This window comes from Myxine glutinosa, chromosome 3 (genome assembly GCF_964187855.1).
Source record: "Myxine glutinosa chromosome 3, kmMyxGlut1.1, whole genome shotgun sequence".
NCBI lineage: Eukaryota > Metazoa > Chordata > Myxini > Myxiniformes > Myxinidae > Myxine > Myxine glutinosa.
Genome location: NC_136263.1, coordinates 182,815,056 through 182,959,234, shown reverse-complemented (window position 1 = coordinate 182,959,234; position 144,179 = coordinate 182,815,056). Strand labels below are relative to the sequence as shown.

At 44.2% G+C, this 144,179-nt stretch overlaps 1 protein-coding gene and 1 long non-coding RNA gene across 4 annotated transcripts; one reads left to right on the top strand and one right to left on the bottom strand.

Annotated features, from left to right (window-relative positions):
* Nucleotides 1-44,550: 44,550 nt before the first annotated feature.
* Nucleotides 44,551-124,403, bottom strand: LOC144891389 (uncharacterized). 3 transcript variants are annotated; one of them, XM_078774803.1, is made up of 4 exons: nt 124,091-124,403; nt 83,826-83,878; nt 57,993-58,224; nt 44,551-44,930 (listed from the first exon to the last, which is right to left on the bottom strand). In XM_078774803.1, the coding sequence occupies exons 1-4, from the start codon at nt 124,096-124,098 to the stop codon at nt 44,867-44,869; spliced, it is 357 nt and encodes a 118-aa protein (XP_078630929.1). In that variant the 5' UTR covers nt 124,099-124,403; the 3' UTR covers nt 44,551-44,866. The 3 variants fall into 3 exon arrangements, 1 of the variants encoding a protein (XP_078630929.1); XR_013622905.1 differs by lacking the exon at nt 83,826-83,878; XR_013622906.1 differs by lacking the exons at nt 57,993-58,224; nt 83,826-83,878.
* Nucleotides 101,837-108,179, top strand: LOC137422998 (uncharacterized). The gene is made up of 3 exons (XR_010983615.2): nt 101,837-101,979; nt 102,993-103,100; nt 106,777-108,179. It is a non-coding gene; the product is annotated as an uncharacterized LOC137422998 (long non-coding RNA).
* Nucleotides 124,404-144,179: the final 19,776 nt, after the last annotated feature.

Genomic DNA, 144,179 nt, shown 5'->3' with positions numbered 1-144,179 from the left:
AGGTTTAATTATTATTTACAATGATTGGTAGAAGAAGCAGAGACACAGGGCAGTCTTAAACAGTCTTACTTATCTTTCCAGGCAATGGGCCCATGCACACTCACAGGGGGATGAAGGAAGAATTGTTCATGCGCTGAACGCGCAGGCTTTGATCGTCCAGGAACAGCTCACCCGGCGTGGCCCTCTGGCGGTCGCCGCACGTTCCCCGCTGAAGACAGGCAGGCAGGCGGGAAGGATCCTCGCGGCGCGTGTATTGGCAAAGCAGGCAGGCGGAAGGAAATATTCGCGCGTCTCTGGCCCGGCACGGCTGTCTTTCACAGCACGATTAATACAACTGCGCGCTTTCACTCTCATAACTCAACGGAGGATCTGACTCAAGCTCAACCGAGAACTCATCTTGTAACTCATGCGCGTTTCACCCAAGCTCATAACTTGTAACTCGTCCGCCTCCCTTCTCATAACTTGTCACAGCGCGTCTCTCCTCATAACTGAGGTGGGGGGCTCTGGGCATAGGGTTATATTGGCCCCGCCCTAGCCCGCATCGAATGTTCCAAACCACGCCTTTTGCCGCAGTGGTAAGCCACTCCCCTCGAGCCCTGATTGGCGGCTCATGCTTACCGGTCACTCCCACTTTTCCTATCCTGCCTTCCTTTGGCCTTGATCGACTTGTTCAGGCCGGCCTCGTGGGATTTCGCGCCAAATCCAAAAGCATCTATTATTAATATTTCAATATTTTGGGTTGAAATGGGGCTGAGGAGAGGGCACCAAAACCTAGCTCGGCATGTTGGATTCCAGATCAGCCTGTGTCCGCTCGTGTCTCCGGGAGGTTGTCGGGCTGCAGTGTTTGCAGAGGTGTGTGTAGGGCTTGGTAAGTTGGGTTGAGGTCAACATGCCTCTTTATCGACCGGTCATCCGAACACCATGCCTCAATAACCGATGCCTCAAGGTCATGTATGTCTTCTGCGTTTGTGCTTGGCCAGTCTGGAGACCAACCGTTTCCTGGGTTGACCACATAATGAGCAGGACAGTCATGTCAGGAGATGTTGCAGCCAATCCGACATGGGTCCTGTCTGCCCACCTTGTCTTTGGGTTTTGGCATTAATGTCTGAAGAGTCACGTTGGGTGTATGGGCAATGCGGACATCACAGGGCTGTAGTAAGCGATTGGCAAGTTCAGATACTGTTCTAATGTAGCGGATGATGACCGTCTTCTTTGGTTTTGTTGTCATGACCTGCCTTAGCTTTTATCTTTTATTTTTCTTGATATAATTTATTGATGAATTGTCACGGATAGTGGTTGGCTAGCAGCAATTGATGGACTGTTTGGTTTCCGTGCGCCGTCTGCACAACGATCACAATGGAACAAGTGTGAGTCAATCCTGAGGCAAGTCAGAAAACATCATCTTGTAAATCTCAAAGTGGAACTCTGCAGATTCTGCTCGAGATAAGGCAGCATGTCTTTACTCTGTGTCTGCTTCCAAATCTCATGTACGCAATCCATCTCGTTCTGTCTCCATCTTACCCTTTGTACCCACTGTCAACTGGGCTTTGCGATAACATCAAATTTCATCAGTACCAATGTTCTCCAATTCTGCTTCGCTGCTCCTGATTCTCCTCTGACCGCTCTATTCAGCCTGTCCTCCTTGGCCTGATACTGTCTGGCTGGAAGTTAGCAAACTTACACAAAAAGGTGCAAAATAGATCCTTTAAACGACAGACCAGTAAGCTTGCTTCCAATATTATAAGAAAAGTAATGGCATCCATCATTTCTCCTGATGTCAGGTCTTTATAGTTATCAAATAGCCTGATCTCTGACCAATTGGGATTCTGTACAGGTTATTGAACAATGGACGTACTGCTGCTTCTGTGGCAGAATTGTTTGGAAGCTGTAAATATCAAACAAGTAGTCAGGACCTGTGTCTGCTTTTTTGTAAAGTTTGTGTCCCTCTGTGCATGTGTGTGTTTGTGTGTGTGTGTGTGTGTGTGTGACACAAAAACACACGGGGAGGGGGGGAGTGGGTCACACACACACACACACACACACAGGGGAGTGGGTCACACACACACACACACACACACACACACACACACACAGGGGAGTGGGTCACACTCGCACACGGGAGAGTGGGTCACGCCCACACACTCGCACACGGTCACACACACACACTTTTGTAAAGTCAACCCTGAACATATCTCGTGCATTAACCACGGCATGAAATCCTCTTTTGTTTGCCAAGCTCTTTGTCTGTGGCATAGAAGGCCACCTTTTTTGACTTTCATTTGTGGATTTCTCACTTTTTCCACTCATGCAGTCACCACATTGCTATCAATGGAACGCTCTCTTCTCCTAATGTAGTGATGGCTTGAGTTCCCTCTGGCAGTTTGTTTGGCCCAGTTCCTCATCCATGTAAACGACCTCTCTGCTGCTATGGGAACCCTCTCTTCCTTTTTCAGATGACTCCAGACTGTGTCATACAGTACCCACATCATATTGATAGGCAGTCAGCAGCTGTAACACTTTCTGCTGTTTTGGAATTTTATGAAATGATTGTCTGATAAATGGAACATGTGCTTTAATCCTGGAAATAATCCCAGTCTCACTCTGTCTCTCCCAAAGGATCGTCAAACGAAGGTGCCTAAATATTTGCATGATCAACCACTGAAAGAGGTTCAGCCGTGTTAAACTTCTCAGCCTGACCATCACCTATGACCCTTCATTGGCCACCCGCATAACAAAGCTGGCCAACAAAGCCAGCCGCATACTGGGAATCTTCTATTTTTCCAACGTTTCTTTGAAAAATCAGAACTACTCAGTCGATGATACCATTGCCCATATTTCAGTGGAGTGCTGCTCTCCCGTATGGGTTGGGGCCCCAGCATCACATTTGTCTCTCCTGGGTTCTGTGAATTCCAAAGTTCTCAACATTATTGGAATCTCTCACCATGAGGACAAAGCACAAAGTCTGCTATGCTCATGTCACAGGCTGATCGGTGGCCTTTCTGTTTTTCACCGCCTTTCCTATCGTTTAACTCCTACCACCCTGGAAACTAAAGTATATGTATACGTTCTTCCAGTAACCTACTCTGAGTTAAACTACCAAAATCCAGGCTGACTGAATACCTCAAATATTTTGTTCTTCACTTATGCTGTATGTGGATCCATCTTCCACAGCCTGTGCTATCCCACCCTCCAGGGCTTCAAACAGGAAGTGCACCGAAATCTCATGTCGTCCCCTATACTTAGCCACAATCTTTATTACACCCATTAACTATTCCTAACCCAACCCACTTACTTGCAGGTTGCAGTGTTTCCTTCCCTCCTCTCTCTCCAGTTTACACCCTCAGTCACCTTACTTTGCCGTGACCATCAATCTTGGAGAAAAAAAATCTAAATATCGCCGGACAAAGTGCAAGTTTTATTTTATTACAATACAAGTCAGGAGACGACGATGGTTCACGAGTGAGCGGTATTCAATGACAAAGGACGGACTATAACTGAAACAAGCCGGACAGGCCAGGCCCGGAAATGTCAAAACGAAGGTTACTGACCTTGAAATGAAATAGAAAATAATGTATAATCAGTTATGAGGTTAGTTAGCTACACGATGCCAAAAAATCGGTTCGATTCAGACAATTTTGAAAATTTGACCTTTGTGACCTTCAAAGGTCAAAGGTCGAAGATTCTGAAATTGTTGGAAAACTTGTATTTCATGACGTATGTGATAATATAAAAACATGTACGAGATTTCACCCTATAAGGAAGCGAACAATGTAATAAAACCATCAAAAATCGACTTTTCTAAATTTTTCGACCTTGTGACCTTGACCTTGGGGTGAAAATGAAAAATCGAGCTCTGTGGGGCTAGACACATGACATTGGCCGAACCAAATACCGAAACGCCTGTCAGATTCCACCAAACCCCTTGGAGAAGATGTAGCTTGAAATCGATTACCCCTAAAAAGACATCTTTTTCGGGCGTGAGTAGTGTAATAATGTTGCTTCTGGGACACCTCCGTTTAACATGGGAAATCCCTATCTAATGTCATTTACCCCCTTGTCTTTTTCAAAAATCATAAACACCTCTATTTCTCCCACCCTCATCTTTATGAACCTTTTGTCTGTAGTACCTATCCTTAATGTTGTTCATTAGACCACTCAAACACTACAAATATTTGTTTTCTCTTATAGACCTATCATCCTTCTTCTACATATCATCTGGCAGATTAATCTTTGACCCACTCAAACATTGACCCATTCACTTCCATATTAATTTTTCCCCTCCCTCATTGCCCCTAAACACCTCTATTTCTCTCACCCTGTTCTTTACGAACCTTCTAACCTTTTGACATGTTATCCTTATTCATTAGACCACTTAAACAATGGTCCTTCTGTGTGAACCTGTGATCCTTCTGACCTTATGGACCTTTTAACCTTTTACTCTTAATATCATCTGGTGAATCATCTTTGACCCACTCAAACAACGACCCTACAAATATTTGTTTATGTGTGGGAAATAATTTAATTCTCCTACAACTCTCCTCACCGTCTAATACATTAACAAAAAATATGTTTGAGTTTGGTTCTTTATTAAGATATTTTAACTGAGCTAAGATAAAATGGTAAACCTCCCTCAATGTTCTTGTTTGAGCGCCTCCAGTGCCACATACCATTTTAAAATTAAAGTATATATTTTCCTGACAACCATCAAAGTTTTCCGTCCACTCAAAAATATTTCCATCTTTTTTACCCAATTCACCGGTATTGAAATTAATTCTCTTATTTGTTTTGTAAATTGTTTTACCAGTTGTCTTTTCAATTATACCTATTTGATATTTTTCACATTCGTTATGTTTACCATTTATATACCAAGGTTGATTACACCTCCACTCTTTAGTCTGGTTGGTACTTGGTTCTATCATTTATATAATAGTAAAAAGGCGGCGGTAGCCCGTTAAAATCCCTAACCCCCTTTTTAACTTATCACTTATATACTTATATAACCATAAGGGAGACTATCAATTCCATTTTCTAAAATAAACCTCTTATCATCAAAAGCCCCCAATGCTTTCTTATTCATCTCTTCTGAATATAATTTATGTTTATAACTTCTTATTCCATTAATCTTTCTAAACTCTTCTTTCTTTGTTGTTAAACAGTTATAATAATCCTTAAAGTTTATTGTTTCTTTAATAACATTTTTCTTTACACCTTTTAACTTCTTATCAGTCTTTTCGACGTTATTCACAATGTATTTATAAGCATAAGCCTTAGACCTCAATCCCACAAATTCACTCATAACATTTCCTCCTAATTCATCCTTGAACTTTCCAATCACCTTTTTATTTTTAGAAGAGAACAACTCACTCTCTGGACTGTAATTACTCGTGTCATAGATATTAATGTCTCTTTTCATGTCTGAATAAACATCGTTGGTATTAATTTTCAAAATAAAACTATCTGTATCCATATAAAGTAGATTAACATCATTTTGATATTTCTTCCTCAAGTTATTATAAAAGTAATCATACATTAATGACTTTGATAAATCAAGAATTGTTGTTCCAATATAAATAGGTTTGTTCATTTCAATACTCTCTTTAATCAAATGGATCGCACAAAAGTTCTCAGTAAAGACCTCAGCTCGAGTAAAACTCGGTCTATTAATTAATTTTGATGCTTGTTCCCAAGATGTTGATAGTCTGATATTTTGTCTTTTCCTCACATTCTCCATAGTCTTACCAAAGACCGCATTATTCATCAATTTATAAAAGTCTTTCTCAAAATCTGTTTTTGACTCTGTTCTTCTTTGTGTATTAAAATCAATGTACCCCTTTAACCAATGACTTTGATTGAACTTTAGAACCCTATGGATCTTCTCTACTCTTAGACCTTTTGATAAATATTGTCGCAAATTTCTTTGGTGTAGAACATAATTTTTCTTGTTATATAATGTAGTAAGTAATTTTTCTGTTGATTCACCTATATCAAACGATCGTTGATAATCACTCAACCATTCTTTCTTTGGACTTTCTTTCTCACAAGCAAATGGGAGATCTTTGTGTAGGTTATGGAGTTCCTCTGGATATTTTAAATCAATTTCAAAATAATAACCAACTTTTTCTTCATCCAATTCTTTTTGTGTAGAGATACATACATCTTGTAAAACGTTTTTGTAGTCTTTTTCCTTTACCCATCTAAGTTTTCCATAAGGAAGAGCCTGAGACATTGCCCAGCCATACAGGTTGTTCGCGTCATAGTACATCAAGTAAGAACTCTCTTTCGTTGGATCATAATTTGGAAGATATTTGTTATTTGCTTTTGCGTATCTACTCGAGCAGACTTGTGAAATTCCACCTCTTTTTGCCTTTTCAATCATCAAAAGCATATCAACATCGGTTATCAAATCCAAATCTTGTTTTGTCATTTTCAACATCGCACTCCAGGCCAATCCAGGTGCTGTGTAGTAGTGAGCAGGATCCAATCCATATCCAGTGCGACAAACAGATCTAAAGGCTTCAAATACATCGGCCAACAAAAGCACATCAGTTTTGAGGTACAAATCGTGATACTCACCAAGATTCTTAATGTTATATTTTTTCCAAACATTTTGTGCGTGTACATAATCTTTATCAGATATATGACTATTATTTAATTTGTTATAGAAATTTTCTTTTAAAGGAAGTTGTGCTTCATTGAATCTCTCAAATGAGTCCATATAGTCATAGGGGTAAATTCCCTTTTGTGTTAGAAAATCTTTATCTAAAAAATACTCTGAAAGACATGGAAACTCTTTTAGATTTTGAACCAAGTTAGCCAATGGACTTGCCATGAATTTAAATGTATCAAGAAATCTGATATGAGTAATAGGAGATGTGTGAATTGTTTTTGTGAATGAAATGTATTTCTGATCCGTGTTTGGAATTGCTGAGATACTTCCAGAAGTCTTTGAGAGTTCCTTGATAAATAGATGTGTATCATAATGAGCGTTGTTATGAAGAAAGACAGGAATGAAAGAGGGGAGTTGATAATTAATATTACAACTTTGATGAGCCGGACCTCTATATTTACCAGTGAGATGACAATGGTCTCTAACCTTTAGACCTTTACCAATTTTCTCCTCACAAATATGACAGACATTGTTTTTTATAAATTCCCTTTTTTCTTTACTTGTTAAGGACATTGGTTTATTGGTTTCTCTCATTATCTTGGTTAATCGAACACAGTCTTTTTCTAGTCGTTTCACAAACTCCTCTGGGGTATTTGAGCCTCTATACATCTCTAACTTGTTATATTTATCACCAACGGATGATTTGATATAATAACAAAAACCACAAGGAGTATGTTTTTGATATTTATTTGTGTATGATTCTTTTGGATCTGGAGAAGCAGTATCAATTTTTTCTAAAATACTTTCAAAATCAGCATATATAACAAATGGATGTTTTATTGTTTTCTTTTCATCTTTGAATGTGATCTTTGAGTCTTTTTTAGGCATGTTGATTACCGTTGATTTATGTTCACCACAATAATTTGAATGTTTATCTAATCTTTCTTGTGTATGGAAGAAGTTAAGACAACGCATACAAATATATATTTTATTTGTTCTTTTACATACTTGTGGTTTTATTAATTTTGTAATATCTTTGATGTATGTATAATGTGAATTTTCGTCTGAATTAAAATATAGAAGATTAATATGAGTTTGTTTACAACTGTCAGAAAGCTTTAAAACCTGAATGTTGTTTGTTTCTGTTAGACCATAAACATTAACTGATAAATTATTCATCTTTTCAAATTTAGGAATATCATTTAAAGTCATCGGAAACTTTAGATGTTTCGTATTTAATGTATTCTCATATTTTTTATAATGAGATACTCTTTCATCATGAAAATGTGGAGGATGTAAGTGTGCTAAAATAGACCAGAGAAAACATTTATTGTCTTTATTTTTGATATTGATAACTGCTTTTCTATTTTTGATAACACTGGGTAAATCAATGTAAGAAGAAGCTTTTAGAGGATCTGATTTAAGAATATGAATGTCTATGTAAATAATTTTTCCTATATTGAATCCACTTCCTACGATTGAATTATCCACATCTTGCTCTTGTTTAATAAGTTCATCATAGACTCCTGATGTTTTAAAATCTTGATATGAAGATATAAAGTGTGGCTCAGTTCTCATGTATGGTGCATCTATAACTCCTTCATCCTTTGTCATTTCTAATTTTACTCCCATATAAAATTTAAGTGGTTTCATTTCCTTTAGTGTTTTTTCAATCAACGTTTGAACAGCAGGTTTAACTATTTCTACAGCATCAACTATAGACTCTGGTTCAGGAGGTTTGAAGTTAAAGACTCTTATTTTAATATGTCCTTTGAATGCTCCATCAGAGTTTTTAGTTGTGATAAAATTTGATAAATGTAGATTTGTTTTAAGATGTATTTTGAAGCCTTTCTTGAGGATATTTTTATTACATGTAGAACAGTGTTTTGTTTCAGGTGGAAGAGGGGAAAGTTTGTTTAAAATGTTGTATGTATGTTTTGCGGTGAGAATATGTTGTTTATAATATTTTACTTCCTTCTCGCAAGTATCACAATAAACCATATTTATAGCGTGAGAAAACGTGGTGTTTTATATATATCACTGTGCTTAAAATAAAACACTTTTGAGCTTTACAGCTCCGTTTTATATATATCGCTGTGCTTAAACTAAAACACTTTTTCACTCAGAATCATCTAAGTCATAACTATCACATGAATACTCAGAATCATACTCAGAGTCATCAATAAAGCTACTCTCATAACTATCATTTGAGCACAAACTATTAGTATCATAACTATCATCTGTGTTCAATGAAATACTATCATCACCATCGTCCAAGTTCAATGAAATACTATCATCACTATCGTCTGAGTTCAATGAAATAGTAAAATCTTCACTGCTGTATTGACTCATATTTAATTAGCAAGAAAAATATTCCCATCAATATCTATATACTTTCTTTCATTAACAGATTCAATCTCTACAATTTTTATATCAAAAGTTATCTTTAAATAATCTCTAACTATCATAGAACGAAATGACATTTCACCAGAAATATTAACATCATTCATTTTACTTAGATCTACACCCTTTGGATTATTAAAGAAAATACAAATGTCTCCTCTAGAATTATTAATGGTCTTATCATTCTTTTTCAAAGTATCGTGGTCAATCACTTTTTCAAGCTTTGAATAAATTGCCAGGAGTAGAGGAGAAACTTTTGTTAGATTTACTTTAATGGATGTCTTTCCAGGTATAGTTAGAGCTCTTCCTTTAAATGAAATAGAGGGGCTCATGTTATTTTCCATAACTGGTTTTACCCAAAAATTTCCATATTTATCTTTGTTCAATTTAACATCTTTGACATATTTTTCTATATCTTCCACCGAAGTAGAGATTGATTGAAATTTGTCTTTTGTGCTTTGAAACATTGTATTTATTAATGAATAAACTTGCGTTTAGTTTAAGCAAAAATTTACCACATAAATATGATAAGTTCTGAAGGATATTTAGAATTTCCAGACTCTCCATATGATAAATTAGAGAATTGTCCGGCTTGTGATAGAATAGGGCTTAATAATGAGGGTTCATATAAACAATGTATTTTCTGTGATTTAATTTTAATTAATGATAATAAAAAATATAAAAAAATATATAACTCTTTTAAATTAGAACCAAAAATGAATTACTTTACAAGATTAATAAGAGAGATGAATGTTAAGTATTGTGATGATAATACACCATTTCTTTCAAGGGAAGAGACTATTTGTATTGAGGAAATGTATAAGGGTTTAATGATATTTATTATTCAAAATAATTTTAATGGAAATGTTAATACAAGATACTATATAAATAAAATAATGAATTATTTTGAAATTAAACCCGAACTCAGGATAAAATATAGAGTTTCTAAAATAGCTCAAAAAAAGTTAGATGACTTGTTTTCCAAATATATAAATGAATGATTTTTTACCCGTTTGGGAAAATAAGATAAAATTTAATAACCATAAAAACATTCCAAATTCATTGAGATGTCTAATAGTTGGTTCAAGCGGATGTGGAAAAACCTGTTTACTTTTAAAGATGCTCCTTGGTCCTAATTTTTTAGATTATGATAATTTAATAATTTTTACAAAGTCTAGTTTTCAACCCGAGTATCAACTACTCTCACAGGGTTTTAATGCAGGTCTTAAAAAGGAAGACATTATCGGTTTATTTAAACTTCAAAACAAACTAAATGATTATAATATTGAAGATATAATACAATTATTTTGTGATACACAGAAATCAAAATCGAAACCAAAACCCATAACTTGTATTCTCAGTGATAATACGGATGATATACCTTCACCTCAAGATTTAGATAAATCAAAAAAGAACCTCGTCATCTTTGATGATTGTGTTAATGAGAGAAACCAAACAGTAATGGACAGCTACTATACAAGAGGGAGACATTCTTCTTGTAATTGTATTTATCTTAGTCAGTCATATTTTCAACTCCCTCGACGCTCAATAAGAAACAATGCCAATACTTTTATTTTATTTAAGTTAAATTCAATAGATGTAAATAATTTTTGGAGAGATAATTGCTCTACGTTATGTAGTAAAAAAGAATTTGAAAATTATATGAAACACACGATTGGAAAATATAAATATATTGTTGTGAAACAAGATGAGATATTAAAGGATGTATTTTTATTTTAAACATAATTACATATATAAATGACAACAATTATTATTAACCTTGTGGGTAAATCTGCTTCTGGAAAGAACTTTCATAAATCTAAACTCTTGAATAGTAAAAATGAAAAGATTGTAAGTTTTTTTAAAAAACACCCTATGATTCGTTTTGTGAGTACTACAACCAGAGCAAAGCGACCAGGAGAAGTAGAAGGGAAAGATTATTACTACATTTCAATGGAGGAACATATGCGATTGAGGAACGAAGGTCAAATATTTGAGGAGGTCTCTCTTGGTTCTACAAAATATTCACATTGTAAGAGTGAGTAAAATAAAGTAAAATCTAATGGTCTTGGGATTTTAGAAACTAATCCTGAAGGAATGAGACAAATTATTAAACAATTGTGTGGTGATGGAGTTAAGATTTTATCATTCGGTTTTGATATCGATGAGGAGATTCAACGCAAACGTATGAAAAGCAGAGATACAAGTATTAGTGAAGAAGAAATAACAACTCGTATTAATACCAATAAAGAATTTGATGAAATATTTAAAGAAAAAGATTTATTTCAACACATTTACTATAATGATGAAGAAAAGGAAAATTTTCCCATTGACCTTTACAATTCATTAAATGATATTTTTCAATAAATAAATACAGAAAATGAATACCGAAGAAAGAGAAAGAAAGTTTAAGGAACATCAACAATTAGTTTCAAAAGTTGTTAAACAACAGGAAGAGATAAAGAAGAAACGGAGACAGAAACTAACTGGTGAAGAAGCCTTTGAAAGAAAACAAGAGAAATTCTTTAAACCACTTTTGAAAACTCAACAATCACCTACAGTTCCCACGGTAGAATTTACTCCGAAAAAACTTCAAATGCTCAAAGATTTTAGTCAGATAACAAAACAAGAACTTGGTGAATTAGAATATGATGACGAGGGATTATTTCGGAAACTTGAGCAGGTAAATCAACCCCCTAATTATGTTGTGGAAGCTCTTCAAAACAATGAATATTCGGCGGGTTCAAAAACCAGAGCAGGTCTCATTCCAACAGAAGAACCAGCAGTGTTTCATCTTGTGGAAGAAAAGGTATTGATATTTAATGATGAATTGATGTTCTTGAGTTCTACTCAACCAAATGTTAAATTAACTCCAAGATTAATGTTTCTTCTAACAAACCCCGGATTCAGCGGTTCAAAATATTTTGAGGAACCACTTGATATGGAAAGAGAGGAAGATAGGGTATATATTGAGTTGTTAAATGCACTTGATTATGGAGTTTCTGTTGCTGGTAAAAGTAAGAAGAATGAGAAGGAGAAACATATTATTGATGCTTTAAGTAAGCTTGGTTCGGGTGTTAGTTTTCTTCCAAATGACCCATCACAATTAGTTAATAGGCTATTATTGTTGTTAGGTAGTAAGAAGGCTGGAAACAACAATTGTTTTAATGAATCCTCAGCCATTTTAGATCAGTTGATGAATATGAAAATAATTAATAAATGTCAATACAAAGATATTTTATTAGATATTAAATAAGATGAGAAGCACAATTCTTAGTTTTAATTTCACAACGAGCGATTACACAGCTTCATTCCCTTACCCACTACAACTTGACCCCCTTACCTCATATGAGGCATCTTTATTGTCAATGGAAACTTATAATACCTTGTTTAATATCACAGAGAAAAACAACAAGTTTAGTTATAATCCAGGAAGTGGATATAAAACTATAACCGTTTCACCTGGAGCTTACGAGATTTCTCAAATATCTTCAGAAGTCTCTCGCCTTATGAAAGAAAAAGGTGATGAACCAAAAAATATTGTAATAGATATTCAAAAACACACTTCAAAATCAACTATTAAACTTAAAAATAATTATAAAGTTGATTTCACGATTGAAAATTCGTTTAGAGAGCTATTGGGTTTCTCTTCAAAAAAGATTGAAAATAACGGGACGTTTTACAGTGATAATGTTATCCAAATATCCTCCGGTATAAATTCAGTATTAATTCATTGTGATTTGATTGATGGTGCTTATAACGATGGAATAAGAACAAATACAATATTTTCATTCAGTGCATACTCAACCCCGATTGGTTATAAATTTAATATGGAACCAAAAAATCTTGTCTATTTACCTGTGTCAGGAAAAACCATATACAGAGTAAATTTTAGGATAACCGACCAAGATAATCGTATGATATCCTTTAATGATGAAATTATATCCATCAGAATTCACCTACGTGAAGTTTTTCAATAAATAAATAATGGTTATTGTAAGAAAACACGAGTTGGGAAAATATAAAATAATTACAGGGGAGGGCATGTTCCTTTCACCAGACTATACAAGGTATGTGGGTAAAGGATACTATAAACCTAAGAGACAACGGGGTGTGGGTCATCAATTTCGAAATAAAGGAGATGGGATAATTGATACTCTAATGGGTATTGGTTCAACCATTCTTAAACATAAAGACCTAATTGGTTCAACTGCTTCTCTCATGGGAAATGTAGCAGGTGTTGTAAAGAGTATAAAAGATGCTCAAAAGGAGTCCCATAAATTACAAGCAATCAAAGAAATTAAAAAAGGTAAAACTCAACTATCTTCACAAGAACGACAAAAAATCATTAAAATACTTGGGTCAGGGTTTCAACAATTTTAATACTATATAAATACAAGTATGGAAGCGATTGATAGTATCTATGATTTGGATGATACGATTATCATTTCAAACTCTACTAAAAAGGAAGACTATTTTAAGGTAAATGCTATTACAGGAACCGACTGGAATTCAAACGGAACAAAAAGTTTTGAAATAAATAATCAACAAACTTACTTGAATATAGCTGATAGTTTCTTGCTGTGTAAATTTAAATTCACTAAGGCTGCGAATAATACTAATGCTACACTCGTAAATGATTTCTTCTGGAAAATGTTTGACAGTGTTCGCCTGTATATTGGAACACAAGAGGTTGAAGCGGTTGATTATGTCTCTGCTACATCTGAAATGATGAAATTTACACTATATTCGTTTGGTGATAGAATGGGTAAGGGAGCTGTTGAAGGCTTTATTCCTGATATGTCAACGGGAACAAACACAGACCCTGGTTATAGTCAAAGGAAGTCAATGTATAATGATGACGCAAAAGCTGAGAATAGTTTTACCGTAGCAGTACCTCTTAAAGGTATATTTGGATTTTGTGATTATGATAAAGTTTTGTATGGTCTTAAAATTAGATTTCAACTACAAAGGAATGATAATGTAAATAGATTGCTTTTTGGGGCTGAAAATGCTTTTGGCGACAATAATAAATTTGTTATTAATGATTTGTGTTGGTATATCAATGAATATACTCCTAATCTTAAAACGGAGGAGATGTTAAATAGAAGACTTAACTCAAAGAAACCGCTAAATGTATCATACCTTAAAAGAAGATGTCAACACGTTAAACTGGAACACACTACCTACACTTGGAATTTGGGTGTTCTTGAAGGAAAGCCACGATACCTATGGCTCATTTTTAAAAAACCAGATGGAGAGGAGGGTACTAATAAGAATAATGCGCTGAGTGATAATGCTAAGGTGAAACAACTTCGGGTTTCTCTTGATGGCACATTTTATCCGCGAGATAGATTGGAAATTGATTGGGAAAAAAATGATTATGCGGAAGCCTACAAGTCCTACCAAAAAGTGTGTGAAAGTAATGGTAATAATGATCCTATTTTGGATATGGTTGCATTTAAAGGTTTATATACAATCTACGCAATTGACCTGAGTTCTCAAAAGGAAACTATAAAGTCTAATCGAGTGGATACTTCTCTATACATTGAAAGAGGGGAGAGTGAAGAGGTTAATGCATATTGTTTGCTTTTGGAGGAAACAGAATTACAGATTAATACAGATAATGGTGTTATGATTAATATCACATAGGTTTTTTCTCATAAATAAATGGTTGGGGTATATGTTAATCAAATCAATCTTAATAAATTAACATCTTGTATTCAAAATCAAAAGCCTTGTATTATTAATGTTAATACAATTCAAAGAAAAGGAGCTGTAAGAATTGATGTTTTACTCACACACACACAAGTAAAAACACTAAATGATGTTGGATCACTTAAAATTAAAATGACGAAACCTATGTTAAAGAAATATTCAATAGATGAGTCAAGAGGAGGATTTCTCCCGTTTCTAATTCCTTTATTTGCTGGTTTAAGTGTGGCGGGAGCATTGACTGGTGGTATTTCAGCAGCGGTAAAAACTGCTAACGAAAGGAAGGCACAACTAAAAGCTCAAAAAGAATTGGAAAGACATAACAAGGAGTTGGAGAAACAAATTAGTGGAAGTGGTGTAATTGTAGATTTTGCTCAAAAACTTGAAAGTCTACCTGATAAAGCTAGATTGTTGGTTGGAGATATGCTTTCCTCTATCGCTCAAGCGGGTGTTAAACTAACTAAACGGGGTAATGGATTGTATCTTTCTCATAAATAAATGGATAAATGGTTTAAACAATTTGGAAAGAATACAACGTCAAATATAGAACTAGCTAAGTATTGTAAAACACTAAAAATTGATAATGTGGTTATTTGTATGAGAGATGAATTAATACATATAAATAAGAATACAAAGAATATTATTATGAATTTAGACACACAGAATGGTTCTCATTGGGTTTGTATTCATAATAGTCAGGATAAATATTATTTTGATAGTTATGGTATGCCACCACCTGTTGAAGTAATACAATTCTTACAGAATGGTGTTTATCAAACATTCCAAGTTCAAGAAATTAATTCTAAATGTTGTGGCCAATTATGTTTATACAGTGGTACCTCGGCTTACGAGTTTAATCCGTTCCGTGACGGAGCTCGTAAGCCAAATCGCTCGTAAGTCAAAGCAAATTTTCCCATTCAAATGCATTGAAATGCTATTAATCCGTTCCAGCCTAAAAAAAAAAACACCAATTTTTTTTGTTAGGTGCTTTTAAATAACAAAAATGTACTTTATAAATAACAAATAATGTATAAACAAGCACGACCTCGTATATACTGTACATAATACAAGAGAATGTAAAGAAATAAACTGGTTTTATTAAGCAGAGGAGAAGAGCATGCCAGGTGAGGTGTGCGTGTTGTCGACTTGGCGAGGCAGTACGATCGTACTCCTTCTACGATATGTACGATTTTGAAGCAGAAGGAGTCCATAAAGGCTATAACGCCAGCCAAGGGCGTTACGATTATTTCAAAGCTCCGGACCTCTATCCATGAAGATATGGAGAAGTTGTTGTTTGTGTGGTTGAAGGAGAAGCAGCTCGCAGGAGATACCGTGACCGAGAGCATCATGTGTTTGAAAAGATTGAAACTCGGATATCGAGCACGGACCACGAGGTGTTTTTTCTTTTTTCTTAATCTCGGTTTCAGTGAACTTTTGCTCTGTGCTCACGTGTACTGTACCTGTACCTGTAATGGTACGTCAGAGGATGGCACCTGTTGTCATCATATTAAGTGCAAGATGTTCTGCATCGTAAGTTGGTACACCGTGGTCTTTCGGCGGTGTTTAAGCCGGCCGTCTTGGCTTCTGTCACCATTGGCATTGAGTCTTTCGATGTAGGTAGGTCGTTGTGTGCCGGTGCCTTGGCCGAATTCCTTCATTGCTGCATTGTTAGCTCACCTGGTTTTTTATACCACATCTTTGGTTATCGGACCAGCGAATGACGTCATCTCCTCCAAAGTATGGCTTATTCTCACTTGTCTTGGACGATCTTCTACTTCTAGCCTTCCACCGTGCATTTGGTGTCCACTGTACTTACTGTACAGTGCCTGGTAAAATTGATGTAATGGGTTTTTGACCGTCAACGCCATGAACCGCCATGAACCGCCATGAACCGTCAACGCCATGAACCGCTAACACTCAAAAGCCCATTTATCGCGCCTTATAAAGCAAAACGCAAACCGAAAGCCATGCCTCTCAAGCGAGGCGTGCTTCCGTGGTCACGTGATCCACAGGTGTAGCTCATTATACCCGCACGCGCGACACGCTTTGGCGGTCACGTGACCAGCCACTCTGGAGGCGGGGATCCCCGCCGATGACGTCACCGGCTGGAGCAAGGAGATTCCTCGCTCATGTATTTCGACGATTGCGTGTTTTATATCCAAGCAGAGATGCTTTCACGGCAAGAAAACCGCGTGACCGGAACCGGAAGCCACAACCGGAAAATTCAAAAAAATAAATTTTTTGAGCTCGTACATCGGATCTCGGCTCGTATCCCAAAGCAACAAACCGCCCGAGCGACGGCTCGTATCCCGAAAAACTCGTACGTTGGGGCACTCGTAAGCCGAGGTACCACTGTATGTATTATTTCAACTCAACAATAATGAAAATTTTTATGATATCATTTTTTATCTAATATAAATGACCTATGTTGGAAAAGATGGTTCTATCTTTGGAAAATCCTCTCAGGATATTGATTTATCAAATTATTATACAAAGGCACAGGCTGAACGACAAAAATATAGTGTAAGTAAAAATATTAATATGAAGAATACTTATAAATTAATCAATTATCCAAACCCTACAGATGCGAATGACTTGATTAGATTCAGTGATTTATCACAATATATATCTTTAAAGAAAACAGCACGTTTTGTGAAACAAGTAAAATTTACAACCACAACACCTGGTTATACTGACCATACACCTTTCCTCATTGAATTTAACTACCTGCTTACAATTAAATTTTATAAAGAAGGACATTTAGTTAATATGCGAATTAATAAATGGGGGTATGATATGCCTGATTTAGGGTATAATTGGTCTTTTTCAATAAACATAGAAGACCTACATGATTTAAATCAGTCTCGTAAAGAAGAATATTATCCACTTGGTGAAGATAAGGATTTATGTGGAAGTACAATTAGTAAACAACAAATACGTGATTTTAAGAAAATAAAAATATATGATAGTATAGCGATGGTTCGCATGACAAAGAAGGAAGGTAATGAGATAAGGATAGAAAGCCGAGGAATACAAACCGATTTGGTAGTGGGAAGATGGGGTGGTATTACCTGTCATAATATTAATCTCACATATATTTCTGATACATAAATGGCAGGAAGAAGACTACAAGAGAATTATAATTTTTGTATTCAAGGATACCTACAAGAAAAGGGTGCTCGGTATTACATACCTTATGATTTGGAGCATATACATGGGAATTTTGTCATAAAAAACTGGCCTTATACTGATATTGTTAAACCCACAAATAGAGACTTGTTTAAAATATTAAATAAAAATGAACTTCTCAAAGTTATGAAATATAAAACTCTTTTAGAAATCGTCAACAAATCTTATTGGTATCCTATTATGAGAAAAATAATTATAGATACAAGAATATCTCAAAATCCAGATGAGTATATGTATAATATTCTTTGGGGTTTAAACTCAAGGGTAGCAAGGGATGAGGAAGGAGTTGAAGAAGAGAAGGAGAAAAGAGAGAAAAGAGAGAAGGAGGAGAGGGAACAAAGAGAGAGGGGGGAGAGGGAGATGGAAATCAGAGCGATTCAAAAAAGAGTGGATGTATTACAGCAAGAAGATAAATCTCAACTCACCGAAGAGGAAAATAAAGAAAGAATGAATGCTGTGAAAATATTGATATCAAAAATTGCTAAGATAAATGAGGAAGGAGTTAAAGAAGAGAAGGAGGAAAGAGAGAAAAAGGAGAAGGAGGAAAGGGAGAAAAAGGAGGAGGAGAGGGAGGAAAGGGAGAAAAGAGAGAAAAAGGAGAAGGAGGAAAGGGAGAAAAAGGAGGAGGAGAGGGAGGAAAGGGAGAAAAGAGAGAAGGAGGAAAGGGAGAAAAGAGAGAAGGAGGAGAGGGAGCAAAGAGAGAGGGAGGAAAAATATAAAAAGATGGAAATCAGTGAGATTAATAAAAGATTGAAGGTATTACAGCAAATAAATCAAACTCAACGCACTGAGGAGGAAAATAAAGAAATGAGAAGTCTAATGAAAATATTATTTTCAAGAATAACGACGTCAATGTCTTCAGTTTCAGGGAGGAGATTTAAATGAGAAAGTGGGGATAAAGAAGAAGAAGAAGGAAAAGATTATGTGGTTGATGATGTCGGTGTAATTGACTTTAGTTAGTTTTATTTGTAAATAAATGGAGGAGAGAGTGAAGGCATTCCTTAGGATTCTTTATGTTTTAAAAATCAAGATTGAAATGTATATGTTGAAAACCAAAAAGGTTTTGATACTCTGTCGGAATTTTTCTGATAAATAAATATGAGTTATTGTCTCAAATGTAAAAAGAAAACTAAATCTAAAAATATCTCTTATGTTAAAGCTAAAAATAATAGAGTTTGTCAAAAAGGAATATGTCAAGTGTGTGGCTCTAAAAAGTGCCAATTCATCTCTCCTAAAAGAGGAGGAGACATACAAAAGTTTCTGTCAGGAAGTAAATTTTCAACAACTGGAATTCCAGGGGAATTACACCTTCCAGGGTATTCTTTCTGTGGTCCAGGAACAAACTTGGATAAAAGATTAGATGAGGCTAACAATCCTAAACCTTGGTCTAAACCTACAAATAGGGTTGATGAAGTGTGTATGAAGCATGATATTGCTTATGGGGATACCACTACGTTGACTGAAAAACATAAAGCCGACAGCGAAATGTTGTATAATTTGTCTTTGATACAAAATCCAACGTTGAGAGAGAAAGTTGATAGGTTTATTGTGAGAAATTTGATAAATGCTAAATTGAAACTTGGTCTTGGTTATTCCTCAAAAAACTATTAGGCTCTAATGATGTCATCAAGACTGAGGAGCTTTTGGCTGAAGAATTACACAAACCTATAATCACAAAGTTTAAAAGAAGGAAGGTTTATTCTAAATACACCGACCACATATGGTCCGCTGATTTAATTGAATTGAATAATGACAGGGGATACAGGTATGCTTTAACCGTTATTGATTTGAGGAGTAGATTTGCCTGGGTTGTCCCTTTAAAAAATAAAAGGGGTGATACTTTAATGTTAGCCTTTAAGCGAATATTTGATCGGGATAAAAGGAAACCAAAGAAGTTATGGACTGATGAGGGAACAGAGTTCTATAACAAAATATTCATGAAATTTCTTAAGGGGAAGGGTATTAAATTATACAGCACCTTTAATGAAGGAAAGGCAGTTGTTATTGAGCGTTTTAATCGTACTTTAAAAGAGAAATTATATAAAAAATTCACACAACTCAGTTCTCAAAAATGGGTGTATTTAATTCAGGATATTGTAGATAATTACAATAATACAGTTCATTCATCAACAAAATCAAAACCATCAGAAACATTTACAAAATTAGAATATGAAAAGGAGATTAATTTGAGAAAGCCCAAGTTTAAAGTTGGTGATATTGTAAGAATATACAAATGGAAAAGCCATTTTGAGAAAGGTTATACAAAGAGATGGACTAATGAATTATTTAAAATCGTTGATGTAATGGATACAGTCCCTTGGACCTACAAATTATATGATTTAAATGGAGAAGAAATCTTGGGTTCATTTTACTCACAAGAATTACAAAAAACACAAGTAAGCAGATAATACCCTTGAAAATAATAAATAAATAAATAAAATGTAATGGGGATACGTTTTTAAATCTGTGAACCCCAAACACAGAATCCCACAACTTTTTAGTTGGGGCTTAACTTTTGTGTGTGTATAATGGGGATACGTTTTTAAATCTGTGAACCCCAAACACAGAATCCCACAACTTTTCAGTTGGGGCTTGACTTTTGTGTGTGTATAATGGGGATACGTTTTTAAATCTGTGAACCCCAAACACAGAATCCCACAACTTTTCAGTTGGGGCTTAACTTTTGAGTGTGTATAATGGGGATACGTTTTTAAATCTGTGAACCCCAAACACAGAATCCCACAACTTTTCAGTTGGGGCTTAACTTTTGTGTGTGTATAATGGGGATACGTTTTTAAATCTGTGAACCCCAAACACAGAATCCCTCAACTTTCCAGTTGGGGCTTAACTTTTGTGTATGTGTGAGTGAGTCATAATAATATACAAACCCTAACCCAACCCCATCCCTAACCCAAACCCATCCCTAACCCAAACCCATCCCTAACCCAAACCCATCCCTAACCCAACCCCATCCCTAACCCAACCCATTCCTAACCCAACCCCATCCCTAACCCAACCCAATCCCTAACCCAACCCCATCCCTAACCCAACCCCATCCCTAACCCAACCCCATCCCTAACCCAACCCCATCCCTAACCCTCACATTCAAAATCCCAACCCTAACCCAACCCCATCCCTAACCCAACCCCAACCCATCCCTAACCCTCACATTCAAAATCCCAACCCTAACCCAATCCCATCCCTAACCCAACCCCAACCCTCACATTCAAAATCCCAACCCTAACCCAACCCCATCCCTAACCCAACCCCATCCCTAACCCTCACATTCAAAATCCCACCCAAACCCTAACATAATCTTTTTTTTCTTCTTTTTAAAAAATATGTATTTCTTTTTTTTTTTTTCCTCTTCTTCCAATTCTGTCTTTCAAGGCTTTCAAGTTTGAAGAAGTAGAAATGGGAAGAAAGAATTTTCCAGCATTTTCTTCCTCGAACTTTCTTGATATTGCTTAAATCAAGCGTCATTAAACAAAGAACATTGTTCATTGCTTTAGAATCCAAAGAGTCTCCAAGATGGACCCCACAGGTAGAGTCTCCAAAATAAAACCAACTTTCCAAGTTCCCAAGGTATAACCACATTCCTGTTGAGCCTCCAAGATAGGTATCACATTCCGAGTCATCAAAACAAAACCCCCATTCCGAGTCTCCAAAAATATAACCATCTTTCCAAGTCCCCAAGGTAGAACCACAATTTTCAGAAATATTTGGGGTTTCCGTGATAAGTCTCACATAGTATAACTGCGGACCATCAGGGAAAACTTCCCTTTCCCAATTTTTTAGGGTTTCTATGATGTGTCTCACATAGTATAACTGCGGACCATCAGGGAGAACTCTCCTTGCCCAATTTTTTAGGGTTTCTATGATGTGTCTCACATAGTATAACTGCGGACCATCAGGGAGAATTCCCGTTTCCCAATTTTTTAGGGTTTCTATGATGTGTCTCACATAGTATAACTGCGGACCATCAGGGAGAACTCTCCTTGCCCAATTTTTTAGGGTTTCTATGATGTGTCTCACATAGTATAACTGCGGACCATCAGGGAGAATTCCCATTTCACAATTTTTTAGGGTTTCTATGATGTGTCTCACATAGTATAACTGCGGACCATCAGGGAGAACTCCCCTTTCCCAATTTTCAGAAATTTGTGGGTCTCCAATGTATGACTTGTATTCTGGCTCATCAAGGTAGAACTTGTTCAGTGGGTTTTGTTTTGATAACTCACAACAAGTATCATCATGGTAAAACTCTTTTTCAGGATTTTGTGGATCTCCAAGGTATAACTCTTTGGCTGGGTCATCAAGGTAGAACTCGTTCTGGGGGTCTTGGTTGTTCAAAATGTCTTCAAACAAAAAAATAACTTCATCCCAAGTTGTGTTAAAAGCAGAATTTTCATTTCGTATCTCAGATACAATTTCCTGTGAAAGAAAATAACAATGTATTAATTTAATACAATATTTTTATTTGTATAAATCAAGCTCTATGAATATTAAAATAAACTTTGTTAACTCTTACATGAGTCTCATCTAAAAAATAAAAAAATAAAAAAAATTAAATAAATAAATAAATAAATAAACAAACTTACCTCCATTGATAAGAGGTTCGAGTCCAGTTCATCAATCTGAAGGTTGAGTTCTACACAGGTAGTAGGACTCCAAGGAATAGCAAAGTTATCCCATTCCATTTCGGCATAGGAGTCCATTCTCAAGTGAAGCAGAAAGCGTGTTTGAAAAAGCCTGTGTGGTCGGTGCCTTTTATAAGAAGGGCTGGGTGTGTGTCATTTCCTGTGGAAATTCCCTGGGCGTGTCTTAACTGGAAATGATGTGATGGAAATTCCCTGAAAATGATGTAATGTATTACCTGGAAATGATACAATGCTGAAGAGTTTATAAAGTGGGTGGGACTTAGCAAAAGTGGGCGGAGCGTAGCAAAAGTGGGCGGGACATAGCAAAAAGTGGGCGTGGCCTAACAAAAAGTGGGCGGGTCTTAGTAAAAGGTGGGCGTGGCTTACCAAAAGTGGGCGGGGTTTACCAAAAAGTGGACGGAGCTTAACAAAAGGTGGGCAGAGCCTACCAAAAAGTGTGTGGCACTGGAGGCGCTCAAACAAGAACATTGAGGGAGGTTTACCATTTTATCTTAGCTCAGTTAAAATATCTTAATAAAGAACCAAACTCAAACATATTTTTTGTTAATGTATTAGACGGTGAGGAGAGTTGTAGGAGAATTAAATTATTTCCCACACATAAACAAATATTTGTAGGGTCGTTGTTTGAGTGGGTCAAAGATGATTCACCAGATGATATTAAGAGTAAAAGGTTAAAAGGTCCATAAGGTCAGAAGGATCACAGGTTCACACAGAAGGACCATTGTTTAAGTGGTCTAATGAATAAGGATAACATGTCAAAAGGTTAGAAGGTTCGTAAAGAACAGGGTGAGAGAAATAGAGGTGTTTAGGGGCAATGAGGGAGGGGAAAAATTAATATGGAAGTGAATGGGTCAATGTTTGAGTGGGTCAAAGATTAATCTGCCAGATGATATGTAGAAGAAGGATGATAGGTCTATAAGAGAAAACAAATATTTGTAGTGTTTGAGTGGTCTAATGAACAACATTAAGGATAGGTACTACAGACAAAAGGTTCATAAAGATGAGGGTGGGAGAAATAGAGGTGTTTATGATTTTTGAAAAAGACAAGGGGGTAAATGACATTAGATAGGGATTTCCCATGTTAAACGGAGGTGTCCCAGAAGCAACATTATTACACTACTGGCGTGGCTCCACCCACAATTGGCGCAATACGTCCACTCAAGGCAGGACACAACTAAATCATGATATCAACCTCCCACCCAAGTTTCATCAAGATCGGATGATATCATCGGGTAGTTATGCTGCGGACAGCAGACACACACACCGACAGACACACACCCATGACGAATATAGTGGTCACTCTGTTTGACAAGTCAGGAGACGACGATGGTTCACGAGCGAGCGGTATTCAATGACAAAGGTCAAAACCGATATTGAAAATATATAAATAGGAATGTATTATCTGTTATGAGACTAGTTAGCTACACAATACCGAAAATTCGGTTCGATTCCGACAACTTTGAAAATTTGACCTTTGTCACCTTGAAATGTCAAAACGAAGGTTACAGACCTTGAAATGAGATATAAAATAATGTATAATCAGTTATGAGGTTAGTTAGCTACACAATACCGAAAATTCGGTTCGATTCCGACAATTTTGAAACTTTGACCTTTGTGACCTTCAAAGGTCAAAGGTCGAGGATTCTGAAATTTGTTGGAAAACTTGTATTTCATTATGTATGTGATAATATAAGATCATGTACGACATTTCACCCTACCAGGAAGCAAACAATGTAATAAAACCATCAAAAATCGACTTTTCTAAATTTCGTGACCTTGTGACCTTGACCTTGGGGCGACAATGAAAAATCGAGCTCCGTGGGGCTAGACACATGACATTGGCCAAACCAAATATCGAAACCCCTGTCAGATTCCACCAAACCCCTTGGAGAAGATGTAGCTTGAAATTGATTACCCCCTAAAAAGACATCTTTTTCAGGCGTGGCTCTGCCCACAATGGGCGCAATACGCCCACTCTATGCGGACACAACTAGATCATGATATCAACCTCCCACCCAAGTTTCATCAAGATTGGATGATACCATCGGGTAGTTATGCTGCGGACAGACAGACACACACACAGACACGCACACACAGACAGACGCACACACATGACGAATATAGTGGTCACTTGATAACTCGTGAACCAATAACTCGTGAACCAAAAGATTCCCCCAAAAAAATCCCACCTACTATATAGATTCTGCTCCTTTTTGAGGACTGCTAAAAAGATGGTCTGAAAAAGTGCAGTAATGGTTTAAGGATTTACAAATTAATCTTCTGAAGTTGAAACAATTAATTAAAACACAATTATGTTGGTGTATTGCACTTCCGGGTTTACAAACGTGTGTTTGTAGCTTACCATGGAGACTACGCAGTGCGATTTTAATCACAAAAACAGCATGTCTGTGGCCTTGTATGGAGGTAGAGAAAGATCAGTGCATCTGTGGCTGAGGATAGAAGTAGTGAAAATCAGTGTGTTTGTGGCCCAGCAGGGAGGTCGAGAAAAAGTTTCTCTTTGGGCTCGGATCTGAAGGTAGAGAAAAGCAGTGTGTCAGTGGCCTTGCATTGAGATCGAGAAAATGAATGTCTCTGTGGCCTCGCAGGGTGGTCGAGAAAAAGAGTGTCTCTGTGGCATAAGATAGAAATAGGAGAAAAGGAATGTGTTTGTGGCCTCGCATGGAAGAATAAAAAAATCAGTGCATCTGTGGTTGAGATTAGAAGTATAGAAAAACGTGTCTGTGGTCTTAAGCCGGAGTTATGCTTCTGCGAAGATCGCAGAGGCTCACAGAGGTGTTGACGCGCACACCTCCAAAATCTCAACAACGCGTCACGCGTAGCTGTGGTCATGTGCGTCAAACAAACGCTCATTGGTTGAGCAGGGAAGTATATCCGGGAGCATCGGGGGTTGGGCCCAGATCCAAAACGGAACTAAAACAAAGAACCATAAGATTCAAACGGAATGTTTACACTTTTACCGGAGGTGAAAACGGTTTTCTGTTTCTGGGTTCTTCTATGTTTTCTGTACATTCTTTAGTTTTAGTAAATGCGACACTGCCCCCAAGTGCACGCGTTAACGTTATGTGCAAATATGTTTGCAAACACCCATGCTTACGTCTGCTGGCGACACCCGTGCATGTTCGCAGACTCGCAGACGCAGAAGCATAAATCAGCCTTAACAGGGAGGTCCAGAAAATCAGTGCATCTTTGGCCTTTCCTGGTGGTAGTGAAAAATCAGTGTCTCTGTGGCCTAACATGGAGGTACAGAAAATCAGCTTGTCTGGGGGCTCGGATCTGAAGGTAAAGAAAAGCAGGGTGTCAGTGACCTTGCATTGAGGTAGTGAGATATAGGAAACTATTGATGTATCCGTGCTCCACACAAATGGGAGCCCGACTGCAAACAGGCAATGCGGAAATGGTAAATGCCAAACCATGAACCAATAAATTCTACATTTCTGTGCCTCCTTCAGTCGAACATCAGGCATGGACAGTTTGTTAGTGAATGACTTGGGCAAAAAACGGCCAATGCCAAATCATGAACCGATAAATTCCATATTCTTGTGCACCTTCAGTCAAACATCAGGCATGGACATCTAGTTAGTGAAGGAGTTGGGCAAAAACCATACTGCAGCTGTCCCCACCGGAAGGTGGGAAATGTTTCTATACATGGTCAATGGCGAAACTGAAAATGCCAAATCCCCGAATGTGAGCGAAAAATTGCGGCATATCATGGGTGGAAACTGGGAATCTCAATTGTATTCAGATATTACTGAACCAGCGATTGTTTCCACCTGGTGTAAATGGCAAACCCGTTAATCTCGTTTACATGCGGAGAGGGAGCAGTTTTGTACAGGTTGAAACTCAAAATCATATTTGTATTGAGAAATTTATGAAACCTCCCACCCACATTGGGAAACCTGGTGGGTCCCCAAAAAGTTACACAGAAAGTTTGGCGGGACGAGCCCCAAAACTGAGGGAGTAGTTCAGGGATGGACAGACAGCCCGACAGACACTCCTGCTTTATTATATAGATGAAAGTGATTGTTGAGATAGAATGAAAATTGTTATAAGATTTATATGTAGAATAACTCATCTTATATTGTTGTGTGGGGGAGGGGGGAAAGGGACAGATTTATATCGCACTATCAGGAGTACTCGGCGTTGCCCGGTGATGTTCTAATCCTGTTGACATTTTGAAGCAATTAATTTGTATTTTTGTGGGTGACTAAAACACTTCCCAAAACCCACAAAGGAAAATTCATAAATTTAATATTATAATATTACACACACACACACACACACACACACACACACACACACACACACACACACACACACACACACAAACACACACACACACAAACACATCACACACACAAACACCACACACACACACACACGTCACACACACAAACACCACACACACACACACACACGTCACACACACAAACACCACACACAAACACCACACACACACACACACACAAACACCACACACACACAAACACCACACACACAAACAACACACACAAACACCACACACACACACACACACACACACACACACACACACACACACACCACACAAACACCACACACAAACACCATACACACACAAACACCACACACACACACACACAAACACAACATACAAACACCACACACACGCACACACCTCATGTCACACACACAAATACCACACACAAACACCACACACAAACTCTCACACACACACACACACACACACACACACACACACAAACACCACACACAAACACCACACACAAACACCACACACACACACACACACACACACACACACACAAACCACACAAACACCACACACAAACACCACACACAAACACCACACACACGCCACACACAAACACCACACACACACACACACACACACACACACACACCACACACACACGTCACACACTCAAACTCCACACACACACGTCACACACACACGTCACACACACAAACACCACACACAAACACCACACACATGCCACACACAAACACCACACACACACACACACACACAAACACCACACACAAACACCACACACACACAAACACCACACACAAACACCACACACACACGCCACACACTCAAACTCCACACACACACGTCACACACACACACGCCACACACAAACACCACACACATACTGCTACGGATTCGGCACTTCCGTGGTTGTGGTTTTCATCCACTTGAGACATTTCTGGTTCTAGTTATTATGGTTATTGTTGTTTCAGGGAAATTGTTATTGTGGTTAAAAGGATAAAAGTGCTCATGATACAAAAGAGACAGAAAGCCGGATCGAGAACCGGAAGACGACGAGCAAGAAGAGGAAGAAGAAGGCGGGAGGAGAAAAGTGGAAGAAGATGCGTGTCTTGAAGCTCCATAGCGAGCGTGATCGAACGAAAGCCGCGAGTAACCTTTGATTCTCCTTGAAAGGAATTTCCTGCGATAGGTGTTATCGCTGGAGTATTGAGAAACCTGCGTAGTCAGGTATAGGCGCTGAGGTTCCGGAGAATCCTCGCCTAGGCCCTTCGACTCAAGTAAGAGCCGTCGGCCATTTTGCACCGCGCGCTGCATTCACCGAAAAAGGTTTTGCTACGCGTCAGCTTTTCTCACCCTCCCGTCGTCTGCCGGGGATGTGTGTGCGCGAAAGCGGCGTTTGAAGAATACGTTGCGGTTCGCTGATTGAACTGTGAACGTGCACGTCTGGATCGCGCCTTTGGGATTTCCCTTTCTGCGGCCAGTTTGATGTTGGTTTGGACCACGTGACTGGCCACGCTTTGCCTACGCCTCATTACTCGCCTCATTGCCTCTTCGCCTCTTCGCCGGGATCACCTTTGAGTTATAGAGACATTGAGGAGGGTTCTTTTCCAGTCACTTGGAGGGCGCAGTGAGTTATCTTATTTTAGCGGATGCTACCATCTTAAGATATATTGAGTGCACTTTGATTGCTATTGGTTGTACCTTTATTATTGAGTGTGATTTTTAATACAACATCTGTTCATTTATAATCCTTGGTGTGGTTTCACTATTATTACTGACACAGAATAACATATTTTTCTGCCGTGGCTCCTCTCGGGGTTCGGTGGTATACCGAGACCAGGAGGTCGGGGAGGAACACATAACAATACACACACACACTAATTGGGGATAATTTAATATTACCTTTCACTGAGGTACAAAGGCTCAGGCACCATAGAGCGATTTATAAAAATCCAAAAAAAACGAACTTTTTATTTCAGAAATTATAAAAAATACATTGCCCAAAACACTCGCCGACACTCATTGATGAATATCTGAAAGTTTGACGAAGATCTGTTCAGCCATCCCTGAGAACATTGGTGACATACAGACAGACAGACAAACGGCTCTCTTATAGTAAAATATATATTGTTTTATGAAGTTCATCAATAGACGCTTAATGTCGTGATTTAAAAAATGTTTTTGTAAAAATCACGGGCTCGTGCTATTTTAATAACGAACAAAATAGTTTCATTATTTTGATAATACTGATACTGCAGAATGTAAGAAGTCTATTCAAAGTGCTGCCCTTCATCACCTCATGCTATTTCACACATACGAACACCTTCTATCTTGTACTCTCACTGACCCCTTGCTGCCCTTTCCTTTATGCTGCTCATGCACTCCGTGTGTGTGATATCCTTGTGTTCCTGTTCCCCTTTGATCCTTTGTCAGTCTGTGAACTTGCTGCCCTCTGTCGTGTAGCTCCTCCATGAGCCTAGATGTCTGTACCATACATAAAATGGTCTGAATACATCTTCAGTTTCACACATTTGGTGGCTTGTTGAACATGTTCATATTATGGGTTTTGTAAGAGAGTTAAAACAACAATGGAGAACGTACTGCAAATTATGTATACAATTTCGGGTGTTCAAAAAGAAATGCACATATCATATATCACAGGTCGGTTGTGTTTCTTTTTGAACACCTTGCATTGGCCCAGGTACACATGCACATAAGAATGAAAATGACAAGGATCGTTGCACGGTGGACAAAAGCACCATTTTTTCACCAAGGCACCACATTGGATGAAGTGGTGAAAGAAGGTCATGCTCCAAAAATAAATAAATAAATCCAGAGTATGACATCATCATCTTTTAATTACTTTATATGAACAAACATAATCGTAATATTTGATTATAAAATGCTATGGCGAGATTTTAAATTACTAAGTACAGTATATGTTTTTGAGTTCAAAAAATTCAATCGTGGTATCATCATTTCCATCAAACTGATCCATTAGGTGATATGATGTCACCGTGACATCATCTCTTAATTGTCCGATTAAAAACACAAAAACTGTGGAATTTCTATTTCGAAATGCCATAATTGCATTACAGCTGTCTATCTTCTTCTTCTTTTTTGTGGCCAGGGATTTTAATGATGCGATTACTTCATCTCATTAAACTGAAATAATAGGTGTTGTGATGTCATTGTGACATCATAACTAACTAGAACGGCACTCAGTAGAGAGCATACCTCCACCTGGTTGGCCATATCACTCAATGGTTAAGAATCCCTTTAAAATTTCTACTAGCCGGATCCGGATCTTCACCAAAATTAAATCGATTCTTCCTTGTCACATACACAACCTGACCAACAGGTTTCGTCCAAATCCATCAATAACTTTTTGAGACATCCCGCTATGTATCGTTTTTGGCCCCATCTCCCAATGGTGAAGAATCACTTAAAAAATTAAATAACTCTCATATCCGAATCCATATTCATATCTTCACCAAAATTGAATCTAATAGTCCTTGTCAGACACCCAACCTCTACACCAAGTTTCGTACAAATCCGTCCATAACGTTTTGAGATATCCTGCTATGTGTCGTTTTTGGCCATATCTCCCAATGGTAAAGAATCACTTAAAAAATTAAATAACTCTCATATCCGAATCCATATTCATATCTTCACCAAAATTGAATCTAATAGTCCTTGCCAGTCACCCAACCTCTACACCAAGTTTCGTACAAATCCGTCCATAACATTTTGGGATATCCTGCTATATATCGTTTTTGGCCCTATCTCCCAATGGTGAAGAATCACTTAAAAAATTAAATAACTCTCATATCCGAATCCATATTCATATCTTCACCAAAATTGAATCTAATAGTCCTTGCCAGTCACCCAACCTCTACACCAAGTTTCGTACAAATCCGTCCATAACATTTTGATATATCCTGCTATGTGTCGTTTTTGGCCATATCTCCCAATGGTAAAGAATCACTTAAAAAATTAAATAACTCTCATATCCGAATCCATATTCAGATCTTCACCAAAATTGAATCTAATAGTCCTTGCCAGTCACCCAACCTCTACACCAAGTTTCGTACAAATCCGTCCATAACATTTTGGGATATCCTGCTATATATCGTTATTGGCCCTATCTCCCAATGGTGAAGAATCACTTAAAAAATTAAATAACTCTCATATCCGAATCCATATTCATATCTTCACCAAAATTGAATCTAATAGTCCTTGCCAGTCACCCAACCTCTACACCAAGTTTCGTACAAATCCGTCCATAACATTTTGATATATCCTGCTATGTATCGTTTTTGGCCATATCTCCCAATGGTAAAGAATCACTTAAAAAATTAAATAACTCTCATATCCGAATCCATAATCAGATCTTCACCAAATTTGAATCTAATAGTCCTTGCCAGTCACCCAACCTCGACACCAAGTTTCGTACAAATCCGTCCATAACATTTTGAGATATCCTGCTATGTATCGTTTTTGGCCATATCTCCCAATGGTAAAGAATCACTTAAAAAATTAAATAACTCTCATATCCGAATCCATATTCAGATCTTCACCAAAATTGAATCTAATAGTCCTTGCCAGTCACCCAACCTCTACACCAAGTTTCGTACAAATCCGTACATAACATTTTGATATATCCTGCTATGTATCGTTTTTGGCCCGATCTCCCAATGGTAAAGAATCACTTAAAAAATTAAATAACTCTCATATCCGAATCCATAATCAGATCTTCACCAAATTGGAATCTAATAGTCCTTGCCAGTCACCCAACCTCGACACCAAGTTTCGTCCAAATCCGTCCATAACATTTTGAGATATCCTGCTATGTATCGTTTTTGGCCCTATCTCCCAATGGTGAAGAATCACTTTAAAAATTCTAGTAGCCGGATCCGAATCCGGATCTTCATCAAAATCGAATCATTTCGTCGGTATCACATGCGCTACATCTCTGCCAAATTTGGTCCGAATCCGTCCACAACATTTTGATATATTTTGTTCACAAACGGACAGACAGACAGGGATGAAAACATAACCTTCATCCACCTTTGGTGGAGGTACTAATTAACCGTGAAAACAAACTGAAACAAACAAACAACCTCAAAACAATGGACTTCCAGCATTTTATTGGTGAATCAATTCATTGACCGACTATGCAAACGCTGCTCAAATTCAATGTCAATCAGATGGAAATTGAGGATTTTGTGACCTTGACATTTGACCTTTTGACGTCAAAACAATTGTCTTCCAGCGTTTTATTGGTCAACCAGTTCAGGGACCCAATATACAAACCTTGGTCAAATTTCAAGTCAATCGGAAGAAAATTTATGACCTTGACCTTTGTAACCTTGACCTTTGATCTCTTGATCTAAACAAACAATCATCTTCTTGCTTTTGATTGGTGAACCAATTCGGTGACCCAATAGGCAAATTCTATAAATTTCAGGTCAATTGGATGAAAGTTAACTATTTTATGTGACGTTGAACTTTGACCTTTTGACTTAATTATTAATTTGACCTCTCCATATTCTTTAAAAAGGCTTTGTTGAAAATTTGATGACAAAAGCTCAAATTGAAAAACACACAATCACACACACACACACACACACACACACACACACACACACACACACACACACACACACACACACACACACAGACACACACACACACACACACACACACACACACACACACACACGTGATTGCAAAACCTCATCTCACGCTGAACAGCTGATGGGCTAATCATGGTAGGCCTATATTGATTTCATGGTACATTATGATGTTATCGTGTAACTCTCCCACTAGACATTATGACATCATTTGACCTCAAAGCTAAGTTGCAGTGAAGAAATTAGTACCACAATTTGATTCTTTTTCCCATCTTAAGCAGTAAATTTCATGTATTATGGAGTTTGTTTACAACCCACTAACATATTAAATGTCTAAACTGATTTTAAAAAGTGTATGTCCGATAATAATGTAACTATTCAATTCCTTAAGCTCAAAAACATTTTGATTACCCATCAAAATCATTCAGTTACGCATTGTAGAATCAGAGTTTTGGATTTTTAAGAAAATTGGCAGCCATTTTGAATAAATTATGACTTTTGAGAGTATGTCATAAATGGATGTTATGGTAATTAAAGCATTATGACATTATCAAACCTCCAATATTAATTGCAATGAAGCAAATAATACCACATTTTAATTCTTCACAACAAGCACCAATAGTTTGAGTGTCACATCAAAATGTACTATGAAATCAATATATCACTCTTTTTTGTTGTTTACCGGGTAATTGTTAAGGTATGACATCATTACACCTTGTATTTTACTTCAAAGGAAAAAAGTGATATCACCATTGAAATCCTTTGATACAAAAACATAAAACGTAAAGATAGTCATTGACAACACAGTTGTGGCATTTGAAGTTTGAAATTTTACACTTTATTTTTGACGGCATAGCCCACATAGTCAGGTTCACTCTGTTAACAAATATAATTTCGTTCAAAATTTTGGGATTAGCAAAACTATACATTTCTGGAATATTCAGAGCATGAGGAATCCAAAAATTTATGTTTGCATTTGCATAGACACCTTTGCGAAAATCACACTCAGGACAGTGATGAAGATAGTCAGGTTCACTATGTTAACAAATATAATTTCTTTCAAAATTTTGGGAGATTAGCAAACCTGTACATTTTTGGAATCGTCAGAGCATGGAGAATCCGAAAATCAATGTTGGCATTTGCGCAGACACCTGCATGGCCGCCATTTTGGATTTTCAAAATGGCCGCCATAAAATACATATTTTGCGCGATCTCGGCTTCTAGTCAACCTAGAGACTTAATTAAATATGCTAATCCTATGTTTTCTGGGTCAAGGAATCCAATAAAGGCCTCAAAATAGTGCTCAGGATTATAGAAAAGCAACAAACAAAGGTAATTGAAAACCATTGTCTTTATATTTGTGATATAACTGTATTACATACATGATATTGCAAGTCCTTTGAAGTTATAGGTTGTTATAGGAAGTTATAGGTAGTATCAGATTGAACTATAAGTCCTATACACAGGATCTACGACGTCTATACCGTTCAGGAATATGCTTTTACACATCTTCATCACTGTCCTGAGTGTCATTTTCGCAAAGGTGTCTCCGCAAATATAAACATTAATTTTTGGATTCCTCATGCTCTGAATATTCCAAAAATGTATAGTTTTGCTAATCTACCAAAATTTTGAACGAAAAAACATAGTGAACCTGACTAATAGGGTAAAGCCGTCTAGAACAGTGTTTGTCCGTTTGTATATATATGTAGGTATGTCCCCTCAAATATATACCAATCAGAGCTGAGGATCTGCTCACATGACAGGTTGATGTGATTACGTCTGATGACATTACGGCGTACGGCGGTTGACTCTCCACACTCCAAAATTTTTATTTATATGCCGTTCAGGCCGAACATATCGTCGAACCTGTTATATATCACAATCGCCATGCTCTACCTTTATGTTTTTCATTCAGTGTGAAACACAAACAAACCGATTGTTAAAATGACCATGAAATATCGGAAGCATCAGCGTTATGTCTCTTTCAACAAAACGGTACGTATAGGCCTTAGGCTTCATGCCTCACCTTCGGGCCGTTTCGGACCAATTAAATCACCTCACCAGGTTTCTAAATACAGAAGTGTATCTTTCAGTAACATCGTTTTCATAATAGTAAGTATAATAATAGAGTAAATATGACCATAACACTTTAATCCCAATGTTGTGAATACAAAGTCAATGGATTGAAGCGGTGTATGGTTCATGAATCAATGATAAGCGGTGTACGGTACTAATAACTGTGAAAGTAAGGAATTCGCCTCGGTTTTTTGATAGCATGATATTAACCCAACCATTGTGGGGTATATGGATTACAGTAGATCTTCTGTAAGTAAAACTTACCTCACCTAATGTCGGGATTCCTCCAAATTTCTTTGTTTAATGTTATAAACAACATTAGCGACTGTTTAAAAAGCTAATGATATGTGTTTGTGGTTTATAATATTTTACAAGCCTGGCTACGTCGCTGTTAGACTTTCAGTCTTGTTTTTAAAGAAAATTAAGAGATGATGACATCATAATGACATCATAACACCAAATGGCTCAGTTTTCATTGAAAAATTGGTATCAACACATTGAATTCACTGATCTTAAAAACAACTCGGCTATTTGTAATTTACTCACGTAAAAATATTCAGTTCAATAAAAATAGTTAGAGAAAAAATAGCATATAGAAAAGATATTTTCTATAAAGAGAAAATAGAAAAAATGTTTAAAAAAAAAATAGAATAGAAATAGAAAAAATAGGGGGAAATTTTTTATTTTTGAAAAAATTCAGAATTCAAAAATATTCAATAAAAATAGTCAATTCCTAAAATCTCACCAAAGTATATTATAATATAACAAGCGGAAGCCCTCAAAAAAAATACAGTACCACAAAGAAAAATAAACAAAAAAGGAAGCCAGTTGTGCTAGTTGAAAGAGCTCAAACATTTTAGGTTCAATAAGGAATGTCGTGAGTTGTTTGCACCTGGCACTTAATGAAAAGAAGAGAACAAATGGGGTTAACAACTTATTGATGTATTCAAAACATCTGATTGGGGTAAACTTACCATGGATTGTATGAAGATAATTTTAGGCTTAGGAACGAAGTACAGGCTATCCACAAAGTCTTGTTCTGCTTTTAAAATCTTATTACAACCAAACCAAACGAGATACAATGATCCGTTTTTTTTTACATTTTGTCACATAATCCATAAAGATTATTGTGTTCTTCAGAACATCTCAAGATGTGCACCTTTAGTGGTAGGTAGCACATCCAAGCGATGATCCACTTCAATCCACGTGTTGGCAGACGTATCCCTCGTCACACTGCTGATGTAATTGGTTATCCTTACACTATGTGTTTCCATGTCAGCAACAGAGGTTTAAAACAATCCTTGACTTGCCCCCACAAGAAGAAGAAGTCCAAGAGGGTCACATCGGTAGACCGTGGAGACCAGTGGACTTTCCCACCACGTCCAATCCATCTACCAGAGAAGTTCTCAGTTCTAAATGTTGCACTATCTGCACTTTATATGTGTGAAGTTACAGTCTCTTGTGTACAACTTTGATTTTTATATTATAATTTTCCTGTAGGTTCGGATTAATTTGAAGCAGCGTATACTCAATAATTATTTCTTTCCGAGGAGCATTTCCATGTTACGGTGAGGTGTGGAGGGGATATAGCATTAGCTGATTAAATATACGATATAGAGTGGAGTCCAATTCCAAATTCATTGTATTTCTTAACAGTAAAGAAAATAATTCTGGAGTAATAGAAGCATCGGTCTGTTGCCTATACACAGCCCAGGTTCAATTTTTTTCCGATTGAAAAAATCTTAAAATTTTCCTGAAGGTTTGGATTAATTTGAAGCAACATTTAAAAAAAAAATTTTTTATACAATATCGAGGCTCGTGAAAGAGCTAACATTAATCACACAAAAACTCAAACCGACACAAACCGACACATAAACACAAAATAAGGGGAGCGGTAGACAAGATGGGGAGACAGGAGGAAGGACACAAACACACATTTGAGAGCAGGGATATCGAGAGAACTGTGGGAGGGAGAGGGCTTTGGGGGAGGTGGGAGAGGTATAAACATATGGGCACTGCAAGGACTTCCAGGAAAGAAGTTGGAATTTCGAAAAAGTGTATCTGGGGTGAATTAGCGGGGGTAGAAAAGATCAAGGTTTTGGATGGGGGAAAATAAGAGATGGTGGTGAACAGCTGTTTTAAAGACCTGGAGGGAGGATTGGGATTGAAGGGAGTGGAGGAGTTTGTTCCAGAGGCGGGAGAAAAGGGAATGAAAGAGTGAAGGTGAGCAGAGAGTCTTGATTTTGGCAATTTACCCATAAGAGGGTTGCTGGCAGATCTTGTGCGACCTGTAGGAATATTTGGGGGACAGAGCCCAGAGAGAGCTGGTGGAGCAACGCCAGAGAGGAGTCGGTAGAAGACAGAAAGACCACCAACCTGCCTGCGGTGAGTGAGTGAAAGGCCTTCGGAGTTATCTTCATCGTGGGAGATTCCAATGATTCTGAAAGCTTTGGTTTCAACAGCGTGAAGCCGAGCTAGGTGTGAGGCAGGAGCACCGGCCCAGTGGGGAGAACAGTATTCCATTGAGCTGCGGATGAAAGCGTTATTTACTTAATAGCCGGCGAAGCCGGTGTTGTGAATGAACGCGTACGTATTATGTTGAAAAACCAGATTTTGCTGGATCCTTTGAGAATTTCGAAGCTTTGACGCACCAAATCACTCAATGGAGGCTGCCATCTTGCGGATGCGGAAGTATGCATAAAAATTTGAGAAAGTTCAATAGGAGTTTGTTTCACCCGTGTTTTTTTGATTCACAATATTATGCACCTCTAATTTGTAATTAAAATACTTTAAGACCAACCTCGGTCCCCGGGCCCGCATGGGCCCTGGTTATCTTCAACGAAAATCGTCACCAAACACCGGAACCAATGAGATTCGAGCATTTGAAAAAATATTTCAAAAAAGCTTATTACCGTTTCGGAGGCTGAAAACGTCGTCAAATATTCTAAAATTGACGAAGAATGATTTTTTAGAAATCTCGCGGCCGTAGGGGATAGTTTTTCATGGCCGGAAATATCCGAAGTTGAGGCGGAATTCACCGAATTTATCAAGAAATAAATTTTATAAACTTTAATCTCATCCAGAATGCAAATGGTGTCATTTTGAACTAGGTACGGTACCTACTACACCTACCTTCTACCAACTTCCTAACCTACTGATGCCATAGTGATGGGTAAAATAGTGGCAAGAGGCTTTGGCTTCGCCGGCTCATTGCGGCTTTGCAGTCGGGTACTAGTATTGTTACAGCATAGCCCATTGGGCATAGCCATCTCGAACAGTGTTTGTCTGTCTGTATGTCCATATGTATGTATGTATGTCCCCTCAAATATATACCAATCAGAGCTGAGGATCTGGTCACATGACAGTGTGATGTGATTATGTGTGATGTCATTACGGTGTATGACGGCTGACTCCGCACACCGCCATTTTAATTCCAATTTCGTTCAGGCCGAACATATCGTCGAACCTGTTATATATCACAATCGCCATGCTCTACCTTTATGTTTTTCATTCAGTGTAAAACACAAGCAAAGCGATGGTTAAAATGATCAACAAATATCAAAATCAAAGACGTTATGGTTCTTCCAACGACACGGTATGTATAGGCCTTAGGCTTCATGCCTCACCTTCAGGCCGCTTCGGACAATTTAGCCAAAATTAGGTTTATTAACACAGTAGTATTGTTTTCATAATAATAATAATAGCGTTAATACTAATAATAGAGTAAATATAATCGTAACACTGCAATCCCTTTGTCGTTATTGCAAAGTTTCTAGATTGAAGCGGTGTATGGTTAGTTCATTGTTGACTCGAAACATAGCATAAACCAGTGTCTCAATGCAATCTCTTCACTTCCCATCGTGACAGCAGCTTAGAGACTTAGAGTACTTCAAAAAAAATTAATACTTACATTATTTGCTTACTGGTATCCCCACCCAGGTCATACTGTCATCTTAAACTAAAGTATCAAACAAGCCTGGCTACGCCCTATTAGACTTTCGGTCTTGTTTTTCTATCTGAGGAGCATTTCTGTGTTTCAGGGTGGGGCAGAAAGACAGACAGCGTTAGACAATTATATATATGGATGGATGGATGGATTAAACTATTTTGTTTGTTTTAACCAGATTCGTTGGTGTCATGGTTAGAGCATCCGCTCTGAGTCTGGGCAGTGAGTGGTTCAAACCCTGGCCGAATCATACCAATGGTACGTGCTCCTTCTTTGCTTGATGCTCGTCATTTAAAAAGGATAGAGTAATAATGGTGCAGGCTTTCATGGGCCTAACGGCCTCCTCCTGCATCGAAGTTCCTTGAAGGGGAACTCATATTATATTGTGAGGTAATTAACAAATGATGATGTCATGCAATACACATACTGTTATCCATTTTTGGAGCTTGCCTTTTAAAAAAAAAATCAGTAAGCCCATGTGCTGCTTTTGTCCACCGTATATTGAATACTAAAGCGCGGCGTTACGCGCGCTGCTTGCGAGCAAGGAGGAAGCGGACAAGCGGTAACTTACAAGCGTCTTTATTTCAGGAGCTCACTGTAACACTGGCCCGCTCCGGGCTGCGCGCCCGGTGTATATCATGAGGCCACGCCTACCCCTCGGGCGTGGCCACCGCCCACTTGGTGCGCGGAATGATGTCACCACGCCAGTGGGCTTTTGTGTCTGCCACACGCGCCCCCCCAGAATTCCCGCGCACCTGGAGGGCCAGTTTGCGGGGCAGACGAATGACCCGGCCGAAGCACCCCCTGGCGATCGGCGGCGTCCGGGGTGCAGGGATGCCAGGTGGGATGCCCCTGGCTGCCCCTGGGATGGGTGCAGGACCGGGGGGCGGCGTGGCGGCGGGGCTGGGCGGTGCCGGGGGTCCGCCCGCAGGGGGGCGGCCCCGACGTGGGGGTTGGGCCACTGGCGGTGGATGGTCCACGTCGAGGTGGGCCGGCTTGAGGCGGTCTACCGAAACGCGGTCAGGAGTACCGCCGATGTCCAGGGTGAAGTGCTTCGCCCCAGTCTCCAGCACGCGGAAAGGCCCGTCGTATGGGGGCCGCAGTGGTGTCCGGTGGGCATCGTGGCGGACGAAGACGTACTCTGCCGTGCGAAGCTCCGGGGCGACGTGCGTCGGTGGGTGCCCGTGGCATGCCGTTGGCACCGGGGCGAACCTCTGGGCGGTGTCTTGCAGAGCGGAGCGCTGCTGTGCCGCGGACCATGGTGCCATGGAGTCGGGGAGGAACTCGCCCGGCACCCGCAGCGGTTGCCCGAAGACCAACTCCGCGGCGGATGCACGCAGGTCCTCCTTGGGCGCCGTCCGGAGGCCCAGCAGGACCCAGGGGAGCCTGTCGACCCAGCCGCCGTCGCGGAGGGTGGCCCGGAGCGCGGCCTTCAATGAGCGGTGAAATCGCTCAAACAGGCCGTTAGCCTGGGGGTGGTAGGCCGTGGTTCGGTGCAGCCGGACCCCGAGCCCCTGCGCGACCGCCCCCCAGAGCTCCGAGGTGAACTGGGGGCCGCGGTCGGACGAGATGTCTGAGGGGGCGCCGAACCGGGTGACCCAGGTGGCGATGAAAGCCTGCGCGACATCGGCCGCCGTTGTCGATGCCAAGGGCACGGACTCCGGCCACCGGGTGGTGCGGTCCACCATGGTGAGGACGTAGGTGAAACCCCGCGAGGGGGGCAGAGGTCCCACCAGGTCCACGTGGACGTGGTCAAACCGGCGTTCCGGCACCGTGAACGGGGCCAACGGGGCCTGGGTGTGCCGGTGCACCTTGGCACGCTGGCACGCGAGGCACGTACTGGCCCAGCCGCGGACGGCCTTCCGGAGGCCATGCCAGACGAACTTGTCGGCGATCAGCCTTTGGGAGGCCCTCGCGCCCGGGTGGGACAGGCCGTGGATGGCGTCAAACACCTGGCGCTGCCAGCCCGCGGGCACGATGGGGCGAGGATGCCCGAGGGAGACGTCGCACAAGAGGGCCGCGCCCGTGCCGTCGAACGGCACCTCGGTGACGCGGAGGCCCGTGATGGCGGTCCGCAAGGCCTGGACGTCGGGGTCAGCGGCCTGGTCCGCTGCCATCCGGGCATAGTCGATGCCGAGGTGGACTGCGTGGGCGACGGCCCGGGAAAGGCAATCCGCCACCGGGTTGTCCTTCCCCGCGACGTGCTGGATGTCTGCCGTGTACTCGGACACGGCCGAGAGGTGACGCTGCTGCCGGGCCGACCACGGCTCGGTGACCTTGCCCATCGCGAAGATCAGCGGCTTGTGGTCGACGAAGGCAGTGAACGCACGGCCCTTGAGCAGATGGCGGAAGTGCCTGACCGCCAAGTGAAGCCCGAGCAACTCGCGGTCGAAGGTACTGTAACGGCGTTCGGGCGGGCGAAGCTGCCGGCTAAAGAACGCCAGTGGTTGCCAACCTCCACGCACCCATTGCTCGTGCACCGCGCCCACCGCATAGTCCGAGGCATCGGTAGTGAGGGCGATCGGTGCATCGGGCACCGGGTGCGCGAGCATGGTGGCGTTAGCCAAGGCGAGCTTCGCGCCCGTGAACGCCGTGTCCATCTGCTCGGTCCAGGTAACGTCGACTTTGCCCGGCTTACCTCGGAGAGCTTCGTGCAGGGGGCGCAGGAGCTGGGCGATACGGGGCAGGAACCGATGGTAAAAGTTCACCATGCCCAGGAACTCCTGCAGCCCTCTGATCGTGCGGGGGCACGGAAACCCCTTCACCGCCTCCACCTTGGCCGGCAGGGGGACGGCTCCGTGCCTGGTGACACGGTGCCCCAGAAAATCGATTATGGCGGCGCCGAACCGGCACTTTGCGGGGTTCACAATCAGGCCATGCTGGCCCAGGCGTTCGAAGAGCGTGCGGAGGTGGCGTAGGTGCTCTTCGCGGGACGCGCTGGCGACAAGGATATCGTCCAGGTAGACGTAGACAAAATCCAAGTCGCGCAGGACGCTGTCCATCAGTCGCGCAGGACGCTGTCCATCAGTCGCTGGTACGCCTGAGCCGCATTCTTCAGACCGAAGAGCATGCGCAGGAACTCGAAGAGTCCGAATGGCGTGATGACCGCCGTCTTCGGGACGTCCTCCGGCCTGACGGGGACCTGATGGTAGCCGCGTATGAGGTCCACCTTCGAGAAGAAGGACATGCCCGCCAAACGGGCGGAAAAGTCCTGAATGTGGGGGACGGGGTAGCGGTCGGGAGTCGTGGCGTCATTGAGACGGCGATAGTCCCCGCACGGTCGCCATCCCCCGCCGGGCTTCGGCACGATGTGCAGCGGCGACGCCCAAGCGCTCTCTGAGCGCCGAACGATGCCGAGTCGCTCCAGGGTAGCGAACACCGCTTTTGCCACCGCCAGCTTCGTCGGCTCGAGGCGGCGTGCCCGGGCGTAGACCGGTGGCCGGACGGTGGGGATGTGATGGGCCACCCCGTGCTTGACGGCCCCCGCCGAGAAGGTGGGCCGCGTGAGGGCCGGGAAGCCGGCGAGGAGGCGGGTGAATGCGTCCGCTGCCGGAAGCGTACAGACCAACGTGGCCGGAACCGAACCGTTCGGCAAGCCGCTTGGCAAGCCGCTCGTTGAGCTGCTCAGTGGGCTGGGCAACGCACAAGCGAGCGAGCTGAACGTCTCGGCCTGGACAAGACGTCTGCGCTTGACGTCGACCAGGAGCCCATTAGCACACAGGAAGTCCGCGCCAAGCAGTGCCATGGGCACGTCGGCGGTGACGAACGTCCATCGGAAAACCTGCCCTCCGAACCGCAGAGAGAGGCAGCGTTTTCCGTACGTACGGATGGGCGTCCCGTTCGTGGCAAGCAGCGCGGGGCCCCCACCCGCGGCGTGCTTGTCTGACATGCCGGCGGGAACGACACTCACCTGCACTTCCATGTCGCACAGGTAACGGCGCCCGGAGAAGGTGTCCGTTATGAACAGCAGGCTGCTCGAACGGCCGGCGCTCATCGCCACTATTGAGCGCCGGCCCGGGCGTTTCCCGACCTGTTGAAGGAGCATGGCGGATGACACTGCCGAGCTTCGTGGCCGAACTTGGCGTGGAACCAGCACCAGGTGGTGGAGCCGGAGGAGCGCGGCTGGCTCCGCCAGGCCGGTGGAGTTGGCGGGCTTCCCCGCGGTGGCGGTTTTCGCCGCGGCGGTGGGCGGGGCGTGGCGGCGGTCACGAGATGCGTATCAGCATGCTGCGTATGTTGTATAAGCTGATGCTGTGGAACAGCAGCATCAGCAGCATCAGCAGCATCAGCCACGAGGGCCGTGACACTGACGGCCACGCCGACTCTCGCCCGCGTGTCCGAAGCAGCGAAGTACTTGTCCGCCTCGGCTGCCAATGCTCGGGGTTCCGTTAGCCCGGTCCCGGCCAACGCGAGGCGAACCTGCGCTGGAAGTTGGCGACGGAAAAGCGCCCGGAATAGAGAACAGGGGGCTTCGTCGCCCAACAGTGACAGCATATGGTCCATTCAGACCGACGGGCGCGTGTCACCGAGCTCGGGGAGATCCAGGAGGCGGTCGGCCCGTGCGTCGTCCGTGAGGCTGAACGTGGCTAGGAGTAGCCGCTTGAGTGCCTCGTACTTGTGGCCGTCCGGTGGGTGGCGAAGGACGGACACAACTCGAGCGGCCGTGCCGGGCCCGAGGGAGGCGACAACGTGGCAATAGCGCGTGTCATCGCCGGTGAGGCGCCGAAGCTGAAATTGGGCTTCTGCCTGGACGAACCAGACTTCGGCTTGAGCCTCCCAAAATTCGGGAAGTTTGATGAAGTTGGCCATGGCAATGGCGTCGCGTGTGGAAGGATCGCTCCGGCAGATCCAACGTCGAGCGGGTCACCAGTAAAGCGCGGCGTTACGCGCGCTGCTTGCGAGCAAGGAGGAAGCGGACAAGCGGTAACTTACAAGCGTCTTTATTTCAGGAGCTCACTGTAACACTGTCCCGCTCCGGGCTGCGCGCCCGGTGTATATCATGAGGCCACGCCTACCCCTCGGGCGTGGCCACCGCCCACTTGGTGCGCGGAATGATGTCACCACGCCAGTGGGCTTTTGTGTCCGCCACAATACCATCATAAAGCCACCTCACTAGAAGGATTATACAACCTCACTGTTGTATAATGTATGTGAGTTTCAGCTCAATTAACCTGCTCAACACATTGTTGATGTTACCAGGTAGTAGTTCTGCTCAGGTAGTAGAAGCAGCTCAGGTGGTTCTGCCAAGTATTAGTAGTAGTAATACCTGGTAGTAGTTCTGCTCATTCACACCCACTGCATACAGTGCATTCAGAAAGTATTCAGACCCCTTCACTTTTTCACATTTTGTTATGTTGCAGCCTTATGCTGAAATCGTTTAAATTCATTTTTTTCCCCCATCAATCTACACTCAATACCACATAATGACAAAGAGACAACAGGATTTTAGAAAGTTTTGCAAATTTATTAAAAAGAAAAACCTGAAATATCACATTGACATAAGTATTCATACCCTTTGCTATGACACTTGAAATTTAGCTCAGGTGCCTCCCATTTCTCTTGATCATCTTTGAGATGTTTCTACACCTTGATTGGAGTCCACCTGTGGTAAATTAAATTGATTGGACATGATTTTGAAAGGCACATTTTGTACTTACTTTTTCCACATGCGAAATTTGCATTTATGTTTATTTAAATTATACAATGGACTACAAAATGTAAATGTTTCATGATATTTGTTATATTATATCACCTTTATCTATCAATATTGTTGAAATGAAGATCAAATAGCTGTGTTGAAATATGTTGAAAGAGTCAAAACTTTACATGGGGTGTACTTACTTTGTCACGTGACTATATATATATATATATATATATCTATATATATATCTATATATATATATATATATATATATATATATATATATATATATACAGGGTGAGCCAGAAATATGGTCATTTTTGAAATTCGTGTGAAGGAAATTAAAAATTGTATTTCAAAACAAATTCCTACAAGAAAGTGAAGTACATAACATGACATTTATTTGTGAAAAAGAACATCTAGGCGATGCGCACCATTTCGTCTGACACATTCCTCCAATGTTGGAAGCCAATTATTGATGACGTTCTGCAACATGGCCACGTCAATATCATTGATTGCGCATCTGATGTTTTCCTTAAGTTCACGAAGAGATTGTGGACGGTTAACATACACTTTGTCCTTTAGATATGACCACAAGAAATAATCACATGCAGTCAAATCGGGTGACCTCGCTGGCCATGGAATATCGCCGTTTCTGGAAATGACATGCTTTGGAAAGAGCTCCCTTGCAGTAGTCATGGACACTGACGGTGTTGGAGGTTGCACCATCTTCCTGAAACCACGTCATTGCGCTCGCTTCTGCAAAACAAAATCAGTAAAAAATTAAAATAATAAAAACGCATGTTATGTACTTCAATATCATGAATGAATTTGTTTTGAAATACAATTTTTCATTTCCTTCACACGAATTTCAAAAATGACCATATTTCTGGCTCACCCTGAATATATATATATATATATATATATATTATAATAATAATAATAATGCATTTATTTTATATAGCGCTTTTCAGGAAGCCCAAAGACGCTTTGACAGAGTGCAAAACATAATGCATAGCAAAACATAAAAACAATTGCAAAAAAAGAAGAATCAATAGGGAAATATTCAAAGCACAAAGGAGGGAGAAGGAGAGGAGATAGTCAGGGGTTAGATGCTGTGGGTTAAATGTTGAATGCAGTGTTGAACAGGTGGGTCTTGAGTGATGTTTTGAATGTGGTGAGTGAGGAGAAGTCTCTGATGGTGTGAGGTAGCGAGTTACAGAGGGTGGGAGCAGCGATGGAGAAGGCCCTGTCCCCCCAGGATCTAAATTTGGTCCGGATGGGGGGGGGGGGGGTCAGGAGGTTGGTACCAGCAGAGCGGAGGTTGCGGGTGGGAGTGTGTCTGGAGAGGAGGTCAGCCAGGTAGGATGGGGCCAGGTTATGGAGGGCTTTGTCGGTCAAGAGGAGGATTTTGTACTGGATTCTCTGGGAGCCAGTGAAGCTTGTAAAGGACGGGGGTGATGTGGTCACGGGTCCGGGAATGGGTGAGTAGACGGGCAGCGGAGTTCTGAATGTATTGGAGTTTATTGGTGATTGTTGAGGGTGAATCATAAAGGAGGCTATTGCAGTAGTCCAGACGGGAAGAGATGAAGGCGTGGATGAGGGTTTCTGCAGCCACAGAGGAGAGGGATGGACGGAGACGGGCGATGTTTTTCAGGTGAAAGAAGGCTGTCTTTGTGATCTGTTTAGTGTATTTGTCGAAGGAGAGGGTTTGGTCAAAGATGATGCCAAGATTCCGGATGTGAGGGGAGGTGGATACTGGGAAACCGTCGATGTTGAGGGCAAAGTTATGGGTGGACTTGGTGAGCGTTTTTGGGCCAATGATGATTATTTCAGATTTATCACAGTTAAGTTTGAGGAAGTTGATTTGAAGCCAGGATTTTATTTCAGTGATGCAGTTTGTCAAGATAGAGTGGGTGGCGGTGGAGATGGACTTGGTGGAGATGAAAAGCTGGATGTCATCGGCGAAGCAGTGGAATTGGAGACCATGACGGCGGATTAAGTGACTGAGGGGGGACAGGTAAAGGATGAAGAGGAGGGGGCCAAGAACTGAACCTTGGGGGACACCTTGGGGGAGGGGAGCAGTAGGGGATTTGCAGTTATTGATGGAGATGAACTGACGTCTGTCAGAGAGGTATGATTTAATCCAAGAGAGGGCAGTGCCGGTAATGTTAAAGGTGGTTTCAAGTCGGGTGAGGAGGATGGTGTGATCGATGGTGTGTATATATATATATACATATATATATATATATATATATATATATATATATATATATATATGTATATATATATATATATATATATATGTATATATATATATATATATATATATATATATATATATATATATATATATATATATATATATATATATATATATATATATATATATGTATATATATATATATATATATATATACATACATATATATATATATACATATATATATATTGTTACAGATACGACTTTGATGGTATGGTGGGCCGAGCGGGATGGCCGCCGTATCCGTACAAGTTACCCCGATTGCACCCGGGGTTGACTAATCGCGCTATGCTGGCTCAATAGGAAAGAGAAGACACCCGGCTGGGTTATAATGACACAATACGACACCAGGGGTTCAGTTCTCAAGTATATTCGTACGGAAAAAGGTTAGATTACAACTACAAGAGGGACAGCATAGGAAGACAGGCACTTAGACACACTCTTATATTAACCCTAGACAGACCACAGATAAACGGGACAACGCTGACTCACACGGGATTTGATGGCAAGGAAAGCGGCAGTCGATGGCTCAGGTGCACCTGGCTCAGGGACAGAATCACGTACGGTGGTGTCCAGCAGATGCGGGGAGGTCGCTCAGCGCTCGTGGGTCGCGACTTTGGTGGAGATGCCGGGGAGGTCGCTCAGCGCTCGGGAGGGTGGCGTCTTGTCCTTCCAAGCTCGGGGCGCATCTCTCTTCACATCCGGCGCGGGGCCGCGTATATATCCGGCGGGGAGTGACACGCCCTCGGCTCGTTAGCGCCGCCCCAGATGGCATCGGCCCATGGCTTCTCATTGGGTGCGGGGGTTACCGGCTCCGCCCTTGACGAGGGGCCGACAGGGAGCCCCTTCGTGGTAACCCCGTGGAGCGCGTGGTCAATGGTGGCTAACCGAGCCGGAAGGAGGACGCCCACTCCCCATGCCGTCACCGCGCCGCCCCCCTCTTTTGTTGTTGTTGTTGTAGTTGGCGCTTCTTCATGGGGAAGAGATGCGGAGAGGTATGGGGAGGTCCTAAACTTCCTAACAGGTGCTATATAATCACATTCTGGTGCAACGAAGAGTCATAATTAATGGAAACAAGTCCTTAACTGACATAGATTAAGAATAACTAGCAAGATGTCCTATAATTGTCTACGTGTGGTGCGGGGGACCTGGGCACGACATTTAATGGGGGGATGAAGGGGAAGATCGGCTCTAATGGGTGTTGTTTACAGACAATGGGACTAGGGAATGGGGTAAGGGAGAGTTGGGGAGTATCGGAGAAAATAGGGGAATATTTACAAGCGGATATGGAGGCCAAATTCCATATTCGCAACATTGCACCCTTCTCTACCCTCGGGGCGTCCCGACCCGATAAATTTTTACCTACTTTAGTGTGGCACGCAATGTAGTTCCCTCTACTATTAACTCTACCCTGAGTGCGACAGTTTTACTGATATTCACAAATGAGTAAATATGTCCCCCTACGACGTTGCACCCTTCTCCTCACAGAAACACACCCACAGGATAACCGAATCCGGAAAGAATTCTCAAACTAAACATACAGCCGGTAGGGAGCATTATTTACAAGACTACGCTGCTATTTACACTACGATCCAGGACCTGTTTTTGGAGGAACACATGCAGATGTTATGCATAGAGAGAGCGCGCTTGCCAACATCGATACACCAACCCACGAGTGCTCTGTGGCCAACGGCCCTTTAATAACGTGCAGAGCACCCTTTCCCAGCATCAAAAGCACCACCCCACCACCAATCGGTGCAGTCACCATTGTTCATTGGAATAAAAATAAATTCGACAACCCCTAACCCTGCAGGTGTCTCTTGCTCTTCTTGTGGTGCACTTGGTGTTTAACTAAAAGTGGTTCACCTGTATGGCATAGGTGCCACGTTGACCCATAGGTCCATCCCCGGGTGGTGCTTGGCCGCAAACGAACTGCGGTCCATTGTGGGTGGCCACAAACATTGCGGTCCATATGGTGTACCGATCCAGGCAGCGAACAGCGAAAGTGCAGGCCCACAACTGCGTCGCCAGCACCTCTCTCTTCTCTCTCTCTACCCCAAAGCCAGATCCTCGGAGGTGGGAGACAAAAACAAGACAAGTGAGCAAGGTGGTAAGGGCGCAAAAGTGCACGCAATACAAGATGATGCACACTGGGGGCACATGGGAACCAGGTGAGACAGGTACGTTCCTATCGTACGCCCCCCCCCACCAGGTAACCTACATGGCCCCTCCCTTACCCCTTACTGCATCCACACAACACAACACTACTCATAAACATATACTTTACAAATCAACAAACATCCCTACTGTCTTCCCCGTTCCTCCCATATACCAAATTCGTCTTCTCTCCCTCCTAACCAATCAAATTTGCCATTTTCAACTCTCATCAAAATTTGCCATCTCCAACTGCACATCAAAATTTGCCATCACCAATTCATCATCAGTCCCTCCTAGGGAGGGAGAGATGGAATCACCCCAATGTCTCATCCACGTCGTGATGCGTCTCACAAATCCACAGCAATTTCATTTCCTGCACAAAACAAAGAAAACACAGGTGTGGAGTCATCATCATCACCACAGGCAAGTGGCTGCGTATGGTGCGACAGGTTCATCAATCCTAACTATCTCCTAAATGACTTTAACAACTTTACACTACCCGGGGTCTCTCTCCGGCCAAACCATTGGCCCTCTTACACTATGGGTTCTAAAAACCAATTCCCATTGGCCAAACTGTGGTGCTCTTCAATTTGGGGTCTCACTCCCCCGATTCATCTCCCGGTGCCCTCGTACAATTTCTGGGCTGTGGCGTGTACCTCTCCCAGTGGGCCTACCCACCTGCACACCTCCACCACTGCAGTTGCCTCCGAGCTTACCTGCTCCTCACCCTAACCTAACTACCTGGGGAAGGCCCTCTGGCTCTGTCACCCCACTCGGTGCCCTCTGGCACTGGGCTACCCGGGTCCGTCCTCCGGATCCTCGGGCCCCATCCACAACAACTACTACCGGCTCCCAGAGCCCACCTGCGGCCTCACCTGGCCGACATCCTCACAGTGGTGGAGCGCCCAACCAACTACACACACTAACAGGCTACACGCCCAGCCATTTCCACAACACTAATGCACCCATTCACAACACCATTCTGCAACCGCACCACAAATGCCAATATCCAACCACAATTTACCTGCACCCTCTACCTAACACTTACACTACCCGCCCCGGGTGCTCGTGAAAGGGGTCCACTCTTCCCCCATCCACACCTTCGCACCATGCACACCACTCCGTACCACTCACTCCAACTCTCTCCACACACCTGTACCTGCACACCTGTGCTCTCACACCTGGTGCCACCTGCACCCTTCTCTCCCCAAGCGCATTCGCGCTGATCCACACACTCACTACTCATACACTACTCCACACACCTGTCCAGTTGCACACCTGTGCAATCACACCTGTTCAATCCTCACACACACAGCATCATCTCAGCTAACTACTCCCTTCTGAAACTTGCGCTTCCCAGTCGTCCCTTTAAACTATTGCGCTCCCTCGTCATTATCATCCATGCTAATCTACCTGCGTCCCCACTACAGGTATCAGTCACTAACTAATCTTAACGTTACCTAATGTCATCTTCTAGATCCCTACACACAATATCCTAACCCACCCGGGCTAGTTTTCACTGCCATACACCCCATAAGCTATTGCTCCTTTGCCCCCCACCTGTGAGGGATGGTGGATTTGCCATCCCACCACATCGGGGGTCTCTCACTACCAATTTCGCACATCAAATTGCAACAAATTAAAAATTTGCCAATCACTGCCCATCATCTGCCAATCACTACTGCCAATCCCTTGCCAATCATCAAATTTTGTTTTTCTCTGATTTTGGGTCCAAAACACTAACCTCATCACCCAGTCGACTCACTAATACCTCTCGGTGCGCCAATCCCTGTCCAAAGCCCGGCTTCGTAAAGCCAAGCAATGGATGCTGGTTGTTTTGTGCCAGCGGCTGGATACATCCGGCACTCGGTGCAGGGAAGGAGGTTTACCCGGCCCGAGATCCCACACACCACCTCGGCGTGGAACCATCCAATGCCCCGATCTAGACCTGCCGGCACGTCTCACCAAAAAGTGGTCGCCATGACGACCCTTTCTATCGGGCTGCCAGCTCCGCCTAGTGGAGCACGGACGCGGCCGTTCAAAGCGAGGCCCAGCACGCACCGAGGGCCCGATTCGGCTATAAGTCGTTCTAAACTCTATCCCGTCTAACGTCGATGCTTCACCTGCATGCTTACATCCCGCAGCCCGCTCCTTTCTCACACATCCAGCTGTGCCCATGCTCCTCGTACCCTTCCTTACACACCCAGGTACACCCATTCCACTCACAGCCTTGGTCACACACCTGACCACCGAACACTTTGGCACACATTCGTTGCTCGCACACCTCACCAATACACCGCTTCGCGCCCCCTCCTCGGTCACCTCCTCTGTGACAATCACAGGTGTGCTCTCATTCGCACACCCATCCACGTGCCTCACCACCAACTCCAGCGTGCATTCCCACTCACGCTCTACCATTCCAGGTGTGCATCCTTCCATCCCAGGTGTACATCCTCGTTCACCTGTCACAACTAACTCACGCTCCATGTCACTCCCACTACTTTCACCTCCATTCTTGACAGCGCACTCACCCTTACTCTTGACAGCGCACTCTTTCCTCATGCACCTGTCCGTCACACACCTTCCTCGCGCACACTCTCCCGTCACACCCTCTGTAACACTCACCACAGGTGTGCATTCTTCCTTGCCTTTGACAGCGCACTCTTTCCCCATGCACCTGTCCGTCACACACCTTCCTCGCGCACACTCTTGCGTTACACCCTCTGTAACACTCACCACAGGTGTGCATTCTTCCTTGCCTTTGACAGCGCACTCTTTCCCCATGCACCTGTCCGTCACACACCTTCCTCGCGCACACTCTTGCGTTACACCCTCTGTAACACTCACCACACCGCGCTTCCATGTGCTCCCTCGCACACGCGCTACGACCGACTCACTCTCGCCAGCACACTCACTCCTTGGCACGCACTTTTTCCTCACACACCCCAGAGTCGGACTTTCTCGCACACCTCCTTTTTCGCACACCAGACCTGTCGCACACTTCACCAACGGCCTTTCACGAACACCCGGGTCCATCTCGACCCCCAAGCTTATTAAATCCCCTGGCGCATCATACGCACGACCATATTGGTCACCACTTACACCGGGTCCTCTTCCTCTTCGCTTCTCCTCCATCACCTGCGAATCCCTCATTCGGTTAATGAGCACATCATCACGATCCAAACACAGACTTTGGACCAATTCTTTTATCTCCTCTTTTATCTCTTTCTTATCCCCTCTCCGTCGCTTCTTAATTTCGCTCATCCCTTCTTCCACTTCTTCTAATTTGTGCTTCACCTCTTTTATTCCCCGGTACGTCTCCTCAAGCTCGTCCTCCAAGGCTACCTTGACCGTTTCCATGTGCGTCCTCACCTGCCGGTCCTTCGTCTCCATTACCTCTACCACCTCGTCCAACCTCGTTGTCAGTCCCTCACGTACCATCTGACATTCCCTCTTCGTCGCTATCAAGTCGTCTTTTAGTTCTTTCTGTGTCACTTTTAACCCTCCTAATACCGCAGTGTTCCTTTGAACCTGCTCCGTTAGTCCTTTTTGTCCCTCCGTCAGCTGTTCCACCTCCTGCGTCAGGACCTCTATGCCCCCTTGTAACTTTACAGTCCCCTTTCTCACCTCCTTCTCCATGTGCTCCTCACAGTGCCTCACCTCCTCGCGCACTCCTCCGACCTCCTCACTCACTCCTCCTCTGATCTGCTCTCCCATCACTTGCATCTCCTGCCCAGATGCCACCCTCATCTGCTCCATTTCCTCCCTGTGAGCATCCAGTTTGGTTTCTACCCCCATTCTGACCCCCTCTATCTGCTGCTCCATTTGTTTAACTTCCCTTTCCGCTTGGTCCCTCATGTCCCTCAATTTGCCTTCCATACTGTTTTCTAACCCCTCTAACCCTTTTTGCATCCCTTCCATTTGATTCTCTTGAGCGGCCATTCTGTTTTCTACCCCCGTTAACCCATTTTTCACTTCTTTTATCCCGTTGTCTAACCCCTCAAAATTATTGTCTAACTTCCCAATTTTCTTGTCTAACTCCTCAAAATTATTGTCTAACTTCCCAATTTTCTTGTCTAACTCCTCAAAATTATTGTCTAACTTCTCACCGGTACCCCTCGCTTCGTCCCTCATTACCCCCATTTGGTTTCCCATTACCCCCATTTGGCCCTCCAATCGCTCACCCTGAGCATCCATCCGGTTCCCCAATTGGTTACTCTGCAGTTTGAGGGACGCCTGCATTTGCGCCATAAATTGCTCCATGAGGACCTGCATCTGGGCCATCCCTCCCACTTGTGCAGCGGGTGCGGCCGCCGTAGCTATGTGCGAGGCGCCATTTCGCGCGTCTGCTACCCCCGCTGTTTCGCTCTCCTCACGTGTCTCAATTTGGTCCTGGACCGACCCTGCTTCACTCTCCCCTACCGGACCCCAGCCGTCTTGATCCGCCATAGCGCGACTTGCAAAATTCGAGTTTCGTAAAACAAAACAAATTTCGGCCGCTCCAAATTTTGACCAAATTTTTTTTTTTTCTCTATTCGTTTTTTTTTTCAAAATTTGGTCGGGCCTCGAATCTCACTCCCGACACCAATTGTTACAGATACGACTTTGATGGTATGGTGGGCCGAGCGGGATGGCCGCCGTATCCGTACAAGTTACCCCGATTGCACCCGGGGTTGACTAATCGCGCTATGCTGGCTCAATAGGAAAGAGAAGACACCCGGCTGGGTTATAATGACACAATACGACACCAGGGGTTCAGTTCTCAAGTATATTCGTACGGAAAAAGGTTAGATTACAACTACAAGAGGGACAGCATAGGAAGACAGGCACTTAGACACACTCTTATATTAACCCTAGACAGACCACAGATAAACGGGACAACGCTGACTCACACGGGATTTGATGGCAAGGAAAGCGGCAGTCGATGGCTCAGGTGCACCTGGCTCAGGGACAGAATCACGTACGGTGGTGTCCAGCAGATGCGGGGAGGTCGCTCAGCGCTCGTGGGTCGCGACTTTGGTGGAGATGCCGGGGAGGTCGCTCAGCGCTCGGGAGGGTGGCGTCTTGTCCTTCCAAGCTCGGGGCGCATCTCTCTTCACATCCGGCGCGGGGCCGCGTATATATCCGGCGGGGAGTGACACGCCCTCGGCTCGTTAGCGCCGCCCCAGATGGCATCGGCCCATGGCTTCTCATTGGGTGCGGGGGTTACCGGCTCCGCCCTTGACGAGGGGCCGACAGGGAGCCCCTTCGTGGTAACCCCGTGGAGCGCGTGGTCAATGGTGGCTAACCGAGCCGGAAGGAGGACGCCCACTCCCCATGCCGTCACCGCGCCGCCCCCCTCTTTTGTTGTTGTTGTTGTAGTTGGCGCTTCTTCATGGGGAAGAGATGCGGAGAGGTATGGGGAGGTCCTAAACTTCCTAACAGGTGCTATATAATCACATTCTGGTGCAACGAAGAGTCATAATTAATGGAAACAAGTCCTTAACTGACATAGATTAAGAATAACTAGCAAGATGTCCTATAATTGTCTACGTGTGGTGCGGGGGACCTGGGCACGACATTTAATGGGGGGATGAAGGGGAAGATCGGCTCTAATGGGTGTTGTTTACAGACAATGGGACTAGGGAATGGGGTAAGGGAGAGTTGGGGAGTATCGGAGAAAATAGGGGAATATTTACAAGCGGATATGGAGGCCAAATTCCATATTCGCAACAATATATATGTATATATATATATATATATATATATATGTATATATATATATATGTATGTATATATATATATATATATATATATATATATATATGTATGTATATATATATATATATATATGTATATATATATATATATATATATATATATATATATATATATATATGTATATATGTATATATATATTTTTTTTTTTTTTTTTTTTTTAATAAACACTTCTCATGTGAAACGACTGCTATTGTCTGCCAGATATCTTCCTGTTGTGGACGTTAAGGATACTGAACACATGACAACGAGCAACCCCACTTATCCTGTTCGGAGAATCTTGCTTCACCTTATGCTGTAAAGTTTTCTTTAAAGATTTGTACTCGTTGTACTTGAAAGCTTTTTTACATTTTATACATATGGTACGTACAATGTCAAATCGGGCATGTTTGTCCATGAGAATGATCGGTTTTTTTTTTTCTTAGTTAAAGGTTCTTGCTTCACAACAATATTTTGAGCTCTGTGATGCTTCCCAAACAAAAAAGGCAACAAGAACATCTCTCTAATTGCCACGTGGCATTGTCTGCTGGATCCAAACAACCTCGAATGCTGCCTAGCCCAGCAGAGTAGGGCCTCTACCCCCCATAGCAAGTACCAATTACTCAGGGCCACACGACAGGACAAGGAAGGCTCCCTTTCAGCCAGGACCACACACAATCGAGTTTGGCGCTAGATGAGGGTGCAATGAGGCGGCTTTATCGCTCTATAAATACCGACGTTGCAAGAAGCTTTATCTTTCCAGACGGCTCCTGCTGTTTCCATGAATTGCGCTTGTTCACGGTTGCTTACCACAAACACTAGTCCGGGGAAAGGCTTCACACAATGTCAGGCCCCAGAACCAAACAATGGCTTTGTTAGCGAAAGGTTGGGAGTCTGCAGGCCCTGAAAAAAAAATCCTACACCGATACATAGCTAGGCTAGGCTTGAGCATGAAATGCCTGTAATTATTTTAGTTGTTACTCCCGCCAGGGAGTAATGCATTCGATCGTGTCCGTCCGTGTGTGTGTGCGTGTGTGTGCGTGTGTGTGTGCGTAGGTGTGTGTGTGTGTGTGTGTGTGTGTGTGTGTGTGTGTGTGTGTTCGTGTGTTTGTGAACAAGATATCTGGAAAAGTTCTGAAGGGATTTGGATGAAAGTTGGTGGGATGATTGCCCTTGTGATGAGGAAGAATTGATTAGTTTTTGGTGAAGCTCAGGATATTATTCCCGATCCAGGAATTTTTTGAAGGATTTTTTTTTTCCATTGAAAGACAGGGCTCATTTTTTTTTTAGCATTATCTTCTATATATTCTATATTTAACATTGTGATATGAAAATAGTTTTCATATTTGTTGTAAATGTAGTTTAAACTCGTGGTTATGCGTTAGAGCGGTGTATTTTTTTTTAGCAGTGTCGTCTTCAATGTTCATTTTTTTTCTAATAAAGACATATTGTGTCATTTTAAAACCACCAAAGTGTGTATTAAGTTTCCCCGTTTCATAAAATGTATCGTTTGATACATATAATGCTTTAAAACTGTTTTTTGTTTTTGTTTTGTTTTTTACCTCAGAAGAGATATCAACATTTACCTCAGCGAATGTCATTTGCGGTGTCAGTATTTGATAAACTTATAAAGACTTAGGTGACGTACTAGTACCCGACTGCAAAGCCGCAATGAGCCGGCGAAGCCAAAGCCCCTTGCCGCTATTTTACCCATCACTATAGCATCAGTACAGTAGGTTAGGTAGTTGGTAGTAGGTAGGTGTAGTCGGTACCATACCTCGTTCAAAATGACACCATTTGCATTCTGGATGAGATTAAAATTTATAAGATTTCCTTCTTCATTAATTCGGCGAATTCCGTCTCAACTTCGGATATTTCCGGCCGTGAAAAACTATCCCCTACGGCCGCGAGATTTCTAAAAAATAATTATTCGTCAATGTTAGAATATTTGACGACGTTTTCAGCCTCCGAAACGCGTAATAAGCTTTTTTGAAATATTTTTTCAAATGCTCGAATCTCATTGGTTCCGGTGTTTGGTGACGATTTTCGTTGAAGATAACCAGGGCCCGTGCGGGCCGAGGTTGGTCTTAAAGTATTTTAATTACAAATTAGAGGTGCATAAGATCGCGAATCAAACAAAGACGGGTGAAACAAACTCCTATTGAACTTTTTTCAATTTGTTATGCATACTTCCGCATTGGCAAGATGGCGGCCTCCATTGAGCGATTTGGTGCGTCAAAGCTTGGAATTCTCAAGGGATCCAGCAAAATCTGGCTTTTCAACATAATACATACGCGTTCATTCACAACACCGGCTTCGCCGACTATAAGTGTGACAAGCATGTGCACGGGATTCTTCCCAGAAGAATGAGTGGTCGCATTAGCTTGTACGACTTAAAATGAGCGAGTTTTGTTTTCACGTTTGGGCCAGTTTTACATGTTGTATCCCTAAGGAATGAAACGAACGTTTTTCCTGGCTTACAATTTTATTTGAAGTCACACATGCCTCAAAATACACTCACTTATATAGAATTGAACGCTGAATCCGAAAATGTAAGTGAAATTGCCTTGTTATTTTTAACATTATCTTCTATATATTCTAAATATACATCTGTGCAGTGTCTGTCTTGTATTGTCTTGTCTTGTGTTGTCACTGAACTACTCCCTCAAACTTTTGTGAAATCGTACTATTCAAACTTGACCCACGGCGGGAGTATGCGCTCTACTGAGTGGCGTTCTAGTTTTGTACCTGTAGCTGCCATTTTTTCTTTCAATATTTAATTTTGGACATTCAGGATTTCATTATCAGTGCATTCACATCTTTACTGTTTTCTCTTGTTGTCCGTACTGATCAGAAATGCTTGAACCAAAACTTTTAAAACTGTTTTTCTTTTCCAAAGACTTCCTTTTTCGTTTTGGAGACGCCACATTCATTTGGTACGACTAGCAAGAGTAGGCCCTTCCGCCTAAGCAACTTAAAATTGAGAAAAGGAAAACTAGTAGGGACTATTAGAAATGTAAAGGAAGGTGAGGGAATGTAGAAGAACTGGGGAGAGAATGGAAAAAAGTCTGGTTGGAGATGCATAGAAGGAAGTGGAGGGCAACATGCGGCGCATATACTGCCTGCAATTGGGGGGAAGCATTAAAAATCCCGCCATTTTGTGTACGGTACATAATAGTTTCGTCAACAGGCGACAATGTATCGGTCTCATGCGATGTGATCAAATTGCGCGATGGATGTGGGGTGGTCAGGTGGGATACAGTGCAGCAGGTACAGTGCAGCAGAAATGGGCAACGGTACAGTGAAACAAGGATGGGGCAACAGGCACGTCGAAGTAACGGGACAGGAGACATTCCTGGATGGCTGATTCTGTGCACGTCAATATTGTGATATTGATTTACAGATACAAGATGTTGTCATATTACCTACCATAGGTAATGTTCGCTCTCTGGAAATGTTTACAGAATGGAGAGACAACATGTCTGCTCATAGCAGATAACATAACCATCAAAATATGAAAGGACTGAGACCCCAGCCATACCCACGATCAAGTGGGCTTTAAGCTAAAGTAAGTTCAATAGACCTAAGCTTAGCTCTTCTCATGGAAATCGTACATTTAACAGAGTTGGTTGCACAAAGTTAAGAGTGTGGTGTTGCCGAAATACCTCTCAAGGGACACCTGACTCTGGAGCTGTGAATTCTTGCTGAGGGCGCTGGGCCACGTAGACCAGGCCGATGGGCTTGCGGGAGGGTGGGGTCGGGGTCGATTCTGAGAAGCTGTTCCCTGAATAGCGTGCAGCCTCAGCGACTCGGTGACATGGACACCTAATCTGGTGCCATATACATGATGATGCAACACGTTGGCACCGTGATGCTTGTGTTGATATACGCACGATTCTGCACGCACGGCATCCACCAAGGCAGAATCACAGCTCAGCTAAACGAAAATACATGACCCAGTCACATGGCTCACAATTCTCACAATATGGTTTGCTCTACTAGACTAAAGCAAACTATGCACATGGTCATGCAAGGTGGAACTGTTTGACTACATCTTAAGTCGACTCGACGAAATCTTGACCGATGGCACGGAAATTGTCGAAGTTACAGCACTAGAATTCAATATTGACCATCAAGCTATCCAGGCACAATGAATGGATAGCTCTCAAAGTGGCATATCATTACCTCTGCCACCCAAGGTGGGTGGAGGTTATGTTTTCACCCCTGTTTGTCTGTTTTTTGTCTGTCTGTGAACAAGATACTGTCTCTCAAAAACTTGTGGATGGATTCGGACGAAATTGGGCAGAGAGGTAGGTAGTCTATGTGACAAGGACGAAATGATTAGTTTTTGGTGAAGATCTGGATTCGGATCCGGCTAGTAGAATGTTTTAAGTGGTTCTTCACCATTGGAAGATAGGGCCAAAACGACATATAGCAGGATATCTCGAAAAGTTAAGCAGGGATTTGGACAAAACTTGGTGGACAGGTTGTGTGTGTGACAAGGACGAATCGATTCGATTTTAGTGAAGATCTGAATATGGATTTGGATGCGAGAATTATTTCAATTTTCAGTGATTCTTCACCATTGAGAGAGTGGGAGAAAAGCGAGAAATATAACATGATCATACTAAAATACGCCATTTGTGTCTGTCTGTCTGATGAATTTTTGACCCCAATACATTCCGTCGTTACTGATCCAATCTCAACCAAACTTGACAAGATGATGAATGGTTACATCATGAAGGTTGTAGCGCATTCATTTCCCCCCCCCCCCTCCCCAAGGGGGTTTTCTCCCCCGAGCGGGGTTTCCCTGCCATTGCCCTCAATGGGGTTGCATGTTGAGGTGTATATCAATGTTAAATTAGCTTTATCGTGTCGTTTTTCCAAAGACGCTTTTAATAACGTAATTAATGATAATCGCATTTAATTAATGTTATTACAAAACAATATTAACACTAATAATGTCCCGCTTCCCCAAGGCGTTTTTCCTGCAGTGATAACGTGTATACATAGCTTATAGTTATAATCATAGATACTAGCCGAAACCCGTGGAACATCCACGGAAGGGAGGATGTGGTGTATGGATAGAGTGTACCATTATGGATGGCATAGGGGATTTGCTTGTCCGAGTAAGAGTTAGGAAGAAAGATGAGAATGAAGAGTGCGTATATGAACAACGTATTTATTGCAATCTACTTAAATGACAACGCTATGATATACTTTTGAAAAATGAATGGATTCGTAATAGGAATCGGCATAGCACCACTCTGGGATTGTCCACTCAGTGGACGGCTTGCTGTCGCCTTCGACTGTCCAATCAGCGGACGGCTTGCTTCGCCTTCGCCCAGCAGACGCCAATACGATGGCGTCGTAAGATGGCATCGTATCGGCAGTTAATCGGATGCTTTTTGGCCCCAATGTCGGCTAATTCAGATTTTTTGAGTATGGCTGTACGTGATAAACAAAGAGCGCGGTTCGTAGATCGTAAATCCATTAGTGCCGTGGGCATCGGGTCACTGGGTGCAGCGTAAAAGGGATAACAAAGTCGAGTCCTTACGCTATTATTATATAGACTAGCCGAAACCCGTGGAACATCCACGGAAGGGAGGATGTGGTGTATGGATAGAGTGTACTATTATGGATGGCATAGGGGAGCGCTCATGGGATCTTCTTCTTCCGTTAAGCTCCAATTTTTTCTCTTTAAGTTAAGTCCAATAAGTCCTTCTCTATGCTCGAAGTGCTCAGGCCATGCCTTCCCGCTCTCATACTTTTATTTCCGTTCGGTGTAGAAAGAGATTGACATATCGTTCGTCTGTTTCAGCTCGTTATCTTTAAGCTTCCTTACGTCTCACCACATGCTACACCTCTCTGAGTTATGAGGATTTATGCAACGCACCCCGAGTATCGCAACGTCACTCCATTTAACTTTATTAAAATGACGATAAAGACGTTTCCTTATATATCCTAATTTAAAATGTTCAAGGGAATAAAAAGACCATTTGGTTCACACCACCCATGTTCACACCACTCGACTGTCCAATCAGCGGACGGCTCGCTTCGCCTTCGCCCAGCAGACGCCAATACGATGGCGTCGTAAGATGGCGTCGTATCGGCAGTTAATCGGATGCTTTTGGGCCCCAACGTCGGCTAATTCAGATTTTTCGAGTATGGCTGTACGTGATAAACAAAGAGCGCGGTTCGTAGATCGTAAATCCATTCGTGCCGTGGGCATCGGGTCACTGGGTGCGGCGTAAAAGGGATAACAAAGTCGAGTCCTTACGCTATTATTATATAGATATTACTAGATGCCGCATGGCCTATCAGCGCTTGTTGTCGCGATACATCGGAAGCGCCGCCATCTTGCGGAGGTACAACCAGCATGTGTGATCATTGGATCCAAGGCTAAAAAATTGACTCCTAGACCGTAGCTCGGTTAATAATGAACGGATCTGTACAATTAATACCTCATTTTAATGCTGAGGAAAATTTCTATTTAATAAGAGCAAAGCTTTTCATAGGAGGAAAGTTGGGGGACTGTAAAAAGTAGACCGGCCAGAATAAGCGGACCATCCAGAATCGCAGACCACCCTCACAGCAGGAGCAGACCAGACACTGAATAAACATTCTCTGTGACTCACAGGAAATTAATTAAGATTAGATGTACATATAACATTATGTTAAATATGGACTAACCAAATAATACTTTTTTAAAAGGCTATCAATTAAGCTCAATCAATTAATCCCTACCTCAAACAATTGTTGTGTTTAAATGAATGTTTAAATAAATGAAACCCCTCTCCAAAGAGACCAGCTATCAAACGAGGAACCGCCCTGTCAATCGCTGGCCTCATAACAAAACACACCAAGCATTTCTTCAGCATCCTAGGGACCCCAACTGATTGGATGGATAAGGATCCTGGTTCATGGGAGCAAGAAACCAGCTTTCAGGAAGCAAAGAAAGCCGCCAGTGGCTTAGTCGTGGTGAACGACAGGGCAGAAAGGGGTGTCGCATTAATACAAGACTACAATAAGCTCCTTACAAAGGATGAAGAGCAAAAGCAAGCTCTGCTCCAAGTTGTTGCTGCTCACAGGAAGATGTACCCCGATGCCAGGAAGGCAACAGTGGTGAAACAGGCCCAGAAATAGGAGTTACATTTCTCATTATATTTGGGTTTTTTTATATTATGTGATATGGTGTCTCTTCATTTTATGAACTGAACATTTGGATTGTTATCATTGAATTTGAGTTTTCATAGCAATATAGTGCTATTTGTGCAGCTATTGTAACTTGTGTTTGCTAGAATACAAAGAAAGTGAGTGGAGGGTGGATTTTCATAAAACAAACTTCTGGTTTTGCTTTCGATCCATATATAGAAAAGTTTTGTAGACACCTTTAGTTTGAAGGCTGATGTGGCACCCCTAAATAAAATCAGATTGCTTTCATATTTGGTGTCTTTTCATTTTGGAACAAAAGGAACAACATAAAGCCATGTCCCAGTAAATATTTTAAAACAATTATTTTGAGCACCACCCTAATATACATATATATATATATATATATATATATATATATATATATATATATATATATATATATATATATATATATATATATATATATATATATATATATATATATATATAACTGTATTTCTATGAAATTAATTTTTCACATAATTATCAACTCACTAATTCATTAATGCATTTCCAACAGTGCTTGGTCTGGAAACAGGACCCTCTAGAACCTTTCATAGACTATTTGTTATGTTTTTATAGGACAATCTCCAGGAATAACCCATTATCATGTGACAAAACTAGTCAAATTGCGAAACTCATACACAAAGAATCTACAAATAACACCCAGCTCTCCAAATTAAGAAATAACACCGAGCTCCAACTTAACACAGTTAGTATAAACTACAGAATATATTTTTGTTACTGTTAGTCAGGGAATGACTGAGCTGCTGTCAAACTGCCCTGTTTTCTATTGACACTGACAGTGACAATACTGTTGACAAGTGTTGTGGATGTATGGCAACACATATAGCTAGCGGGAAACTTCCACTAAAATTAACGTAAATACACCTGTAAAACATGACTTCCTTGTGGAATGTGATGCCTTTGTCCCTTGACTCGAATGTACGTTTATTTGTACAGCCGTACGCTGCACAACATTGCGGCATTTCGCCGCTTTTAACTGCACCAGCGCTCACCTTTGAAGGACCTCCCCAAGATGGCGGACTGTTCTACGTATCCGGGGAGGTGTCGCGCGACATCTAGTGTTATATATCTACGAGTGGGGTCACCCGTGGGAATCCCACGGGCATGGACGTGTGTGACATTTCGACATATTGAGTTAGATGCTGCACCTGTTTCACAATAACACACACACACACACACACACACCTCGTTTTTTCATTTCTGTATCTCACAATTCGGTCTCTCTCTTATTCACACACCCACACAAACACACACACACACACACACACACGTACACCGACACACATATACACATACACACACACATATATACACACACACGCAAACACATACACACACACACACATGCACGCACACGTACACACACATGTACACCGACACATGCATATACACATACACACATATACACATACACATATGGATACACACACATGCACACACATACACATATACACACACAGACACATACACATATACACATACACACACACAGACACACACACATGTACACCCACACACATGCACACACATATATATACACATACAGACACACATATATACACATACAGACACACACATATATACACATACACACATATATACACACACATACACATGTGTACACACACATGTACACCGACACATATGCACATACACATATACACACACATATATATACACATACACACATGTACACCCACACACACACATACATACACACACACACACATACACAAACACACACACACATATACACACACACACACACACATATACACATACAGACACACACACACACAGACATATATATACACATACACATATATGCACGCACGCACACACACACACACACACACACACACACACACACACATGCACGTGAGCGCACACGCACACACACACACACACGTCCCACATGTATATATCCCACATCCCACATGTATATACATGTTTAAAGTGTACGTGCCCTTCTCCCCTCCCCCGCCCGGCAACGCTGAGTACTTCTGCTAGTAACTAATGAAATAAAAACGAAGAAATATCTCTGGGTAATTTCCTGAAACTCGGTGAAATTCGCTGAAATTCGCTGAAATTCGCTCGGTGTATCGGTGAAATATTTTATTTGGGCGGTGTATAATTGCTTCGAACGAAATATCTCGAAGCAATTTCCCGTCTGTGTTTCATGTCCATGCACACGTGAAATGGAGTTTGTTTTTGCACACGTGAAATGAACATGTGCACCTTTACTTCCGGATAATAATGTTGAATGAAATAAAAACGAAGAAATATAGTGGGGTCACCCGTGGGACATTTCGACATATTGAGTTACATGCTGCACATTCAAAATGGTTACTGGCAATTCATCAGATCCAGAAATGGTGTAATGAACACAATAGATTTATTTCACATAATATGTGACCCCTCACTCCTCTCCACCTGACACTCTCCTCTCTCCACCTGTCACTCTCCTCTCTCCACCTGACACTCTCCTCTCTCCACCTAGCACTCCTCTCCTCTCCAATCCCTCACATTCCTCTCCTCTCCAATCCCTCACCTCTCCAATCCCTCACACTCCTCTCCTCTCCAATCCCTCACTCTCCTCTCCAATCGCTCCTCACTTGCCTCTCCAAATACTCCTCACTCGCCTCTCCAATCGCTCCTCACTCGCCTCTCCAATCGCTCCTCACTCGCCTCTCCAATCGCTCCTCACTCGCCCCTCCAATCGCTCCTCACTCGCCTCTCCAATCGCTCCTCACTCGCCCCTCCAATCGCTCCTCACTCGCCTCTCCAATCGCTCCTCACTCGCCTCTCCAATCGCTCCTCACTCGCCTCTCCAATCGCTCCTCACTCGCCTCTCCAATCGCTCCTCACTCGCCTCTCCAATCGCTCCTCACTCGCCTCTTCAATCGCTCCTCACTCGCCCCTCCAATCGCTCCTCACTCGCCTCTCCAATCGCTCCTCACTCGCCTCTCCAATCGCTCCTCACTCGCCTCTCCAATCGCTCCTCACTCGCCTCTCCAATCGCTCCTCACTCGCCTCTCCAATCGCTCCTCACTCGCCTCTCCAATCGGCTTTCCCCGTCTCGTTTCTCTCGTTTTTCTCCTGTCTCATTCTTTTTCTTGCTCCAAATCGGCCCGTCTCGCCCGTCGGCCCGTCTCGCCCGTCGGAATCGGAAATCGGGCCGTCTTGCTTTCTTGCTTGCGCGTAAATAAATTGTGTTCATTGCATTACAAATTTGGAGTACCAGTTCACTGGTAATTCCCTGTTTGTCGTAAAAGGCGACAAAAAGGGTTGGCGGCAGGAAGGACATCCGGCCGTAAAACATTGCTTCAAAAAGGGGACCGAAAAACAACAACAACCACGGTCCCCGAAAAAGGCAAACCCCCGCTTGCGGGGAAAAATGGCCTCTAAAGGTGGTTTTTTTTTTTTACACCATTTCTGGATCTGATGACTTGCCAGTAACCATTTTGTAAAAATGAATGTGCAGCATCTAACTCAATATGTCGAAATGTCACACACATCCATGCCCGTGGGATTCCCACGGGTGACCCCGCAAGTTTGCATTGACGGTCGTCGACGGACTCGTTCGCCCGTCTCATTCGTTTTCTTGCTGCATCCTGTTCAAGTCTGCGTTCTTCATCGATCGTCTCATTCATTTTGGAAATAGAAGTTTCCACGCAGCGCATGAATTGTCACGATCCTCAAGAGGAATTTGTCTCGTAATCATCAAATGATAAATGGAAAGTAAATTATATTGTGGAAAATTAAAGATTTCAAATAAACCTATTTAAAGTGTATGCGCACATAACTAATAAAAAAAACGAAGAAATATCTCTCGGTAATTTCCTGAAAAATATTTTACTTCCGGCTAATAATGTTGAATGAAATAAAAACGAAGAAATATATGTCGGCATCATTGTTGACGTTTTTGTGACGACTGTCATCAAACGAAAAAGTAATATATCTTAACGGAAAAGCAAAAGCGAATTTTAAATATATATCGACACGTTGCCGTCGGTGTCACGTTGGGCGGTGTATGATACACCATGACGCGATTTTTAAAAATATATCTCTGCATTTTCCCGCGTGTGTGGAATGTTTGTGGAAAATTAAAGATTTCAAATAAACCTATTTAAAGTGTATGCGCACATAACTAATAAAAAAAACGAAGAAATATCTCTCGGTAATTTCCTGAAACATATTTTACTTCCGGCTAATAATGTTGAATGAAATAAAAACGAAGAAATATATGTCGGCATCATTGTTGACGTTTTTGTGACGACTGTCATCAAACGAAAAAGTAATATATCTTAACGGAAAAGCAAAAGCGAATTTTAAATATATATCGACACGTTGCCGTCGGTGTCACGTTGGGCGGTGTATGATACACCATGACGCGATTTTTAAAAATATATCTCTGCATTTTCCCGCGTGTGTGGAATGTTTGTGGAAAATTAAAGATTTCAAATAAACCTATTTAAAGTGTATGCGCACATAACTAATAAAAAAAACGAAGAAATATCTCGGTAATTTCCTGAAACATATTTTACTTCCGGCTAATGTTGAATGAAATAAAAACGAAGAAATATATGTCGGCATCATTGTTGACGTTTTTGTGACGACTGTCATCAAACGAAAAAGTAATATATCTTAACGGAAAAGCAAAAGCGAATTTTTAATATATATCGACACGTTGCCGTGGGTGTCACGTTGGGCGGTGTATGATACACCATGACGCGATTTTTAAAAATATATCTCTGCATTTTCCCGCGTGTGTGGAATGTTTGTGGAAAATTAAAGATTTCAAATAAACCTATTTAAAGTGTATGCGCACATAACTAATAAAAAAAACGAAGAAATATCTCGGTAATTTCCTGAAACATATTTTACTTCCGGCTAATGTTGAATGAAATAAAAACGAAGAAATATATGTCGGCATCATTGTTGACGTTTTTGTGACGACTGTCATCAAACGAAAAAGTAATATATCTTAACGGAAAAGCAAAAGCGAATTTTTCATATACTAGGGCATGCCCGTACTATATCTATATCTAAAATTATATCCCCCCCCCCTCTATTTACATGAAATGGTTTGGTCCAAAGCGAACGGCTTGCGAGTATGGTGACAATCCCCCCCCTCTATTTACATGAAATGGTTTGGTCCATTCGCAAAGCCAAAGCGAACGGCAGTTACGAATCGCAGTTACGATGAATCGCAAAGTAGTTTTAATTAGTTTTAAAACATAGTTTAACGCCAACATAGTTTGCCAACGTGAAATAAATGAATACGCTCTCAAATGTGCCGTCCGAGGCAGAGTCTGTTCGGCACGTTCGGCACACGTGATAGCTCGCTGCTCTCTGATTGGTTGAATCGTTTTTTGGACATAGCTCGGTAACTACTTGTCCGATTAATATGAAACCTTGAAAAGGCACATCCTCGGGTCCCCAGCAATATACCTGGCAAGTTTCAAGTATATCGGACCGGTAGTTGTCGAGAAACAGCGGTCGCATACACACACACACACACACACACACACAGACAGAGATTAGTGGAATTATAGATAGATATCGACACGTTGCCGTCGGTGTCATGTTGGGCGGTGTATGATACACCATGACGCGATTTTAAAAAATATATCTCTGCATTTTCCCGCGTGTGTGGAATGTTCTCAATTATTGCTGACACCGAGTCTAAAACCATCGATAAAAATGAAATCATATGGTGAGTTAGATTGGAGATAAAGGCGTGAGAGAGACTCAATGGCCTTGAAGTTACAGGCGTTTGAGAATTCATTTCGTTCTATAAACGGCAACTTTCATCGGATTTTCTTCCCGTTTTTTTTCAACCGAGTCTAAAACTATGTTAGCGACTGTGAAAAATGAAATGATATATCGAATTTGATTTGAAATAAAACTGGGAGAGAGAGCAAGACATCACGGGCCTACAAAACAGGCCTCAAAGCTATGCGAGTTAATAAAATGGTGGATATTTGTTTATAATTATATGAAGCCACTCCCAGAATGGGTGGAGCTATGGGTGGAGCTACTCTGCAAACCGAGTAAGCCACACCCCGGACAGACACCCAACAGACAGACAGAATCGTCTTCGGCTATTATAATATAGATGGTTATAATGGCGTTTCTGAGGGAGCAACGGCTTCTACAGGAAGTAAAAAATATTATAAACCACAAACATGTGTGATTAGCTTTTTATAAAGTCGCTAATGCTCTTTATAACACTAAATGAAGAAATTTGGAGGAATCCCGACATCCGTTAAGCAAGGTTTACTACAGAACTGAACGAAGATCTACTGTACTCTATATACCCCACAAATGTTGGGTTAACAACATGGCCTTTTCTGCCGCTACCGTGGCGTCTTTCGTGGCGAACTTTTGAAACTCGCTCCTGCTTTTTAATACGAAACTGAAAGAGAGGAAGACCGGGGTGTGCTCATTTACCAAGCAGCTAGCTTGCGCTTGCCAAGCCAGCCGTTCCTTAACGGTTTTCAATGAAGAGCTTGCTCGAATGCTGAAACCACTTGGCGATCTCTCCACAAGAAATTTGATAAATGAACACACACCCAATGTTCTTGAAACCCGACCATAGATCGACTGTAATCTATGTACCCCAAAGAGGAATGAACCTTCCTGCCCCTCCTGGAGTCTGTGGGTGTACTCGTATTTTAAAAACGTTATGGACGAGTTGTCACTAAACTTGCTGGATGAGTTGGTTCGGTGACAAGAACAAGCCGATTAGATTTTGGTTCAGGTCCGAATCCAGATCTGGCCTATCATTGGGATACAAACCATAAACTGTTCAGCCTAGCAGAGGTATGCGATCTACCGATTGCCGTTCTAGTTATTATATTGAATGCACATCATAACAGGTCTCAATTTTAAATTTGGTACACAGGTTGCATCATTACCTAGGTGCGGCTCTCTCACTGATGCAGTGGCTTGCTGCGCTTTCGGGCAGGAATTTTGGAATTTTGGTGTCAAAACTCTTTGTCGAAATATACCCTAGGATCTACCGATTCATGAGAGCAGATGGGTCCCTCGCTTAACCACCATTGGAAAATCCAACATTTTGATTCATTGTAGGCCTGCACACCACCATTCCAACATTTGATAGTTGGACGAGGAAGGAAAACCAGACTAGGCCAGATCGAAGGCAACTTTGCTACCTCTGTGCCATGGTGTTGGACAGTGGCTTAGTAATGGCTGAGAACAGCAGCAGCCTCAGGATCCAGGGTCAAATTGATTTTTTATTTTTAAACTGCATGGTCACATGCACGAGAAAGTGGCCACAAGCCAAATATCACACTATGGTAAGAATGTGATGGTATATTTCTAAATGTAAATGGGTGCAGAGAACTCCCCAGGAGCTCGCAGATTGATGCGGCTCTTCACTTTCATTGCACAGTGTGAGCGTCACCTTGCCATGCCCAAAAACAGAAACTGCAGCATATAAGTCACTTAAGAGCCCACCGCAAGTCTGGTTTTGGAATGCAATTAAACTTGTGATTCTGATGGAACTGATTTTGATGCATTGCAAAGGTTTTGCAGATTTGTATAACTTTGGATACCAGAAGACTCCTACTTTGAATATGTTTGCTTATGTTCTTGTAAATACCACTGGTTTAAAGATTAATGTTGCTTTCCACTCAAACACCTTCTACTTCCTCTTTCATACATGTCGATATCAGGAAGTCTAACCTGAAAATTCACCTCCCTTCATTCACCCTCTTCAATAGTCTCACCTACGGAACTGTTATGTCTTCCTGAGTCTGCTATCTTGAACTGTTCCATACAGTATCTTAAGTCTGCTGTAAACTGCCTCCTGATGGTCTCTCCCCATTTCCACTACTGAGCATTACTACTCCTGCTGAGACCCTGTTCCCACCCTTCTCCTGCAATTCCTCTCCCTGGTGCATTTGCCTGTTGTTGTTCCACTATTTTTCCTTTTGCCCAATCTTGTTGAGGATCCATTTCCAACTGCCGTTTGCTGCTCTTTAATGGGTGTTGATATCTGTATATAGGAAATAAAAAAATATCTCCAATGATTTGTTTCCTCTTCCCATACTTAAAAACATAGGGGCAATACCCCTGGTGCTCACCTGATAGAATAAACAGTATATTGCACTGACTAAAGGTATTTTAAACCAATTTCAATGGTTGCTAGAAGACCGGACAGCATGTAGAATCATACTAACATAATCATAAGACTTTAAACAAACAAACAAGCAAAATACCTATTTTGGGGGACAACCCCTCCCCCTCCCCCAACCCTGTATACCTCCTCAGACCCCAATTTTTCCAATGCCTTGAACAAACTTTGGTACCTCAAGGGTGATGATTGTGGTGAAGTTTCATCGAAATTGCATGTGTAGTTTCAGAGAAGAGAGCAAATATATATTTTGGGGGCAACTCCCACCCCCCCCCCCAACTCGTAGGCCCCCAAAGGGGCAGATTTTTTAAAATGCCGTGAGCAAACTTTGGTACAGCACGGGTGGTGAAGGTTGTGGTCAAGTTTCATCAAAATCGTGTGTGTAGTTTCTGAGAAGAAAGCAAATACCTATTTTTGGGTGAGGTTGGGGGGGGTTCAAACCCAGACCCAATTTGACCCCCCGTAGAACCCCTTACACTTCGATTTTCTTAGTGCCGTAAACAAACTTCGGTACATCGTGAGTGATGAAGGTTGTAGTCAAGTTTCATCGAAATAGTTTGTGTAGTTTCAGAGGAAAAAGCAAATTCCTATTTTGGGGGGGGGGGGGGGGGGGGTCAAACATGGATCCACTTCGACCCCCTTAGACCCTAATCTTTTTAATGCAGTGAACAAACTTTAGTCACAACATAACAAATATCATTTGTGCCAAGTTTAGTCACAATTCCATCAGCGGTTTCGGAGAAGTTGCAAGTGTTGACAGACTGACGGACGGACGACGTGCCATCACATAAGCTCCCCTCAACTTCATTCCAGGTGAGCTAAAAAACACAAGTACTAACCTTACTAATTCAAACTTTTCATACTTCTGAACATATAATGCCTTTGGCCGAGCAAGCTTGGAACTTGTCTGCGTCTGAGCCAGTTAAAGTTGGAACCGAGCTCCACGTCCCTATTATCAGGACGGGAACTAGATCCTGACATCTTAACTGGAAGTAGATCCCCCCCCTCCCTTACCCCTTTCCCCCCTTACCCCCCCCCCACCTCCACTCCCCACCTCCCCTCCCCCACCGGGCAACGGCGGGTACTTCTGCTCGTCTACTATATAAGAGAGGCGTTGGCCTGTGTTGCCATTTTTCTCAGAGATGGCTACACGGATCTTTGTCAAACTTTCAGAGGTTCATCAGTGAGTGCCTGGGAGTGTTTTAGGGAAAAAAAGTTTTTTGGAAAGTTTTGAAAAAAAAAAGTTCGTTTTTTCATTTTGATTTTTTTTTAATCACTCTTTTTTTTTTTTTTTTTTTTTTTTTGTATACAAGATCGAGGCTCGTGAAAGAGCGAACATTAATCACACAGAAAGACAAACAGACACACAAAACAAATAACATCGGGAGCGGTAGACAAGATGGGGAGAGAGGGGGAAGGACATAAACACAACATTTGAGAGCAGGGACCGAGAGACATGGAGACATCGAGAGAACTGTGGGAGGGAGAGGGCTTTGGGGGGAAGGCATGGGAAGGGGGGGGGGGGGGTGGGAGAGGTATAAAACATATGGACCCTGCCAAGACTTCCAGGAAAGAAGTTGGAATTTCAAACAAGGTGGATCTGGGGTGAATTAGTGGGGGTAGAAAAGATCAAGGTTTTGGATGGGGGAAGATAAGAGATGGTGGTGAACAGCTGTTTTGAAGACCTGGAGGGAGGAGTGTGATTGAAGCGAGTGTGGGAGTTTGTTCCAGAGGCGGGAGAAAAGAGGAATGAAAGAGTGAAGGTGAGCAGAGAGCCGAGATTTCGGCAGTTTAACCATCAGAGGGTGGCTGGCAGATCTTGTGCGACCTGTAGGAATATTTGGGGGACAGAGCACAGAGAGAGCTGGGGGAGCAAGGCCGGAGAGGAGTCGGTAGAAGACAGAAAGACCACCTACCTGCCTGCGGTGAGTGAGTGAAAGGCCCTCAGAGATAGCTTCATCGCGGGAGATTCCAATGATTCTGAAAGCTTTGGATTCAACAGCGTGAAGCCGAGTCAGGTGTGAGGCAGGAGCACCGGCCCATAGGGGAGAACAGTATTCCATTGAGCTGCGGATGAAAGCCTTGTATGTGGTGAGGAGCTCAGGTGTGCCTAGGAAGGACTTCGCACGACGGAGGATGCCCAGTCGGCGACTGGCTTTGGAGGCCAGCTTGGAAATGTGGTTTTCCCAAGAAAGATCATGGCAGATGGTGAGACCCAAAAGCTTGAGCGACAGAACTTCTTGGAGAGGATTGTTGAGAAAGTAGATGGGAGGGTTGTCCAGTCGATCTTTTCGGAGAGACATAGTAAGAGTGTGAGATTTGTCAGGATTGAAAGACATGTTCCACATGTTTGACCAGTCTGTGATTTTGTCCAGGTCTTCAGAGAGTGAGGAGGCTGCAGACTGCCGATCTGAGGGAAGAGGAATGGAGCGGCAGAGAGTGGAGTCATCAGCAAAGAGATACAGAGGATTTTCCAGAGAGTCGGAGAGATCATTGATAAAGACCAGAAAAAGCACAGGGCCCAGCACACTGCCTTGGGGAACTCCAGCCTGAACGGGAAGGGGAGATGAGAGAAATCCATTCAGGGCCACACGTTGACTACGACCAGAGAGGAAGTCCGCAAGCCATGCATGGAGATTTCCATGGATACCATAGGAGGAGAGTTTGGTGAGCAGAGCTGGGTGCCAGACCGTATCGAAGGCACGTGATATGTCAAGGGAGACAGCTCTGATTTCCTGTTTGGCATTGAGGACCTCCATCCATTGTTGAGACAGCAGAAGCAGCATGTCCAGAGTAGAGTGACCTGGTCTGAATCCAAAAGCACCAAAAGCCAAAAGCTATATAGCACCAAAAGCTTTTTTGATTAATGACAGTTATATACAAGTACACATTCGCATAAATAAATACAAAACAATCACCAGACATTTGAACACAAATATTAAAACAGTTCCGGAAGCGGTCAAAGTTGGGGTAATGCTTCTTCTTCTTCCTGAACGTCATCATACTTAACTCAGAAACGTGATGAACTGTACATTCACCAGCATATTGTCATGTGTCTGCCCTGTAGTGAACACCGCAGGGTGACATGGATAACCAAACGAGCTTTAACTCCAAGGCGTTCAATCCAATGATGACGGTATTCTTTACATGCGAGGGAAAGGAGGATGACGAACTTACCAGGACAGCTTCCACCCGAAGTCTTTGCACCTGGATAATAAATTTACTCAAACCAACACGGAATTAAAATGTACAAAAATACCGGCTTTATTGAAGAATGCCGGTAACAAAGAATGCACATTAAATAACTATTATTCCTAACTGGGAAGTCCCCAACAGACTCGAATACATACAAAGGGAAAAATAACTGTGAAAATAAATGTGTTATTTTTGTGGGCCCTTAGCTCCGAGCTACTCTTGAACCTCGTCAGGAATCGTCCAAACCCTAGCGTCCTTGGTGGGAACAGCACGCTTTTCCTCGCAGCTCACGAGAGGGAACCAGGCCTCCGTGCACAGTTCGCGCTCTGGCCGTCAAGCATGCAGCGAGCAGGCCGCACTCGTCCACTCGTCTCTGCTCCACAAAGCACCGCCGCCTCTCCGGTTCACTCAGCACAGCCCTCAGCCATCAGGAAGCCACGGCCAACCGCACCAGAGTCCAAAAGCCGCGACCGACTTTCCTTATGATCTTTGAAACCCAAAGTTAGGGATATAAAATGCCGACTGCACAGCACCAATGTCCCACTCAAGAGAGCAAAAATGCCACTGATCGCTATGAACTCCCAGGTGTAAGGGGCGAGATATGAAATCGTGACCGTTCAACACCAAAGTTAGAATATCAGAGGAAGTTAAGAAAGGAGAAAATGTCGGGTAGACAACCACTCGCCACCAAACACAGAAAACGAGAGCACGCAAATGCACCCGCCTTTCACCAACACATTCAGGACCCGAGAGACAAAATGTCCGCCCTCCAACTCCTTTGTACTCAAGGCTCTGATGTCATCTGTGCCTGCTCCACCAATCCCATAGTCCCATCTTAGCAGTCCTTGCGCCAATCAATCCCGGACCAATCACTGCTCTTCAGGGTGTGGCCTCCTGGACCTGCCTGTTTGTGTTTGTGATGCAGATGTGACGGCTGCGGCACCAGCGATAGTTGAATATCTTGTTCCCGTAGCTTTTATTTAGTGTTATAAATGCGCGATTGCCTGTCTATGTGTGTGTGCTGCTTGTGTCATAAGGAACAGAGGAAAAATAACAGATGCCATTACATACAGGGGATTATTTACCCATAATCCCTGACTAATTAGCATAACCCCACCTCTCGTGATGGGAAAAAAGATACGTGCTTACACGACATACGGTCTACCAGATCTCTACTTATGATACATGGGGTTTCTTCTTCTTCAGGACAGTCGGAGCACACTACCTATGCAATTCTACCTGGACTAAGGTAATCACTGCCTTCCCCATACAAACGTAACAATATATTCAACGAAAAGGTAAAATGATGATATGACATTTGTGATGGATTCTGTTTTGGATGTAATTGCTTTTCCATTATATTTTCCCTCATTTCAAATATGTTAATGTTTCTTTTTCGCTCGAGCAACGCCGGGTACTCCAGCTATAAACACTTTTCTCCTTTACTCGGTGTACAAATACAACTTTGTCTGAGGTGTACCATAGGCTATGTGGCCGTGGCCTCATTCGAGGGGGGGGGGGGGGGGGGAGATGGGAGAGGGGCGTAAATTCTCTATGTAAATGTTTACCATGCAGCACCACCTGGTCAAGATGGTAGAGGGTATTACAATTTCTTTTTTTTTCCCTGGGCACACACTTAGGTTATGAACCACTCTTTGCACGGGTAAATTTTTGCTCCCTCCCTTCCCCCCTCTCCCAAAATGGAGGGGCCTGTCAAAGCCACCCCCCTCCCCCAAAAATAAGTATATGTAATATATCGCCCCCCCCTCACCCCGGGTACTCCTGTTAGTTATAAACAAATGATATTTTTAATCATAGACTGTCTCACTTTCTTCTCTTTTGAATTTATCACCATTACTATATTTTGTGGTGCCAGTCAAACCAGCAGTTATTGTCCGGCTTTTCGATGTACAATAATTCTCCAAAAAAATCCTCCCAAGCACTTCCTGAGCAATTAGCGGTGATGCAGGCCGAAGATTAGGTGTAATATAATGGAGCCGCTAATTGCTCAAGAAGTTGCTCGTGATATGTTTGTAAACAAGAGAAAATTAGCCTTAGATCAGTGTAAAATGAGATCCTTTACGAGCCCGAGACCATGTGGAAAATAAATAAATAATTTTTTTTTTTTAAGCATGTTGCGGCCTGCAGACCGGCTTCTATGTTTTAAAGGGTAAGACAAGTCCTGTAGGAAAAAAAAGGAGCTCCCAATAGCATGTTGGTGTCACAAATAATTATATATATTTATGTATGAGTAATTTCCATGGGCACCACAGCCAAATGGTGGCATGAGCAAGTGAAAACAATAACTTTTGAGACGTAAACGTGATGATCTCAAAGAACATCCGTCTTCGGTGCCCTTCTACTTGTTGTTGGTAAAATCACTAATGAATCCCAGCAGCTGCAGCTCACTGGACCCTTATTGACTCACTGTCTAAACCCACATTGGAGAGGGTAAAGGATGTTCATGTTGTGACTGTTGGCATGTCTCATGATGTTACTCACGATGACGTGCTCCATCGACTAAAATGAGATGTTGCCAGGAAGCACGATCTCTCCACACTCAAGAATGAACTCTCAAACCTGTCTCCTTCCTCCAAATCCTGGTGGCATCTGGTCAAATCTGTTTCTGGTGTTTGTTCCCCTTCCATCCCCTCCCTTACCTCAAATGGCTACACAGTTGACACCGCACGTGAAAAAGACGAATGCCTCAACTCTGTGTTTGCCTCAAAATCTTGTGTCCCAAACCCATCTCTCTCTGTTCCCACCTTACCCAGTCGAACCCAACTGCTCCTGGAGTCTGTGTCCTTCTCTCCTGACAAAGTGGAGAAGTTTTTGTCAAACCTCCACTCTGATTCTGCAACTGGACCAGACGGCATCAGCCCACGGGTCCTAAAATACTGCTCTTCCGCTCTATCTCACCCTCTCTCTGTTCTCTTCACCCTCTCTTGCTCAAGGTCATCTCCCATCTGCTTGGAAATCAGAAACGATTGCCGCTTTACACAAAAAGGTGCAAAACAGATCCTTGCAACAACAGACCAATCAGCCTGCTCCCAATTATCAGCAAAGTCATGGAATCCATCATTGCTTCGGATATCAAATCCTTCCTCTTCTCCAATGGCTTGATCTCCGATCATCAATTTGGATTCAGACCAGGTCATTCTACACTGGACATGTTGCTTCTGCTGTCTCAACAATGGATGGAGGTTAAAATCACAGACTGGTCAAACAAGTGGAACATGTCTTTCAATCCTGACAAATCTTACACTCTTACTATGTCTCTCCGAAAAGACCGACTGGACAACCCTCCCATCTACTTTCTGAACAATCCTCTCCAAGAAGTTCTGTCACTCAAGCTTTTGGGTCTCACTATCTGCCATGATCTTTCCTGGGAAAATCGCATTTCCAAGCTGGCCTCCCAAGCCAGTCGCCGACTGGGCATCCTCCGTCGTGTGAAGTCCTTCCTTGGCACACCTGAGCTACTCACCACATACAAGGCTTTCATCCGCAGCTCAATTGAATACTGTTCCCCCCACTGGGCCGGTGCTCCTGCTTCACACCTAGCTCGGCTTCAAGCCGTTGAAACCAAAGCTTTTAGAATCATTGGAATCTCCCGCGATGAAGCTAACTCCGAGGGCCTTTCACTTACTCACCGCAGGTAGGTTGGTGGTCTTTCTGTCTTCTACCGACTCCTCTCCGGCCTTGCTCCCCCAGCTCTGTCTGTGCTCTGTCCCCCAAATATTTCTACAGGTCGCACAAGATCTGCCAGTAACCCTCTTATGGTTAAACTGCCAAAATGAAGACTCTCTGCTCACCTTCACTCCTTCATTCCTCTTTTCTCCCACCTCTGGAACAAACTCCCTCACCCTCTTCAATCCCACTCCTCCCTCCAGGACTTTAAAACAGCTGTTCACCACCATCTCTTATCTTCCCCCATCCAAAACCTTGATCTTTTCTACCCCCGCTAATTCACCCCAGATACACTTTTTTGAAATACCGACTTCTTTCCTGGAAGTCCTAGTCCATGTGTTTTATACTTCTCCCAACCCCCCCCCCCCTCTCCCCCTCCCCTTCCCACGCCTCCTCCCCCCAAGCCCTCTTCCTCCCACAGATCTCCTGATGTCCCTGCTCTCAAATGTTGTGTTGTGTGCTCCCCCTCTCTCCCCATCTTGTCTACCGCTCCCCTTATTATATGTTTTATGTGTCTGTTTGATTTTTCGTTTGATTAATATTAGCTCTTTCACGAACCTCGATCTTGTATCCAAAAAATACAAAAAAACAAAAAACAGATATCGGTCAATAGTTCTCTGGATGAGACTCCTTTCTTTCTATCGTCGTCGTTATCCCAAGCATGGGGTGACAGCGGGACATGGAGGAAATCATGTGGAACTGGAGTTTCTTTGGTAAAGACATTCTTGAATTGGTGATTCAAGATGGTCACTTTCTCAACTGTGTCTGTCACTGTCTTCCCCTCAGATTTGAGTTGAGTGAACCCACTCCTGTCAGATTTTGTTGGACTTGACAAACCTCCAAACACTCTTCATGCCTACAAATTTGTTTGAGTTTTCATCGCGGGTGAAGATTCATTTCATGCAATTCCAGTATGCTTTTCTCATATCAGCCTGAATTTCTTTCTTTCGGATTCCCTTCTATTCTTCAATGGCCTACGGTATGGGATGAACCCCGCCCCTCCTGAGTTTCCCACACTTCCTACTTAGTCTGCCTTGTTTCTTAATGAGTCGTCTTATGCTGTTGGTAACTCAAGGAAGGTTTTCGTTATTGTGAATCATCGTCGGAGGAATGTGGTCTTCTTTGCCCTTTTTTACGGTTTGCCAGGCTTGAAGGTGAGCCAAAGTTCATCAACTGATGCAGTCCACAGCTTGAATGCAATGTCCTCTCCAACTTCCTGTGTGCTCTCTGTGAAGCTCCCCAGTGTACAGCAGAATCTTCCTTCATGCCTGACGTCTTCGGGTTGGTTTCAAATCTAACTCAACAAGAGGGCAGCCATTGTCTGAGACTCCTGGCACCACGATAACCTTATTCACTAGAGTTAGGTTACTTACAGGAACTAAATCCAGCTCGTTGTTCGCTCTTTATCAATTAACTGAGACCATGGTTAACTAGGATGGGGCCCTGGCACCATCTGTAATGTTGAGTTGTTGAGCAGGATGTCTGTCTGTAATGTTGAGCAGGATATCTGCAATCTCTCACTTGCAGGTTTCTTCAGGCCCAGCCAGGGAAGTTGAAGTCACCAGCAATCAGTGTAGAATTATTCCAGCTCTACTATGCTACCTTCATTCCCTTTAGGAGGTCTGTAAAATGCAGCTACTATACATGCAGCGTTTTACTACCAGCAATTTGGATCCTGGAGCAAAAAAAATTCGCAGTCCGTTTCTACTTCCACTTCTCTGGCTCTCAGGAGATCTCTCTTTGCGGTGACAAGCACTCCACCATGCGGGTTGTTAGGTCTATCATCCTCTTGGATGTGATACAGTTGAGGAGGGAAGGCCTTGTGGGAAGGAAGACCACCCTTTCCCTCTTGTCTCTTTCTTTCTCTCTTTTTCTCTCTCTCTCTCTCTCTCTCTCTCTCTCTCTCTCTCTCTCTCTCTCTCTCTCTCTCTCTCTCTCTCTCTCTCTCTCTCTCTCTCTCTCTCTCTCTCTCTTTCTCTCTCTCTCATGCCATCCAGGAGGTGAGGTGGGGGATCTCTGGGTCGCTTCTGTGAGATTGATCGGCTGTCTCCGTGCCAAGGGCTTGTTCGAGAGAATGGTCCGAGGCTATACAACAACAACAACTCAAGCGAACCATCATTCTGAACACTCTTTGATTTCCATGAGACAGCCTTGTCACAGACTCAATGAGCCACGTTTCAATAATATTTTGGTTTCATCCTGGGCTCTTTCAATTCAAAAATAATTAAACATTTTATTGAGAGTGAATTACAATGTACGAAGAATTGAATTCATATGATATAATGTCCTTCCAATAGAGCCTGGTGTTGGCTTAGCGGTTAGGGTGCCAGCTTGGGATCCTGGGTTCGAATCCTGGTCCATCACTGAATTAACACCAGGGGGGTTGACTCAACCTGTCATCCTTCCAAGGTCGGAAAATCGAGTACCAGTTCACTGGTAATTCCCTGTGTGTCGCAAGAAGCGACCAACAGGGCTGGCGGCAGGAAGGGCATCCGGCCATAAAAACCAGTTCACTGGTAATTCCCTGTGTGTCGCAAGAAGCGACCAACAGGGCTGGCGGCAGGAAGGGCATCCGGCCATAAAACATTGCTTAAACTAGATGGTATTCATAGAATACTTACCCTGCGCAGTCAACTTGGTGTGAGCCAACTCTTCTATTTTTGAACGTTTTTTTTTTTTTTGATCCGATATGGCTGCCAGACCACGTGAGCGATGACATCTTCAATTGATATTCTCCAAATAATTGTTGCATAGATCATGCTCAATTAAATTTCAAACTGATCAGACTAAGCTTTGCCCTGTCGAATTATGATGTCATAATTATGGCACCAATGACGTCATCGGTAACAACACCTATTCCCCATATGGAGTTATTTACAATGAGCCACGTTTCAATTTTTAAAATGCTGACAGGGCCCACACTTTACTTTACTGAAATGCAGACACAAATGTTATATGTTCGTCAAAAATCGTCGGAATTTCACCAAATCTGTTTTGGTCGTGTGTTAATATACCTCAGTGATTGACAAATCTGAAATCAGACTTTTATTTGAGGTCAAAATGACCCCGTGAGGTCACTCCGTACTTTGCCTGCTCGTCATGTGCAGTGTGATAATTAATTCCATGCCCACTATAGAAGACTCCTCTTCTTCATGCAATAACAACTTCTAGCTTCCAGACCGCACATCCAATCATCTTGAAATTTTGGACACGTGTTCGACTTCATGACCTCTACTATAATTTACAGTTTCACGTCGATCAATGAAGCGGTTCAAGAGTTATAAATTTTAAAATATTTTCGTTTAAGTATTTATATCTGCCAAACCACGTCACCTATCGCAAATTCCAAAATGTCATTTTAGTATACTGATATGTTGAACACATCTGTGAAGTTTCGCCTCGATAGGATCAAAAATGAGGGAGGAACTTGGTTTTAAAAGTTTATGCTTAAAAACGTCATAACTCCGAAACCATGTGATGCATGACGTCATGCTCGCTGTCTTTTTTGTTCGTCATGGGTATGCCATTCTGTATTCAAAGTTTTGCCTCGATCTGTTCAGTCGTTTTGGAGAACATTTGATTTTAGTGGTTTTTCAGGTTTTAGCTTCAGTGGTTTTAGTGGTCCGAACCACGTGACCTACGACGTCGTTATAATTTTATTTCTGCATCAATTTATACCGAGAAGATGCTGAAGAAATTTCATCCTGATCGGATAAAGTTTTTTTACTTGTCGAATTATGACGTCATAACGGCGGCACCTATGACGTCATCATTCACATATGTTATTCCGCATGGAGAGTTCTTTGCAATGAGACCCGTTTCAATTCTTTCTGTGAAGCGGTTTTTGAGATATAGAGGTGCAAAGTGTTTTGGTTTTTCCAAGATGGCGCCCTTACCACGTGACCTGTGACGTCATAATATTCATTAAAATATTCTCCAGGAGGAGACCCTCCCATGGTGAAAATTTCATGTCAATGGGACCAACGGTTGCCGAGAATATGAATTTTTTAAATGCAGACACGCACGTACGTACGTATGACGTACGTACATACGACGTACGGACGGGCCCGAATGCTTAACCCTGGATTTCGCTTCTTGAGCGCAGGGTAAAAAGGAGACCACGGTGCCCAAAAAAGGCCAACCCCTGCTCTGCGGGGAAAAATGGCCTCTAAAGGTGGTATAATGTCCTTCCAATGGACATCATGATACCAACCATACAAATTATCGACTACACCTGTAGCTGTAATCTAAAGCAGTTGCATGAGTCCGTTTATATCAGAATGTCCTTCCAACGGACGACGCACATATTGATGTCTCGGCCTACCTGAAAAGTACAATAGAATGACATTTTAAAGAAGGGTGAGATTCAAACCCCAGCTAGACAGCTTAACATTAAATCTGCATACGGCTCAGCTATCCCACAAGCCCTCTGGATTATTAACCAAACGAGCAAGTTGCCCGTGCCCACACGGAATTCCAAACAGGATAGGGATGGAGACCGCAAAAATGCAAATGGAAACTTCTGTCATCGAGCAGGAAAGCTGGGAGAAACAATTCACATTTATTGCCACATCTGATGCAATTGAAATGCTCTTAGGGTGGTGAGGTGCTGCGTTTGAAACTTTGTTAGGTATATGTAGCTATTTGATGTAGAGGGTCCATAATAAAAATTTGTATTGGTGTTAAAGCTAGTGACCAATTGCAAATTAACACTATGATTAATGGAAGTGCCCAGCACATAATGACCTCGAGAATTCTTAGAACACCTTACCCCACGCAGTCTTGAGACAACAAGGACATGGGCGGGGTCTGCAAACGGCAAATTTAATTGGTCAAGATGATGTAAATGCCATAATTTTTGGTCCAAGTCTTGCTAAAAAGAAGGGTTTTGAAAGAGCCTATAAGGGAATACGAGTGTGTGTGTGTATATATATGTTGTATGTGTCCTTTATGACATCCTCAAAAACAGTAATTTTCCTGTTTGGAATGATTTTCAATTCTGTTTGACTGCCAGACAGGCAGACAAAATAATAGAATTATGTAACTCCTCTGTCCGCATGTGTGATTGGGACAAATTCAGAGCCAAAGTTCTGCTGAACTCCAGGTTTGTTTTCCAATTCATGGTCCAATTGGTATTCAAAATATAACATTCAACTGAACCGAATTACTTCCTCGATCATCAACTAAACGTTTGTAGGTAGACAGACAAAGTGAACCAATTGCTTTCCTCCACTTTTCGCTCCATGCACCCAGGGTAATGACGACGTAGAGGTATCATCGTTAAAGCAAGCTGGAGAAAAGATTTACGACGTGACGACCAAGCAAAATGTGACTGCAACATTCATAATCTTTTTCTTTTTTTTTTAACCCCAGGAAGTTTCTCATCGTGATCTGGTCTCTAGACATTTTCAGGAAAACACGCACCACTCGTTCAAAAATTCCATCCAAGTAAAAACAAGTCTCCGTAAATCTTCGAATGGAGGATAAACTGGAAATTCTGTCGCAGAGACTTGATTAAAGTCATTTTCTCGACACAAGAAAGAAGTTTGAATGAGCATCACACTAACACCAGGAATAAATTATTCTGGGAACGAGTACTGAGATTTTTGGGCAAAGAAAATGATATTTTTGGAGGAAACCGTCATTGTTGATACAAACGGCTCTAATTAGTGAATAGAGTTGTGGAAAAAGGAGTCGAATGAATGAAGCATACAAAAGAAAACAGTTCATGTTAAATGTAACATCCACTGTGTTTAAATGAATTGTTAAAACTAGAACAGCACTCAGTAGAGAGCATACCTTCTCCTGGTTGGCCATATCACTCAATGGTGTCACTTTTCTTTTCTTTTTTCTTTTTTTGTGTACAAGATCGAGGCTCGTGTAAGAGCTAACAATAATCACAAAAAAAAACCGACACATAAAACATACAATAAAGGGAGCGGGAGACAAGATGGGGAGAGAGAGGGAAGCACACAAGTGCAACAGCGGAGAACATGTACATCGGGAGATCTGTGGGAGGGAGAGAGGGAGAGGGCTTTGGGGGAGGAGGCATGGGAATGGGGGGGGGGGGAGGTATAAAACACATGGACACTGCTAGGACTTCCAGGAAAGAAGTTGGTATTTCAGAAAAGTGGATCTGGGGTGAAATTAACGGGGGTAGAAAAGATCAAGGTTTTGGATGGGGGAATTAATTATACTCATTGAATTCTACACTTAAAAATTCTACTAGTTGAATTCTACACTTTAAAATTCTGCTAGTTGAATTCTACACACTTAAAAATTATACTAGTTGAATTCTACACTTAAAAATTATACTCGTTGAAAAAAATTCTACGAGTTGAATTCTACACTTAAAAATTATACTAGTTGAATTCTACACTTTAAAATTCTACTAATTGAATTCTACACTTAAAAATTCTACTAGTTGAATTCTACACTTTAAAATTCTGCTAGTTGAATTCTACACACTTAAAAATTATACTAGTTGAATTCTACACTTAAAAATTCTACTAGTTGAATTCTACACTTAAAAATTCTACGAGTTGGATCCGGATCTTCACCAAAATTGAATCGATTCTTCCTTGTCGCATACACAGCCTGTCCAACAAGTTTCGTCCAAAGCCATCCATAACTTTTTGAGTATTTTAATTACAAATTAGAGGTGCATAAGATTGTGAATCAAAAAAAGGCGGGTGAAACAAACTCCGATTGAACTTTTTCGCAAATTTTTATGCATACTTCCGCATCCGCAAGATGGCGGCCTCCATGAAGCAATTTGGTGCGTCAAAGCTTCGAAATTCTCAAAGGATCCAGAAAAATCTGGCTTTTCAACATAAAAGTATTTTAAATACAAATTAGAGGTGCATAAGATTGTGAATCAAAAAAGACCAGTGAAACAAACTCCTATTGAACTTTTTCGCAATTGTTTATGCATATTTCCGCATCCGCAAGATGGCGGCCTCCATTGAGCGATTTGGTGCGTCAAAGCCTCGAAATTCTCAAAGGATCCAGCAACATCTGGCTTTTCAACATAATACGTACGCGTTCATTGACAACACCGGCTGCAAAGCCACTAGTACCGACTGCAAAGCCGCAATGAGCCGGCGAAGTCAAAACCTCTTGCCACTATTTTATTTTTACCCATCACCATGGCATCAGTAGGTTAGGTAGTTGGTAGTAGGTAGTTGGTAGGTAGGTAGTTGGTAGTAGGTAGGTGTAGTAGGTACCGTACCTGGTAAGACTCGGTAAAAGAGAAGAGCAGACAGTCCTCCCCAATGGCAATACCTGCATACAATAAATGTCACAAGAAGCTTAAGGAAGTAACTATACGATGTGCTAGCTTAAGGCCTATTTTTAATTGGGCTTAACATACGTTTTCACAGTAAGTGTGTAGTCTTCTAACTGCAGTCGCTGTCAGGCGCCAGGGCTGGTTCTCTGACTCTCCGGGCACGGCGGCTTCGTCCACCAGAAGAAGTTAGCTTGCAGTGATTAATTCGGTGAATTCCATCTCAACTTCGGATATTTCTGGCCGTGAAAAACTATCCGTATTTCTAAACTAAATATGTAAACCGCTTATACCGTATTTCTGGCCGTGAAAAACTATCCCATACGGCCGCGAGATTTCTAAAAAATAATGCTTCTTCAATGTTAGAATATTTGACGCCGTTTTCACCGTCCGAAACGCGTAATAAGCTTTAAAAAATTTTTTTTTCCAAATGCTCGAATCTCATTGGTTCTGGTGTTTGATGACGATTTTCGTTGAAGATAACGAGGTTGGTCTTAACGTATTTTAATTACTAATTAGAGGTTTCATGAGATTGTGAATCAAAGAACGACAGGTGAAACAAACTCCTATTGAACTTTTTCGCAATTGTTTTATGCAAACTTCCGCATCCGGTCGATGGCTGTCTCCAGCACTCCATCCAGTGAGTGATTTCATTTTAGAAATATTTTTTCAAATGCTCGAATCTCATTGGGTCCGGTGTTTAGTGCGCGTTTCGTTGAAGATAACCAGGCCCGTGCGGGCCGATGTTGGTCTTAAAGTATTTTAATAATACATTGGAGGTGCATAAGATTGTGAATCAAACGATGACGGGTGAAAGAAACTCCTAATGAACGTTTTAAATTTGTTATGCATACTTCCGCATCCGCAAGATGGCTGCGTCCACTGCGCTTCGGATTCTCGAGCCAAGGCATAATCAGGTTTTCATCATAATACGTACTCGTTTATTGACAACACTGGCTTCGCCGGCTATTAAAGGTAAATTTAATTTCCTCAACTCAGAAAATAAACTTTATTTTATGTTCTTTGTACAGGGAAACAAGCCTGGTGTTGGTATGGCTAAGGCGGTTGGCTTGAGATCTTAGGGTCTTGAGTTTGAGCACCTGTCATACTGGTAGGTAACACCAGGAGGGTTGACTCAGCCTGTCATCCTTCAGAGGTTGGCAAAATGAGTACCAGCTTACCGGAAACTGGGGGCACTGCATCAGCGGTACAGCCGCGCTCCCAGCAATGATGCAACGAGCAGCCACAGGCTCCATGCCAAATAATTACAACAATGCGACTGTGTGACCAATATGTCTCTGCATAGTCCCACAATGACTAGATGCCATCATTCAATGTCCTAATAAGAAACAAGTTTGATTTAAATCCCTTCAGCTGTTTTCAAGTATCACATTTTCCCCAGCCATGACAGGTTTCACATCGATTGGTGAAGCGGTTTCAGAGAAGGGATTAAAAAAAAAAATTGGCTTTCAAGCTAATATGGCTGCCACACCATGTGACATATGACCATAAAAAAAATGTACACTCTGCATATGTATGGGTAGTGGATAACGTTTGTGAAGTTTTGTGTTGATCGGATAAGGTTTGTTTTTCTATCCAAGATGGCTGCCAAACCACGCGGCCTATGATATCATCATTTTCAAACTATATGCAACAGTGCTGTTGGATGATATTTGGAAGATTTTGCATCTATTGGGTGAGTGGTTTCAGAGATATAATTATTTAATATTTTCCTTCAATCCAATATGGTTGCCAAACCATGTGACCAATGATGTTTTTGTGATCATCTTTTAATCGACATGCCTAGATGCCTAATCTAGGCATGCCTAATCGACATGCGAGATGCCTAGATGACACACGTAAAGTTTCAAGTTGCTTAAAGTTTCTGCTTGAAGTTGCTTAAAGTTTCTTAACCTCTGCTTAAAGTTTCGAGTCAACTTAAGGTTTTAGGTTAAATCCAATAATGGCTGCCAAACCATGTGTCCTATGATGTCATACATTTAATATTTCAATACAAATGGGTCATAGATCATGTGCATGCAATTTCAGATTTTTAGGATAAGGAATTCGTTTAAAACATTTTTGGCTGGTATACCACTTCACCTATGATGTCATCATTATCATGGCTTTGGTCCCCATTGGGAGTACTCGACAATGTGCAAAGTTTCAAATTTTTCCATTCAGCGGTTTCCGAGAAATAATTATTTAATTATTTGCTTTTAATCCAAGATGGCTGCCATACCACATGACCTATGACGTCACAATTACAAAAACATTCTGCACAGGTGTCACTCGTACCCTGAAAGTTTCGTCTCAATCCGACATATGGTTGCTGAGAAAAACGAGGTTTATAAATAAAACGAGGTTAGTCCTGCCTGTGCATGCTGAGAAAAACGAGGTTTACGGATGGACGGACGGACGGACGGACAACCCGAAAACATAATGCCTCCTGTGATTTCGTCGGCGGAGGCACAAAAATAGCCACCCGAGTGGGTTGACGGTCATCTCTTGAGGTTGTGGTTCAGACCTCTGATGATTTGGGGGAACCCTCTCTCCTCCCCCCCCCTCCCCTCCACCCCCACTTCCTCTGAGAGCCCCCATGATCTGAAATCGAAAAATCGAAGCCTGAGCGATTGTGCTCAGGTCCATCGAGTCGAAGGGCTGTTTCGGATTTCAGAGCAATCGGTTGGTAAATAAGGGACGAGCAGTGATCCAAGGTTTGAGGGTTTAACCTCCGTGGGAAGAATGCATCCCCTGCGAACGGCAAGGCACTCCTGTATATACCTGAACACTGCGTGGGGTATCGTGTTCTACGAACTTTCTAGTTCCTTCTGTATCCATGTCGTTCACCCCTTGTATCCTCCCCTTTCCCTCATTCTTCCTCACATCCCTTATTTCTCCAAGTCGGCCTTTATTTTGTCCCTCAACATCCTGTTGGTGTGTTTCCCTTCTCTCCTTCTTTTGTTCCTTTCACTCTGTTAAATCCTAATCCATTACATGTTCCAGCTCTTCCACAAGCCTCGACTTTGTACACCAAAAAAGGTCAAAAGGGTTCCAAAAATCACATCAGGTGTACCTAAAAGTTACAAGTTATCACCCATGCCAGGTTTATCTATGACCTTTACCTGTCACAACCAGCCAGGCTGACACATTCACCTTTCAATGGTTTTTACCTACAGTGAGATATTTTGCGGAAGACGCTGTCCGGGCGTTATTGCAATTTTGCAAAATCTACATAATTGGCATTAAATCTACAAATTATTGAATATTTTTCTGGTCTGTACTAATACATCATGTTTTATCTGGATAATTTCTATACAATTTCGAGATCAATTGTTATTGATCCGTATTGACTGAGGATCATTCATTGTCAAAATAGGGAGGCCTCTGTTTATTAATAGGTCAAAATAGGGAGGCCTCTGCTTATTAATAGGTCAAAATAGGGAGGCCTCTGTTTATTAATAGGTCAAAATAGGGAGGCCTCTGTTTATTAATAGGTCAAAATAGGGAGGCCTCTGTATATTAATAGGTCAAAATAGGGAGGCCTCTGTTTATTAATATGTCAAAATAGGGAGGCCTCTGTTTATTAATAGGTCAAAATAGGGAGGCCTCTGCTTATTAATAGGTCAAAATAGGGAGGCCTCTGCTTATTAATAGGTCAAAATAATCAGGAAGGCCTCTGCTTATTAATAGGTCAAAATAATCAGGAAGGCCTCTGCTTATTAATAGGTCAAAATAGGGAGGCCTCTGCTTATTAATAGGTCAAAATAGGGAGGCCTCTGCTTATTAATAGGTCAAAATAATCAGGGAGGCCTCTGCTTATTAATAGGTCAAAATAGGGAGGCCTCTGCTTATTATTAGGTCAAAATAGGGAGGCCTCTTTTTATTAATAGGTCAAAATAGGGAGGCCTCTGTATATTCATTGGTCAAAATAGGGAGGCCTCTGCTTATTAATAGGTTATAATAATCAGTGAGGCCTCTGCTTATTAATAGGTCATAATAATGAGGGAGGCATCTGCTTATTAATAGGTTATAATAATGAGGGAGGCCTCTGCTTATTAATAGGTTATAATAATGAGGGAGGCCTCTGCTTATTAATAGGTTATAACAAGCGTTACGCCTAGGTCCCCCGTCGGTGAAGTGATGCGAGTTGACAAAGTGGAAGACGCAAGGCGGCCATCTTGGATTTTGACGTGGCAACCCAATTTTCAATAGCGTTCTTCCTTATGCGTAGATACATCTACACACCAGATCAGACGTTAGTAGTTCGTTTATTTTTCAAGATATTTTGCTCACAAGGTTCAGAAATATATATGGTGGCGGCCATATTGGATTTTGACGTGGCGACCCAATTTTCAATAGCCTTCTTCCTTATGCCCAGATACACCCACACACCAGATTAGAAGTTGGTACTTCGCTTATTTTTCAAGATATTCCTCTCACAATGTTCAGACATACATGGCATCAGACATACATGGCGGCGGCCATCTTGGATTTTGAAGTGGGTTGCACCCACACACCAAATTCGAATACCGTCCTTCGCTTACGCACGCACGTACGCACGCACGCACGCACGGACGGACGGACAAACCATAGGCCCCCTTTCGCTCCGCGGTGCGACGGGGGTCAATAATGAGGGAGGCCTCTGCTTATTAATAGGTTATAATAATGAGGGAGGCCTCTGCTTATTAATAGGTTATAACAATGAGGGAGGCCTCTGCTTATTAATAGGTTATAATAATGAGGGAGGCCTCTGCTTATTAATCGGTTATAATAATGAGGGAGGCCTCTGCTTATTAATAGGTTATAATAATGAGGGAGGCCTCTGCTTATTTATAGGTTATAATAATCAGGGAGGCCTCTGTTTATTAATATTATTAATAGGTTATAATAATGAGGGAGGCCTCTGTTTATTAATATTATTAATAGGTTATAATAATGAGGGAGGCCTCTGTTTATTAATATTATTAATAGGTTATAATAATGAGGGAGGCCTCTGCTTATTAATAGGTTATAATAATGAGTTAGGCCTCTGCTTATTTATAGGTTATAATAATGAGGGAGGCCTCTGCTTATTAATAGGTTATAATAATGAGGGAGGCCTCTGTTTATTAATATTATTAATAGGTTATAATAATGAGGGAGGCCTCTGCTTATTTATAGGTTATAATAATCAGGGAGGCCTCTGTTTATTAATATTATTAATAGGTTATAATAATGAGGGAGGCCTCTGCTTATTAATAGGTTATAATAATGAGTTATGCCTCTGCTTATTAATAGGTTATAATAATGAGGGAGGCCTCTGCTTATTAATAGGTTATAATAATGAGGGAGGCCTCTGCTTATTAATAGGTTATAATAATCAGGGAGGCCTCTGCTTATTAATAGGTCATAATAATGAGGGAGGCCTCTGCTTATTAATAGGTTATAATAATGAGGGAGGCCTCTGCTTATTAATAGGTTATAATAATGAGGAAGGCCTCTGCTTATTAATAAGATATAATAATGAGGGAGGCCTCTGCTTATTAATAGGTTATAATAATGAGGGAGGCCTCTGCTTATTAATATGTTATAATAATGAGGGAGACCTCTGCTTATTAATAGGTTATAATAATGAGGGAGGCCTCTGCTTATTAATAGGTTATAATAATGAGGGAGGCCTCTGCTTATTAATAGGTCATAATAATGAGGGAGGCCCCTGCTTATTAATAGGCCATAATAATGAGGGAGGCCCCTGCTTATTAATAGGCCATAATAATCAGGGAGGCCTCTGCTTATTAATAGGTCATAATAATCAGGGAGGCCTCTGCTTATTAATAGGTTACAACAATGAGGGAGGCCTCTGCTTATTAATAGGGTATAATAATGAGGGAGGCCTCTTATTAATAGGTCAAAATAATCAGGGAGGCCTCTTATTAATAGGTCAAAATAATCAGGGAGGCCTCTTATTAATAGGCCATAATAATCAGGGAGGCCTCTGCTTATTAATAGGTTATAACAATGAGGGAGGCCCCTGCTTATTAATAGGTTATAACAATGAGGGAGGCCCCTGCTTATTAATAGGTTATAACAATGAGGGAGGCCCCTGCTTATTAATAGGTTATAACAATGAGGGAGGCCCCTGCTTATTAATAGGTTATAATAATGAGGGAGGCCTCTGCTTATTAATAGGTTATAATAATGAGGGAGGCCTCTGCTTATTAATAGGTTTTAATAATGAGGGAGGCCTCTGCTTATTAATAGGTTTTAATAATGAGGGAGGCCTCTGCTTATTAATAGGTTATAATAATGAGGGAGGCCTCTGCTTATTAATAGGTCATATTAATGAGGGAGGCCTATGCTTATTAATATGTTATAATAATGAGGGAGGCCTCTGCTTATTAATAGGGTATAATAATGAGGGAGGGCTCTGCTTATTAATAGGTCATAATAATCAGGGAGGCCTCTGCTTATTAATAGGTTATAATAAACAGGGAGGCCTCTGCTTATTAATAGGTCATAATAATCAGGGAGGCCTCTGCTTATTAATAGGTTTTAATAATGAGGGAGGCCTCTGCTTATTAATAGGTTATAATAATGAGGGAGGCCTCTGCTTATTAATAGGTCATAATAATGAGGGAGGCCTATGCTTATTAATATGTTATAATAATGAGGGAGGCCTCTGCTTATTAATAGGGTATAATAATGAGGGAGGCCTCTGCTTATTAATAGGTCATAATAATCAGGGAGGCCTCTGCTTATTAATAGGTTATAATAAACAGGGAGGCCTCTGCTTATTAATAGGTCATAATAATCAGGGAGGCCTCTGCTTATTAATAGGTTATAATAATGAGGGAGGCCTTTGCTTATTAATAGGTTGTAATAATGAGGGAGGCCTCTGCTTATTAATAGGTCATAATAATGAGGGAGCCCTATGCTTATTAATAGGTTATAATAATGAGGGAGGCCTCTGCTTATTAAGAGGTCATAATAATGAGGGAGGACTCTGCTTATTAATAGGTTATAATAATGAGGGAGGCCTCTGCTTATTAATAGGTTATAATAATGAGGGAGGCCTCTGCTTATTAATAGGTCATAATAATCAGGGAGGCCTCTGCTTATTAATAGGTTATAACAATGAGGGAGGCCTCTGCTTATTAATAGGTCATAATAATCAGGGAGGCCTCTGCTTATTAATAGGTCATAATAGGGAGGCCTCTGCTTATTAATAGGTCAAAATAATCAGGGAAGCCTCTGCTTATTATTAGGTCAAAATAATGAGGGAGCCCTATGCTTATTAATAGGTCATAATAGGGAGGCCTCTGCTTATTAATAGGTCAAAATAATCAGGGAAGCCTCTGCTTATTATTAGGTCATAATAATGAGGGAGCCCTATGCTTATTAATAGGTTATAATAATGAGGGAGGCCTCTGCTTATTAAGAGGTCATAATAATGAGGGAGGACTCTGCTTATTAATAGGTTATAATAATGAGGGAGGCCTCTGCTTATTAATAGGTTATAATAATGAGGGAGGCCTCTGCTTATTAATAGGTCATAATAATCAGGGAGGCCTCTGCTTATTAATAGGTTATAACAATGAGGGAGGCCTCTGCTTATTAATAGGTCAAAATAATCAGGGAGGCCTCTGATTATTAATAGGTCATAATATGGAGGCCTCTGCTTATTAATAGGTCATAATAATCAGGGAGGCCTCTGCTTATTAATAGGTCATAATAGGGAGGCCTCTGCTTATTAATAGGTCAAAATAATCAGGGAAGCCTCTGCTTATTAATAGGTCAAAATAATCAGGGAAGCCTCTGCTTATTAATAGGTCATAATAATGAGGGAGGCCTCTGCTTATTAATAGGTCAAAATAATCAGGGAAGCCTCTGCTTATTAATAGGTCATAATAATGAGGGAGGTCTCTGCTTATTAATAGGTCATAATAATGAGGGAAGCCTCTGCTTATTATTAGGTCATAATAATGAGGGAGGCATCTGCTTATTAATAGGTCATAATAATCAGGGAAGCCTCTGCTTATTAATAGGTCATAATAATGAGGGAGGCCTCTGCTTATTAATAGGTCAAAATAATCAGGGAAGCCTCTGCTTATTAATAGGTCATAATAATGAGGGAGGCCTCTGCTTATTAATAGGTCATAATAATGAGGGAGGCCTCTGCTTATTAATAGGTCATAATTATGAGGGAGGCCTCTGCTTATTAATAGGTCATAATTATGAGGGAGGCCTCTGCTTATTAATAGGTCATAATTATGAGGGAGGCCCCTGCTTATTAATAGGTCATAATTATGAGGGAGGCCTCTGCTATTTAATAGGTCATAGTTATGAGGGAGGCCTCTGCTTATTAATAGGTCATAATTATGAGGGAAGCCTCTGCTTATTAATAGGTCATAATTATGAGGGAGGCCTCTGCTTATTAATAGGTCATAATAATGAGGGAGGCCTCTGCTTATTAATAGGTCATAATTATGAGGGAGGCCTCTGCTTATTAATAGGTCATAATTATGAGGGAGGCCTCTACTTATTAATAGGTCATAATTATGAGGGAGGCCTCTGCTTATTAATAGGTCATAATTATGAGGGAGGCCGCTGCTTATTAATAGGTTGTAATAATGAGGGAGGCCTCTGCTTATTAATAGGTCATAATTATGAGGGAGGCCTCTGCTTATTAATAGGTCATAATTATGAGGGAGGCCTCTGCTATTTAAGGTTTTCTGGTGGAGTCCACAAGAGTTCATTCAGGTCGTTGTCACAGACATTTTTCTTCGATAACCGACAAGTGGAACAAAACTTAAGTTTCATGAAGGCGCATCTACCTGTAAGTGCACCTGATGTTGTGAGCTGTTACTCGGTGTGAAATTTATTACTTTCTAATTTTAGGTACTTGTTTTGCTTCAGAACGGTTGGCAGGATAGTGAGGTGTGCGCACTCACCTTTGAACTGCCTCGCCGAGGTTAAAATCGCCCAGGTATAAACTGTCATCCTGGGGATTGGAATGCAGGGCGAGGAATCGATGGGTGTACCGTCCCCCTCCGATGGCGTTACACTGGAGGACACATCCACCAACACTGTTGTTGTTTGTGTCTCAAGAATAGTTGGTGAGTTATCATCGTCACCCTGAACAAATTACAAATTCCTGCCCCTGAATTCTGGGAAACAACTGTTTCTGGGAAACAAACAACCTTTGCTGAGAAACTGCTTTGCCTGGTGACAGTGGGGACTCTTCGAAGCCTAGGACAGTGAGGGGTCTTCAACTTCTACCAAAGACTCTCACTGGAAAAACGGGTCCTCAGGCTTAATGTCCTTCCATTGGATGGCAGACACATTTATGCTTCGTCCTGCCCAAAACACCAAGATGACAGTTTAGTACTGGGCCGGGATTAAACCCAAGCTGGACAGAGAAAGATGAGTGCACATGTCTCTTCTCTAGGCTATCCTGCCACCCATCCTGTACGTATTGAAGAATAATAAGGGGCATTACCTGTTGTGTCCAAATAGGTGTCTTTTTTGCAAATCCCCTTTTTGGGGGATTGTCTTTTTTGCAACAACTGTGTTTGTGCTTGCAACAGCAGTTAACCCCACCTGTCATTTTTGCAACAGGTATTACTTGTTGAGCAAATGTCTTTTTTGACCTCGCCACCATTTGATGAAGGTATGCCCAGATGTCGAATACTCGGTGGTTGAAATGTCGGATCTGAGACTTTCCTGCTGGGAAACTCAACTCAAAGTTGGTGCCTTCCTTTTTGAACACGACATTCACGACAAAGATTTAGAGGAGAAAGGTGCTCGGGTATATCGGTAGAACCACATTGTGTGTTTTGGTAAGGGATTAATGCGTAAAAAGGGGGTGACACCGGAGTTGGCGTCACAAGACGAAGGATGGGCAGAAAAACAACCTGATATCTCCACGTGGAGTCCAACTTCAAAGTGAAAACTTACATCAATCTCTTTCGTTACACCCGAGACCGAATTCGATGTTCTTTGACCCTCGTGTATCAACAACCGCTTTGCTTTAACGCTTGGGGTTAAGGCGAAGGTCGTGTGTGCTGTTTTTGTTTTCCTCGTTGGCATCGCCCTTCCGGGCCGACGAGCTTACATTATCCTAAAGCTCACTCCGTGCAACATTTGTCTCCTATTGTCGGAGCGAATAACCTTTTGTTCTCATTGACACTATTTTTTAATACGCTACAGGTTTGCTTGAGGCTTTCGCCCACTAAAGTATAGCAGCTTATATATCAGGACGACCGACGATGTCTGCATTTGGAATGATAACAACAAGGTGTATTCTCACTTCAGGAAAGAGAGATTCCCTTACTGATTATTAATACTTTTTGTCAGTATATATTATTTATCGTTTATCTTCCCTCTACTATGCAGTATAAGGCCAGAACCACAGCTCTCCACCCTTTCCTATCTGGGGTTAGATTTTGCGCTTCTTCCATATTTATTGCATATTCCGTGAGATCCTCATCCAATGTTTGCTTCTTTAAGCAAACATAATATATAATTAGCAAGAGACACTATTTCTAGAATATATATACATATACATATCTTCAGATGCATAATATGGCTGCCGAAGCAGTTCCCCGACTGTTGGGCACAATCCTTGTTGGAGTGCCGATCATACGCAGGGCACTCGAATGGCTCATTCATTCCCAGTAAGCTGGTACTCATTTTGCCGACTTCGGAAGGATGACAGGCTGAGTCAACCTCACCTGGTGTTAATTCAACGACTGACCGGGTTTGAACTCAGGACCCCAGAATCCCAAGCTGGCACACTAACCGTTCAATCAACACCGGCTTCTTCTTCTTCTTCATCATCATCGTTATCATGATCATCATCATAATATATGAGTTGGCTGTTGCCACGTTAGTGATGAGTTCCTTGGAATCATGTCTTGGGTTGAGTCAGAATTTTTTCACACTCGCCACACTCAGGAATTGACTCCTCATTATTTAAAAAAAGATGTGTATTTGTATGTATGTATGTATGTATGTATGTATGTATGTATGTATATATATATATATATATATATATATATATATATATATATATATATATATATATATATATATATATATATTGGTACTTGGCACTTGGTTGTCAACAACCATTGACTACCTGATGGTGCGTAGGCGAGATAGGGGGCACCTCCGGGACACAAAGGTGATCCCGGGGGAGGAGGCTGTTTCACAGCACCACTTGGTTGTCTGCGACATAACGGTGAAAGGTGCGAGGAGAGCTCGGCGGGTGAAGTACCAACCGAGAATGAAGGTGTGGAGGTTGAAAGAGGTGACAGTAAGGGAGGCATTAAAACAAAGGCTGAGTCGGGTAGAGGATGATGTGGTTGAGCTTGAACGTGGTTGGATGTCAATGAAAGATAGTCTGTTGGGAGCCGTTGGTGAGGTATGTGGATGGACAAAAGGACCACCGAGGCACTCGGAAACATGGTGGTGGGATGATGAAGTTGGAAAGAGGATTTACGAGAAGAGGAAGAAGTTCAAGGAGTGGCAGAAGGCGAAGGGCACGGGAGCAGAAAAAGCAGAGCATGAAAGTTATAAGGCAGCCAAGAAGGCTGCAAAGAAAGAGGTAGCAAAGGCACAGGAGACATGTAGGAAAATGTTCGGAGAACACTTGGATTCGGAAGAGGGTCAGAGAGCAGTATTCAGGATTGCAAAGCAGATAGCGAAAGAGAGGTGTGATGTGATGGGGGTGAGTTGCTTGAAGGATGAAGTGGGACAAATCGTTGTGGACCCAGATGGAATTAAAGGAAGATGGAAAAGATATATGGAAATGCTGTTGAATACAGAGAATGATTGGGATGGCAAGATGGAGAGTAACCCAGTTTTAGGACCGGCAGAGAAGATAACTGAGAAGGAAGTTGAAGCGATAAAAGCAATGAAGAGTGGAAAAGCGGGAGGGCTGACGGGAGTTGTGGGAGATATGTTGAAGGCAGCAGGAAGTTGGGGTATGAAGAGAATGGCAGAGATCTGTAATCTGGTGGTGAAAGAAGGCCGCATTCCAGTGGATTGGGAACTGAGTACCCTCGTCCCTCTACACAAGGGGAAAGGTGACCCTCTGGAGTGTGGCTCGTACCGAGCGATAAAGTTATTGGAGCATGGAATGAAGGTATTGGAAAGGGTGTTGGAGAGGAGGATAAGGAAGAAGGTGAAGATCTACGAAATGCAGTTTGGATTTATGCCAGGAAGAGGAACGACAGACGCGCTCTTTATTGTGAGGCAGTTGCAGGAGAAGTACATGGAGAAGAGGAAGAAGTTGTTTCTTGGGTTTGTTGATCTGGAGAAAGCATTCGATGGGGTTCCACGCGAAGTATTGACATGGGCATTGAGGAAGTTAGAAGTGGAGGAATGGTTGATCAGAGTTGTGATGACAATGTACAAAAGAGCATGCACAGCTGTAAGGACGAAGGACGGGAACAGTGGTGAGTTTGAGGTGAAGGTGGGAGTGCATCAGGGGTCGGTACTAAGTCCACTACTATTTGTAGCTGTGATGGAGGTGCTGGCTCAGACCGTAAAGGCGGGATTACCGTGGGAGTTGTTGTATGCAGATGATCTGGTGTTGATTGCGGAAAGTATGGATGGACTGAAGGAAAAGATGAACAAGTGGAAGGAATGTATGGAGACAAAAGGTCTGAAGGTGAATATAGGAAGGACGAAGGTGATGGCAAGTGGTAAAGCATGTGGTGAGGTGGAAAGAACTGGGAAGTGGCCGTGTGCTGTGTGCAGGAAGGGTGTCGGAGTGAACTCCATTCAATGTACAATGTGCGCTGAGTGGGTTCATCAAAAATGTAGTGGTCTGAGAGGGTCATTAACCAGTGTGGCAGCTACATTCAAATGTAAGGTGTGCACAGGGGGAGCTGCAGATGGAGGAAATGTTGAGTTGGATCTTGGAGACGGCGTGAAGCTGGAAGGTGTGAAAACATTTTGCTACCTCAGAGACATGCTGAATGGAGAAGGTGGATCAGACCCGGCAACGGTTGCTAGAGTGAGATGTGCATGGAAGAAGTTTCGGGAACTGAGTGGCGTGCTGATGAGGAGGGGAGTGTCGTTGAAGCTGAAGGGAAAGGTGTATGCTGCATGTGTGAGAAGTGTTATGATTTATGGGAGCGAGACATGGGTCATGAATGTAGAGCAGCAACGAAGGCTGGAAAGAGTGGAAATGCGAATGGTTCGGTGGATGTGCGGAGTGTCGTTGAGAGAGAGGAAGACAAATGATTAATTGCGAAAGATGATGGGAATAGAGCCTGTGATTGATGCTGTGAAGAGGAAAAGGTTGAAATGGTTTTGTCATGTGTTGAGGAAGGATGAAAGTGACTGGTTGAGAAGAGTGATGGAAATTAATGTAGAAGGAAGTAGAGGACGGGGAAGACCGAGAAAGACTTGGCTAAAGATGGTGGAAGAAGAAATGAGAGGATTGCATATCCATCAGAGCCGGATGGGTTGTGTGCGTAAGGTGGGTGAGGAGGAGGTACAGCAACGCAGTGCCTTTGAAAAGGGGACACGTACGACGACAGGAAGAAACAGCCAGGTTGCAAACCACAGTGTTGTATGTCCTGGGGTTGTACTTCAGCAGGGAAAGGATGTTAGGAGGAGAGTGAAATGGCCAGGTATGGCAGAAAGGAGAGTGTGGGAGAGAATGGATGGAGTGATGTGTGGGGCGCTTCATAGGTTGAAAGGAAGGGTGGAAGATAGATTGAGAAAGATGAATGAGATTGTGTTTGAGTATGCATGTGTCACGTTTGGAGTGAAAGAGTGTGTAGAGAGGGGTGAGAAGGAGGCAAGTTTGAGCAGGAGGCAGAGGGAGATCCGTGAGTTGAGAATGGAGTTGACGAGCTTGAATGTAAAATGGAAGAGGGCAGTGGAAGGGGAGAGGAATGGGCTTTAGGTGTTGACGAAGCAGGTGAGGGTGAGTGTTGGTGGAGTTGAAGAGAGTGGAAAGAATGAAGAGGCAAAGAAAGGAGAGGCAGAGGAAGAGAAAGAGGTTCTTTGAGAATCCTTTTCGGTTTATGAAGGATCTGTTGGAGCAGTCTTGATCTGGTGTACGTGTACTGAAGGTACCAAACGAAGAGTTGGAAGGTCACCTGCGTGTCAGCTATGCAGGCACAAGGAGGAACGAAGTGGTGGAGGACATCGAAGGCTTGGTGAGACCGACAGAACCAGGTGTTTCATTTGATTTGACAGAGGTAAATATGTCTGAGGTTGAGGCCGTTTTGAGTGCCATACAAGGTGTTTAAGAGTTGTGTAGGCATCGGGCAGTATCTGTGGAAGGCTCTGAAGGTGGTATGGAGGCAAGGAGTGGTGCCCAGTCAATGGACTAGGGCAGAAGGAGTTTATATTCCAAAGCAGGAGGAGGCTGTGACACTGGAGCAGTTTAGACCAATATCATTGCTCGATGTAGATGGGAAGATATTGATGAGTGTCTTTGCAGCACGGCTCTCAGGCTTCATCAGAGGGAATGGTTTTGTGGATGGTTCTGTGCAGATGGCAGGAATACCAGGATCACCAGGATGCATTGAACACTCGGCAATGGTCTGGCAAGTGTTACAGGAGGCAAAGAGGCAAAGGAAGGATGTTGCGGTGGTATGGCTGGATTTGGAGAATGCAGATGGGTCAGTGCCACATGCCTTGATCAGGTATGCCATGGATTTATTTTGGGTGCCACGGAGATTTGGGGATTTTTTGATGGCATATTATGATCAGTTTTGGATGCGGTTTGCGACACAGTCCTATGTAACAGAGTGGCAGAAGTTGGAAGTGGGGATCCCGATGGGATGTACCATCTCCCCTATTTTGTTTGTGCTGGTTATGGAGTTGTTGATACGTGCGGTGAGTGGACATGGGAAAGAAGTGGAGCTAGCCCCTGGTCAGAGGTTGCCAGTAATTTTTGCTTTCATGGATGACCTGACAGTTGTCCAACAGTCCGCTGATGCAGCAGTAGAGGTACTGGGACGACTGGAAAGGTTGATGCGGTGGGCAAGAATGGGATTTAAAGCAAGAATGTCGAGGTGTGTGGTAGTGAGACGAGGAGTGGTGGATAACATGCACAGGTTTGAGCTGGGAGGGGAGGTGGTTCCATCATTGGTGGAGGCCCCTGTGAAGAGTTTGGGAAGATGGTACACAGTGGAGTTGAATGATGTGGGAAGGGTGGAGGAGGTGAAGAACAAGCTTTTGAGAGGTGGTTTGAAGAGGATTTATGGATGTGGTTTCCCAGGTAAGTTGAAGGTATGGTGTTTGAAGTTTGGATTGATGTCACGAGTATTGTGGCCATTGATGATGTATGATATTGTGATTGGGCATGTAGAGAGATGGAGGTTGTGGTGAGCGGGTTTGTGAGGAGGTGGTTGGGAGTGCCACGCTGTTTGATGAACATTGCCTTTGATGGTCAGGGTGGAAAACTCCGGTTTCCCTTGACATCATTAACCGATGTTACGGATTCGTCACTTCCGTCTTTGTGGTTTTCATCCACTGGAAGCATTTTTAGTTTCATATACTATTATTGTTACAGTTTGAGTGTGAAATGGAGATAACTGTCTTCAAAGGTAAAATTGGTGTTTTAAAAGAAAAACGAAATGGATCGGGAGAAACCGGAAGAGGAGGAAGAAGAAGGGTATCAAGTGAGATCGGGAAAGAAAGGCCGATCTGCTTCGAGGTGTCGAGCGGACGCTGGTTGGACGTTGGTCACGAGCGAATATTGGTTTCCCTGGGAAAGGGGTGCCTCTGACAGTGTCGTTATCGCTGTGGCAGATAAACCTGCGTGACGGGTTTTGCGGTTGGTTCCGAAAGTGAATCATCGCTGGAGAGCCGGTATGCCTCCATTATGGGCCCGTCCGCCATTTCGCCTCGCACCAGACATTGCACCTCGCGCCAGCCGTTAGCCTGGTTTTCTCGTGTGTGTCGTGGATTTCGCTTGGGAATTCGTGGTTCTCCGCTTGGGAGCCGCTGCTCGTTCATGTCAGCATCCTTGTCTGGGGAACCGAAGGTGTGAATTCCCAGTCGCCTGTTGGGTGAACTTTTGCCTGATCGACGTCGGCCCGACACCTCACCAAGCAGCTCTTCAGCAGCGTCGACTGTCGGCCGTCCTGGGTTCAGGTCTCAATACGACCTTTTTCTTGTGATCACCGGAGCGTGGATCGACTTTGGCCTGGTGTCGTGACAGACTTTGGGCGTGTTACATTTCGCTCACGTAGAGTACCGTGAGTTATTGAGTTAAGAAACTGGTGGTACCATCATAGAAATTATATGGTGTTTGTTGTGCAATTGAGGTTTTATTGTATTTGTGCAAGTTGTTATTATTGTGCGATGTTACTACAATACTTGTTTTTTTGTAACAACTGATAGGTGTGGTTTCACCATTGGTCATTGGCACACATAATAGCACATCTTTCTGCCGTGACTCCTTTCGGGGCTCGGAGGTACACCGTGACCGGGGTTTGGGGAGGAGCACGTAACACCGAGGACTTTAAGGTGGTGATGGTGTGGGAGTTCATGATGTTGCGGGATTCGAGTGATGCAGTGGTAAAGAATGCTCGCCCAGAGAAGAAGGGAAGTCGGAAGTGGCATGCAAGAGCAGAGGTGCATGAGATGGAGGGGCAGTTGCAACAGGAGGAGTTTGTGGGGATGATACAGCACCGGAAGCATGGATTGGGGTGGATGAAGCATGAGCGATGGGGAAAGGCATGTATGAAAGAGAGGTGGAAGATGGTTGAGAGGGAGGTGAGAAGAAAGGAGGAGGAGGGGAGATATGTGAAAGCATTCTGACAGCCAGCGGGACAGCAGGCACAGCAAGGTTCTTGGACAAGGTGGGAAGGTGTGCAGGTGAAGATATTGCAGTGGCAAGAGATTTGGAGGATGGATCCAATATTTTTGAGTTTCCTGTTTGGGGGCAATGTATGATGGGCTTCCCTCACCAGTAAACTTGAGATTGTGGGGTTGTTGCAGGAGGAGAGATGTTATTTGTGTGGAGATTTGGGAATGGTGCAGCATGCACTGAGCTCAGTAGCATTGGCAGCAGGAAGATACAATTAGCGGCATGATCAGGTGCTGGCGGTGGTAGTGCAGATGGTGCAACAAGAGGTGCTGAAATCGAGAGAGAGAAGAGTGGAGATGGAGACCGATGGGGGAGAGGTGTTGTTTGTCAAAGAGGGCCAAGTAGTAAGATGTGGAAAGAGGGGGTGGTGGAAAGCAAGAGGGCTGTCAGATGCTTGTAATTGGCAGGTGATGGCAGACCTAAAGCCACAATTGGTATTCCCAGAGGAGATCTGTGTGACAAGGTTGCGCCCCGACATTGTCATCTGGTCAGGTGCAACAAGACAGGTCATCTTCGGGAAATTGTGTGGACCTTGGGAAGAGAACATGGAGGAGGTGCACGAGAGGAAGAGAGGACAGTACAGTGAGATGGAGGCTGAGTGTCGGGAGAAGTGTTGGCGAGTTTCTTGTCAGCCATTTGAGGTGGGGTGTAGAGGGTTTATTGGCAATTCCTTTTCTGCATTTCTTTCTCGGCTTGGATTGTGTGGGACAGAAAGAAGGAGGATGTGTGACAAAGTGGCCCAGGTTGCCTTGAAAGGCTCACTTTGGATATGGGGGAAGTTTATGGAGGCACGTCGAACGGTTTAGGTTGAGGTTTTGGGTGGGGGTTCATTTCAGCCTATCGTGACTGAGTGCGGAAGGGAAATGGAGATGTGTGAATGGTGTGTGTGGGTGTGTGTGTGTGTATGTGTGTGTTTGTGTGTGTGTGTGTGTGTGTGTTGCAGGAGTGGGTGTGCTTTTGCATGAACGTGTTTTTGTTTGAGTGGTGCATGTTGTAAGGGTAGGTGGACGGTTGGTTTTTTTTTTTGGTGTGTGAGTGAGTGAATGAGTCGCTGTGGATTCTGGGAGTGGAGGCGGTTTTGTTATTGTAGTCTGTGTTCTCACTGGCTCGGGGTGGGGGTATGTACGCATCCAGGTGTAGCTGCTGCATGTGGAGGCATATGTGCCCTTACTGGCCCACCTCAGCTGACCATATCGAGGTTGAAAGGCCGAAACGGGATGATGCTGAGGACCTCGACTGAGTACCCGGACAGTGAGGCACACTTGTGACCAGGTGTGTTTTGAAATTATATATATATATATATATGTGTGTGTGTGTGTGTTTTAAAAAATAATTAATGTTGGCTTGCACTCTTGTGAGAATCTCGCCAGTCGAGGTTTTTGGAGTTCCCCTCACATAATACCTTTCAATCATAAAAAAAGTATTTTATAACCATTTGATTGTGGTTTTTATGTTTTTTTTATTCCAAGTTCTGCCATGGAAGTATTGTCACAGAAAGTTTACGCATTCATGAAATTGATTCCATATACGAAGCATATGTGGTCAGTCCCAAATAAAAACAGATTAGGAGTGCAATGAATGCCAGGCCCAGAACCAGGCAAAGAGCGGCTGCAAACGTAATTCATTAACGTGTTTTGCCACATTTCGGGTTACGATAGCAAACTCGAATTGCTGGCACGGGAGGAAAGCCTTGTGGCAAATCAAAGCCCTGTTCGTGTCGGTGGATGCATAACCTCATGGCCATTGTAGTTTCCAATGCAGACATTCTGATGACCCCATAGAAAACAGATGAGTAATGCATGAGGTATATGTTCATTTGTGATGGTTGTATGAAATTGACTTGGACTTCTTATTCTGGCCTTCTCAGAAATCTTCACCTATCAAGCTTGTCCAATCGATGTTGTAGTGCCTTGACGTCATCTGTGTCGATATATATATATATATATATATATATATATATATATATATATATATATATATAATATATATATATATATATATATATATATATATATATATTGTTGCGGTTTTAGAACCCTCACTTGTGTAAATACTTGTAAATAATTCTCATCATTAAAAGGTTAAAGGTTGCACCCTTAGTTAGTCCATATGCAACACGTAGGCCACCATAGGAACTTTAGTTATTTCATTATTATGTGTTTCAGATAAGGCCGTGTTCCCAATAGTTGAATCTGCGTTGCATCAATTAAATAGGAATAGGTCCCAATCCATCCTGGCCATTTTTACAACCTCTCTCTCCCAATTCTGTTACACGCCTTGGTTAGCGTGTGCACAGGCGCCGCCATTAACCACGCGGTCAAGCTCGAGGAAGAAGGGGGCGGAGCGCCGGGAACAAGGTGTGGCTTGTCAACCAGCCATCAAAGGCGGAGCCGGTAAGCCCTTACCAGCCAACCAGGGCTGATGAAACATCACTGGCGGGCGTGGCCTTTGTGGAGCGCGTAGTGATCTGAAAGCGCGTTATATAAGCGTGAGCGCCAAGCCCTTTTACGGACTGTGCAGGGGACCATCGATTGTCACGGACTGCGCAGGGGACCATCGATTGTAACGGACTGCGCAGGGGACCACCGATTGTAACGGACTGCGTGAGGGAGCTCGATTGTAACGGACTGCGTGAGGGAGCTCGATTGTAAAGGACTGCGTGAGGGAGCTCGATTGTGACAGACTTCTTTCCAAGGGCTGCGCTGGGGCATTCCTTTTTGCACGAACTGCGCGAGGAATTATTGAGCGGCGCTGATTGCTTTTTAATACAAACTGCCCTTTTTGATATGAACATTGATCGGGAGAGAGAGAGCGTTTGGCACGAAATACGTTTATTACGTACGCCGCATCCCAGTCCCCCCGATATATGTAACGTCCGCTCGCGGTCAACGACATGTGGCACGCTGCCGGCCTGCTGCCTTTGTCCATCACCACCACGGCACGAGTCAGGACCGGACGAGGAGCCTGGACATCTGCCTGGACCTTCCACCCTACCCACTACAATCCCGTGTGAGTGTGTATGTTTTGTCTGGGTTCGTTAGGTTAAGACTGTATAGTTAAGCCTGCCCTGTGTCCTGCTTCTTCTTCTTCTTCTTGTATATTCCGTTCATTTCCTCTTCTTCTTGATTGTAAATAAATTCACCTGTTCTTTCTTGGTTTTTCCCTAATCCGATCGCCTCCGTCTTTTCTTTCAATTGAGTACCTGTGGCACGATTTCGGAACCGCTAGAATCGGATTAGTCTTTGTTAATGGCTCGGGCCGCGGATTGCTAACCGCTCGGCAATTTCCATCTTATCCGTGGTTCGAGCGGGAGTTATTCCCTCGTTTCCGGCGGGCGTTAGTACTTAGGTAGCAGCGAACCCCTAGGCCTAGCAAACCCTACCTAACGCCACGCCAGGAAGGACGTTATACAGTCACGTGAAAAAGTAAGTACACCCCATGAAAAGTTTTGACTTTTTCAACATATTTCAACATACAGCTATTTGATCTTCATTTCAACAATATTGATAGATAAAGGTGATATAATATAACAAATATCATGAAACATTTACATTTTGTAGTCCATTGTATAATTTAAATAAACATAAATGCAAATTTCGCATGTGGAAAAAGTAAGTACACCCTTGGCTCTAATAGGTGGTATTGCCCCCTTTAGCAGAAACAACCTCAAGTAGGCATTTCTTATAACTGTCTACCAGTCTCTGATATCAACTGGGAGAAATTTTTGCCCACACCTCCATGCAGAATTCTTTCAGCTGTGCGATGTTTGAGGGGTTTCTTGCATGCACAGGTCGTTTCAAATCCCCCCACAACATCTCGATGGGATTTAGATCCGGGCTTTGACTTGGCCATTCCAGAACCCTCCATTTCTTTCTTTTCAGCCATTCCTTGGTGGATTTACTGTTATGTTTAGGGTCATTGTCATGTTGCAAGGTCCACCTTCGGTTGAGCTTCAACTCCTCCAACAGATGGCCTCACATTATCCTCAAGCACCCTCTGGTACAATGAAGAATTCATAGTGGATTCTATGATGGTGAGCTGCCCAGGCCCTGATGCAGCAAAGCTGCCCCAAACCATAATATTTCCACCACCATGCTTTACAGTTGGTATCAGGTTCTTGTGGTCAAATGCTGTCTTTGGTTTTCGCCAAACATGTCTTCTGGTACTGTGGCTAAATAGCTCTACCTTTGACTCATCTGTCCAGAGCACATTGTTCCAGAAGTGCTGGTCTTTGCCTCGGTGTTCATTGGCAAACTTTAGTGTTGCCCTGATGTTCTTTCTGGACAGCAACGGTTTCCTCCTGGCACACCTCCCATGTAGATCAAATTTGTGCAGCCTCTTTCTAATGGTAGACTCGTGCACTTAGACACCAACAGTGGCAAGAGCTACCTGTAGGTCCCGTGATGACATTCTGGGGTTCTTAGAGACTTCTTTCAGCATCTTGCGGTCTGCTCTTGGGCTGAACTTGCTGGGGCGGCCTGGCCTGAACAAGTTGGCAGTTGTTTGGAATCTTCTCCACTTGTAGATGATCTTCCGGACAGTCGAATGATTGATTTCAAATTGTTTGGAGATCTTTTTAAATCCCTTTCCAGACTCATAGGCATCTATAACCTTTTTTCTGAAGGCCTCAGAGAGCTCTTTTGATCTTGGGATGGTGACGCCGCACACTTCAACAACAAAGACCAAACCAAACTAAATGTCTGAGGTTTAAATAAGACAGGTTCCTCCAAGATCCTCTCTGACGATGTTCTAATCATTTGCACCTGAGCTGGTGCACCTGATTCTAATTTTAGGTATTTGAAGTCGTGATAAATGTAGGGGTGTACTTACTTTTTCCACATGCGAAATTTGCATTTATGTGTATTTAAATTATACAATGGACTACAAAATGTAAATGTTTCATGATATTTGTTATTTTATATCACCTTTATCTATCAATATTGTTGAAATGAAGATCAAATAGCTGTATGATGAAATATGTTGAAAAAGTCAAAACTTTACATGGGGTGTACTTACTTTTTCACGTGACTGTAGCTTCCCAAGGACTCGGGACGGCCAGCTTAAAAGACGAGGGGATTAACCCCCCCTTGATAAGGGGAGAGCCGACCCCCGAATCCGCAACAATATAACATATATACAGTATATATAATTTTTTTAGAATGGGTACACATTTGTAGTTTGAGGGTCACCAATTACTACAAGCAAGTAAGAACAAAAAACAATTGACACGGAATAATCAACAATGAATAGTGAGCACGACTTCCAACGCCAGGGATGTATAACTCAAGAGGGAAAACCATTAATCATGGGGCATAGTTGAGTGCTCTGGGGGCATCAGCAATGGACAGAATGGCACAGTGAGCTCAGACAGAAGAGTCCTGAAGACGTTCAAGGCACACATTGTACTGCTGTGTGGATATATATTTTGCGAAACGGTGAAAGCGACATGAGGGTGAAACTGCACTCAGGTTGAAACAGTGGATCCAGGCCTGAAAGAATTGTGGGAGTGTCAGCAGTGTGTAGAATGGCGTAGTTGAACAGTAGATATTCGAAGCGATGGAAACGTAGCTGAACACAAACCACAACTTTGAACTGAATGCAAGGCCAACAGCATGTCACTGTGCCAGTGGCAGACAGATGAACCTACTCCAAACTAGTTCTACCGCTACTACTACTACTACTACTACTACTACTACTACTACTACTACTACTACTACTCCTATGACTAATCCGCATACCCAGGTAAGGGGTGTAATGCCCCCCTTGCGGGTTCACATTTTTCGCTTACTCCTTACATCGTTACTTTTTGAGCAATTGCTCGCCTACTCTTCGCGAAGGACACCATGGAATCTTTAACGTCCAACAACTAATGCTGGCAGACTATATGCCCACTGAATGTCCATCCGCTTCTGGGACTCACTTCTGCTCACCTAGCAATTTTAACCTGCCATTGCTGGCATGAAATCTGTAATTCAAATCGTCTTTTAAAATCATAAAGAGTGGCAATTCAGCATTTCAATGAAAGTGTGGCAATTTCAAAATGGTTAACCATAATTGTTGTGTTCCTAGATACAAATTGGACTCATGATGATGATGTCGAGTCTCCTCGGGCAATGACCGGGGGCATCAGCAATGGACAGAATGGCACAGTGAGCTGAGACAGAAGAGCCCTGAAAACGTTCAAGGCACACATGAAAATATATAGAAATACGAGAAATATCGGTGGATGAGAGGTGGCGAGTTCCCACAATTTCCTGTTAATACAATCGAGTGAGCAGCGACAGTCACACACACTAACACACACACACACACACACACACACACACACACACACACACACACACACACACACACACTCACTTCTCCTTACACCAATAGATGCAAAATTCAAATACAATATCTCTTGTTACACACTAAACAATACACACTAAACAAATACAGCCTCACAGCTCCCATAGCTCCCACCGACCCCACTCCCAAAATGATTTATAGTAAATATTGTTACGTTTGTGGGGGTAGGCATGAAATACCTTAGGGAAGTAGGAATGTGTAGGTTTTAGTATGGACTGTTTGACGCAAAGAAGAAGAAGCCATCTCGATGTACATAAGCAGGGTAAATGTTCAGTTAAATAGAGTTTGCGTGTCTTTGCATGGGGGGTGGAGCTTGTGTTATCTAGATAGGGCTTAAGAATAATTCCCAGTATGTATTGCATCCCTGTGATTTTTCCCTTCGTTTTATTTCATCAAAAGGAGCCACCACTACAACAATCATAATCGCCCGGCAGAAACCCGAACATTTGCTGATCGGCAAAGGAACCCCGCCCAGCCGAACATTCCCGAAGGACGGCTAGGCTCTGCCTCAGAGGACCAGAATTGACCGGCCACGTCCCGAGCTTCATCATTGGGCGTCAAGAATGGCTGTGAGGCCATGCCCCAAAGGACGATTGGTTGGGACAATTCGACGGCGCTGGGCAATTGGTCAAAAGGATGATGTCATCGGGACGCTCTGAGAAAGAGCAACAGGAGACGACATTTTCTCTCTCTTTTGTGCTGGCTTTCAAAGAGAACGGCTGCAGTTGCCTTTTTCTCTTGTCCTGGTCTTGATCGCGGTGGTTGCTTGGTTGTTTTGCATGGGAGGACGACGGGCACTCATCTGTGTGCGCCGGAGAGATCATCGGAGCCTTTTTAGCGAAGGAGAGCTGCCTGCACGGATTACCTCATGGTCGGGGTGCGACGAAACAGCAACTCAGCGCCATTTGTGTGTTTCCTTTGCAGTGGTTCGAGACGACAACCACCAAGCCCTGTGTTGCGACCAGAGCTGAGTGGCTGCATGGCCAACATTATTTTATTTTATCATTCCCTTGTCTGTATATGAGTCGGAATGGAGGATCCTCAACCTAGGAATTTTTGTTTATCTCACCTTTCGTTGTCTTTTACATTACTATAAATAAATTTATATTTGTTGAATTTTACTGGTGTTTCTTATTTCGTTTCTTTGTTCTGTGGGTTTGGATTAACCCTCTCGTGTGCTCCCGATCAGATAAGGCTTCGGGCCTTTTTTTTCTTTCTTTTTTTTCTTATGACACATAAAACATAAGAATCCCTGTGAATTTTCCACGCACGCCAAAGACAATCCCGCCAAGGTTCGAAGTACGCCTCGGAGTAAAGCTCGTTTCGGTCATCCGTCACCGAGGAGTCTTAACCCTGGGGACACGACAATATCACCATTTCAAAGTCTATTTTAAACTTACCCTATGCATTCACAGGCTCCAGATATGACGTGCCTATCGGTTTCTAGAAGTACCCAAACCAGATACGTTGCCTCTCTCCAACTCGTTGGTTGTGCGGCTTTCTCTCAGGTATTTTTCCAAGTATTCTCTCAGGTATCCCAATCGGAAATGCTAATCCCACCGGTTTTTGAAACGAATGTTACCAATTTTACCTCCACCATGGATTTACCGAAAGCCGAAACAGTTTGTTGTGGCACTGAGCGAGGCTGGCAATGGCGGGTCACCACGTGGCACGGGCACGAAAAGCGCTTCATGCAAGATAATATAACCTATCTTATGCAACCTTCACATACACGGATTATTCTTACGAGTCCTTACGGATCGCCAACTCGTAGTCAATCGCAAAGCATCCGTAAATAACTCGCTGGTATCCGTAGATAACTCGTCACAACTCGCAACAACTTTTGACATGTCAAAAATCATCTTCCGTTATTTACGGATGCTTGCGATTGACTACGAGTTGGCGATCCGTAAGGACTCGTAAGAATAATCCGTGTATGTGAAGGCACCCTTAGAGAATCGTGATGAGATGATCTAAAAACAACTTTTTTAAAATAACAATTTAATATTACAAACTTTCAGCATTGAACTATTGTTTTTACCTGTTCATCTACAATAAGAAGTCCACATCAATCATTTAAGTTGAACTGCCACCATTTATGAAGCAGGTACAACTCGTTCAGTATCTTTGTGAGGCGTTGCTGAGTTACCCACTCAATGCCAATGAGTCCATATCAGTGATTACATTTCGAGTAGTCCACACAGCAACAAAAGTTGCTGTGTCTGAGCATGCCAAGCTCACCTGTATGCCTCTTATCATGCACGACGTCATTGCTTTTCGTGATGGCATCGTTCGGCAATAATGTGAAGGTGATGGTGCGACAGAAACGTGATGACATTTGAGGGATGGACCAGAGTTTCATGAATGCGTCCTCAACAAACTTACCCAGGAAAACGCGGCATCAGTTGGAGAAAGAATCAGACTTTTAAGTGGAGCGATGAGATGTGGTTGCCGCACCATCGGAAAGGAAACATTTCTACTCGGAATTGCTCAGAACTTCTGAATCTGTAAGATTTCTGAGTTATATTACCAGACGCCCGGTGTTCAATCTGCAGCTGCATGACATCTTTGACGTTCAAGATTCCAGAACAGCAGGATGGAGCAATTTCACAGGAAGTTCTGCTATGGCGTCTGCTAATATAAAATCCTATTGACAAACTTGAAAAGGCAAAAGCTGCAACGCTACAGCGGGGAACCAATTACCAGGAAAGGTCGCTCGATTACGCAAAGAAAAACGATGTTATACCAGACAACGTTCAGTGGAACACACTTGTGGTTAACGAGGTTATTGATACCGTTACACCGCGCACGCGAAGCGAAAAGCGCGCAGAGTTCAGGGATTGGTTCATGTCCGTCCATAAGTCCGTCCGTCTGTCTGTAAACGTGAGTTTATGATCGAGGAACAACTTGATTTCAATTGAATGTTATATCTTGCCCACTAATCAGAAAACGAACCTGTAGTTTAGCAGTACTTTGGCTCAGAAATTGTCCCCATCGCACATGCGGAGAGAGGCGTAGGATTTTTTGTACTCTGTCTAGCAGACAAACTAAATTGAAATTCATTCCAAACAGGAAACTTACTGTTTTAGGAATGTCATAAAGGATACAAACAACAGGCACAAATAACTAATGAAACGTGTTAGATAAGGTGGTGTAATTGACTGTGTCAACGGCGGTAAATTCTGGAATTAATTTATTATACGACTTTTACAATATTCCTTTTATTTAAATTGAATTATTTGCTTGATCACTGGAGAACACAAATCACCTTCTTATCATTTTCAAAAACCTCCAGTTTAGCAGTACTTGGACATGTTATAAAAGGTGGTGTATGAGGGTGGTGTAAGGGTGTTATGTAAGGGTGTTGTGTAAGGGTGTTGTGTAAAGGTCGCAGGGGCGGATCCAGGGGGGTGCAGGGGGTGCGCCCCCCCCTTCGATCCAGGATGAGGGTGCAGGCGGTGCGAATCTGCTGAACTGTTGGACCAGGGAAGAACACAAGGAACTGTAGAAACTTCCAAGAACGCACGAAATGCCGTTTCTGACGGTCAATTTTTTAAAATTTCCTGGGGGAGGACCCCCCCGACCCCCCCCCCCCCCCTTTATCCCTCCCCCCCCCCCCCAGCACTACAATTGTATGCACCCTCCCATCTTTAAATTCCTGGATCTGCCCCTGAGGTGGTGTGTAAAGATGGTGTGTAAAGGTGTTGTGTAAAGGTGGTGTGTACCAGCGGTGTGTAAGGGTGGTGTATATGGTGGTGTGTAACGATGGTGTGTAAGGGTGGTATATAACAGTGGTGTATAATGGTGGTGTAAAAGTGTGTTGTAAAAGGGTGGTGTATAACAGTGGTGTATAAGGGTGGTGTAAAAGTGCAGTGTAAAAGTGTGGTGTATAACGGTGGTGTGTAAGGGTGGTGTAAATGTGTGCTGTATAACGGTGGTGTAAAAGTGTGGTATAAAAGGGTGGTGTATAACAATGGTCTATAACAGTGGTGTATAATGGGTGGTGTAAAAGGGTGGTGTAAAATGGAGGTGTATAAGGGTGGTGCAAAAGGGTGGTGTATAACGGTGGTGTAAAAGTGTGGTGTATAATGGTGGTGTATAAGGGTGGTGTATAATGGTGGTGTAAAAGGGTGGTGTAAACGTGTGGTGTATAAGGGTGGTGCAAAAGGGTGGTGTATGATGGTGGTGTATAAGGGTGATGTATAAGACTGCTTCAATAGCGATAATCTTCCGGATTTTTAAAACAATTTTTAAAATTATTATTTTATTTAAATTGATGTATATACCTGAGCACTGTGTGGGTATCCTGTTCTATGAACTCTCTAGTTATCCTCGCCAGAGGAGAGGTATTGCAGTTGAGTCCGTATGTTACTTAGCATAAATTTTTTTTAAAAATTGCAAGAATGTTGATCACTTCGGTTTGTGTGTTTGTTTGTGTGTGTGTGTTTGTATGTGACATGTGTGTGTTAGATGTAGCGTATGTGACAAGGACGAGATGATTTGATTTTGGTGAAGATCCGGGTTCGGATCCGGCTACTAGAATTTTAAAAGTGATTCTTCACCATTGGGAGATTGAGACAAAAACGATACATACATAGCAGGATATCTGAAAAAGTTGTGGACGGATTTGGACGAAACTTGATGGAGAGTTTGGGTGTCTGACAAGGACGATTCGATTCGATTTTGGTGAAGATCTGAATATGGATTCGCATATGAGAATTGTTTAATTTTTCAAGTGATTCTTCACCATTGGGAGATTGAGACAAAAACGATACATAGCAGGATATCTCAAAAAGGTATGGATGGATTTGGACGAAACTTGGTGGACCGGTGGGTGTGTGACAAGGAAGAATCGATTCAATTTTTGGTGAAGATCCGGATCCAGATCCAGCTAGTATAATTTTTAAAGTGATTCTTCACCATCGAGTGATATGGCCAACCAGGCGGAGGTATGCTCTCGACTGAGTGCCGTTCTCGTTTGTTACTTGCCGGAATAGATTCCGGCAAGTATGTTGGTTGGTTGGTTTGTCCGTCTGTTTGTGCGCAGTACTATGTCTACATCGTTGCACATAGCATCGCCATACTTTACACGCATATTTGCCTTGCCCTGGAATAGACTGTGCCCAATTTTTAACTCTCTAGGCCCAAGGCCTCCCTTATGATGTTGTGGCAGACACGATGGCTCGCTGGCGCGGTGACATCATTCCGTGCACCAAGAGGGTGTCGGCCACGCCCGAGGGGTAGGTGTGGCCTCGGGATATACACGGGGCGCGCATCCCCGAGCACCTCAGTGCTATAGTTGAGCTTTGGAATAAAGACTCTTTTTGGTTACCCGCGTTGTTGCTTATCTTCTTGGCAAACAAGTCGTGCGCATAGCACCGCACCTCACTGGTGACCTCGACGCTGGTTCAGCCGCCGCTGACCAACAGAACGTGCCAATGTCAAACAACGCGGTCGCGGTGAAGCTCCCTGAGTTTTGGGAAGCTCAGGCCGAGGTATGGTTCGTGCAGGCCGAGGCACAGTTCCAACTTCGAGGCGTAACGGCGGATGAGACGCGTTATTACCACGTCATCGCCACCCTCGGGCCCGGCACAGCCGCCCGAGTCGTGTCCGTCCTGCGGAACCCACCGGCCGACCACAGGTACGAGGCGCTCAAGCGTCTCCTCATTGCCACGTTTGGCCTCACGGAGTGCGAATGGGCGGACCGCCTCCTGGACCTTCCCGAACTCGGCGACACACGACCATCGGTGCAGATGGACTACATGCTGTCGTTGCTGGGTGACAAAGCCCTGGATTTTTTTATTCCGGGCGCTCTTTCTACGCCAGCTACCGGCACAGGTACGCCTCACATTGGCTGGTTCCAAAATAAAGGAACCCCGCGCTCTGGCCGTCGAGGCCGACAAGTTTTTCGCGGCTTGTGACATGCGGGCGAGAGTCGGTGCGGCCGTCGCGGATCCCGAGGCTGATGCTGCTGCACACCTCGTGGATCCCGAGGCTGATCCCGATGCACACCGCATGGCCGCCGCCACGCCCCGCCTACCCACCACCGCGAAAACCGCGGCCTCCGCCTCCGCCGCAAACCTGGTGCCGTTTCCACGCCAGGTTTGGCCACAAGGCTAGGAATTGTTGCCCGCCGTGCTCGTTTGGCAAGTCGGGAAACTACCAAGCCGGCGCTCGGTAGCGGCCCTGAGCGTCGGCCATTCCGGCAGCCTCCTTTTTGTCATGGACACCTTGTCCGGGCGTCGCTTTCTCTGCGACACAGGCGCATATGTGAGAGTTATCCCCGCCTCCACGTCCGACAAGCGAACCGCGGGCCGGGGCCCCGCGTTGCTTGCAGCCAACGGTACACCCATACGCACATTCGGGAAGCGCTGCCTCTCCCTGCGGTTCGGAGGGCAATGCTTTCAATGGACGTTCGTAACCGCCAGCATGCCCATGGCATTGCTCGGTGCGGACCTCCTATGTGCAAATGGGTTGTTGGTGGACGTGAAGAACAGACGCCTCATCCAGTCTGAAACGTTCAGCTCGCTTGCTTGCACGCTGAGCAGTTCGTTGGGCAGCTCCCTGAGCGGCTCACCGAGCGGCTCGCCAAGCGGCTTGCTGAGCGGTTTGGTCCTGGCGAGGTTGGTCTGTACGCTTCCGGCAGCGGACAAGTTCACCCGCCTCCTCGCCAGCTTCCCGGCCCTCACGTGGCCCACCTTCTCGACGGTGGCCGTCAAGCATGGGGTGGAACATCACATCCCCACCGTCGGGCCACCGGTCTATGCCCGGGCACGCCGCCTCGAGCCGACGAAGCTCGCGGTGGCAAAGGCGGAGTTCGCTACGCTGGAGCGGCTGGGCATTGTACGGTGCTCCAAGAGTGCTTGGGCGTCACCAATGCACATCGTGCCGAAGCCCGGCAGGGGATGGCGGCCGTGCGGAGACTACCGCCGCCTCAACGATGCCACCACCCCCGACCGCTACCCGGTCCCTCACATTCAGGACTTTTCCGCCCGGTTGGCGAAAATGTCCTTCTTTTCTAAGGTGGACCTCATCCGCGGATACCACCAGGTCCCTGTCAGGCCGGAGGACATACCGAAGACGGCCGTCATTACACCATTCGGCCTCTTCGAGTTTCTTCGGATGCCCTTCGGGTTGAGGAATGCGGCTCAGGCGTTCCAACGGTTGATGGACACCGTCTTGCGCGACTTGGATTGCGTTTACGTCTACCTGGATGACATCCTCGTCGCCAGCGCGTCCCGCAAAGAGCACCTCCGCCACCTCCGCACGCTCTTCGAATGCCTGGGCCAGCATGGCCTGATCGTAAACCCCGCCAAGTGCCGGTTCGGCGTCGCTGAAATCGACGTTTTGGGGCACCGCGTCACCAGGCACGGGGCCACCCCCTTACCGGCAAAGGTGGAGGCGGTCAAGGGGTTTCCGTGCCCCCGCACGATCAGGGGGCTCCAGGAGTTCCTGGGCATGGTAAACCTTTACCACCGTTTCCTGCCCCGCGTCGCCCAGCTCCTGCGCCCCCTGCACGAGGCCCTCCGGGGGAAGCCGGGCAAAGGTGACGTTGTTTGGACCGAGCAGATGGATGCGGCGTTCGCGGGTGCGAAGCTCGCCTTGGCTAACGCCACCATGCTCGCGCACCCGGCGCTCGATGCACCGATCGCCCTCACCACCGACGCGTCGGACTACGCGGTGGGCGGGGTGCATGAGCAGTGGGTGCATGGTGCTTGGCAGCCGCTGGCGTTTTTTAGCCGGCAGCTTCGCCCGCACGAACGCGGGTACAGCACCTTCGACCGAGAGGTGCTCGGGCTCCACCTGGCGGTCCGGCACTTCTGCCATCTGCTCGAGGGCCGTTCGTTCACGGCCTTCGTTGACCACAAGCCCCTGGTCTTCGCGATGGCCAAGGTCGCCGAGCCATGGTCGGCCCGGCAGCAGCGTCACCTCTCGGCCGTGTCCGAGTACACGACGGACATCCGGCACGTCGCGGGAAAGGACAACCCGGTGGCGGATTGCATTTCCCGGTCCGTCCCCCACGCGGTCCACCTTGGGATCGACTATGCCCGGATGGCGGCGGACCAGACCGCCGACCCCGACGTCCAGGCCTTGCGGACCGCCGTCACGGGCCTCCGCATCACCGAGGTGCCGTTCGACGGCGCGGGCACGGCCCTCTTGTGCGACGTCTCCCTCGGGCGGCCTCGCCCCATCGTGCCCGCGGGCTGGCAGCGCCGGGTTTTTGACGCCATCCACGGCCTGTCCCACCCGGGCACGAAGGCCTCCCAGAGGTTGGTCACCGACAAGTTCGTCTGGCATGGCCTCTGGAAGGCCGTCCGCGATTGGACCAGGACGTGCCTCGCGTGCCAGCGCGCGAAGGTGCACCGCCACACCCAGGCCCCGTTGGCCCCGTTCACGGTGCCCGAACGTCGGTTCGACCACGTTCACGTGGACTTGGTGGGACCTCTGCCCCCCTCGCGGGGTTTCACCCACGTCCTCACAATGGTGGACCACACCACCTGGTGGCCGGAGGTCGTGCCTTTGGCGGCGACGACAGCGGCGGACGTCGCGCAGGCGTTCATCGCCACCTGGGTTGCCCGGTTCGGCGCCCCCTCGGACATCTCGTCCGACCGCGGCCCCCAGTTCACCTCGGAGCTCTGGGGGGTGGTCGCGCGGGGGCTCGGCGGCCAGTTGCACTGCACCACGGCCTACCACCCCCTGGCCAATGGCCTGTGCGAGCGCTTCCACTGCTCCTTGAAGGCCGTGCTCCGGGCCACCCTCCGCGACGGCGGCTGGGTCGACAGGCTCCCCTGGGTCCTGCTGGGCCTCCGGACGGTGCCCAAGGACGACCTGCGCGCATCCGCGGCAGAGTTGGTCTTCGGACAACCGCTGCGGGTGCCGGGCGAGTTCCTCCCCGACTCCACGGCACCATGGTCCGCGGCGCAGCAGTGCTTCGCGCACTGCAGGAGACCGCCCGGAGGTTCGCCCCGGTGCCGACGGCGCACCACGGGTGCCCGACAACGCACGTCGGCCCGGAGCTTCTCATGGCGGAGTACGTGTTCGTCCGCCACGACGCCCACCGGACACCGCTGCGGACCCCGTACGACGGACCCTTCCGCGTGCTGGAGACCGGGGCGAAACACTTCACCCTCGACATCGGCGGTACTCCTGACCGCGTTTCCGTGGACCGCCTCAAGCCGGCCCACCTCGACGTGGACCACCCCCCGCCAGTGGCTCGGCCTCCGCGGCGGGGCCGCCCCCCGGCGGGCAGACCTCCGGCACCGCCCGGCCCCGCCGGCACGCCCCCCCCCCCCCCCGGTCCTGCACCCATCCCAGGTGCCGCCGGAGGCATCCCAGATGACATCCCGGCATCCCAGATGCCACCAGCCGCCAGAGGGCGCTTCGGCCGGGTCATCCATTTGCCCCGCAAACTGACCCTTCAGGTGCGCGGGAATTCTGGGGGGGCGTGTGTGGCGGACACGATGGCTCGCTGGCGTGGTGACATCATTCCGCGCACCAAGAGGGTGTCGGCCACGCCCGAGGGGTAGGCGTGGCCTCGGGATATACACGGGGCGCGCAGCCCCGAGCACCTCAGTGCTATAGTTGAGCTTTGGAATAAAGACTCCTTTTGGTTACCTGCGTTGTTGCTTATCTTCTTGGCAAACAAGTCGTGCGCATAGCACCGCACCTCAATGTCATAAATCGACAAGTACAAAACTTCATCCAATCAAGATGCAATTTCTTGAGCGCCATGTCGGCATAAACTGGTGGAGAAAAAAAAATGATGATGACGTCATCGTTCACGTAGTTCCGACGCCATATTGGAAAAACTGAAAAACTTTGCACCTCCATATCTCCGAAAGTGCTGAATAGAAAAAAAATTAGACATGGCTCATTGTAAAGAACTCTCCATGGGGAATAAAATATGTTAATGATGATGTCATAGGTGCCTCCATTATGATGTCATAATTCGACAAGTACAAAACTTCATCCGATCAAGATGAAATTTCTTGACCATAATCTCGGAATGAATTAGTTTAGAAAACAAATAATGATGACGTCATCGGTCACGTGGTTTGGCCGCCATCTTGGGAAAACCGAAAAACTTTGCACCTCTATATGTCCGAACGTGCTGACTAAAAAATTGAGACATGGCTCATTGTAAAGAACTCTCCATGGGGGGGGGGGGAAAGTACATTCCGGCAAGTCTTCAGTCTCTGACAGATTTTTCATTTGTGTGTTTGTCAGTCCGCTCACTTATACTTGCGGAGAGGTCCCAATTTTAAACCGATCTTCACAAAGCGGCAGAGTTCGTGGTCTGACAAAATCCTATATATTTTTGAGGTCAAAAGGTAAAAAAGTCAACCACTTTTTTCAAATTTCTAAAATCCGCAATTTCCATCTGATTGACTTGAAATTTGAATAGGATTTACATATCGGCTAAGTGAATTCAACCATCAAGTGTTTTTGACATCAGCATAGGCCAAAAGGTCAACATAGGCCAAAGGTCAACAACAATATCGAATTTTTAAAATCCTCAATTTTCATCTGATTGACTTGGAATTTGAATGGGATTTTCATATCAACGAACTGAATTCAACCACGAACTATTTTTGTGATCAACATAGGCCAAAAGGTCAACATAGGCCACAGGTCAACCACTTTTTTCCAATTTCTAAAATCCTCAACTTTCATCCGATTGACTTGAAATCTGAATATGATTTGCATATCAGCTTAGTGAAACCAAGCACCAACTGTTTTTGAAGTCAACATAGGCCAAAAGGTCAAAACAGGCCAAATTTCCAAAATTGTCAATTTTCATCCGGTTAATTAAACTGTGAAGGCGATTTGCATATCAGGTCACTGAATTCAACCACTAATTATTTTTGAGGTCAAAAGGATGCTCTACTGAGTGCCATTCTACTTTGTTCTGTTTTGTCAAGTGTCGTTCTATGAGTGATTTTTCATTTGTGTGTTTGTCAGTCCGCTCACTTATACTTGCCTACAGGTCACAATTTTAAACTGATCTTCACGAACTTCACCAAATGGTAGAGTGAGTCCTATATATTTTGAGGTCAAAAGGTCAAAAGGTCAACATAGGCCAAATGTCAACCACTTTTTTTCGAATTTATAAAATCCTCAATTTTCATCCGATTGACTTGAAATTTGAATAGGATTTACATATCGCGAGATCTTGGAGACGGTGGTCAGGGGTTTTCGACGGTCCACACGGTCTCCACGTTTTTCAAAGTTAAGTCTGTTCACAATTGTATTTTGTCGAAACTGTATTTATCGTTCGGTGTGTGAACTTATAGTGTTCCCCTTGGAAGTTTCTTGGTGTTTATCTTTCATATATTAATCGCTTGTTTGCCGCGTCGCGAGCAAGGCCTTGCAGCCTCAGGCTTCCCCCGTCGAAGGTTGTTCATTCCTTCGCTGTTTTGCTCGCTTTTTTGATTTCCCCTTCTCCACCAAGCTTCACCAAACATCTACTATTTGTCTAACGTTGTAACCCCCACACCCCCCCCCCCCAAAAAAAAAAAAAAACAACCAAAAAAACTTTTATTTCCCTTTCTCCTCGTGTGCTTTTGCCTCTGCCCACGTGCGCTGTCTCGCCCCGCCCCCATTTTCCCCTTGCCTTCCACCTTTTGCCCTGTTCAAGTGACTCGTGGTCGTCGCTCTAGGCTTCCTCTCCCCATTGGTATTTTTGTGAATATACGATTGTTCTTCACAGTTCTGTTTAAATATGTTTCAACTATCCCCTTCATTGTTTTATTCAGTGGTTTATTACAACACGCTGTTTTTCTTCTTATTTAAAAGGCTCCTTTCAATTTCCTCTTCATCTCATTCCATTTCAAAAAAATATTCAATCTCTTATGATTCCAAATCACTCCATGCTCTAAATTCTCATTCATTCCATCCCTCCTCCATCGTTCTTAAACGAATCGCTAACTTGAAAATCACAACAAACCCAATTTGTTATATATGTGCATCTTTCATTAATCATCCACTTTCTAAACTCCCACCTTGCCCCTCCCCTTCAAATCTCCCCCCCAACCATCCCTCCCAAATTCTCCCTCCTCCCACCTCCTTCTCAAAGCTGCCTCCTCCCCACTTCCTCTCCCTCCTATGTCATACCCCCACCTCCCCCAACCTTCTACTTTCCTCTGCCCCCCCTCAAACAAACTCTCACTGTGCCTCATTCCATCACCATCAAACCTTTCGTCCTCCTCATCCTTCCCTTTCTTGTAACTCCTCTGTAATCTCTGACACACTATCAACTGCTCTTCCTACATCCCCCTCTCACCCTTCATCTGACCCTACCCCTCCCCTCCCCTGTCCTGCACCCGATGCTCCCCATCTCTCCTCACTAACGGTATGGACCTCAAACATCCGGGGCCTTCGCTCAAACCTGATTGATCTCTCCATTCAGGTTGCTTCTGAAAATCCAGACTTGATCTGCTTAACAGAAACTTTCCTCCTTCAAGATGTCTCTGATTCCTTAATATCTCTTCCTGGTTACTCCCTCCTCCGGTACGATAGACCTGATCCTCGTCCTGGTGGTGGGGTGGCTATCTTTATCAAAAACTCTCTTCCTCACTCTCCCTGCACTGCCCTCTCTCCACCCCACACACAGGAGTACCTCTGGCTACGGCTTCCTCTCCGCTCCCACCTTTTGTTCATATGTGTTCTGTACCGTCCTCCAAACAGTGATGACTCCATTTACATTTCTCTGTCGGACAACATGGACCAACTTCTATCAACTCATCCAAACTCTCTCTTCCTCATATGTGGTGACTTCAACTGTCATCATGCCAGCTGGCTGGGTGTGGGTTCATCTCTCACCAGCCATGGCACCTCAGCAAAGGACTTCTGCGACTCATTGGGACTGACACAATCTGTCAATTTCCCAACCCGGATCTCAGTCAATGGAGTATCTTCTCTTCTGGACTTGGTTATGACTAACTTCCCTGCAAATGTCTGCTGCTCTTCTTCTGCTCCAATCGGTTCTTCTGATCATGTGCTTGTTAAAGTGGACATCTCACTGGCCATTCTCAGAGAGCCTCCTCAGCGCCGACGAGTCTGGCATTTCACTCAGGCCGACTGGCACGGTCTGCAAGCAGCCATCAATCAACTGGACTGGTCTCCCATCTCTAATGCCTCTGACATCAATTCTTCCTGGGAATTCTTCCAAAGCAAACTGCTCTCTCTCATGCACAGATTTATCCCATCTCGTCTTCAGTTGTCTTACCCTTCCTCCCGTCCATGGTACACTGAATCTTGTGGTGAGGCAGTTGCCCTGAAACAACTTGCCTTTGCCTCTTGGAAGGCAAATCCAACTGAAGGCAATCTCAGTTCCTTCCACCAAGCTCGAAACAAGTGTGTTTCTACCCTCAGGAGTGCCAGGAAGCACTATCTCTCCACACTCAAGTTTGAACTCTCAAACCTGTCTCCTTCCTCCAAATCCTGGTGGCGTCTGGTCAAATCCGTTTCTGGTGTTTGTTCCCCCTCCATCCCCTCCCTTACCTCAAATGGCTACACAGTTGACACCGCACGTGACAAAGCCGAATGCCTCAACTCTGTGTTTGCCTCAAAATCTTGTGTCCCAAACCCATCTCTCTCTGTTCCCACCTTTCCCAGTCGAACCCAACTGCTCCTGGACTCTGTGTCCTTCTCTCCTGACAAGGTGGAGAAGTTTTTATCAAACCTCGACTCTGATTCTGCAACTGGCCCAGATGGCATCAGCCCTCGGGTCCTAAAATCCTGCTCTGCCGCTCTATCTCACCCTCTCTCTGTTCTTTTCACCCTCTCTTTTGCTCAAGGTCATCTGCCAGCATCTTGGAAATCAGCAAACATTACCGCTTTACACAAAAAAGGTGCAAAAACAGATCCTTGCAACTACAGACCAATCAGCCTGCTCCCAATTATCAGCAAAGTCATGGAATCCATCATTGCTTCAGATATCAAATCCTTCCTCTTCTCCAATGGCTTGATCTCTGATCATCAATTTGGATTCAGACCAGGTCATTCTACTCTGGACATGTTGCTTCTGCTGTCTCAACAATGGATGGAGGTCCTCAATGCCAAACAGGAAATCAGAGCTGTCTCACTTGACATATCACGTGCCTTCGATACAGTCTGGCACCCAGCTCTGCTCACCAAACTCACCTCCTATGGTATTCAGGGAAATCTCCACTCATGGCTTGCGGATTTCCTCTCTGGTCGTAGGCAACATGTGGCCCTGAATGGATTTCTCTCATCTTCCCTTCCTGTTCTGGCTGGAGTTCCCCAAGGCAGTGTTCTGGGCCCTGTGCTATTTCTGGTCTTCATCAATGACCTCTCCGACTCTCTGGAAAATCCTCTCTATCTCTTTGCTGATGACTCCACTATCTGCCGCTCCATTCCTCATCCCTCAGATCGGCAGTCTGCAGCCTCCTCACTCTCTGCAGACCTGGACAAAATCACAGACTGGTCAAACAAGTGGAACATGTCTTTCAATCCTGACAAATCTCACACTCTTACAATGTCTCTCCGAAAGGACCGACTGGACAACCCTCCCATCTACTTTCTCAACAATCCTCTCCAAGAAGTTCTGTCGCTCAAGCTTTTGGGTCTCACTATCTGCCATGATCTTTCTTGGGAAAACCACATTTCCAAGCTGGCCTCCAAAGCCAGTCGCCGACTGGGCATCCTCCGTCGTGCGAAGTCCTTCCTTGGCACACCTGAGCTCCTCACCACATACAAGGCTTTCATCCGCAGCTCAATGGAATACTGTTCCCCCCTCTGGGCTGGTGCTCCTGCCTCACACCTTGCTCGGCTTCACGCTGTTGAGGCCAAAGCTTTCAGAATCATTGGAATCTCCTGCGATGTAGTCAACTCCGAGGGCCTTTCACTCACTCACCGCAGGCAGGTTGGTGGTCTTTCTGTCTTCTACCGACTCCTCTCTGGCCTTGCTCCCCCAGCTCTCTCTGTGCTCTGTCCCCCAAATATTCCTTCAGGTCGCACAAGATCTGCCTGCAACCCTCTTATGGTTAAACTGCCAAAGTCTAGGCTCTCTGCTCACCTTCACTCTTTCATTCCCCTTTTCTCCCGCCTCTGGAACAAACTCCCCCACTCCATTCAATCCCACTCCTCCCTCCAGGTCTTTAAAACAGCTGTTCACCACCATCTCTTATCTTCCCCCATCGAAAACCTTTATCTTTTCTACCCCCGGTAATTCACCCCAGAGTCCTTGCAGCGTTCATATGTTTTATTCCTCTCCCACTTCCCCCCAAGTCCTCCCGATGTCCCTGCTCTCAAATGTTGTGTTTGTGTCCTTCCCCCTCTCTCCCCATCTTGTCTGCCGCTCCCCTTGTTTTTTTTGTGTTTTGTGTGTCGGTTTGTCTTTTTTGTGATTATTGTTAGCTCTTTCACGAGCCTCGATCTTGTATACAAAAAAAAAAAAAAAAAAAAAAAATATATATATATATCAGCTAACTGAATTAAACCACCTATTTATTGCTCTACTGAGTGCCATTCTGCTTTGTTCTCGTTTGCCAAGTGTCGCTCTATGAGTGATTTTTCATTTGTCAGTTTGTTTGTCCGCAAAGAATAAAGATGATTTTCTCTGCAACCGTTGGGCCGATTGACAGTAAATTTTCACTATAGGTGCAACTTTTAAGGATAATTATGACGTAATAGGTCACGTGGTACCGGTGCCATCTTGGAAAATCAGAAAAACTTTGCACTTCTATATCTCCGAAAGCGCTGTATATAAATAATTGAGACATGGCTCATTGTAAAGAACTCTCCATGTGGAATAACATATGTTAATGATGATGTCATAAGTGCCTTCATTATGACGTCATAATTCGACAAGTACAAAACTTCATCCGATCAAGATGAATTTTATCTGAGCATCATCTAGGGATAAATTGGTGGAGAAAAAAATTAAGATGACGTCATCGGTCACGTGGTTCGGCCGCCATATTTGTTTTAACACAAAAGCCTTAAAACCACTAAAAGCACGTCCTGGCGAAGGTCTGCAATCTCTGATTGCTCTTCCTTGTTTATAATGCAAATGAAATGGTGGAAATGCATCAAATTTGAGGAAAAGCATTATTTAATGATATATAAACACCTTGTCGTTTTGTACATTGTATTATCACACACGGTCTTGTGTCGGAAACTATAAAATCTATAATCAGGAGAATGTAAGAAAATCAGATATCATGGAGGAGCTGCAATATGATGTGTCGGACAGGTTCCACAGTAATGCTCCACCCACTACCCACGTTACCTTGAAGCATTTGAGAGTCAACTACGAAGTGTGCATGTCGAACAAACCAGGTGGGCAGGTAGATCATCCCTTCCTTAGTCATTAGTGAGCAATCTGGGTTTTAATGACCAATTTGACAGCACATGTGATGATTCTCCTGAAACAAGCTCAGGTCCCTGAAGCTTACGGCTAAGAGTTGAACTCTCAACCTCTGGGATATCGGTCCAGTGTTGTCACCACTAAACCACCGAATACAATTCGTTTTTATCTGCAAGTTGTGCTCAAAGGAGCAGTTCAAACTGCGAAACCATTATGGAAGCCAGGAGTGGTTGTGCTCCAACAGTCAATGTTGAAGTTGAAGAGTCGGTGTTCAACAACATAATCACGAGGATCTCAGGGGTCAAGAAACAAGGACTTGATGGAAATGTAAAGTGTCAGAAGTTGTGTTGTGAGCCTGAACCAAACCACGTTTTCCCAAAGTTTTCCCAATACATGAGGGAGCACGGAGGTAATAAGAAACTTTTCCATCCATCCGAAAGGTTGAAAATTTCTTTTTGTATATTTCATTTTCTCAATTAAGCATCTCCATTTAAAGAGGAAGAGTTTCATGATTGAGGAAGAACGGGCGATTAGTCGTATCCGATTCACCGAAAACTGAACTCCAGCTTGGCCAGAGACAAACAAAGTAAATAACTAGACTAGCCATCTTTAATTAATCGAGAAAATCTCTTTGCCACGACCTGCCTTGCCTCTCACCAACACCCCATTGATTTCCCTCCAGGGATTATGTATACATACCTGGACATTTTCCACAGGACACCGCATGGAGATCTTCACTGTACGGCACATGTCGAGTTTATCCAAACGCAGCACATCAATCATGACCCCAAAGGTTGGCTCTGAGGTTGACACCGCATGAGTTGTTGTTGTTGTTGTGAGTAATCAAACGTATGAGATGATAGTATCACATGCCCAGCCCTCATCCATCACCCATCGTTCCATGCTATTCCTTCTCCATGTTAACAACATTATCGGACGCAGGGAAGAAAAAAAAAAGTTTGCCTCAAAATCTCTGCCAGAGGAGGAGAGCAAAGATTCCGATCCTGCCTGGCTTCTTGCCTGTTCGATGCTCATACCTGGACTCGCAAAAGTGTTTTCAGATGGGAATTCTGGGAATCGGGCCAGCCTTGTGGTTGTCGGGACTTTGGCCAATTGGTGTTCCCACTGCTGAATGAAGGCTCTCTCGTTTCCACTACTTTCCTCTCATTATCACTGCCTTCGTTTAAAGGACATTTATTCAGATTCATTCACTTTGTTTTGTTGATATGATGCGTATTGAAGGGTAAATCAACTAATTTTCACATTAATTCTGGAATCCAAACAGACTCTTTCAAAAACGGAATTAGAATAGGTAACCGCACGACATCGAAACGAAGCTCAAAGTGGAAAAAATGAAACTGCTTCAAGAGAATCAGATCCTCTTTGTCGATATTCTTCATTCAGGTGTGTGAAATTTATGGAGTTTGTCTGAAAAGTTTGAGTTTCTTTGAAATAACTGTTTAGAAGTTGGGTAAATCATATTAATGTGATAAATATACTTTACACATATAAGATAGAAGTTTGTCCTCTTTTCTTTTCCCCACCAGGCTATACGTGGTGTTGGCCTAATGGTTAGGGTGGTGGGCTTGGGATACCGAACGTCCTGAGTTTGAATCCCGTTCAGCTGTTGAATATAATACCTTAATAGCAGGTGGGGTTGACTCAGCCTGTTCATTGTCATCCTTCCGAGGTCAGTGAAATGAGTACCAACTCACTGGGACCTCCCTCAAGGAGGTTGGTGGCAGGATTTGCACTTTGGCTGCTGTAAAAACACCTCATTCCATAGCACACATCATGGACATGGTGTGTGTCGGCATGGCCCTGAGGAGTCGTCCAAGGATGTATATATATATATATATATATATATCGAGTGTATGCTTCAATATAGATTTTTTTTTTTTTCCCCCACCCTTTTCTATTCCCCTTTATTATCCTTTCACTTATATTTCTTTATTTCTCTATCTCTTTATTTCCAACATTCTCTCCCATTCACTTTCTTGCAAATTCGTTCACCTATTTTCTCCCCGGGTGGCAGAATAACGCCAATGGCCCAGCAACAGGGCGACATTATTTGAGACAGAAGTTGCTTAGACAGAGGTTGCTTCGACCACTTCATGCACCCACCCCCAGCGTGACACGGATGCAGCGCGTCAGCAGCCAATGACGAGCAACGAGTGAGGGGAGGGGAGGGGTATAAAAATCCAGAGTAAGGGTGAATTCTCTCTCTCTTCGACGAACGTCTGCATCAGAACAGAAGTCGAGAGCCTGTTCTCTAGCGCTTCAGTACACCAGAATGAAGTTCCATACCTTACTCGACTCACTTTCTCTCCCACCTGGTCTTTTTCATTTACATACACATTTACACGCATTCATTAAATTTTTCGTCAGAACAAACGCTTCTTCGTCTTCACATATACCTCAGTTTGTTTTTCTCCGTGGCTTTGCACACATTCATGTGGCCCCAGCGCATCGTTTCATCACGCTGGACAGATCACAAACCCTCCAGTAGTGCCGTCAGCTAACTCACCACTGGAATGAGTCAGTTTTCGAGCCACACAGGTCATCACACGGGGGTGAACGAGCACCAACCGTGAGGGGGGGGGGGGCGAGCCGAGGCACCGAGGGGTGCAACATTGTCCTCAACAGATGTTGCTCAAGGTGTGCCGGGACGCTTTCAAAAAGTCCCATCTCTTTTCTTGTCAACCTCTACGTTCTCTTCCCCCCCCCAATCCAACCTCTCTGTGTCATTCATCGTGGATCCAGGAACATATTTTGTGTGAAGTGATTATTCATATGTGCTCCAGGGTGGGAATGAATGTGTAAGGGTAAAAGCGAATGTTTCATCTGAGGTAACGATTTCTCCCGCCATTTTCTCTTAATTGCTCATCTTCACATCTTCCCTCCTGTCATTTTACGCTCTTCCATTCTCTTCCAGCCCGTGTAATAAATTCATGAAAATGTTGATACGTGTCCTGATTCACCCTGCTCGTGGTTGGTCCCAGATAGTGTTCCAGGAGTGCAATTGGTCCGAGTCTCTAGTTGTAATGGTAGCCCCTGTCATGCGCCATGCGACATTGATTCGCTCGGTCAAGTAATTAACCTCCGCGCAGTCGCTGGCATGGTTCCCCATCTGCCACGCTTAATTCACCGATATGGAAAACCGTCTCTGGGCATGAAGATCTGGTCCGAGTTAAGAGTTGCAGACGGCATCCGTGGTCTCTTGGAACATATCGCTCTATTGGAGTTATCCAGAGGTGATATCTGTAACAATATATACTGGGAAGTATACCCATCCCCAGTAATGGGAAAAGCAAGCAAAAGCACACATCCATAGTGACAGAAAAAGTTTAGGTTAGTCTTTCAATTTAAATTATTTCAAGGACTTTAAATAGGTTTAATGTGTTGCACTCGTGGTTTCACTGAGAGCTAAAGCTCTGTGCTACTTATACCACCCACTGCAAAATTGGGGTGCACCATCGGTTGGTGGAGGTTGGATTTGTCTAAAAACAGTGTGGAATATCCTGTTTGTGAAATACAATTTGACATCACATTATTCATACCTGTTCTCCCATCATTTCAAAAGTGCATGTTAAGCTTTTCAAACGCAACACGGGAAGCGGATGGTGTAAACGGGAGACAGACGAACGCACAGACACTACGGTTCACAATATATAATAGATGACTTCCCTTCCAAGGAACTTCAACAGAAAGAGATGATTCTGCCCATCAAGCCTGCACAATGGTTGCCAACATGTGACAGTTTTTAATTTGGATACAGAGAGCCGAGGCTCATGGAAGAACTAGAACACTGAACGGATCAGGAATGGGGAGATCAGGATAGATACAGAAGCAGGCTTCTTCCCCCAACCTCCTCCATATTGCCCTCCTTTCTCCTCATCTCTACCCTCCCCATCCTCGCGTCCCCATCTCTACCCCCCCTCTCTCCACTCTTCCCTTTCACCCACCCCCTACCTCCCTCCCTCTCAGCAACCCCTATCTCCCCTCCCCATTCTCCTCTCCTCTCTCCCATATCCTCTCCCCCCCCCCCATCCCCTTTCTTCCCCACCCCTCGAACTATCACTACTACTACTACTACTACTACTACTACTACTACTACTACTACTACTACTACAGGCTAAAGAGTTTAGTGGGGGAGTGTGCGTACTGCTCGGCCACCCTATCAGCCCGGGTCATCTTTCAACCCACAGTTGATAAACAAACTGCAATTCCATGGTGTGTTTATCAGTTTAAAATGTATCTTGTTTGGTAGAATGCATTTCTTCTGGTTGAATTTTTGGCTTTGCCTGAGTGCGAAGCTTTTAAAAACTATGCATGTCACTGAACTACTCCCTTAAACTTTTATGAAATCGTACTAAACTTCCAGTCTGCACCTGCCCCTCCCATGTGTATGTCATAAGGGGTTTTTATTTTTATTTTTGAAAAACAAACATATTTGTGATTTAAAAAAAAAAAAATTTTACTTAAATCTTCAACTTCAATTGCTTATAAAGATGTAATACTGTATCATGAATATTATAAATACATTTGTGTAGAATAAATGTTTGTATTATAATTGGTGGAAATCATGACAACATAGCAACGCAAATACTTATGCTCAGTTAAAACAAGCCTGTCTCCATAGCGACGTGTGGTAAGGTGTTTTGAATTGCACAGTGAGAATTGTTTTGAATTACGTGGAGTTGAGGTAATTTTAATAACACTGTAGTTACATGTCAGTGAGGTGTTTTTAATAACGTGACGGTTACGTGCTTATAATAATGTGGTAGTTATGTAATGGTGAAGTGTTTTTAATAATGTGGCTGTGAGGTGTTTTGAATTGGGTGCTGGTGACATGTTTTGAATTACGTGGTGGTGAGAAGTTTGTAATGATGTGGCGGTGAGGTGTTTTTAATTGCGTGCTGGTGACATGTTTTGAATTACATGGTGTTGAGATGTTTTTAATGATGTGGCGGTGAGGTCAAGTATTTAATAACATGCATTTTGGTATTAATGAAGCTTGTGTCTCTGTAGCGACGTGTGGCAAGGCGACCGTAGCGGGTTAATCCATACGAGTATACATGTGGTTACGTAGAATGGGGGGATCCATAGCCAGACTCTGGTAAGTGTAGTATAGTCCATGCCTCTCGAGTAGTGGTTAGATTGCCATGTAACAGGGACCTGTCATGTTAAGCTGTTTGTTATACATGACGCTGAGGAGGCAGCGTATGTAATTTATAGACCAGTTAGACCTTAATTTGAGAGCGTGAACACCTCATGTGGTAGGCGGGGCTAGTAGACGAGAACTTCTCATGAGAGAGGTACACATCTGTCTGGCCAGTGTGTGTCAGACATGGTGGCATAATGTGCTGTGGAGATGGAAGTGCCATCATGCTTTTGTTTTTGTATTGGCTCCACCCCCATGAGCGGTATGAGCAGAGCGGGGAGGAGAACTCTGCCCAGAAGAAGGGGATTGAGCGAGACCTCGCAAGAGGAAGGAGGGAACAGGAGACCTGGAGACGAGGAAGAAGAAGAGACCTGAGATGTGCAGAGCCAGAGATCACATTAGCCTAGTGTGGAAGTACAAGGAAAACTGATCTCGACGTTTTTGGAGAGGAATAATTGTTTCTTAGTTTCTTTGGATTGATCCAAACTGGAATCACCCTGTGTTTGTGAAGCATGGAGGAAGAGAACGGAGAGCAGACCAGGAGATGATCGCAAAATGGACAAAGTTGTCCACAAGGCCGGGTTGAAGAGGCGGATCGTCGCTGGCATTCCACTCCAAACACCATCTTCATTGTGTTTGTCTTGGCTCTTGGGAGCTATTCGTCTCGCACCTGGACCCGGAGCCATCTATTTTGAGTCCGACGTTCACCCTGCACATCAGATAAGGGAAGTCTTGCCTATAATTTTTTTGTTGCATGAGTGTGATCAGTGGCACCGAGTAGGTTCGGAATTGTTTCATTTCCAATCATTGTACATAAGTTTGAAAACTTCCACTTACCTTGTTGTGTCCACTTGGTTCATTCCATTTTGGTTTATAGCGTCTTAACATGGCGTTTTTCCAAGGCGACTTTTAATAACAGAAGTAACTAGAACGGCACTCAGTAAAGAGCATACATCCGCCAGGTGAACAGTTTATGTTTTGTATCCTGGAGTAGACCAGAAAATCACAATACAGAATCACATTTCATAAAAATCATCCGTCCACAACTTTTTGATATATTCTGCTTTGTATCACTTTTGGGCTGATCCTCCAATGGCGAAGAATCATTTAAAAAATTATACTAGCTGGATCCGGATCCGGATCTTCACCAAAATTGAATCGATTCTTCCTTGTCACACACACAACCTGTCCACCAAGTTTCGTCCAAATCCATCCGTAACGTTTTGAGACATCCTGCTGTATGTAAGATTTAGCCCCATCTCTCAATGGTGAAGAATCACTTGAAAATTAAATTAATATCATATCCGAATCCATATTCAGATCTTCACTAAAATCGAATCGAATCGTCCTTGTCAGACACCTAACCGGTCGACCAAGTTTCGTCCGAATCCGTCCGCATCCCTTTGAGATATCTTGTTCGCAAACAGACGAACAAACAAACAGACAGGGGTGAAAACATAGTCTCCATCCACCTTTGGTATCGGAGGTAATAACAACACTATTCATAATAGCATAATTTAATATTATTACAAAAAAAAAGTACTACAAATAATATATCCTCCCCAAGAGGTTTTTCCTCCTTGAACAAATGCCGTGTTAATGTGAATAAATAGCTTATCATGGCGTTTTGTGGGAGCATCCCCACGGGAAGTAAAATATTATAAACCACAAACACGTATGATTACCTTTTTATACAGTGGCTACTGCTGTTTAACACTAAACTGAAAGAAATTTGGAGGAATGCCGACATCCGTGACGCAATCTATGCTTATCACGTCGAGGAACGGACCTGAGTGTAGATCTACTGTAATCTATATACCCCACAGAGGTTAATAACATGACCATGCTGCTTCCATTGGGAGTGAGTGTACTAGTGACTTTAAATGAGGAAAAAACAAATTTTCTTTCAAACCAAACCGATGTTTAATAAAGGTGTTTTATGAAAGAAAAAAATATTGAAACAAATAAAATAGGTCGCCTTTACTTTTGGGATAACTTTCATGAAACTCTGCGAGCACCTTTATCCTCTTACTTTGACTCCACTGTGTAATGTGTTGTTTGAAATGAAAACATGGTGTAACGCTTTAAATATTTTCAAGCCATCCAAACAAAATACAGTCAATCTCATCCTGTCACTGCAGTCATTCAAAGTCTCGCGTTGGCAAACCATCCATGCAATTGTTTAATATCATTTTCAATATGAACTTTTGTTCAGGATAAAAAAATTGATTTGCACTTTGGCTCCTCTTTCAGATATAAAATGAGCTTACACAGAAGAAAAGTAATTAATGCTAGTAAAGCTCTATTTGGGAGTAACTTGTCCGACAGGGTGGTACATGGGTAGTGTGTGTTACCCTTAAGCTGTCTAGTCTGGGTTTGATTCCAGACCCGACTATAAACTGTCCTATTAATCAGGTTCACTATGTTTTTTCGTTCAAAATCATGGTACATTAGCAAACCTATACATTTTTGGAAACGTTATTACATGGAAAATCTGAAAATCAATGTTTACATTTGCCAATTCCGACCAATTCGATTCGACCATTCGACCAATTCCATTCGACCAATTCGACCATTCGATCGATTCGATTCGATTCATCGAATTAGATTCGATCGACCATTCGACCAATTCGATTTGCCAATCAATTTGACCGACCTTTGCTTGTGTGGAACGGACTGTGAAAACGATGCGGACTATATTGTCGGATACGGCACACAGGACAGTGATGACGAACTCTAAATGGCATATTCTGTAATCGTGTATGTTTGATGCCATTGACTGCCTGTGTATATTTTGTCATTGACTGCCTGTGTAGATGTGAAGTTATACTGACTGCATGTGTATATATGATTTTGCTGACTGCCTGTGTATGTTTGGTGATATGAATTATTGTGACACATTTTGATGTTATTAACTGCCTGTACAAAATGATAACATGTATTTGATTATGCAACTTATCGCGAATATAAAGACAGTATTTTGCAATTCAAAACCTTTGATTCGTGTCTTACCATTCCCCATAGCACTAATTTGATACTATCATTGGATTCCTTGTCCCTGAAAATATGGGTTTAGTATATTTTTAAAAGTTTTTAGGGTAATTAGAGGCAGAAATAGAACAAAATATTGTTGCGGATATGGGATTTGCATCCATCCATATCCGCTTGTAAATATTCCCCTATTTCCTCAATACTTCCCAACTATCCCCAATCCCCCATTCCCTAGTCCCATTTTCTGTAAACAACACTCTGTAGACCCGACCTCCCCCTATTTCCCCCATTAAATGTCGTGCCCAGGTTCACCGCATCTCATGTAAGACAACTATAGGACATCTTGCTAGTTATTCTTAGTCTATGTCAGTGAAGGACTCGTTTCCATTAATTCTGACCCTTCGTTGCACCAGAATGTGATTGTATGGCACCGTTAGGAAGTTTAGGACCTCCCGATACCTCCACGCAGCTCTTCCTCACGGTTCAGCAACAACAACAACAACAACAACAACAGCAACGGCAGCGGCGGGCGCGGGAAGTGCGCGTCCTCACTCCGGCTTGGTTGGTAGGGGGTGTTGGGAGGGCACCAGGCCTTCCCAGCGAGCCGCCATCGAACATGTGCTCGACGGGGTTACCAAATAGGGGCTCCCTGTCAGCTCCTTGTCAAGGGCGGAGCCCGGTAACCCCCGCACCCAATGGAAGCGGCGGACCGGCCCCAGTGGGGCGGAGCCAACCAGCTGAGGGCGTGTCACTCCCCGCTGAGCATGCGCAGGGGAGAGGGAGGTGACGTCAGATGCGCGCTGAGCTTGGAGCAAGCAAGACCACCTCCGAGTGCTGTGAGGCCTCCCCGCATCTTCTGGACTGGACCGTGCTTTATCCTGTCCCCGAGCCAAGGTGCACCTTGTGCCATCGAACTACCTGTCCCTCCCTGCCATCAATCCCTGTGTAAGTCAGCCTTGTTCCGTTTGTCTGTGGTCTGTCCGGGATTAGATAAGATTGTATTTAAGTGCCCATCTCTTCTGTGTCTTTTACCTCACTCTGCCGTGTAATCTACCCCCTTTTCTCCACCACTGTAATTATACCCTCCTCCAGAGGTCTTGAGAACTGTACCCCTTGCGTCATTTCCTCTTTCCCAGTCGTCGTGTCCTTTATATCATTGATTTGGCATAGCGTGATTTGGTCAACGTCTGGGTGAATCGGGTGAGTTGGGGAAGAATCGGGGGAACTGTTAGGTCGCCGCAATACCACCGCCCGGTAAATAACATCTAAACCGCGTCCGTAACAATTGGTGTCTGGGAGTGAGATACGGACCCGAAGCGCGCTTAACGCGCTCAAAATTATAAGTCGCCGAAATTTGATTTTGTTTTACAAAAAACCCGAATTTTGAAAGTCGCGCTATGAGAGATCAAGACGGCTGGGTTCCGGTAGAGGAGAGTGAGGCAGGGTCGATCCAGGACCAAATTGAGGGACATGAGGAGAGCGAAGCAGTGAGGGCGGCAGGTTCGCAAAATGGCGTCCTCGCGCACGAGGTTACGGGCGCGCAAAATGGCGCCTCGCACATGGCTACGGCGACTGCGCCCGCGACCGTAGCAGCGCCGCTGGTGGATTCGAACCTTTTTTTCCTGCAAATGAGGGCCCTTATGGGACAAATGGGAGACCAAATTGGAGGTTTGAAAAACAGTATAGAGGCTCAGAGTGAGCAAATGGGGGTAATGGGGTCCAATAGCGAGAAATTGAGGGAGGACATGGGGGCCAATAGCCAACGGTTAGAACAAAGGATGGGGTCCAATAGCGAGAAATTGAGGGACATGGGGGCCCAGATCGGAGGGTTAGGGAGTAGAATAGAGGGATTAGGAAACAAATTTGAGGGATTAGACAATAGATTAGGGGAAATACAGGAGGGGTTAACGGGGGTAGAAAACAGAATGGCCGCTCAAGAGAATCAAATGGAAGGGATGAAGAAGGGGTTAGAGGGGTTAGAAAACAGTATGGAAGGCAAATTGAGGGACATGAGGGACCAAGCGGAAAGGGAAGTTAAAAAAATGGGGCAGCAGATAGAGGGGGTCAGAATGGGGGTAGAAACTAAATTGGATGCTCACAGGGAGGAAATGGAGCAGATGAGGGTGGCATCTGGGCAGGAGATGCAAGTGATGGGAGAGGAGATCAGAAGAGGTGTGAGTGAGGAGGTCGGAGGAGTGCGCGAGGAGGTGAGGCACTGTGAGGAGCGCATGGAGAAGGAGGTGAGAAAGGGGAATGTAAAATTGCAAGGTGCTATAGAGGAGTTGACGCTGGGAGTAGAACAACTGACAGTGGGACAAAAGGATTTGGGGGACCAGGTAAAGAGGAACACAGCGGTAATAGAGGGTTTAAAATCGACACAGAAGGAGATGAAAAAGGACGTAGGGGTAATTAAAAAAGAGTGTCAGACGGTACATGAGGACCTGACGAGGAAAATGAACAAGGTGGTAGAGGTGATGGAGGTTAAAGAGCGGGAGGTGTGGGAGCACATAGAAAAAAATAAGGTGGAGTTAGAGGAAGAACTTAAGGGGGCGCACGAGGAGATGAAGGAGGTGAAGCAGAAATTAGAAGAAGTGGAAGAAGGGGTGAGCGAAATTAAGAAGCGACGGAGAGAGGATAAGAAAGAGATAAAGGAGGAAGTAAAAGAATTGGTCCAAAGTCTGTGTTCGGATCGTGATGATGTGCTCATTAACCGGATGAGGGATTCGCAGGTGATGGAGGAGAAGCGAAGAGAAAGAGGACCCGGTGTAAGTGGTGACCAATATGGTCGTGCGTATGATGCGCCAGGTGATTTAATAAGCTTGGGGGTCGAGATGGACCCGGATGTTCGTGAGAGGCCAAGAGTGAGGTGTATGGCTGGTCCGGAGGGTATGGAACGAGGGTGCGAGCGAGAGGGTCCGGTGATGGGAGAGGTGCGAGGTGTGAGTGAGCAAGGTTGTGGTGGTATGGAATGGGTAGCGGGTTGCGGAAGCGTGACCCATGCATCGACACCAACAGGGGTAGTTTTTAGAGGGACAGGGGAGGCACGGGAGCCCCTTGGGGGTAATGTACTGTGGGGGCCCGGCCGGTTCGGCCCCGCGCTGACCCGCAAGGGGCGACGCACGGGGTCCGGCAGGCGGTCAACGACTCGCATATGAGGTGATCCCACAAGGTCCCACTCGCGCCGTATGACGGCAAGAGTGATCTACGCGCGTACCTGGCGCAGTTTGACTGTGTGTGTAAGGGCAACGGTTGGGGTGAGGACGAAGGTGGAGTACACCTGGTGGCCGCATTGCGCGGCGCGGCGGCGGAGGTGCTGACGGCATTACCACCGGGTGCTCTCACCCTGCCAGCCCTCCGCGACGCCCTAATTAATCGATTCAGCATTGAACAGCAGAGCGAGCTTGTTAAAGCTCAGCTCGCGCTGCGAAAACGCAAGCCCCAGGAAGCCATCGGGGAACTTGCCCACGACATTCGCCGCGCAGTGGGGATCGCACATGCTAACATGGCAGCGGATTCCCGGGAAAGCCTGGCGCTGGACCATTTTATCCAGGCCCTCCCGGATGTTGAGCTCCGGCAACAGCTCGCCATGTGGCGCCCGCAGACTCTGAGCCAGGTGGCTGACGCTGCAGCCCGTTGGGAAGCAGCGAGGCCCCTGGCCCGGGGGAGCGAGCGTCACGCAATGGCGGTCCGCCAGGTGGGACCCCCGATGGAGGGCGGACCCCTTAGGGGGCCCGCCCCCGACGTGAGTCCTGACCTGGCGGGCATGGTCCGGAGGCTGGTGGACCAGCGCCTGGCGGGACCTGGACCATGGCAGGTGGCCCCGGAGGTGGCCCGCGGTGGACCATGAGCGGGTAATCCAATTCGGACCTTCAGGGGGGGAAATTTGCAATTCCGGAGACAAGCACCTTATCAGGTGAGGTGCTATACTTGCAACCGTCTGGGTCACCTGGCGCGGCACTGTCGAGCCACGCGCCGGGATGATCCCCGGCGGTTGAGGTCCTCAACTCCGCCCAGGGGGGAGCAGGTTAGCCGACCACAGACACCCCCCCGCCAGACCCCGGGAAACTAGAAGGTGTCGGGCACGTAGGGCGGTGTTCGGCAGAAGAGGATGGAGGAGAGCCCTCATTGACGCGACAGGTCATTTATTGTGGCCAAATTGGAACCGGTAGCCTGACAATCAGATGCAAAATTGCCGGCGTGGGGGTAGACGCCGTAGTGGACACAGGAGCTAGCGCCACGATCATCAGCCCTGTGGTCCTTGATTCGAGCGCAGGTGGCTGGGATAAGATCCAGCGCCTGCAAAATTATAGTTTGCAACTTGCTACCGGGGTAACGGCCCCGATCATAGGGCGTGGTTCTGTGACCCTCAAGTTAGGGTCGGTAAGGAGGGAGATAGATGTTTGGGTGGCGGAGGTGTGCGACCCATGTTTAATAGGGTTGGATTTGTTGACTGCCAGCGGTTGTAAAATCGACTTGTGCCGGGGGATCCTGCAGGTGGGAGTAGAAGAGCTGCCGTTAGGGGGAGTGAGCACGGCCGAGAGAGCGGAGCTGGAGGCTTCCGAGGCCGTGACCATTCCTCCAAGGGCCGAGGCGATAGTGCCGGCCCGATGGGCAGCTCGCCCAACATGGCAGGAGTCCTGCGGCCTGGTCGAACCGGTGGCAGCGCAGTCCATACCGGGTTTAATCGTGGGCCGCACCCTTGTAAAAACGGACAGACCGGTAGTGGCCGTCCGAGTAATAAATATAAGTACAGAACCACGCACTATAGTAAGGGGCACGAGGGTAGCTGGCTGCACCCCAGTTGAGGAAGTCGTGACAGTGAGGGGCGAGAACGTCCAGCCGAGCCGGCCCCAGGGGGAGCCTTCAATAAGAAGTAGGAATTGGCCCGATCCCATTTGCGAGATGGTAAATCGTAGTAGCGTAGAGTTGGGAGGTACCCAGAGGGAGGCCTTACACAAACTGGTTGGGTCCCATTTGGACCTCTTCTCCCTGTCCACCGAGGATATTGGACGTACGGGCCTGGTGAAACATCAGATCCACACCGGTGAGGCCCGGCCTATTCGTCAGGCCGCCCGACGGCTCCCTTGGAGCAAGAGGGCGGAAGCTGACGAGCAGGTTGAAAAAATGCTCGACGCAGGCGTGATCGAGCCCTCGGGAAGTCCTTGGATGTCACCTGTTGTGCTGGTCAAAAAGAAGGATGGGACCACGCGGTTCTGCGTGGACTATCGCCAGCTAAACAACGTGACACTCAAGGACTCATATCCCCTGCCAAGGATTGATGACACCCTCGATGCCGTTGCGGGCTCAAATTGGTTCTCAACTTTGGACCTCAAGAGTGGGTATTGGCAGGTGGAGATGGATAGGGCAGGGAAGGAGAAAACGGCATTTTCCACAGGTAAGGGACTGTATCAGTTTACTGTGATGCCGTTTGGTTTGTGTAACGCCCCCACCACCTTTGAAAGATTGATGGAACATGTACTAGGCGGCATGCCATGGCAATCATGCCTGGTGTACCTGGATGACGTCCTAGTACATGCCAAAACGTTCCCCCAGGCAGTAGCTAATTTGGACCAGGTGTTTAGGTGCCTCAGACAGGCAGGGTTGAAACTGAGCCCCAGTAAGTGCACCTTGTTTGCCAAGGAGGTGGCCTATTTAGGCCACGTCATCGGTTGCGAGGGGGTAAAAACGGACCCAGACAAAATTAAAGCGGTAGAGGAGTGGCCCGCACCACGTACCATCAAAGAGGTGCGGGGATTTTTGGGACTCTGCTCCTACTACCGGCGCTTCGTGGCGAAATTTGCGGAGTTGGCTCGGCCCCTTCACCGCCTTACGGAGAAGGGGACGAGATTTAATTGGACAAGGGAGTGCCACGAGGCCTTCCAAAAATTGAAGGGGTGTCTAACATCCGCACCCCTTCTTGCTTACCCCACTAGCAACGGGGCATTTACCCTGGACACGGATGCGAGCCAGGAAGGATTGGGCGCAGTTTTGTCTCAGACACAGGAGGGCGTGGAGAGAGTGATTGGTTACTATAGTCGGGCCTTAAGTAGGCCCGAGCGAAATTATTGTGTCACTCGCAAAGAGTTATTGGCTATGCTGGCTGCCATGAACCATTTCCACCCGTACTTGTACGGGCGGAAATTATTGGTTAGAACTGACCATTCCTCCTTGCAATGGCTCCTTCAGTTCAAGGAACCGGAGGGCCAAATTGCAAGGTGGTTGGAAAAGTTGCAGCAGTACGATTTTGATGTGGCCCATAGGGCCGGGAAGGCCCATGGTAATGCGGACGCACTCTCTCGGCGTCCTTGTCTGGGGGAAAACTGCAAATTTTGTGCGAGACACGAGGAGAGGGAACAATTGGGCGATTCGGACCCGACCCTCGTTGTCCGTGCAACCCGGGCAAGAGGGCCTTCCCCAGTTAGTTAGGTTAGGGTGGGGAGCAGGTGAGCTCGGTAGGCAACAACAGTGGTGGAGGTGTGCAGGTGGGCGGACCAGCTGGGAGCGTCACACGACCCAGCCACCGAAATTGTGCGGGGGCACCGAGTGTTGAATCGGGGAGTGAGACCCAAATTGATGGTGTGCACCACAGATGGTCAATGGGATTTTGGTTCTTCGAACCACATAGAGTAATGAGGGCCAATGGTTGGGCAGGAGAAAGACCCCGGGTAATGTAAAGTTGTTAAAGTCATTTAGGAAATAGTTAGGATTGATGAACCTGTCGCACCATACGCAGCCACTTACCTGAGGTGATGCTGATGACTCCACACCTGTGTTTTCTTTGTTTTGTGTTGCAGGAAATGAGAATTGCTGTTTGGATTTGTGAGACGCATCACGACGTGGATAAGACATTGGGGTGATTCCATCTCTCCCTCCTTAGGAGGGACTGATGATGAATTGGTGATGGCAGATTTTGATGTTGAGTTGGAGATGGCAGATTTTTATGTTGAGTTGGAGATGGCAGATTTTGATGTTGAGTTGGAAATGGCAAATTTGATTGGTTAGGAGGGAGAGAAGACGAATTTGGTTTATGGGAGGAACGGGGAAGACAGTAGGGACGTTTGTTGATGTGTAAAGTAGATGTTTATGGGTAGTGTTGTGTTTTGTGGATACAGTAAGGGGTAAGGGAGGGGCAATGTAGGTTACCTGGTGGGGGGGGAGGGGGCGTACGGTAGGAACGTACCTGTCTCACCTGGTTCCCATGTGCCCCCAGTGTGCATTACCTTGTATTGCGTGCACTTTTGCGCCCTTACCACCTTACTCACTTGTCTTATTTTGTCTCCCACCTCCGAGGATCTGGCTTTGGGGCAGAGAGAGAGGAGAGAGAGGTGCTGGCTCCGCAGTTGTGGGCCTGTACTTCCGCTGCTTGCTGCCTGGATCGATACACCATATGGACCGCAGTTTTTGTGGCCCCCCACAATGGACCGCAGTTCTTTTGCGGTCAAGCACCACCCGTGGATGGACCTCTGGGTCAACGTGGCACCTATGCCATACAGGTGAACCACTTTTAGTTGGCCCCCTGATGGCCACAATTAAGAAATGGACGCGGTTGGCGCCTTTCTTTATTTCTAAAGAAGCCAGAAGGCCAAGTGCACTCCATGAAGGCAAGACCAGCGGCAGAACATCGGCCGGCTGCGACACCACCGGTGACCATGGACACTTAATTGTGCATTGTTATTGAACACTTTATTGGTGCACCGGATGGTGCTGACTGTGCATATGGGGTGGTGCTTTTGGTGCTTGGACGGGGTGCTCTGCACATTATTAAAGGCCGTAGGGCCACAGGGCACTCGTGGGTTGGTGTATCGATGCTGGCATGCGTGCTCTCCCTATGCATAACATCTGCATGTGTTCCTCAAAGAACAGGTCCTGGATCGTAGTGTAAATATCAGTGTTGTATAAATAATGCTCCCTACCGGCTGTATGTTTAGTTTGAGGATGCTTTCCGCGAATCGGTTATCCTGTGGGTGTGTTTCTGTTAGGAGAAGGGTGCAACGTCGCAGGGGGACATATTTACTCATTTGTGAACATCTGTAAAACTGTCGCACTCAGGGTTGAGTTAATAGTAGAGGGAACTACATCTGAGTGCCACACTAAAGTAGGTAAAAATTTATCGGGTCGGGACGCCCCGAGGTAGAGAAGGGTGCAATGTTGCGGATATGGGATTTGCATCCATCCATATCCGCTTGTAAATATTCCCCTATTTCCTCAATACTTCCCAACTATCCCCAATCCCCCATTCCCTAGTCCCATTTTCTGTAAACAACACTCTGTAGACCCGACCTCCCCCTATTTCCCCCATTAAATGTCGTGCCCAGGTTCACCGCATCTCATGTAAGACAACTATAGGACATCTTGCTAGTTATTCTTAGTCTATGTCAGTTAAGGACTCGTTTCCATTAATTCTGACCCTTCGTTGCACCAGAATGTGATTGTATGGCACCGTTAGGAAGTTTAGGACCTCCCGATACCTCCACGCAGCTCTTCCTCACGGTTCAGCAACAACAACAACAACAGCAACGGCAGCGGCGGGCGCGGGAAGTGCGCGTCCTCACTCCGGCTTGGTTGGTAGGGGGTGTTGGGAGGGCACCAGGCCTTCCCAGCGAGCCGCCATCGAACATGTGCTCGACGGGGTTACCAAATAGGGGCTCCCTGTCAGCTCCTCGTCAAGGGCGGAGCCCGGTAACCCCCGCACCCAATGGAAGCGGCGGACCGGCCCCAGTGGGGCGGAGCCAACCAGCCGAGGGCATGTCACTCCCCGCTGAGCATGCGCAGGGGAGAGGGAGGTGACGTCAGATGCGCGCTGAGCTTGGAGCAAGCAAGACCACCTCCGAGCGCTGTGAGGCCTCCCCGCATCTTCTGGACTGGACCGTGCTTTATCCTGTCCCCGAGCCAAGGTGCACCTTGTGCCATCGAACTACCTGTCCCTCCCTGCCATCAATCCCTGTGTAAGTCAGCCTTGTTCCGTTTGTCTGTGGTCTGTCCGGGATTAGATAAGATTGTATTTAAGTGCCCATCTCTTCTGTGTCTTTTACCTCACTCTGCCGTGTAATCTACCCCCTTTTCTCCACCACTGTAATTATACCCTCCTCCGGAGGTCTTGAGAACTGTACCCCTTGCGTCGTTTCCTCTTTCCCAGTCGTCGTGTCCTTTATATCATTGATTTGGCATAGCGCGATTTGGTCAATGTCTGGGTGAATCGGGTGAGTTGGGGAAGAATCGGGGGAACTGTTAGGTCGCGGCAATACCACCGCTCGGTAAATAACATCTAAACCGCGTCCGTAACAATATGTATTTTACAGTGGCCATTTTGAAAATCCAAAATGGCCGCTATACAGGTATCTCTCCAAATGTAAACATTGATTTTTAATTTCCTTATGCTATAACCTTTCCAAAAATGTATAGGTTTGCTAATCTACCGTGATTTTGAACGAAATATAATTTATTGACATAGTGAACCTGACTATATGCAGGATGTTGCGTTACAAAGTGCTCCGTCCCTCAGATGGACGTGAAGCTGGGTGTTCTGAATGCCAGGAACAGTTTTAAAACGTTGAGCATCTTTCTCATGGTGTGTTTCACAAAGGATAGGTGAGTTATCGCCTGCACTATTAGTCTAGGGCGATTAGTAATTTCGTGTTTTTTGTTTGTTAAAATTGATTTAGCAATGGATTCTGCTTCAGAATATTATAGAGATGTAAAAAAAATAGGGTTCCATTTTTTCTTTTACGTCTAATAGGTAGTAATTCGAAGAAATCCAAGATGGCCGCCATAAAATTTGGAAAATACACTTTTGTGCATATCTTTGTATCTACATATCATATAAACATGAATAATATGTCCTTTTATATGTTTTCAGACCCAAGGAAGCCATATCTGCCGTTGTTTTTACAGAAAAATGCAAGGAAATTAAAATAGTGGGCAATATACCAGCCAAAATGGAGACGGCCGTCGTGAAATCGGATCGTATAATTTCCCAATTAGAATCGATTCAATAAACAATCTTCACTGATAACATTTATTTTGAATACACACACACGCACACGCACACACACACACACACACACGCACACACATACACACACACCTAAACATAAACGATGAATGAACATAAACGATCACATAAACGAATGCCTCATTCATCCTCATCCATATCTATCACACGCGGTTCATTGATGTTTGCTTTGTTGTTACAACTGTAACCCACACACCCACAAACTTCAGTACAAGGAATATTGTTATTGCGACAGCTACATCTTCCCATACACCCTTTCTTGCACCCACAGTTCACGAGATTCATTATTGCTTCTGGGGCTGGAGGATTCAGGCATCGACTTGGGGCATAAACCCCATCATCCGAAAGTAACTGCCAACCATACTCGACAGGTGATGGAAGGGACGGATGGCTTTCTGCTGCCTTTCTCCATATCATTGCGATATAATGTGCTCGCTGAACGTGTAACTTTAGCGAACCAGTGGTAGGTGGAAGACTCTCTCCCTCAGCAGCACGGTTGGAGAATAAGAACCAGCGAAGCTCGTTTACTTTCGTGTGAACTTTAGACTTGTACAGCAGACAGACGAAGCGTTCCAGCTGGGAACACACTTCTGGTGACGGATCAGTTTGTCCCAAAGACTCCAGAGCCTCCCATATCTTGTTGTCACATGTCATGAAGACCTTAAAGCACCAGTCCTTGCTCCTGCCAGCGAACCTTCCAGACATGTCACTTCCCGTGAATGCGTGGAATCCAAGTATTGCAGACGCACGTTTCTCTCCTAGCATGCCATGAATAGGTTGGACTGCAATGCTCCTCCTCAACTTTCCCTTCCCAGTGAGAAACCTCGTAGCAGGTGGTAGATCGTGAAATCTCTGAATCAGTAGGAGGAAGATATCGGTATCTGGCGAATCAATGATAACTTCTGCATCTTTGTCGACTGTGAGAGCATGCAAAATTAAGAGTGTATCGGCCTCTTCTTGGCTGTGCGTGAGTAGACTGTCTGGAACTTCAGTGTTGCCCGTGGTCTTAGTTCCTGATGTCACCATGAACTTCTTCAACTTGTTTGGATGAGCCTTGCTGTAAGATAGACACTTCACAGCCAAGTACTCTGTAAGCTCTGCCTTGGTCTTCACATTGGAAAGGAAATCTTTGAGTGAAATCTTCTGGATCAATGTACTATCCCTGAGATAGTATGTTGATTTCCCCTTTGTCCTCTTTAGGCGCATTTTGTCTTTCAGTGAGTTATCGATGTATCGGTCGAATACCAACCTCACGTCATCATAATGCACGGCAATATTTTCGAGGCGTTCAATGAACGATTGAGCAAAGTCACTGCATGTAATCATTTGTTCTGTTTTGGAGATCCCGTTAACAAGAGCCATGCCATCAATGATTATCACTCTATGGCGAGAAGTAGTCTCGTTTTCATTGATCACTCCTGATCTTGTGGTTGTGTCTGGGTTTTGGCTGATCTGAGAGGGTTCCTGCAAATTTTGGCTTGAGATTTCATAGTCAGTTGATGGGTCATTAGTTTCTTCCCCAGCGTGTGCTGCTGCATCATTCAAAGCGGCAATTCCCGCGTCTTGATGCTCATTGATTTCTGTCGAAATAGGTTCTCCTGGTGGATCATGTACATCCTGCTCTTCAGGCTCAGCCAGATGCTCAAGTTGACGAAGGATTTTTGCCTTGTCGTATGCCAACAAGAGGGATCCATCAGATGCAAATAAAGAACGTGGAACGATGCCAAATTCATAGGTGCCAATACATTCTTTCAGGTCGAGCTCTGGTCGGCTCCGTGAGATAACGATGAACCTCTGCAACAATCCTCGCTCTTCTTTGACTTTGATCAGCTTGTCGCCCGATCTCACTTCTGTTGTGGCATTCGAACTCTTGAATGTTCGAAGTTTTCTTTTCTTCATTTTGTCCCACACAGAAAGTTTTCCCTCAGCTAAACGATCTGTGGCAAATTGCTGGAACATCTGTTGTCCGATCTCGTCGCGCTCTAAGATGTCGCTGGACACTTTTTCATTCATGACTTCTTTGGTGAGCAGGTTGTAGACCTCGTCTACTTCCTCTTCCATAAATGGATCGCCATGTTCACGGAACACCCTAGAAAGCTTGGAGGCATGGCTCATCACCCGGGAAAGCTTTCCCCCCGTGATTTCGTGGTGTTGTTTTCTGCTCTGGTTTTCACCAAGACCATATCCCTCCGCAAACTCGTGCAGTGACTTTGACAGCTCAGGTGCAATGAGGAAGAACTTGTCAAGCGCCTTCTCATTTTGAGTTATCCCTACGATTCCTCCAATCACCTTCAGTGTACGGTTTTCTTGCTCAATGCCATGGTCTGGGGCTATTGATGTGAAGCCTGCCAATCCTTTTGTCACACAGAAGTTCCCTTTCATGAATTCCCTCCACAGTTCTGGGTGCTGCTTTTCAGTCTCCTGCATTGTTGAAATGTAGAGAGGGAGCAACCGAGCATAGTTTAGATGATCGTGAGCGAAGAAGTACTTCGTGAGAGACTCGATGCTCTCCATATGCAGCAGCAGATCACGTTGTCTTGTACTTCTAATGAACAGAAGGATAGTCTCAAACTGTTTCATGTAGTTCAGGATGAAGCGCTGTATCTTGTTTGTGCTGACCT

Excerpts from the sequence above, each read along its gene's own strand:
- LOC144891389 (XM_078774803.1), bottom strand. Across the intron at positions 58,225-83,825 it reads CTTTTACCGAGTCTTACCAG|AATCGTGCGTATATCAACAC; the intron begins GTACGGTACCTA and ends CCGTGCGTGCAG. Across the intron at positions 44,931-57,992 it reads AGTCAGGTGTCCCTTGAGAG|AAGCGAGCGCAATGACGTGG; the intron begins GTATTTCGGCAA and ends TTTGTTTTGCAG.